Source organism: Podarcis filfolensis (genome assembly GCF_964270895.1).
Source record: "Podarcis filfolensis genome assembly, chromosome: 5".
NCBI lineage: Eukaryota > Metazoa > Chordata > Lepidosauria > Squamata > Lacertidae > Podarcis > Podarcis filfolensis.
The window spans coordinates 2134730-2263938 of NC_139608.1; the positions used below are offsets into that span (position 1 = coordinate 2134730).

The window sequence follows — 129209 nt, forward strand, 5'->3', positions numbered from 1 at the left end:
CAAAGCCACTTCTGAACTAGAGAGGAGGTGGGGTTGCGGGCTTCACACCCCTCCCCACGTGCGCGGGGGCTGGCTCACAGCCCCCGCGATACTAAGGGAATCCTCGGTCGCGTCATCTCCCTGGCCAACCAATTGCCTGGTCTGGGAGGCATGGCGCATCCTATTTAGGGCCAGCGCGGCCGAGGATTTCCCTCTTTCTGCGCTCCAGCTGCTCAGGTTTTCCCACCCACCCGTTAGGTTCGGCTCTCTGACATTGCTGTGGACTTTGGTTGGTCACCGTCAAGGGGCCTGGTAGGAATTTTTTCCACTTGGCAAACTGGCACCAGCCATTTGGTTTTTCGCCTACCTCGTAGCAAATTGTCACAACTTCCTTGGCATTGGTGGTTAGGTATTGGTAGGGATATTGTTATGCAGATGAAAAAGGGGGGGATGAAGCGCCATCACCTTCCCCCCAAATCTAAGGGTAGTCCGATAAAGGATTCCGGGGGACGTGGCCCTGTCCTAAGCCTATGGAGGTGTGGGCCCACTGCACACACCCGAGCAGTGACCCCGGGGGAGCTCCTAGTTGATGTGCATCAGTGGGACTCCCCCTACTGGCAGTTAACCCTTGCCGGTCTTCAAGCAAGCAGGCTGAAGCCAGTTAGTTGATAGGACCAATGCCTAAGCCAACACCGCTCAATTTCTGTAAAAACCCACTTCCCTATAGAGGATTGCCTTCAGATGGCTCGGGGGTCGGATAACTCCATACCCTCTAATATTTTTCCAGTGAAAATAGGGACATCTTACGGAAAAGTGGGACGATCACGGGGCATCCCTGATCTATCCTGATCAATTGATCACCCAAAAGGCTTCCCCAAAGAAGTTCAACAACTCTGATCAATCCAGGGGAAAAAAGGTCAACAACTTTGGTCAATCCAATGGGTAGATCACTGTCAATTTTTTTATAGTGGGAGTAGATCCCAGGATCTTGGGAGTTGGACATGCCTGTCTTAGACTATTATCATTCTCCAGAACTGAGCTCTGTATTGACCTTGAATAAGTGTCAGCTAAGGGATTGGCTCTTCTGGATAGAATCCAGAAGGGACCTGAAACTAATTAGAAACACCCACTTTCCCCCTTGGTATCTACTCTTGAGATCAGAGCCAGTTATCTGGCCAAAATCTCACCAGTTTCCTTAAGAAATGCCTTTACTGAGCTGCATTTCCAAGTGATGTCCACCACAGTTTTGGATGATCACTACAATAAGGTTCCTGTACGCAGACAGACTTTGCATTTGTGGTCAACCTCAGGTGGAAGACATCACTCAGCAGTTGGTCTGCCCCTTATAGAGAGACCCAAGAGATTGCTTTCTGAAACCCTTGTTCACACAAGCAAGGAGGCACAATCTAGTAGAAAAGGTTAGGGTTGTTTTGTTTTTGTTTTTCTTGAGTGACAATAATAGCTTTGTAGCACACAGAGGGGCCCTCTTATGCACTGTCTGCAGAAGAAATCAGGAAAAGGGAGTTAGGTATAATCGCTATAAGTTGCTGTGGTGATTCAGAGGTTTAATCTGAAATCAAGCAAGATTCAAGCTCGTTGGTGTCTTTGGTAACATCTCTCTCTTATGTCCTGGATCTTGACTTATATTATGGATGGATGTTCTGTATTATCTTATGAATACTACTGTTACGAGTTTGTCATGGCCTCTGGCTACAAGAAGAACCTTAAGAATTGTGTGGGATGTAACATAAGCAGTCAAATACAACAGTTCCTGTTTGCCTAGAGTGGACATGTAGGGGGATGTTGGTCCAGCCAGCTGAACTTCCTGTTACACCTGGTCTGGAGCTTCCTTCCTTTGCATGTGACCAGGTAGATGGGCATGACCCTGGCAGACCCCACAAAAGGTCCAGTCATGCAGCCGTGTTGGTCTGATGCGGTTGAAATAAATAAATAAATAAATAAATAAATAAATAAATAAATAAATAAATGTCCAGTAGCACCCTAGAGACCAGCTACCCAGAACAAACTTAGTTGGTCTCTAAGGTGCTACTGGACAATTTTAATTTTTTTTAAAATAAAATAAGCTTCTTAGGTCTTTATTCTTTTAGGAGGGACTCAAAGGGGTCTTAAAAGGAATAATGGAACTTAAGAGTTTCTAATGAATCTGCAACTAGCTTCCTGCTGTGTAAAAGGGGGAATGTACTCTGCTGTATGAATAAACTCACTAGCGTGAGTTAGGAAGGGTAATATTTAATCAATATATCCTCTCCTGCTACCCACAACATTCCCACAAATTGAACTGCTCCCATAGTGTGGACTGTCTCAGTAGATCCCAAAGCATCCTTACTCCTGGAGGTCAGTGTTTCCCGTCCATTGGCAGAAAACAAGTGGCGGTGAAACGATGTTGTACGAAACCCTTGTGCTATGTTCATGAGTTATGGATGTAGCTGGCATGGCAGCTTCCATCGTCCAGGTGCCCTTCAAACTCTCACAGGGCTCTACACCAAGTTCTGTGCTATCAACAAGACTCCCTCTGCTTCCCTCTCTCGGCATGTGCTTCATGGTGTCCGCAAATCTGGCCTGCAGGACTGGGGAAATATGTAGGGGGAGGGTGCAAGAGGAGGATATGGGCAGCCTGTTCCTCTTTGCAAGGAAAAATCATTGCACTGATAGGGCATTTGTCCTCACGATGCCTTGCAAATTCCTGGGTGGGAGTGCAATTAATCCAGAATGCGGCAGCTAGATTGGTGACTGGGAGTGGCCGCCGGGACCACATAACACCGGTTCTGAGAGATCTGCATTGGCTCCCAGTACGTTTCTGAGCACAATTCAAAGTGTTGGTGCTGATCTTGAAAGCCCTAAATGGCCTCGGCCCAGTATACCTGAAGGAGCGTCTCCACCCCCATCGTTCTGCCCGGACACTGAGATCCAGCTCTGACGGCCTTTTGGCGGTTCCCTCCCAGCGAGAAGCCAAGTTACAGGGAACCAGACAGAGGGCCTTCTTGGTAGTGGCGCCCGCCCTGTGGAACGCCCTCCCTTCAGATGTGAAGGAAATAAGTAGCTATCCTATCTTTAAAAGACATCTGAAGGCAGCCCTGTTCAGGGAAGTTTTTAACATTTAATGCTGTATTGTTTTTAATACTTGATTGGAAGCCGCCCAGAGTGGCTGGGGAAACTCAGCCAGATGGGCGGGGTATAAATAATTAATAATAATAATAATAATAAGAAGAAGAAGAAGAAGAAGAAGAAGCGCCCCCAGAGTCCTCAGCCATGCAGAGGAGCCAGTCTGTTTTCCAGGGCAGCCATGTCCTTCCTCTGAACTGACTTGGGCAATGCACATGGCTTTGGTGTTGTGACCCACAATGAAAGACTCCTGCAGCCATTTTGAATGCCAGAAACCGTCAACATTGCTTTTGTAATCTGTTTTTATTTACAATGATATTGACAACAGAGTGCTTTTCATCCAATTAATACTTATTGCAAGTCACGGAGAACTTGTGGATGTGTGCCACTCAAACTGAGCAAAGGAACTTATTTTGAAATCTAGGACTCTTGAAGTCAAACCTCGGTGTCTCAACCCCTCCCCACTCCCCCCCAGAGAGGGTTTTTTGCAATCACTCCCCCCTCTCTGTAATTGTGATTCATTAAGGTCAATATCACAAACACTTTGAAAGTCATTACACAGATATAAGCCTTTCCCATAAAATGGTGTGGTTTGTTTCTTTCTTTAAAAAATAAAAAAAATAAAAAATGCAAACAAAATGTGGTTCTGAAAAGCCCCAAACCCCAAAGAGAAATACATTTTTTATCAAAAAAACCCACCCCTCAATAAATGATTGACCAAGTACATGACAAAATTATACACAAAACAAAACTGTACTTACAATGTTTACATGACAAATGTACTTTGACTGCATTCTACGCATGAGAGGACCATATCTGCAAGAAGTCAGAGCTTACTTGGCAGTAGTGGGTTTGTCAGTAGAAATTTGTAGCCCGAGGATGTGTTGAGGAGAGGGAAAGTAATTCAGGGGAAGACTCTTGCATGGTAGAATGAGATGGCAGAATAGTAAACAGGTATGAAAACACCAGGAAGATCTGCCCCATTGAGCATTCATGGTCTCTAGCGTGCCTTGTCTAGTGCGGTCAGTTTACAGCAGATGGCCCAGGAACTAGTTTTCCTGAAAGGCAGGTGGGGAGAAAGGAAGGAAAGAAGGGAAAATATAGATCTGCTGGAATCCAACCACAGAAGCCACCCTGAGTGCATTTATGCGGCAAGGCGATTCATGAAACCCAGGTCAGGAGTTAAGAAAAATCCAAGATCTTGCTCAAATAACCCACTCATTGAAATGGTAAGTGAAATCTGACACAGAGGCAACTCTCCCCGTATTTACGTGCTTGCTTCAAGGGGAGATTTCACAAGCCCAGATATAATGGGGGGCGGGCAGGCATATTTGGTGATCTCAAAGGGAATCTGCTAAGGAATTGGCAGTCTGGGTTCCTGGTCAAGAGTTTCTCTGCATTTGCTGCTGAAGGAAGAATCGGCGGGGATGAAGGAACGAAGTGGACTACCCCCGCCGAAAAACCATTGCTAACCCCCAAAAGCAAAATTTAAACTGAAAGCTTGCCCAGGAGGAAACCTGCTATGCAAAGCATGCGATGGCCAGACTGGTCGTGAGGTCCAATGCACATCATACCCCGTACCTCAGTGTTGTTAAGCCGTCATAATTCTGACTTGGAAATCATCAAACTCCAACCACTAGGCAATGCTGTCACAGATGAGAGGCCTCCCCAAAGGCATCGAATCCTTAAAACCCTCAAAACAAGCACCCGAGAAAGGGATCCACACAGAGAGGGATCCATACAAAAGTTTGCACGGGAGATTTGATCTGGTCACACACGGGGACGCACTGTAGCTGGTCCAGTTTGGAGGAAAGGGTCAAGTGCCACAACTGGGGGAATCTGCATTTCTCCAGACACCCACCACGTCTTACAACATGCAGTCCTTGCTGAGCAGAAGCCGCAAAGGCCACCCCACCCCTCCCCAACAAACGAAAGCTATGGCTTGCGAGAAAATACAAAACAGCTGCGCTTCCGGCAAAGCGTGGAGGCTGCAAGCTCGGAAGCACAGGTGCAGCTAGCGCTGAAGAGCACATGACATTCCACCCTCCCCATCCTCTCCAAGCCCCCCGCACCATCTCAGAGTAACAGGGAGAGGCAGGAGCAGCCCAGAGGTCCATCGGTGTGGGGCGGGGGGCGGAGGGAGAGCCACAGGCCGGCTCCTCACTCCCCTTCCTCCTTGATGCGCTGCTGCTTGTTGCGGCGGGCATCCAGGTCGAAGTTGAAGTCGCTCCACTCGTCGCGGGGAGGGAAGGAGATGGTCTGGCGGAGGGTGAAGCGCACGGCGTCGATGACACGCTCCCCGCGGGTCTCGCTGGGGCCCACGCTGACCGCAGAGGCGGCCCCAGGGGTACGCAGGAGGTGGGGGGCAGAGGAGAAGTCGTGGATCTGCCGGTGGTCCATGATGCCTTTCCAAATGGCATGGCGGAACTGCTCCGGGATTTTGAGGCTCACCAGATCCTGGAAGGTGAGGAGAGGAGAGAGAGAATCAGCCACTCTTGCCAAAAGAAGCTACACAGGTTTCTACAGTTTTCAACGGGGGGTGAGTGGGGGTTTTGGTGACTATCTCAAGGGTTCTTCAGGTCTTGCTTGGCGGCGCTTAGCTTCAGAAGCGAAGATTCAGTAAGGAAATGGAGAGACCCTCAGCCCGATAGAATGGCGGCGTCCCCAACAGGCCAAGCCCCAAGCAAGCAACAACAAAATCCCAGCGAAGCAAGAAGGATTCAGGCGGGAGTGAGGAGGTACAGAAGGAACCCCAGGAGACTTCAGGACAACCATGTCTGTTTCAGACCTGTGGCTTGCAAACAGTCCAAGGCTCTTCCAGCTGGGCCTGCCCACCTCCCCTTCATGCAAAACCCCCCGTTTTTACCGCCACACCACTGTTCCGGACCCATTAATGTGGTCTGGAACAGCGAGAGGTCTAAAAGAAGATGGGGAGGGTGGTTGAAAGGGAGAAAGTTCAGCAGGAAAAGAGTCGGCAGGGGAAAGGGTTGGGCCCTCCGTTCTCTGACGCCCCTTAGCCAAATGCAGCTCCCCTCTCTCCCGAGGGCACTATTACAATGGCGAAGGGGCTGCCAAAGTTGGGTGTAACATGTAGCTCGCCCCTAAATCCAAAGCGTAGCTTTGCCCTCTCCCCTCCAGCGCAGAGTGCCGAGTTCAAGAGAAAGGCCCCTTTCCCCCACCATGCAGCGAAAGGGCGAGGCAGTTACTTACATCCATGGAGTAGTGTTCAATCTGATAGATGGTGGTCAGCCCTTGCGCCGTGAAATAATCCACGCAGGAGGAACAGCCCAGCCTTGCTAAGAAACTGCAGGAGGAGGAGGAGGAGGAGGAAAGAGGAAAGGAGGAAAGAGGAAGAGAGAGAGAAAGAGAGAGGTTGAGATAAGAAGGTCACCCACACCAGGCGCTCTGCTACGCAAAAGCCTTGATTTGTGGGAGCAGGAAGGAACCCCCGTCGCCACCCACCCCAAACTCGTCACCGGGAGGAAGAAGGTGATACCCCCTGAGTGGGACACAGAAGTCAGCTATCCCAAACCTCACGGAAGGAAGAGGCAACAGCTCCCTCTCCATGCAGCACGTAGTTAATCTGTGGAACTTGCTGCCGCAGGAGGCAGTGAAGGCTACCAACCTGGAGGGCTTTAAAAGATGATTGGACAAATTTGTAGAGAGGAGGAGAAGGCTATCGATGGCCATGCTCTGCCTCCACAGTTGGAAGCAACCATGTGAGAAGAGGACTCTGGGCAAGATGGGTCATTGGCCTGATCCAGCGGACTCTTCCTATGTTATGCTTCTGATGCTGGAAACCACAGGAGCAGAGAGGGGTCCTGGGCTCAAATCCTGCATGCTGGTTTTCCACAGCAAGTGTGGTTGGCAACTGTGAGACCTGGATGCTGAACTAGATGGACCCCTGGCCTGATCTTCTGACGTTCTTAGGCTATGCCATGGGGAGAGGGGCACCACATATTGTGGCACCTTGGCCTAAAGGGCACCTTGGAAGGGACCTGGAAGCGAAGAGGCAGCTAGCGCAGGTGCTGCTTGAGTGCTTAGTGTGGTCCTCCTGATGTTCACCAGGAGCTAAGCAGCAACATCCTGCAGTAGATGCAGCTTCTGATCCGTCTTCAAAGGCAGCCGTGCATTTAGAGAGCCACAGCAGCCAGCCCTGGAGATAAAAATAGTAGGGTTCAATGCTGCAATGTATCTTGGACCCTCCTTCGGGGGAGGTTGTAAAGCCATGGTTGGGTGGCCATCTGCCAGGGATTCCTACGTTGCCCTTGGGGTCCATTCCAACTCTACAATTCTATGATTCGGTGACCTCAGAAGGTGGTGGACTCCCCTTCCTTGGATGTTTTTAAGCAGAAGTAGGACGGTTATCTGTCAGGGATTCTTCAGCTGTGATTCCTGAGTTGCAGGAAGGTGGAGGAGATGCCCTTGGGCTCCCTTCTATAATTCTATGATTCTATGATCTCCCTTCATGGGAGGTTTTTAGGTAGAGGTTGGTCATCTTCCAAGGATTCTCCAGCCGTAATTTCTGCATTGACAGGTGGTTGGACCAGATGACCTTTGGGATCCCTTCTAACTCTACAACTCTATAATTCTTTTCTCTTGAAACCAGGGCAACAAATGCAGTTGATGTGAGTTACCCTTGGCTACTATTCCAGGGTTCTCCAGGGGCATGTCAAAGCAGGCCAGATGGAGAGATTGCCACCCTATCCGATTCCATCACATGCAACAGTGGGATTCTTCACAGGAATCCCCTCTGCCTCATTTCCTTCTTGTGTGCATGGTAGGAAAAGGTCTGGGGGCAACGGCAAGGGGAGGCAAAGGCAGCGCGGCAAGCCAGCTGAAGTAGCTCGGCAGGTCTAACATGACCTGCAAACTGCTTCTTGAACAGAGCAGCCCCAGACGAAGGACCCCACAGAACAGAGAAGCATGCTGCTGTCACCCGTGATCTGAGGGGTGGGGGGGGTGGAAAGCCTGCACAGCTACAGCTCACTCACCTGACAATGCTGCAGTCTGTTGGGTAGGGAGGTGGCGGGGTGCAGTGGGATGTCGATGGCATGGAGAGGGTGGGGGGCAACGTCTGGGTCGGGCTGAGCCCGTTCATGTCGCCGGCCATTGCCATGTGGGCCCCCATCATTGGAACTGGAACAAGGAAAGAGAGACCAGAGTTACAAAAATGGAGGCACCAATAGCTGGAACCTGTCCTCCACACCCCTGAGCTAGCCCATCTCCTTTCTTAATTAGCACAAACTCGCACCTTGCTCTCATTTAAATGACTAAGGTGGTTTCAACCATATGTGGTTGAGGTCTGGCTGGTTGAAAGTGTGCAAGTTAAATCTGAGGAAGGCAGAGAACTTAAAAGCTCCTGGTGTGAGCACCGGCATGAAAATAGCTTTAAAGCTCTCCATCTCGCTTGGTGGGAGGCCAAGGCCTGCTTGGCGTGCCAGCTCTGGGATGCTCTCGTGAGATTTTGTGGGGCCATCTGAGACCCCACACGAGCCTCCGGAGCCTATGTGCTGAGTGGGCCTTGCCCCCAAGTAAGGCAGAGGGGTTAAAAGCTTTTTAGGCACCAGCTCCGCTTTCGGAGAACTGGATTGCAAAATTCAAGTAAGCGCAGGTTTTGCAGGAGAACTGTTTCGGTTTTTCTATCACTTTGGATGCCACAAATTAGGTAGGTTCACCTTCAAATGAGAAGCGACTTGAATTCCCCCCTCCCCAGCTAGTCACTCCATCTCAGAATCTTCCCTGCATTTTGTAAAACAACCCTTCCCAAATTTCCGGTAGGGAGGCCTGGTCTGTCAACTCACAAGCTCCTCTTCCGGTGGTTCCAAAATTGATTAATTAAATTAAACAGTTCTAACTGGGTTTGGGGGGTTTTTTTTGGAAGATATTCCAGATAAGGATTTCTGCAGGGTAGGGTAGCAGGCACTGGAGATGGCTTGTTTGAACCAAGAGGGCAGTGGCTCAAAAGAGTTTGGGAGGTTCTGCTCTGGCCACTATTCTGCCACCCCACTCATTCTAAGCTCCAGCTCCAGGAGGGTCACGGGGGGGGGGGAGAAGCCTCTTACTGTTGGCTCCCATGCTGTCGGGCATCGAGGTGGGGGTCAGAGCGTTTCGCTGCTGTGGGTTGATGAGCTGGCTAACAGAGGGCAGCTTGTTCATGCTGTTCATCTTGCCGAGCGGAGGAGAGGTGGACCCATAGGAAGACTGGGACTGGATGGAGTTCCTGAGAGAGGGTTGGAAAACAAGGGCGGAGAAGTCAGGCCCACGTGGAGAGGGAAAGGGCCAACCTTACAACCTTAGCGCTTTTAATTAAATTTACTAGTTGCCATTTTTTTGGCCACGGCGACTCGAAGCGACAATATTCCAAGCAGAAAACAAGCACGTGCATCCATTAAAACATAAGAAGAACATTGGAACGGAAGAAGAGGAGGAGTGCAGGATCAGACCAGTGGTCCTTCTAGTCCAGCCTCCTGTTCTTACAGTAATTCCCAAACGGATTCCCATCATTTGAAACCCTTGCAGCACACGAGCCCGTTTCCCTCCTGGGATACCCAGCAGCTTGTGTTCAGAAGCATTTACTGTCAATTCACATTTCTTAGTGCAGAAAGTATTGATCTGATGCATAGAGATCTTTCCTGTTCTACTTAATTCAAGAGGGTTCTGGAAGCTTCTCTGCATAAAAGGAAGAAGCAGAAGGTTCATGATGTTTGGGTTATTCCTTCAAAGAAGCTGAGTACAGCTGGCTTAACCTGGTCCTGTTATCTCTTCTGTCAAGGTCATGCTGACTATAAGAGTGAGGCCAGAAGGAGTCTGGGTCTCTCTTTCTATCTCTCTCTTCTGATGTGGTGTTCTGCGCATAGTGTTAAAGTTTCGTCTTATTATAAGTTATTGTAAGTTTAAGTTAAGTCTGCTGCATCTGGATTTCTTATGGGCAGGGCGAATCCTGAATGTTTTGGATTTGTGACCATTATGTTCATTTGCCTTCAGTAGCAGTAAAGCTCTGCTGGATGAAACACAATGGCCTCTGGTCTATTTTTGGGGAAATCCTGCAACGTGTTTTTTACTCTGCTAACTATATGTTGGAATAATAATAATAATAATAATAATAATAATAATAATAATAAAATTTTATTTATATCCCACCCGCCCCAGCCAAAGCCGGGCTCAGAGCGGCTAACAACAGTAAAATAATACAGCATTCTAAAATCAATTCATTATAAAATCAGTTCAAATCAAATTGATGGCAACCATTGGGTTGGAGTTCTGTGAAGGATTACCAAAGAAGGGGGTCAGGCTGTGCCTTGGCCAAAGACCTGGTGGAACAGCTCTGTCTTGCAGGCCCTGCGAAAAGATATCAAGTCCCGCAGGGCTCTAGTCTCTTGGGACAGAGCGTTCCACCAGATCGGAGCCACAGCTGAAAAATCCCTGGCTCTGGTTGAGGCCAGCCTAACCTCCCTGTGGCCCGGGACCTCCAAGATGTTTTTGTTTGAAGACCGTAAGGTCCTCCGTGGGACATACAAGGAGAGGTAGTCCCGTAGGTACGAGGGTCCTAGGTCGTATAGGGCTTTAAAGGTTAAAACCAGCACCTTGAACCTGATCCTGTACTCCACCGGGAGCCAGAGCAGCTGATATAGCACCGGGTGAATGTGATCCTGCAGCAAGGACCCCATAAGGAGTCTCGCCGTGGCATTCTGCACCCGCTGGAGTTTCTGGGTCAGTCTCAAGGGCAGCCCCACGTAGAGCGAGTTACAATAATCCAGTCTGGAGGTGACCATCGCGTGGATCACAGTGACCAGGTCAGGGCGAGAGGTAAGGAGCCAACTGCTTAGCTTGGCGGAGATGAAAAAATGCCGCCTTTGTTATAGCTGCAATCTGCGCCTCCATTGAATGGGAGGTGTCAAAGATTACACCCAAACTTTTAACGGACGGTGCTGGCACTAATTGCACCCCCGCAAGAGATGGGAGTTGCCCCCCCCCAAATCCCATATCGTCCCAACCCAGCCAGAGGACCTCTGCTCTGGATCAACATTGAGTAGAATTTCAGTGACATTTACTGCCCCTGATTGTGGGGGCAGAGCATGGCCATTGCGGCTAGTAGCCATTGATAGCTCTCTCCTCCTCCATGAATTTTACTGATCCTCTTTTGTAGCCACCCAAGTTGGTGACCATCACTGCCTCCTGTGGGACCGACTTTGTGCTGCTTGAAGAAGGACTTTGTTTTATCTGTCCAGACTCTTCCAACATCCAGATCTATTTGATGTCCCCTGAATTACACAGCAGAGGACAGTCCTGCTGCTCAGCTCATTTTCCTACTTGGTGGGAGGGCAACTGTGTTCCCTTGTGACCCGTAGGCATTGCTGCTCTAGCCTCAGAGAGTGAATCACAGGTGATTTGTTTGCTTTCGGCTCAGAAGTGCATTGGCCCTTGTTGTGGGGATCCCTCCTTGCCCATTTCATAGAATCATAGAATCATAGAATCATAGAGTTGGAAGAGACCACAAGGGCCATCGAGTCCAACCCCCTGCCAAGCAGGAAACACCATCAGAGCACTCCTGACATATGGTTGTCAAGCCTCTGCTTAAAGACCTCCAAAGAAGGAGACTCCACCACACTCCTTGGCAGCAAATTCCACTGTCAAACAGCTCTTACTGTCAGGAAGTTCTTCCTAATGTTTAGGTGGAATCTTCTTTCTTGTAGTTTGGATCCATTGCTCCATGTCCGCTTCTCTGGAGCAGCAGAAAACAACCTTTCTCCCTCCTCTATGTGACATCCTTTTATATATTTGAACATGGCTATCATATCACCCCTTAACCTCCTCTTCTCCAGGCTAAACATGCCCAGCTCCCTTAGCCGTTCCTCATAAGGCATCGTTTCCAGGCCTTTGACCATTTTGGTTGCCCTCCTCTGGACACGTTCCAGTTTGTCAGTGTCCTTCTTGAACTGTGGTGCCCAGAACTGGACACAGTACTCCAGGTGAGGTCTGACCAGAGCAGAATACAGTGGCACTATTACTTCCCTTGATCTAGATGCTATACTCCTATTGATGCAGCCCAGAATTGCATTTCCTCCAATGCACCCTGCATTCTCCTGCCACCCATCCCCCATGTGTGCATGTGCACATACAGACACATCAGCTGCACAGACCATCTGGCTGTAGATGCACAGAGACCCACAGAAAGGCTGAAGGCAAGACAGAGTCCTAGCTATGAAACGACCACAGAGGACTGTTTGAATGAGCAAGAACTCTGCTAAAGGTAAAGGGACCCCTGACAATTAAGTTCAGTTGCGAACGACTCTGGGGTTGTGGCACTCATCTCGTTTTACAGGCTGAGGGAGCCGGCATTTGTCCGCCCAGACAGTTTTTCTGGGTCATGTGGCCAGCATGACTAAGCCGCTTCTGGTGAAACTAGAGCAGCGCACGGAAACGCTGTTTACCTTCCCGCCAGAGCGGTACCTATTTATCTACTTGCACTGGCATGCTTTCAAACTGATAGGTTGGCAGGAGCAGGGACAGAGCAATGGAAGCTCACCCCATCGTGGGGCCTCGAACCGCCAGCCTTTCGATCGGCAAGCCCAAGCAGCACAGTGGTTTAACCCACAGCACCAACTGCGTCCCTAAGAGCTCTGCTACCTGAGACCATTGGAGATGTCAGGAAGTGCCTATGGTAACTTCTGAAAGCAAAACATGTCTTTGAAGAAGCACAGAGCCACAAATCCTTCTCAGTTGTTCAACATGGCAACTGTGATTGGGGTCTTTAGGACAGGTGAAAGAAAGGACAGAAAGAAGAGTCAAACTGTGGAACTCACTCCTGCACGAGTGATGGCCACCAACCTAGATGACTTTGAAAGAGGATTAGGCAAATTCGTGGAGGCAATGGATTTCTACTAGCCATCCTGGCTCTGCTCTGCTTCCCCAGTCAGGGACAGCGACGCTTCTGAACTCCAGTTGCTGGAAACTGCAGGAAGGGAGAGGACTTGTGTTCGAATCCTGCTTGCGGGTTTCCCTTTGGGGCATCTGCTTGGCCATGGTGAGAACATGATGCTGGACTAGACGGGCCACTGGCCTCATCCAGCAGGCTCTTCTCATGCTCTTAATGCTGTATTCACAGAGACTATGGAGGCGCTTTCCTCTGTGTATTCACTTAAGAAGAACGGCAGAATCCAACATTCCAGTCTCAAAACATTCACAGAGGAGAGGAGCAGTCAGATTGCTCACAAATTACATTCCTTGCTCCATCCCCACCCTGGAATCTACAGAAGGGCTTCCCAGAATCCTCTCCTCTAAGATCATTCAGAAGGCTGGACGGCAGAACGGTCATCTGGTGTATTTTGCCCCATGCTCCTTTCTGCCATGGGGGTCCTCCATCTCCCCTAAGGGTGTGCGGAAGAAACTTGAAACCTGTGAGCTATATAATAATTATTATTTATTATTTATACCGCACCCATCTGGCTGGTTTCCCCAGCAACTCTGGGTGGCTTCCAACAAAATATTAAAATACAATAGTGTGTCAAACATTAAAAACTTCCCTAAACAGGGCTGCCTTCAGATGTCTTCAAAAAGTCTGGTAGGTGTTGTTCTCTTTGACATCTGGTGGGAGGGTGTTCCACAGGGCAGGTGCCACTACCGAGAAGGCCCTCTGCCTGGTTCCCTGTAACTTGGCTTCTCGCAGGGAGGGAACTGCCAGAAGGCCCTCGGTGCTGGATCTCAGTGTCCGGGCAGAACGACAGGGGTAGAGTCGCTCCATCAGGTATACTGGACCGAGGCCATTTAGGGCTTTCAAGGTCAGCACCAACACTTTGAATTGTGCTCGGAAATGTACTGGGGGCCAGTGTAGCTGACATGACTCCCCCTTTCCCAAGTTCCCAGATGTTTGCCCCAGGGTATGGGAAGGAGGCAGAGACAGTAGGCCCTCCCCAGCCTCTTACTGAAGAACATTTTCCCTAACAGGAACCAGGACTAGAGAAGGAACACAGAGTCATTAGTAGGAAACTAATGCTGCCTCTCTCCAAACCAGTGAGGCCTTTGATACCCTCCCTGGAAGACTCCTTGGAAATGACGGGTGCAGTAAACATTTCCCACCAGAGATTAAGGGTTTGGCAGTCCCTTTCCAAGAGAAGTTCCACTGGGGTCTAGGTTGCACCCATCACCACTTTCCACTATTTCTCGAGGTAAGTTTCTGCGTCCTTAAGTCAAGGTGCACACCGAACGCATGCAAAACCCTTGCTTGAGCCTGTTTGCAAAGGCTTGACCCCCTTCTGGGGTGAAGAGCGAAGCTGTGTGTGTGTTTGTGACTAGCGAGCAGGGCTGGGCAGATCTGTCCATCCCTGATATTCTCTCTTTTTGGCAATCTTAAATTCAGCTTCACATCACTTTGTGCATTATTGTTATTTTAAACGCTGTCATGAAAATTCGCCAGCCTTTTAACGCACTGCAAAATTCAGACAAATGCACGTTTCAAAGGATAACTGTGCTTTGGTTTGCATATAGTTTCAGAAAATGTAAGCTAGGTAAGATCACCTGTAAATGGAAATTGAATTGCACCTCCCCAATCCCTATTAGCATTTCCTCCCGACTAAGTCCTTCTCCATCTTCACGCTACCCATAATGAGAGGGAAAACGAACCGATATGGAATTGTTTGCACAAACCTGGTCTAAAACTTGGCAAGACACAAAAGGTGCTTTTGGGAGCTGGTAAAGTCTGACGAGGGCGTGTTTGAAGGAGAGGAGAGTGAGTGATGAGAGCAGGAAGGACAGCACATTCATTTGTTGTGAGAGGAGAAGGAAAAGAAAAAAAGAGAGACAAAGGGACAGGAGGCCACTCCAGTTAAAATCAAGATGCAAAAGTTTATTGAAAACCAGCACCACAAATTAAGAAGAGTAAGATGATAAGAGTGAAAGGAATATTGCTCAGGGTGAAACCTTTTTCAGGGCTGACCAGAGGATGTGTGTGGATTCCCAGTGAATGGGGTTCATCTCATAGAACTGTAGTTGGGAGGGACCCCCCGGGGTCATCCAGTCCAACCCCCCACAATGCAGGAATCATGGCTAAAGCATCCAGGACAGATGACCACCCAACCTCTGCTTTCAAACCTCCAAGGAAGGAGAGTCCACCACCTCCCGAGGAGCCTGTTCCGCCGTCAAACAGCTCTTACGGAAAGAAAGTTCTTCCCAGAGTTCCTTTCCCAAAACATAATTTGGAACGCAGAGCCCAAGCCACATCAAATGATGCTTAATGAATCCCAAGGAAGATTACGCCTTGGAATCGCTTTGAACCCCGAGCCAACTCATTGCACTTTCCCATTCCTAGGGCTTAATGAGGTCAATTAACCAACTGCAGGTGTCTTGCCTCTTGGAACCGCTGGCTGGAAGAAGCAGGAGGGTCTGTGGGGTGGGCTGGGGGTGCCTGGGAGGTGGCTCCAGGATGAGGCGGGCATGCCAGGGGCACGAGGAGCGGTGGGCAGGAAGAGCCCTCAGAAGGAGGCTCTCCTCATCTCCACAGAACAGGCCGACTTAGCACAGCACAGAGCCATTTCTTGTAAACAGAGGCAGAAGCCAAGTGACCTACTTCTACTTTCTGGGTTCTATGCCAGGCTGTGCCCACATGGCACTTTCCCACACTCTGTTGTCACAAGATTTAGCTGCAAACCAGAAGGGCAGGAAGCACGAAGCAGAAAAAGGAGGCCCCAAAATCTTCTGCAGCTTGCTCATCCAACCCCACCCAACCCTTCTCACTAGGATGTGCCACCTGGCCCCCTTCCGCTTCAGTTTTAAGAGTTTCCTGCTCTTCCCCACAAAGCAGACATGGCGCTCCTTTGGGTTTGCTAGTCAGGTCCTTAGCTGCTTAGCTTCATCTGTGCTACCTGCCTGCACTCCCAAGGCACCAACAGGGTCAGTATGGTGACCACCACAATCCCTGCAAGGCTTGTCGAGGTGGACCGCACTGAATCAGCATAACTGACAACACACACACACACACCTGGAAGAAACCACAACACACTGAGGTTTGGACTGATCGATTATGGAGAAAACATGAGGTGTCACTTGTGTTTCCACAACAATCTAATGTATGCATTAAGCACATAGGCAATTGTGCCCACCAGTATGGCTCATGTACTTCACTGGATATTTAAGCACATGGTCTGAATCGCAGGTGAACCTGTAGCTGGCCTTTGCCAACCTGGTGCCCACCAGATGTTTTGGACTATGCTGGCTGGGGCTGATGGAACATCTGGAACTCAAGTTCATGTTATGTATTTGTGTAACTGCAAAACTCAGAAATGACTCCCTTGATTATTATTATTATTATTATTGATTGCAGTAAGCCAAAATCACAAGTCAACATTCAATTTGCACCAGGAGATATTCATGGGGCATTTTTTTTGTTCTTTCCTCTGAAATCTAGTGGAGAAAATAACCACAATTTCTATTATAGGGGTCTGGTCCCTGAAGAGAATGGGTAGTATCTTAAGACTATTGGTTTCAGCAGGTCTACTCTGCGAATTAGTTGGATATCAACCAGTGAGTACTGATAGCCAGTCTCAATACTCAGTAACGTTTGCATCTCTGCCTGGATGCTGACAAACTTCTCGCCGTCCAGATTTCGGGATCCTAAAATACCTGAACTTGTTTGTTTCATGAGTGGCACCAATCTGCTAAGGGTTCGCTCCTCTGTTTTGCTTTGTTTTAACTCCAGACAGTTCAAATGGGCATTGATTAAATCACAGAGCAAAAAGAAAAAAGAAAAAGGGGAAAAACAGAATCTCAATGAGGCTGCATAGTCTTTTTTAAAAAAATATGGAAGAACCGCAGATCCCAAAGTGATGTCTCAATACCCAAATGCCCCTTCCCTCCACAAAAGGTTAACCAATGAAATGCATCTGCCCCTCTTGATTTCTGGGCTGGCGAACCACCACCAGCTTCATAAGCCTGCTGAAATTGCTGGACTGTGAATATTTGCTACAAACTTGAGGCAATTCCTTGCAGTGAAGACAAAATGGGAACAAAACAGGAACTTTGGAGCTGAGCGCCTGATTTACAGCAGCAAAAGCCAAGCAATTCCCCCACTCACTTAAGAGGTTCCTGTGTGATCTCTTTTGCAAACAAAGGTAGAAATGTTGTGAATGGCAGCGTACAAATGCAACACCAACTCTGTAGGAAATAAACAGTTTCATCTGATCCACAATGTGCTCGTGTCGTCCATCTGCCCAGCAGGGACAGGGCATCTCAAATCTATACACATTACTAGTCTCTGACCAGCATTAAAAGCACTTTACAGATTTACAATCAAAAGTTCTCAAGGCCATAAGTTGCGCTTCTGTCTTAGCAAGTAAACACGCATCTTTAAGATATGCTTGTAGACTGAGACCTGCTCAAAAGAAATCATTCGAAGGCTGAGGGGTGAAAACAGAAGCACCACATTTTACAATGCAGGAAGAAGACAAGGTGGTTCCAGACCTGGAAATGGCTAAGTCCACAGCTAGGGTAGCTGCTGTTCCTGCAAAAGCTTGATCCCTTTGCAGCGGTTTGCTGCCTGCCAAGTTTCAATCAAGCCATTTTGCTCAGTTAAAGCCTCCCCCCTTTTCCTCCCGTTCCCCGCCTTGCAACAAGGGAGCTGGACAAAACCTCTGCACACACACACAAACAGCCTCCCCGCTTTGGTCTATGAGTAGACGGAAGAAGGGTTTGTGGGGCTGGAATGTCTGAGAATGGTGTCGCTTCTTTTGGGGGGCTCCCTCCTCGTTTCCGAAAGCTCGCTCCTGAAGCACGCTGAGAGGAGGCTGCGGGGAAGGAACCAGAGAGAGGAGAGGAGATAAAGGAACCATCACCAAGTGTGAGCAGCCACAAAGAGAAATACCTTCATGATCAGAACCCGGAGGAATAGGAGGAGGGAAGAAAAGACTGTGGCAGAACACGGGGACAGAGAGAAAAAGCAGATCTTAGGAGCACAGCAATCTGTCTTATTCCAAATCAGATCACTGGTCCATCCAGGTCAGTACTGGTTACTCTGACCAGTGCCAGATTTACGTATAAGCTAAACAAGCTATAGCTTAGGGCCCCGCTCTCTTGGGCCCCCCCCAAAAAAAATTAAAGAAAAAAAAGCCACTGGATGTACATTTCCAAAATATAAGATAAAAAACTAATAAAATAAAACCTACATGCAGCAACCGTCTTTTGTGTTGTGTAGCCTCCTATTACGTAAGTCATGGGCCCCGCCTGCTAGCCTGCTCCCTCAAATATCCCTGGTTTGCTCCTTTCTATATATAGGGTGCCTCCATTCTGCATGGACTGGTTGCAGGGCAACATGTGCAAATTTCTTGAGATACCTATGAGGTCCATCAATTACCATATAGCATATATGCAACACAAGAAACAGCGACAATTTGTTGCTGACAAAGGACAGCTGGACATATAAAGGGCCCTATTACCTTCAGTAAGTTAGGGCCTCATCAAACCTAAATCTGGCCCTGACTCTGACTGGGAGTGGCTCTCTGGGATTTCAGATTGGGGAGGGGGGACAATTCCCAGGCCCACCCGGAGGGGCCATTAGAGATTGACCTGGGACATTCTGCATGCAGTGCAGAAGCTCTATCGCTCCAGTCTGAAATCACAGGGGGATGTTTCTGAAAGGATTCCTGCAGAGAAAAGGCCAGGTTGCTGTGAGAGCCAGAAACCCCTTTTGTTCTGTGGCTATCAGGGGATATACCTGATTAATTTATGCATAAATTCCTGTCCACATGCAACCCGCATGTGAAGCATGGATCAAGTATCGGATAAATCAAAACAGAACATTCTGAGACTTGAGGTGGGGAAATTCTAGAACAGACGCGTTATCCCAGCTGTGGGAGATGCTGGCAGAAATCTGGTTTGTAAGTCCACCTCAATACAGCAAATATATTTGTTTCAATTATGTCCAAAGTCACTACTGAGCAGGTCTGGCACAGCTTGGGAGTGTTTATTTGGCGATATTCCTCGTGCCCTGCAATATTTAACAAGGGGTGCACAGTTCCTCGTTGATGGTGTGATTTTCCAAGGGGTGGGGTGGCTTTAAGACTTAAAGACTCTCGTAAAGACAGTGTCTACCAAGACACTGGTCCAGCCCAGTTTTGCTGCTTGTCTGGGACTTGCAAAATGATGGGTGGGGTCATAGTGGGGTCAAAGCACTTGGCAGGCTGAAATGCCAAACTAAATGGTTTGGGGTGGCAGCAGGTTCTGAATGGCGAAGGCCCAGTGGGACATTCTGGCCTATTCTGGCAGTTCAGAAGGCTTTGAAAGCAGCTCAGTGGCACAAGCAGAGTGCAGACCTGGGACTCTTGCAGACATCTGGGTTTGCAATGTAAGCCTGCAAGGCCCGTGCAGTTGTTTCAAAGCTCTTTTTTTCCATTGCACCAGCTGAAACCATCCCAAATGGACTGAACGTGAACAAAGCAGGGAGGGGGGAGAATTGGCTGCATATTAAAGGAAGCCCAGTGTTGTTGGTGGGCTGTTTTAAAAGGAGGTATAAGTCTCCCCTCGCTGAGCACCTGCAGGGCAATGGCAGAATTCCAGAGAGAATCCTTTGCAACTTCAGCTGGCTTCAAATGGCAGCGTCTGAAAAAGCTTTCAAGGTTTGATGGGAAGCCACCGATCTTTAACTTAAGGCATCGGGATGGTAGTAGCACCCGGGTCTGTCCTCCTTGCCCTCCCCTGAACATTTGTGTTGCAGGAGCTGCAGTCCTGTGCATTCAGATGAGGAAAATAGTCCGGTTCAGTCACTGAGATCATGAAGGTATTTGACGCAAAGAGAAGTCAGAAAACCATGCACAGAAGGAAAAGCAGGCAAAAGAAAAAGCAGGCAAAATCCACTCTACCGGGCAAGACACAGGTGCAACACTCACTTCCCAAAATTTTGAAACCTGACAAGCAGCGTTCGAAACTCCCATTGTTCTAGGCGCATTTTGAGACAGGGAATTTAATTAGCGCGAGCAGTTTCTGAGCTTTGGGCACAGTACGGTGCCTAAGATTTGAGATTAAAACTGCAGAGTGGGAGGAAAGGAGGACCTTTTTCTGCCTCCTCACTTCCAGCTACTCTATGAAGACTGGAGAAGAGACCCTCTTAAGAATATTAGGGGGTGGGCAGGGGAAGGATTCGACCATGTGAAAAATGAACATAATATGTTAGCTGCAGTCTATTCCTTTTCAGCTTTGTATTCTAGTTATTGAAAAAGCATGCCTAGACATTCTGTTGTTGCACCCATAACCTAGGCTTAATGTACCATTAAGCTCCTAGCTTTCATATCTTGGTTTCTAATCCTGCTGACAAGCAGTGGCATTTGCACAGAGCGGGCAGCCACACTGACCTCCTGAGGCAACGTCCCCTGGGCAGGACTAAGGGCTCGGCCACATTCCCATTTGTCCCATGCCTAGGAAGCACGGGCCCAAGCGGTTTGCCCCAGAAAACCCGCTCTTTAGTGCTAAATTGGAACAGACATCCACAGAAAACCCAATTGCTGTTTGTTCCAATTCAGCACTGGAGATTAGGTTTCCCTGGAGGAAAGCAGTGGCGCAGCTGGAAGTGTGGATAAGCCATAACATTTCCTGTGCAATGTGAGTTGCAAAAATGAATACATATAATTGGAACTCCCTTAATGGGGATTGCAGGAAGGGAGAGCTGCTCTCGTGCTGATGTCCTGCTTGCAGGGTTCCCACAGGCAACAGGATGCTGGACTAGATGGGCCATTGGCCTGATCCAGTAGGCTCTTCTTATGTCCTGATAAGAGACCTTGGAAGAACCTTGAAGGCTTTTGCATCCAGAAAACACTAGTTGTTTGTTTGTTGTTGTTGTTGTTTTAAAAAAGGGGAATTAGGAGAAGTACTTGGAAAGAACTTCAGGAAAGTATAAATACTGAGTGCAGAGGCGTGTGTTTGTGTTCACACACAGCTCTCCGTTGCATTCATCCCAGCTTTCTACAAGAGTCTTGGTCTCTGCATTAGAGTTTCAAAGAGAGAGGATTCACAGCTTCACATTTCTGAAATCCCTGCAGAAGCCTGGCGGTGCCACCAGTGGAGCTCCAAATACAGTATATAGCAGGGACTTGCAAGCAAAGAAGCAACACACATTATCATCTGTAGAAGAGAACCCAGTGAGACCACGGAGTCCAGAGCCTAGAATTACCTAACTGCATGACTAGTTGAGTTTTGCTATGTGCCTATTGCAATTGGATGCCTGCAAGGAGATTTTGGGGGAAAGGGGGAGGTTTGTTAACTAAGTGGGTGGGTGGCTGGTGGTTGGTTTGTTTGTTTGCTTTTAAAGCAAACAGCCTTAAAAATGCTAGCGTTGCCTACCCGAAGAGCCAAAAAACAGTAATTATCACAAAGCAATTTTGTCAGCAGCAGCAAGTGGAAAAAGGTTCGTTTATTTCAACGCAGCTCTGCTTACGAGGAGACTTCTCCCTCCCCTATTGGAAAACCCCTGTGCTTCAAGGGGAGTCTTCCAAACTACCTGAAAAAAGACATACGGAGGCCCTGAACAAACTTGCAGAACTCTTGTTCAGAAGGTACCAAGAGAGGGCTGGCTTCTGGAAATTCTCTCCTGGGACTGAGAAAGATAAACTCCCCAAGTGGTTCGCAGTTTCCCAAATAAAAATATCCCCTTAACGAATTCCAGCAGAAACAAGTGTGAGTGCCTGGAGGTGGTTGGAGGATAGATGGCAGCTAACAGATTGAGGTTGAATCCTGACAAGACAGAAATACTATTCTTGAGGAACAGGGGGTGAGCGGGTGTGGAGGACTCCCTGGTCCTGAATGGGACAACTGTGCCCCGGAAGGACCAGGTGCGCAGCCTGGGAGTCATCTTGGACTCACAGCTGTCCATGGAGGCGCAGGTCAATTCTGCATCCAGGGCAGCTGTCTCCCAGCTCTATCTGGTACGCAGGATGAGACCCTACCTGCCCACAGACTGTTTCGCAATGCGCTCTATTTGGGGCTACCTTAGAAGGTGACCCGGAAACTGCAACTAATCCAGAATGTGGCAGCTAGACTGGTGACTGGGAGCGGCTGCTGAGACCACATAACACCGGTCCTGAAAGACCTACATTGGCTTCCAGTACGTTTCCGAGCACCATTCAAAGTGTTGGTGTTGACCTTGAAAGCCCTAAACATCCTCAGCCCAGTATACGTGAAGGATCGTCTCCACCCCCATTGTCCAACCTGGACAATGAGGTCCAGCTCCAAAGGCCTTCTGGCAGTTCCCTCATTGCGAGAAGTGAGGTTACAGGGAACCAGGCAGAGGGCCTTCTCGGTGGTGGCGCCCACCCTGTGGAACGTCCTCCCATCAGACGTCAAGGAAATAAACAACTATCTGACTTTTAGAAGACATCTGAAGGCAGCCCTGTTTAGGGAAGCTTTTAATGTCTGATGTTTTATAGCTTTATTAATAATAATAATAAATAATAATAATAATATTCTGTTTGGAGCCACCCAGAGTGTCTGGGGAAAGCCAGTCAGATGAGTGGGGTATAAATATATTATTATTATTATTATTATTATTATTATTATTATTATTATTATTAGACCACCTCTCTCTGCTAGCCACAGTCAGAGACAGCAATGCTTCTGAATGCCAGCTGCTGGGAATCACACAAAGATAGAGGCCTCTTGCGCCCAGGCATCTGGTTGGCCCCAGAATCCCGCCCACCCACCCAAAACACACTTCTGCACAAAACAACAAGCAAATCCGAGCATCCATGCTCATCGATCGACCATGTTAACAAAGCCAAAGAGACACTGTCCTGGGTCAGGGATGCGCTAGCGGCAGGCTGCATAGCAAGAGTGATGCTCTTCATGCACATGGAGAGCCCCCTGGCCACCTTCCCCCTCTCCATTGCTCTCAAGCCCCCCGGCCCAGGTGCTTTTGGGGCAATCTGCAAGTCGGCTTCTGAATACTCACTGTTTCTGCAACAGGTGCTGGTGTTGCTGCTGTTGCTGCTGCTGCTGCCGGTACGTCTCAATGGTGTGCTGGGGGAGGTACTGCATCAGCTCCAGAGACTCCTTGATCTTCAGTAACATCTCATAAGTCTCCCGGCCTCGCACCTGAGCACAGACGAGAGGGAGGAAGAAACTTAAGAGATGCTCAGGGCTGCTGGACCAGACCAAGCGCCCATCTCGTCCAACGCTTTACATATGCCTCTGTCCACCCTTCCGTCGTGAAGAGTTTGTTATCTCTGCTGGCTTGCGTGCTCAGCTTCTGAAAAGCTTCTGAAGCTCTGAGTCGCAGTTTTGATGCAGAACTGAGGACTGGAGTTCAACTGGCTGCTGGCCGGTGGGTTGGAGCATTTAGTCACCCTTCTCAGTGGTGACACCCGGGGTGACCCGCCCCCACCGCACCCCCCTTTCTCCACCCCTGCCCACCAGGAAATGGTTCGGCACAAATGAGGCAAAAGGTTTCTGCAAGGACAGGCATGCCAAACTTACTGGAAGGTATAGCAGCTCATCATCGGGGGTGCGCCGTTTTTTGACCGAAGTCATCTGAATGCCGTGCGTGCTCTGCCGGAAGGCTGCCAAAGGGAAGGGGGAGAGAATGGCAGTTGTCAGGCTAAGTCCAACAACCTATCAGGTGGCTCACAGCCACAAGGAACACGTTTCCTCTCCGCTCTGTTCTGCAGTGTGCATGCTGCGCAGTGAGCCCACCCCATGCTCCTATTTTTTGTGGGAAGGGTGGAGTGCGAAAAGTCACATCACAAAATAATAATAAAAAGACTGCCTCAAACTGTCTCAAGACCATTGGTCTATTTTGCCCAGCGCAGTGGTACCTTGGAAGTCGAATGAAACCTGTTCCAGAAGTCAAAAACGTTTGGAAACCAAGGCGCAGCTTCTGATTGGCTGAAGGAAGCTCCTGTAGCCAATCGGAAGCCTCGTCGGACGTTTGGGTTCCAAAGAATTTTCGCAAACTGGAAGAGTCACTTCCGGGTTTGGGGCGTTCAGGAGCCAAAACGTTTGACTCGCAAGGCGTTTGGGATCCAAGGTACGACTGTACTGGCTTCTCAGAATGGCTACTTAAGAGTTTCTCAAAGGGCCACTGATTCTCAAAGGGTGTGGTAGAAAACAATGGCAAATGTGGCAGAGACACTCAAGAGCAATCTAAGACACATTTAAACATTTCAGTGTAGTACAGTAGAGCATCAAAGTATTATTATTATTATTATTATTATTATTGCAAAATATGGACAGATATGTTTTCAAAATGAGAGCAAGAGCACTGAGCCGCCCTGAGATCTTGTGATCCAGGAGGTGGGGTATATAAACTTAATAAATGAATAAATATATATTTTTAAAAAGAACATCGAGTGATGCTGAAGACAATATATTCGTGAACAAGGATTTTCAATTCTGAGGTTTCTTTGTGCTGTTGAGGAGAGGAGACTTGGTTTGTCTCAAATGAGACCTCATCTAAATAAGATTATCCAACAAAAGCAAGCTCACGTCTCTCCTTGTCACTTAAGATACACACGTAAGAGTTTAGAATTATAATTTGGGAATGATTCCTGATCTTTTGTAGCTGCATTGTTTTGCACTTTCTGGATGCCCCATGATTTTTGCAGTTGTGTTCTATGTTATGAATCAAGTGCCACTGGAATTTGTTTCCTTTTGTCTCCCAGTGTATTTCTTATCAATAGAAAACTTGGTGTGGCACGAGCAAATTGTTATTCTGAAAATGTGGCCCAGAGAAAAAACTTTGAGAACCACTGGAGATTTCCCTGGAGGTTAAACCTGCATCCTTTAGCATGTGAACCACCTGCTCCATGGCCAAGATAAGCATAAGCCCCACTTTGAATGTGGGGTTCAGTGCTGACAGAGCAGATGTCAGGGAAGACCCAGTGCTTCCTTTAAAAGGTAAAGGACCCCGACCATTAGGTCCAGTCGTGGCCGACTCTGGGGTTGCAGCGCTCATCTCGCTTTACTGGCCGAGGGAGCCGGCGTACAGCTTCCGGGTCATGTGGCCAGCATGACTAAGCCGCTTCTGGTGAACCAGAGCAGCGCACGGAAACGCCGTTTACCTTCCCGCCGGAGCGGTACCTATTTATCTACTTGCACTTTGACGTGCTTTCGAACTGCTAGGTTGGCAGGAGCAGGGACTGAGCAACGGGAGCTCACCCCATCACGGGGATTCAAACCGCTGACCTTCTGATCGGCAAGTCCTTGGCCCTGTGGTTTAACCCACAGCGCCACCCGCGTCCCGCGTGCTTCCTTTACTTCCTTTACTTTTATGCAAACCAGGGGCATCTGGTGGGCCACTGAAAGAACAAGCTGATGGGCTGGATCAGGGGTCAGCAAACTTTTTCAGCTGGGGGCTGGTCCACTGTCCTTCAGACCTTGTGGGGAGTGGGACTATATTTTGAAAAAATAATGAATGAATTGCTATGCCCCACAAATAACCCAGAGATGCATTTTAAATAAAAGGGCACATTCTGCTTATGTAAAAACACGCTGATTCCTGGACCGTCCGTGGGCTGGATTTAGAAGGCGATTGGGCCAGATCCGGCCCACGGGCCTTAGTTTGCCTACTCATGGGTGGGGTGGTCCACTGGCCTGGCCCGCAGGCTCTTCTTATGTTCAACCCGTGCCAAAGGGTTCTGTGTGAACCGCAAAGCTTGCACATTTCTAAAGCACTGCCTCCACAAAGCCCCCTCCCCTCTGCTGGTTCTCTGAGCCCCGCAGCCGTGCCCCCCCCACCCAGCCACAGCCTCGAGCGCCCCCTTCTGGCCTACTTACGCCTCTTCGTACCATCACCGTTCTTTGTGCTGTCGGAGACCTGCTGCTTCCGAATGCTGTCCTCGTCGGCTTTGCGGTCCCTGCCCGGGCAAGCGCAGATCCGAGCCTCGAAGCACCGGCGCCCCAGGACTTGCCCGCTGGAGGATGGAGAAAACGGGGGGTCTGTTAGCTCACAGCCACGGGGAGGGCTGGCACTAAAATAAACACAGCGGGCAAGGATTTTATGCACGGAAACGGCAACCCGTGATGAACCCACATATCTGGGAGCCAAGCTCCGGGTTCGCAAACCACTGGACCCAACCGATGCCCTCCATGAGCCTTAAACCTTGCCTACAGCTGGAGTTTGCCCCAAACACCAGCACATGAATGCATCTGTGTGCATGACTCCTCTTTAAGATGCCAGCCTGTGTCCTTGGACCAATCCAAGGGCCTTGTCCACATCCTGGAGTCTTACTAACCGAAACTGATTTATATATATTATCACAGAATCGTGGAATTGTAGAGCTGGAAGGAATCACGGGGCCCATCCAGCCCAACCCCCCTGGAATGCAGGAACCTTTTGCCCAACACAGGACTCGAACCCACAACCTTAAGACTACCAACGGAGCAATCCCAGCCTTGGACCATCCCCCATAAGTTAGTAGCTTTGTATTCATGCAATCTTTTTATATGTAACTGTATTTTTGTAATATCTAGTTTAATATCTTTTTTGCAGACCACTTAGTGAAATGGCTAATATAGTAAGGGGTATAGAAATTAAATAATCAACCCTGCGCTGGTAAAACCTGCCATATTTGGCAGCAATTATGGGGCAGGACCTCCGGGCACGATTCTCCGCTATCCTATGATTGTATGACTACACGCCCCTGTTTGTGAATTGGGAATTGCTGTGTTTGTGCGCAATGAAAACAAAAGCCCCTTCTGCTTCTGATCAAGGTGTGCGGTTTTTTTGCTTGGGACTCATTTTTTGATCTCCCATCAAGTTGCAGTGACTTCCAAGCCAGAGTCAGGCCATCGCTTGCCACTCCGAGCTCCTGCTAATGCAACTTACTCTCTGGTTTCAAGTGTCACGATGATAAGAATCGGACGCCTGTTCATGCCCCCGACGCAACTGCTGTTGCACATGAAATTGTACAAGACGGTGGTGAATTCTGTGCCGACCTGGACAGAAGAAAAAAGGGGGAGTTATACTGAGTCAGCTCTGAGTCACGCAGGAAGTGATCGGTTTGCTGAAGGCTGATGCAAGACACACACACACCCTCCATAAAGGCTTCCTTCCCTTCCCCTCTCCAAAGTCTCTGAGAGAAACTCGTTTGCTTCAGATGTAACGTTAATTCTGACACAGGAACTTTTTTTGTACCAAGTTGGGCTGCAGGTCTCCTTAAGCCCAGTCCTGTCTTTTTCGACTGGCAGCAGATTTCCAGGTCTTTTAAGTGCGGCAGCGGCTACACTTTGGAACTCCCTGCCTATTGAGATCAGGCAGGTGCCTCCTCTTGTACCCTTTCAGCACTCAGATGCTTCAAAAGTTGCCACAAGTTTTAATCTGTTTTTAGTTTATTGATCACAGAATTGTACTGGTAAGGTAAAAGGTAGAGGACCCCTGGACGGTTAAGTCCAACCAAAGGCGACTATGGGGTTGCGGCGCTCATCTCACTTTCAGGCCAAGGGAGCCGGCGTTTGTCCACAGACAGCTTTCCGGGTCATGTGGCCAGCAGGACTAAACCACTTCCGGCACAATGGAGCACCGTGATGGAAGCCAGAGCTCATGGAAATGCCATTTACCTTTCTGCTGCAGTGGTACCTATTTATCTACTCACACTGGTGTGCTTTTGAACTGCTAGGTTGGCAGGAGCTGGGACAGAGCAACGGGAGCTCACCCCGTCCCAGGGATTCGAACCGCCGACCATCCGATCGACAAGCCCAAGAGGCGCAGTGGTTTAGACCACAGTGCCACCCGCATCCCTAGAATTGTATAGGGATCCCCAAGGCTCATCAGTCCACCCCCCCTGCAATGCAGGAATCTCAGCTAAAGCATTTTAACTTTCCAAGGGTCTTATATTATTATTTTTCTCATTGATTACTGCATTGTTTTCTCTTTTCTGTAGACTACTTTGAGGTTGGTTTACTTTGTTTCTTACAGTCAAGCAGTGAATAGATTTTATGAAACAGATAAATGCCACAGCACTTGGTAGCATGTGCAGAGGTTGGTTGCTTCCGCTTGCTGAAAGGAAAGAGCAAGGGGCAGCAGTGAAACATTAACAATGGTTTAGTGTGATGTGTGAACAGGCTTATTCTGTTGCATCTGAAGGGACGAAACGACATTCTTGCTTAGAAGACCCCAGCCTCCCAACTTGTGGGATGTGATGCATAAGTAGCAGTCAAGTACAACATTCCTTGTTTTCCTAGAGTGGACATGCAGGTGGATGTTTGCTCCAGCCACTCGGAACTTCCTGTTTCCTCCTGGACTGGGACATACCTCCTCTTGCATGTGACTAGAGGTGGGCGTGGCCTTACCTGTGCAGGTAACAAAAGAACAAGGCACACAGCCCTCCTCCCCTTCTTTTCCATGTTCCTTTCGTCATGTGAACTACAGTGACAGCCAGCCTACAATCACTGGGATTAACGCCCCATATGGGGTAGATCCGTATGTACATATTTGTAACTAAGTCTGCCTTCTGGGATCCAGCTGTGAACAGAATGTGACTAAACTACTTTTATATGCTCTAAACAAGATTGTGGCATGTTTATTCGTTTAAGAGGGATATAAGGGAACTTACCAGGAACCAAATAGTGAGAGGCTTCAACAAGCCTGCAACCAGCTACCTGCTGTGTGTTTTAAGGGGGAATGTAAAATTCTGCTAAGTTATAGAACTTGCTAGCGCGAGTTAGGAAGGATATCAATAAACAATATATCCTCTCCTGCCTCCCTGAAGATTCCCACACAACTCACCTGCGGTGGCTCATATGGGACCAGGACACTCTGCCTGCCAGTGATGGGGTCTTCCACATACTGAGCATGGCTGTTTCCTTCCACTCTGATCAGGTGGCTGGGAGGAGCTATTTGACCTGCAAAAGCATACGGGAAAGGAACAAGGTCAGCAAAAGAACCAGCGTTTTGGAGAGAGATACCCCGAGGAAAGCAAGCGAATTTCCACGGTCCAGGGCTCACATCTTGCTGTAAAATCCCTGCACCTATTGGCGTACCTCAACTCCCCCTTGAAGAGCTTCCCTAGTGACAGTGACTGAAATGGACCTGTGTTGTGCTCGCTGCTGTCAACTGGCCACTCTATAGCTATGCTTCATATTGTTACATAAGTGGGGTGCCTGCCCCTCTCTCTGCCAAGTGATGACGAGAGTCCACCAGGTCTGTGGTTCCTCTGGAAAATGGAGGCACGGTGGAGACTGTCGTAGCTTTAGGAAATATGGTTTATTAGCCTATTTACTATTTACAGTCTTCATGGAGGGAGTCCAGCATGGCCATTTCAAGAGGGGCTTGTCCCCTACAGCAGTGCAGTCAGGGAGTCCAAAGGCATTTCTCCTAGCCAGCCTTCAGCCAGCCTGCCCAAGATGGATCCCAGTCTTTCCTCTCCCCTTCTTCTTCTCCCCAGAACACCCTGCTAAAGACTCTTTTCTTGTCACTTCAAACCCACACCCCATCACCATGGCAACCTCTGTCTGCATAGACTCTCAGATGTGCCATCAATCCATTTTGTCTTATTCATGCCTCTATCCCAAGTGAGGCCCTGGCTTGGAAAGGAATCTTAGCCTGTGCTTTTCCACTGACCCCCAATCTTCTCTTCAATATTCCAAATCATTAAAATTTGTTCTTTGTTCTTTCTTTCTTTTTTGTTTCATTTTCTTTCTAGGTATATAAAATTTGTATATAATTTTTGTATACTTGTTGGAAATTATAGTATGTCCTGTAATGTAATATGACAACGTCTACCGATGTAATATAAGAATGTTAACAAATAAATAAAATGCATTTTTTAAAAAATTAATAATTAAATCCTACCATTTATTACTTTCTAGGGTTTGGGAGGGGGTCGCCCCCAAATCTATACAATATGATAAGGATATTGACAAGCTGGGAGGTGTGCAGAGGAGGGCGACTGCAAGACTTATGAGGCTCAGTGCATGGAATTTGGGATGATTAGCTTAGAGGAGAGGAGATACGAGAGCCGTCATCCAAGATCTGGAGGTGCCCAACTCACCTTCGTTGAATTCCCGGCTGAGCTCGTGGTTGGGGCAGCGCTTCACCACCTCGGTCACGTGCTCCGCTTTCTTGTAGACGGGCATTGCACGGATGACGGCGCCCTGGGGAGGGGGAGTCATCACCTTGATCTGAATGGGACACGTCTTGGCGATCTGGCAGTACAACTTCTTCAGTTCGGTGGAGTACTGAGGGGGGGGACAAATGGGAAGGGAGGCAAAGTCAGGAGAGCAGACGAGGAAGACCCGTTTTGTATTGGTAACAACTCGATCTTTTGGCAGCAACGAAACTCTGGAACTCTCTGCCTACTGACAAGAGGCAGGCGCCTTCCCTGCAGCCCTTTGGCAGCTGCTAAAAGTGTTGTGCTATGTGTGCGTTCTGTAGTTGACTTCCTTCATAATGTTTTATTTTAAAATCTTTAAGATATTATTTTAAGGGAAAGAGAAAGGGACCCCTGACCAGCATGACTAAGCCGCTTCTGGTGAACCGTTTACCTTCCCGCCGGAGCGGTACCTATTTATCTACTTGCACTTTGACGTGCTTTCGAACTGCTAGGTTGGCAGGAGCAGGGACCGAGCAATGGGAGCTCACCCCGTCGCAGGGATTCGAACTGCCAACCTTCTGATTGGCAAGTCCTAGGCTCTGTGGTTTAACCCACAGCGCCACCCGCTTCCCTTCAAGATATTATTTTAGATTCCTGTTAATTAAGTTGCTTTGAATAGATGCTTTATATTTGACTTTCTTCAGCAATGTTTTATTTAATGTCTTAACGGCTCTGAGAGCTTTTTCCTTAAAAAAATAGAGAGTGGTATAGTAATGAAAAACAACAACAAAACATAGGCAAGCATGCCTAGATGCTTGAAAAGTTAACGTGAGTTAACTCTTGTTGTTCTTTTAACTTTTCAAAAGTTTTAAATTATTGTAGTTATTTTCTCTGATTGATACTGTTATTTTTAAATCTTTTTCTGGCAAACCACTTTGAGGCTTGAGTTTGTTTGTTTGCTTGACAGTCAATAAATGTATACATTTTATGAAATTAAATAAAAGCGAAGTCACGAGCCACAGTCCCTTATCCTTCCCTCTGGGCTGCACCAATCCTGCTGAGGTATCTTTGCAATACATGGGCACCAGGGCAGTCAACACACACACTTAATATAAAATATGGAGAAGAGAAGACTGAGAGGGGATGTGAGAGCCTCAAGGTCTGTCCCATGGAAGAGGGAACAAGCTAGTTTTCTCCTGCTCCGGAGGGCAGGACCAGAACCAAAGGATTCAAGTCACAAGACAGGAGATTCCAGCTAAACATCAGGAAGAACTTTCTGCCAGTAAGAGCTGTTTGGCAGTGGAATGCTTTACCTTGGGAGGTGGTGGACTCTCCTTCCTTGGAGGTTCTTAAGTAGAGGTTGGATGGCTATCTGCCATGGACTCTCCAGCTGCAATTCCTGCATTGCAGGGGTTGGTCTGGATGACTCTTGGGGTCCCTTCCAGCGCCACGATTCTGTGACTCCACCCCAGTGTGCAAAAGATGTCAAGTCTTTTAGTCCCAAGTAGGACTAATTTGAAGGGATGCGGGTGGCACTGTGGGTTAAACCACAGAGCCTAGAACTTGCCGATCAGAAGGTCGGCAGTTCGAATCCCTGTGACGGGGTAAGCTCCTGTTGCTCAGTCCCAGCTCCTGCCAACCTAGCAGTTTGAAAGCACGTCGAAGCGCAAGTAGATAAATAGGTAAACGGCGTTTCCGTGCGCTGCTCTGGTTCGCCAGAAGCAGCTTAGTCCTGCTGGCCACATGACCTGGAAGCTGTACGCTGGCTCCCTCGGCCAATAAAGCGAGATGAGCACCACAACCCCAGAGTCAGCCACGACTGGACCTAATGTTCAGGGGTCCCTTTACCTTTACCTTTAGGACTAATTCAGCCAGCTAGCCCTGGTGATTATCTAATATTTATTAGATGGATTTCCCCTAAATTGATTTCTGAACTTTGAATTTCATTGTTATTCATGTTTTCATACTGTATTTCATGCTGCTTTTACAATTAAGTGTTTTAAATTCGTTGCTAGCCACCTTGAGCCCGGTTTTTGAACCGGGAAGGGCGGGGTATAAATACAAATTTATTATTATTTATTGTAAGTGCCTGGAAGGCTGCAAGAGCTTCCACACGGCATGGAAACCCCCTGGCTGCGGCAACCACAGAAAACTGCTGGCATTTCCTCCCTTCCCAGCTCTTGGTGCCTTTCCACGGGGCTGGAGGGAAGAGTGCGCAGCAAGCTGTTTGTTTTCAGAGCGTCCCGTGAAAGGCTGCGTGCTCCCAGGCACGGTCCCAACTGCGCAAACAAAAGGGCCCGACAGGAACGCACACGTTAAACTGCAGCAAAACTCGCCCTTTGCATCCTGTCCGGATAATAGGCTCCTGGCAAGGGTGGTTGGTTAGGCAGGTGGGTGGCAGTGTGGCAATGGAGGGGATTAGCGATGGATATTCAAGGAGGCGGGTGGGAAGGATTTTATTCTGCTACAGGTTGTTGCTCAGGTGAGAAAACATGAATCTGGGGGGAAATTCGAAGAACTGGCCAATTATTTTCAAGCATGAACTGCGGCTCTCCTCTCTGCTCCACCCCACCCCTTCTCACATCGCTGCCCAAAGGATTTAGGTCATCGCAGCGAAAGGCACTGCTGCGAATGCTTCGTGGTTTAAAGCCCTCTCTCGAACGCGACAATGTCGGATTGTGCAATCGCTTTCTTTCTCGTGCCCGCAGGCTAAGGATTACGCGCACAAAGGATTTACACAGCCTGCGGAAACGGGAGCGTGCCAAGCGAGGCAATATATTGTTTGAGAAAGAAGAAGAAGAAAAAGGAGAGGAAAGAAAACCAGATTATTGCAACACTCAAAGCAAATTGTTGGAGGCGCGGGGGGGGGGGGTTGTCTTTAAAATAAAATAAAAAGTATTCCCAGAAATCTCTCATTGGAAAGCTCTCTTAATTAAAATGAACTCTGTTAATAAGGCACAAGACTGAAGTTTTAAGGAACTGGGCAGAGCGAAAGGAGACGGATTTTTTTGTTTTGTTTCTCTGCTAAGCACATCATGCCAACCTGGTCTCGAGACAAGAGATTCAAGATTAGGATCTTTGGCGAGTTTAAGAAAGGAGAAATTGGAAGGGGAGGAGAGGGACTGCATTGGGACCACAGTACCAGGCCAAGGGGTTTAAAGCTTTTCCTCCTGGCCATTTTCAAAAATTCCCCCACTTTCAGTTGTCTGTGTGATCCCTTTCCGCTTCCCCCTACACGGACCTCAGAAGCTGGAGAGTGAGGAATTTAACATCAAGAAAAAAGTGGTGTTGAGATACAGGACTAACCCCCTTCCCACACTGCTCCCCTCAAAAATCCTATCTGTTTCCCTATCGACTTTTAAAAAAATATATCATGGGAGACAGTAAGCACAGATTCCCCCACATCGCTGCTAATTGCACCCATGAGAACGAAGCCAAAAAGGATGAGATCAAGGGGCTCCATCGCCCTGTCCATTGTTGTGGCCAGGTGGGTACTTTGAACTGGGCCAGAGCGTTTCTCCATTTACCCTTGTTCTGCTTACTCAGACTGGCAGCGGCTCTCCAGGGTCTGAGCTCCGAGGTACCTCCCAGCCAGACCCAGCTATCTCGAGATCCTTTTAAATGGAGATGTCGCAGGAGCACAGGAAGTCAACCAGAGACAGGCAAACCGATCAGGATAATGAAGAAGTTCATCCTTGTTCTGTGCAACAGGCCAAGATCTTATTTTATTTTATTGCAATTCATTCTCCCAAGGCACTGGGCTGGCTTGCAGAATCTTACCATAACCGGCAGGTGAAGACTTTCTTGTTCCAACAAGAATTGACCGCCTTTAGTTAAAGGGCTGGCGCTCTGCTGCTTTTATTTTAATCATCGGTATGTTTTAAACGGATTTTGCATATGTATATAGTTTTAACTCTATCAAGGTTTAATTGGTTTTTTAATGGTTGATTTCTGTATGTTTTTAGCAACAGAGAGCAGGAAGGAGCTAGTCCTCCCCCTGGAGACTGTTTCTCTCCCTTGAGATTACAGCTTGGCTCGCTTACTTGAGCGGTCTGCCATTTTACTCCACAAGCGACATTTTACGGGGCTTCTGTCCACCATCTGTGGCCTCCCACGGTGGTATGGATCGTCTTCAGGAAGGGCCAAAAAAAGCTTGGCATGCGAAGGATTTGGGGGTTTCTAACAACTTCAGGCTTCAGTGCCTTACAGGGACGAAGTCTCACCAAAATGGGCAGGGACGAGGCTGCAAAGAGATGTTGCCACAAGGAACAAACGGCACCAAGAAGACCCAGCATGGGCTAAACATCCTTGGATGCTTCAAAATGAAATAGAAATCTCAGCCCTTTTGCTGTTCTTTGTGCGCAATCGTGCTGCACAGAGGGGATTTCTGAGGATATCAACACACTGGCCCGTTTTTACCTAAGAATACGACTTGCAAGGAACACGGGGGGGGGGCGCATTCCAATGCCTGCCTCCCTGCCCTCGCCACCTGCCCATGGCAGCAGGCTGTGTTACATACTGCTGGCACCCCGGCGGGTAATCCAGTCTCTCTCTGCGCACGCCCCACGCGCACGCCCCACCATCCGCCAACACCTGCCTGGTTTCTCGGCACGACGCCCCCCCCCCGTTCCTTCCACCCACCCTTCTCCTGAAGGAGTGTTGACAAAGGTTTTCAAAGACCCACACGTACAGCCATTATTTGGGAGTGTCTATTTCACTCTTAACAAAGGAGAAGTCTGCCAGCGGAACACTTACTTTCCAGCGCTCAAAGCGCGGGGAGTGAAAAAGGGGCACCGGGAAGGAAAGGGGTCTTGGTTTTTGCAACGGGAATCACCCGAGCTCACCTCGCAGGGGGAGTTTTCGTCGGCCGTGCACAAATGTGGAGCACGGGAAGAACCACACACAGAGAGACACAAATACACAAACACGCCGCCTCCTTGAATCTTGCATATTCCTGTGCCAGCGAAGAAACTTAAAGACCATTTATTCTCCTTCCTTGAAGATGTTTAAGCAGAGCTTGGATGGCCCTCTGTCATGGATGCATTAGTTGAGATTCCTGAATTGCAGGGGGTTGGACTAGATGACCCTTGGGGTCCCTTCCAACTCTACCATTCTAGGATTTTAGGATTCATTTTGGATATTTCACAGCAGCGTCTTCAGTTCTCATTGGCCGGAATCATGGAGGGGTTTGTAGAGCTTCTAGTCCGACCCCACTTTCCCACTTCGGGCAATCCAGAGGCCTAGAGTGGGGGTTGGGGGGCCTGGAATTCCCCAGGGGGGCACTAAAAGGCAAGAGGGTGCAAGTGACTATCAGACTTTGAAAAGTGGGATCCCTAGATTAAGTTCCTCAGTGGTGCGCTCAAAAGTAGAACCATACATAATAAAGCAGGCTTAACTTAGAATTATTTAAACCAATTCATGAGCCAAGAACCTATACACTGACCACTAATAATGAATCATATTTTGTGGATTTTACTCCACATTTATTATGCTATTTTTGTGATATACAAACGACATGAGAAAACACGGTACACTTATTTGTAGAACATTATTCTTGTTTATAAAACCCAATAAAAAGTTATTTAAAAATAAATAAATAGTGGGAACATTGGTGAACGAGGTGAGAGAGCCCTTATCACAGAAAGGACCCCCGGTCTGGTGAACCCCGAGTAACTGAGCTGCAGTTAAAAGCCCCCTTGCTGTGAAAAGGCCATCGGGGCATTTCCAAGTCGAAGACTCTTCCAGGTCAGACCAAACATGGAGGGTTTCCCATGCAAAGACACAACAGATGCTTTTGGATTATGGAAGTGTGCTTAGGAAGCCCTCCCACAGCATAATGTAAGATCAGGCCAGGGGCCCATCTAGTCCAGAATCCTGTTCTCACAGGGGCAACCAGGGGCCCCAACAGGAAACCAGGAAGCAGGACCCAAGTTTGAGAGCCCTCTCCCCTCCTGCAGCTTCCAGCAACTGGACTGCAGAAGCATCGCTGCAGAGGCAGAGCAATAGCCACCCTGGCTAGTGGCCACCCAATACCCTTTTATAGCCACCTAGGTTGGTGGCACATCATTGCCTCCTTTGGGATTAAGTTCCACTGATCTGTGCAGGGACTACTCTGTGGTGGCTCCCTGTTTACAGAGACCCTTCACTGGTGAACTGCGCTTAAACCTCAAGTTAGCTTAGTTATTTTATTTATCTGTTCCATTGCTCAGCTATGTGCTGCTTGAGGAAGAACTTTCTTTTACCTGCCTGAAATCTCCTAGAATTCTGCTTCATTCATCCCTTCTAGTGTTAGGAGAAAGATGTGAAGGGAGGGGACTTTCCATTATCGAGTTTCACCCTGCCATGAATAATTTTATAAACCTCTATCAAATATAAAAGGGATAAATATAAAAATATAAAAATCTATAAAAGGGACGCGGGTGGCACTGTGGGTTAAACCTCAGCGCCTAGGACTTGCCGATCGCATGGTCGGTGGTTCGAATCCCCACGGCGGGGTGAGCTCCCGTTGCTCAGTCCCTGCTCCTGCCAACCTAGCAGTTCGAAAGCACGTCAAAGTGCAAGTAGATAAATAGGGACCGCTTACTAGCGGGAAGGTAAACGACATTTCCGTGTGCGGCTCTGGCTCGCCAGATGCAGCTTGTCACGCTGGCCACGTGACCCGGAAGTGTCTGCGGACAGCGCTGGCTCCCGGCCTATAGAGTGAGATGAGCGCACAACCCTAGAGTCTGTCAAGACTGGCCCGTACGGGCAGGGGTACCTTTACCTTTACCTATCATGCCACTTTGCCTTTTTTTTCTAAAGCAAAATTCCCAAATGTTTCAACCTTTCCTCACAGGAGATTCACTCCATCCCTTGGATCATGCTGGCTGCCCTTTTCTGAACATTTTCAAACTCTGCCATGTCCTTTTTGGGGCGGGGCGACCAATAGCTAGACCAGATGTCTAGAACCCATCGATAGCCTCACCCTCCACGATCCTAATCCCTGTTTATAGTTAAAGCTCTGGTTTTCCCAGTATGTATGGAAGTGAGAGCTGGACCATAAAGAAGGCTGATTGGCAAAGAACTGATGCTTTTGAATTCTGGTGCTGGAGGAGACTCTTGAGAGTCCCATGGACTGCAAGAAGATCCAACCTCTCCATTCTGAAGGAAATCAGCCCTGAGTGCTCACTGGAAGGACAGATCCTGAAGCTGAGGCTCCAATACTTTGGCCACCTCATGAGAAGAGAAGACTCCCTGGAAAAGACCCTGATGTTGGGAAAGATGGAGGGCACAAGGAGAAGGGGACGACAGAGGACGAGATGGTTGGACAGTGTTCTGGAAGCTACCAGCATGAGTTTGACCAAACTGCGGGAGGCAGTGGAAGACAGGAGGGCCTGGCGTGCTCTGGTCCAGGGGGTCACGAAGAGGCGGACACGACTAAACGACTAAACAACAAAGGATGCTGGCCATAGCTGCCTCCTGCAGAGGCGAGTCCCGCAGTTCCACAATGCACTGCGTAATCCGCAGCCCCCTTCTCCCTTTTCAGAGGGCTCCTCGTTCCAAGGAACCCCCGGAGACCACAAGCTCCGAGCACCCTTTCTTGCTGGCCGCGACGGAGCACCCCAGCCAAGGGCCGCCTGTTGCCACCTGTCAGTTGCGGGGATTAATTGCCGGAGCGAGAGCTGGGAGCGGCGCATTCCTCCCCCTGCCGCGCCCACAGGAGATGTTGACACCAGGCATGTCGCCACCCCCTCCCCGTGTACCTGAGCCGGTGTGAACCGCAGAAAGGGGAGGCGCAGAGGGGAGAGAAAGATCTCCGCGGTGGAAGTTTGGGAAGGGAGAGCGTTGACGCTGCAAAAACCACAAGGGGCAGAGGCAAGGAATTGTCACACTGGTTCCCTTTGTTCCCTCTGGGTAAGGGGGGGGGGGCTACGCACAATGCCGGGCTGGACTCAGGAGGCAGCTGGCTGTGCCCTTCCGGGAGGGGGGGACACTCCCCGAACATGAAAAGCTGGGCTGCTTTGGTAAACTGGCCAGGGAGGGGTGGCGAGGGAGGCAGCCAGGCAGGATGAAGAAAGGTAGCCTCCAGGCATGAATTTGGGAGAAGAGAGCAGGCTGGATTCTTCTGCACCACCTTCTCCAACTTCCACCCTCACCTGAGCATAGCTGGCAGCACATTCATAGGTTCTTCTTCTTCTTGGCGATCCCTCGTAGCCGAGTCAGATTGTCTTCCATGAACACAGTTTTAAAAGTGAGTCCATAAGTGACTGTGGAGGCCAATTCTGGATCCACAGTGGGGACACAGGTTTCCGGGCGGGAGTTGCTCATGGTGAGGGTTTGCCAACCCTGGTTTCCAGGATCCAAGTGTGACATTCAAACCACTTCTTCTTTGGCGATCTCTCGTAGCCAAGTAAGATTGTCTTCCATAAACACGGTTTTTAAAGTGAGTCCGTAAGTGACTGTGGAGGCCAATTCTGGACCCACACGTCCTTCCAGAAGTGGGGACATAGGTTTCTGGGCGGGGGTTGATCATGGTGTGGATTTGCCAAGTGTGCCTTCCTCTTAGCACGTTTCTCCCTTGCGTCCTGAGTTCGAGTGTCTTCAAAGCCCATGACACCTTTGCTAAAGGCTGTTCTCCAAGTGGAGCGCTTGCAGGCCAGTGTTTCCCAGTTGTCAGTGTTTATACTACATTAATTTTAAGATTGGCCTTGAGACAGTCTTTCAACCTCTTTTGATGACCACCAGTGTTACACTTTCCATTTTTAAGTTCGGAATAGAATACAGTGGTACCTCGGGTTACATACGCTTCAGGTTACATATGCTTCAGGTTACAGACTCCGCTAACCCAGAAATAGTGCTTCAGGTTAAGAACTTTGCTTCAGGATGAGAACAGAAATCGTGCTCCGGAGGCATGGCAGCAGCAGGAGGCCCCATTAGCTAAAGTTTTGCTTCAGGTTAAGAACGGACCTCCGGAACGAATTAAGTACTTAACCCGAGGTACCACTGTAGTTGCTTTGGAAGATGATAATCAACATGACCAGTCCAATGAAGTTGATACTGAAGAATCATTGCTTCAACACAGGTGATCTTTGCTTCTCCCATTCTTAGGTTACAGCTAGGGTTGCCATATTTCAAAAAAGTGAACATCCGGATGCAAAAGGTGTTGAGCTTTTTTTTTGGGGGGGGGAAGTTGTTGAGCTTCCCAGATGCATCTGGGAAATTCTGCCTAAATGGCAGCTCTATTACAGCTGCTGGAATATTTTTTATTTTATATATATATATACCAAAAAAGGATTATGCTAACCACCTATGATTGCAGCAGTCATCACTTGGAAAAGCAAAGGGCTGGGAGGAGCAGGGTGGAAGCATAAGAACGTAAGGAGAGCCTGCTGGATCGGGCCCATGACCCATCTAGTCCAGCATCCTGTTCTCTCATTGGCCAACCAGATGTCCCAATGGGAAACCTGCAAGTAGGATTCGAACACAAGCCAACTCTCCCCTCCCATAGTTTCCAGCACCTGAGATTCAGAAGCTTTGCTTCCTCCAACTCAGGAGGCAGAGCAGAGCCATTCAGCCCCATTTCTTTCTTTCTTTCTTTCTTTCTTTCTTTCTTCCTTCCTTCCTTCCTTCCTTCCTTCCTTCCTTCCTTCCTTCCTTCTCTCTCTCTCTCTCTCTCTCTCTCTCTGACAAAACACAAATTGGTGAGAATCAGACTTGGAGAGCTGGGATAAATTGGCCCTAACACGTCAGAAATTACACTCAGTAGTAGAGATTGGGAACGGCAAGGGGAGGAATTTTATGTAAACCTATCACATTTGCACATCCTGGAAAGAAAATGTGGTCTGAAGTGCAGCTATCCTTCGAAATCCACACCTCTCCAAATTCTGAGATGCCAAATAACATGACCAAAAATGTGTATATTAGAGGAGGGTGTACATAAAAATGCATTCATTGGTGGCAGCATTAAAAAATGGATTATGGTAGTGAAAACCCCTTTCAAAGGTGTGCAAATCAGGAGGGGTGGGCACTCAAAGTCTGGCGAATTTTCGCAGGTTGGTGTGGAAATGTTGCGTGGTGAAAATCAAAAACCCAACACACACACACACACACACACACACACGGATGTATAAAAATATGGGGTAGGAGAAGACACAAAGCAGTTTCTTTCTTGGGGTAGCCTCACAATTGTGAATACCATGGGAATCTGAACCCATTCTCCCCAGTTTTTAAGCAAGCTCTGAGAATAATAATAATAATAATAATAATAATAATAATAATAATAATAATTTCACAGGGCTTTGATGGATGATTCTTCTGTTTGTTTTTGTGTTTTTATGCTGATGTGCTTTTAACCTGCAATCTTATATTTTTGCTTTTTTAATTGCCCTGGAAACAAAAACAGAAACATTTTAAAATGAAAAACAAACAAGGTGGGTCTCGCTGTTTTTAAAACACTGCAGAACGATCAACTTCTTTAAGGAGAGAATTGACACTCGATGGGTGGTATCTGCTGATGAATCTGGTGGTAGATTGGAGGAGGGTGTGTGTGCAATTTTTGGCAAAAAGAAACCAGCCAACCCTGCAGGCCCCCTCCAATCCATCCCAACTCTTTGAAGATTTCAGGAAGGCTGAGAAAGCATTGGGGAAATAGATGAAAAATGCCCCCCTCCGCCATTTTCCTGGCAAATTCCTTCCATTAGCACATACTAAGAGCCCTGTTGTCTTGCCAGAGTGGTGCATGCTCTGGTTATCTCCCACTTGGACTACTGCAATGCGCTCTATGTGGGGCTACCTTTGAGGTGACCCAGAAACTACAATTAATCCAGAATGTGGCAGCTAGACTGGTGTCTGGGAGCGGCTGCCGAGACCACATAACACCAGTCCTGAAAGACCTACATTCAGTGGCGTAGCATGGGTTGTCAGCACCCGGGGCAAGGCAAGTAATTTGCGCCCCCTAACCCGTGGATTTGCGCCCCTAACCCTAATCCCCAGATGTTGCGCCCGGTGTGGCCGGCCCCCCCTGCACCCCCCACGCTACGCCACTGCCTACATTGCCTCCTAGTACATTTCTGAGCACAATTCAAAGTGTTGGTGCTGATCTTTAAAGCCCTAAACAGCCTCGGTCCAGTAGACCTGAAGGAGCATCTCCACCCCCATCGTTCAGCCTGGACACTGAGGTCCAGCTCCGAGGGCCTTCTGGCGGTTCCCTCCCTGTGAGAAGTGAAGTTACAGGGAACCAGGCAGAGGGCCTTCTCGGTGGTGGCACCTGCCCTGTGGAATGCCCTCTCAGCAGATGTCAAGGCAATAAACAACTATCTCAATTTTAGAAGACCTGAAGGCAGCCCTGTTTAGGGAAGTTTTTAATGTCTGATGTTTTAATGTATTTTAAATATTTTGTTGGAAGCCGCCCAGAGTGGCTGGGGAAACCCTGCCAGGTGGGAGGGGTATAAATATATTATTATTATTATTATTATTATTATTATTATTATTATTACTATTACTATGGGATCAGGCCACTGTTCAGTCTAGTCCAGCATCCTGTTCTCACAGTGGCCAACCAGATGCCTGTGGGAAACCAGCAAGCAGGATTCGAACACAAGAGCAACTCTGGCTTCCTGTGGTTTCCAGCAACTGGGATTCAGAAGCACTGTGACTGTGAAGGCAGAGCAGAGCCGCCCTAACTAGTAGTCATCAGTGCCATCTCTTCCATGCAGTTGTCTAATCCTCTTTTAAAGCCATCCAAGTTGGTCGCCATCATTGCTTCCTGTGGCAGGGAGTTCCCTTGGTTTATGCATCAGCAAGGACTTCTCTGTGGTGGCTCCCTGTTTGTGGAGACCCTTCGCTGGTGAACTGCACCCAACCCATAGGTAAAGGTAAAGGGACCCCTGACCATTAGGTCCAGTTGTGGCCGACTCTGGGGTTGTAGCGCTCATCTCGCTTTACTGGCTGAGGGAGCCGGCGTACAGCTTCCGGGTCATGTGGCCAGCATGACTAAGCCGCTTCTGGCGAACCAGGGCAGCGCACGGAAACGCCGTTTACCTTCCCGCTGGAGTGGTACCTATTTATCTACTTGCACTTTGACGTGATCTTGAACTTCTAGGTTGTCAGGAGCAGGGACCGAGCAACAGGAGCTCACCCCATCGCGGGGATTCGAACCGCCGACCTTCTGATCGGCAAGTCCTAGGCTCTGTGGTTTAACCCACAGCGCCACCCGTGTCCCTGCACCCAACCCATAAGTTGTCATAATTATTTTATTCATCTGCTTCACGAAACTGGCCTCCTGCTTCATTGCAGAAGAAAACCTCAAAGCGGTTTGCAAGAAAGATAAATAAAAAAAATTCACTGGATTTTTTCTTTTCTTTTACAGCTGTGATTTAAAACATACGAGAATTCAGACGCAATGTGAAGACGTCTGTGTTCACTCCGGCATTTAGTACTGGAAACGGCAGCCCTGAAAGGTGTTTTATCTGTTTTGAGGTTTTTAATTAAGATGTTTTATGGATGTTGATGATGTATGGCTGCCCTGGGCTCCCGTGGGAGGAAGGGTGGGATAAAACCTGAATGAATAATCTGCAGCAGCAGACAGATGCAACCCACCGGACGCACACACATTTATATAAACCAAACCGCGATCGTCAGAGCAAAAACTGCAGAGCAGGAATGGGTGAGTTTTGCCTTTCTGCACCAAGTGCAAGAGCAAAGCTGTTCTCCGCACACAGCAATAACAAGAGAGATTCCTCCTTCATGTCGCACAGGCTCCTTTAAGGCAGCAGAACAAAGTATAGTTATTATAATTTTCAAATCCTCTTTTTTGCAAAATTAAAAATCTTCTTCACCTGTAATAAACTAGCACATCACATTTAAGCAGAGGTCAGGTGGCCACCTGTCTGGGATTCTTTAGTTGTGTTCCCCGCATTCCAACTCTACGATTCTATGATACTATAACGGACGTGGTTTCATACAACCCTCTTTAATATCACATTTTCTAGCTACCAACCCAGTTGCAAAATGGTTGTTAGTTGCATGAAAACTGCAAGAGATAGAAATGGCTATCCTTTCATAATATGCTTGCCTCTTGACATTGTCTGACGGGTAGTTGGCGAGGGCAGGCAACATGTTGTTTTGCTGTCCTTGGGCTGAGGAACTCCCTGCCACAGGAGCAGCACACTGCAAAGTATCTAAAAACACTTTTGGGCTCCGTTCTACTGAACAGCAGGGAAAGGGGTACACCCGTCCTCCCCACTGCACCCCTTCAGACAAGTCTCACCTGAGAAAACACTCCACCCCCCAAAAAAGCTTCCTGGCGCACAGAAAGGCCAGGGGAAAGATTAAGTGTGAAGGACCTTTCTCCCTGACATGCTTGCTTTCCGAGTGCAGGGTTTTCATTTCATTTGGCATTGATGAAACTTCAGTATTGAGAGCCTGAAACATTGCAGGGCAGAGCAGGGGAGAAGGAAGGCGTTGTGACAGCCGGGGTGGGTGTTGCTACGTAGGGAGCATGTGTGGCATCGCTACATACAACGCATGCGCCATATGTAGCGACACCGCACATGCGCTGTACATAGCGGTTTGCCAGAGGCGCTGCTCCAGCTGGGATCCTCTGCTCGTGGCTGTAGCTCTGGAGCGCCAGTGGCGGCAAAACGCTATACAGCGCATGTGTGGCGTCGCTACTGCACATGCATGCGCCGCCGCACATGCACTGTACTTAGCGGTTTGCCGCCAGTGCCACAATCCTCTGCTTGCGGCTGCAGCGGTGAACGGAGGATCCTCCACATGTGGCTGCGCCGCCACAAGCCCCCGCAGGGTGACTTCTTGTCACACCCCCAGACATGGAACCCGGGTCAAACCGCCCCCCTGCACCCCCTGTTGTGACGTCACTGGGGCAGAGGAACTCGTAGGCCACATCTGTGTCTTGAGAACTAGGCCTTAAGGCAGATTCCCCCACATCTGGTTCTTTCCAGATGTTTTGGAATGCCAAGCTCCAAAGCGACTCTCCAAAGGTGATAGGATAGCTGTTTTCAAATATCAGAAGGGCTGTCAATCGTAAGATAGAGCAAGCTCACTTCCTGCTGCTCCAGAGGGCAAGACCCAAACCAACAGATCCAAATGACAAGAGTGGGGATTCTGAAGAACTTTAATGATGATACTACTACTACTGCCTCTGCTGCTACTAATTTTATTACTTCTATACCACTCATCTGACTGGGTTGCCTCAGCCACTCTGGGAAGCTCCCAACAAAATACTGAAAACACAATAAAACCTCAAACATTAAGAACTTTCCTGTACAGGGCTGCCTTCCAAAATAATAATAATAATAATAATAATAATAATAATAATAATAATAATACTTTCTGACAGTAAGAGCTGCTTGACAGTGGGACAGACTCCCTCGGAAGGCGTGGACTCTCCTTCCTTGGAGGTTTTGAAGCAGAGGCTGGATGCTTCTGTTGAGATTCCTGCATTGCAGGGGGCTGGACTAGATGGCCTTTGGGTTCCCTTCCAGCTCTAGAATTCTGTGATGCTACTATTCTCATCAGCCTTGGTGAGCAGGACAGTTTGGGCAAGGCTGCTTTGATGCACATCTCAAAGAAGCGCAATGTGTGCAAAAGCCACTTGGAGCAATAAGGTAACTCCGAAAGGAACTGGGAAAGCTGAGCTGTCCAGGAGTCCTTCAGCTCCTGCCTGCAGACCCCTCGGCCTGGAATGGATGTCTGCAAATTGCACCACTCAGCCAGTAAATTTCCTGTCGACTTCAAATGCGTTAACCCTTCCTTCCCCCTCTCCTTCTCTCTCACTCCCCCCTCTTTGCATCTCCGCTTTCCACCCCCAACTAAGACGCAGGGCAGGTCCTGTCAGGTTTGGGTTTGGAGCGAGCAAAAGCAGCAAGCCGTCCCCCCCCCCCACCATTTCCTCAGAAGCCCTGCAGGCTATGGTGCAGAGGCAAGTCCCAACCCAGCACACACCAGCTTTCAAGCACTCGGCGCCTCTGGTCTTGTCTCCGCGCATAGTTTGCAAGTAGCATCACGCCTCTCTTCCTCCGGCCCATTTCATGCGTTGTGCATGCACGCCAGACGCCTTGAAATTCTGCTTTGATTTCACAAAAATAAACCCAAGCTGGGGCGGAGGGGAAGGCAGAGGCCTGCAAAATGCAGAAGCAACAGTGCTGCTCCCCCCTTTGTTCTTGGTTCAGTGTCCGAAGCCTTCTTAATTCACATCTGGGATCGTGGACCATAGCCAGGGACCAGTGGCCAAGATTCTCAGCATGCTATAACCAGACTCAGAGACAGGCCACAGCAAGCCACCTCCTCGATAAGGCAGGCACTCTCTAGTTCGGTCATGCCCTGTTTCCCGAATTTGCTCTAAAAAATAATAATCCCCTCCCCTCACAGCTGCCCCAGATGTTCCTTTTCCACTTAGGCAGATGTTGGTGTGATGGCCTGGGACTCGGGCTTGGACTCAGAACCAGAGGAGACTCAGTCTGCACCGGATCCTTTGCCTCAGGCATCATCTGAACCAAGTCTGGGGCCTGATCCTGAAGAGCCCCAGTCTGCACAGGTTCCCCTGCAACAAGCACCAGCTGGGCCGAGTCAGGGGCCTGAGTCTGCCCTGGCTCCAGATGCGGGGATTCTCTCGTTGCCTCCAGCTGGGCCATCACTTACAGCTGCTCCACTACCGGTTGGGTCAGGGGAGGCTGATGTGGATTCTGGGTCTAGTCACCCACCGACGTCTCCAGAGTTGCAGAGACTGAGGTCTGAGAGAAGGAGAGACCTGAGTACTTGCAGGAGGAGTGCTCGCCTTCGGGCGAAACAGGGAGGTGAGTTGCCGGGGGATCAGGACTGGCCGTTACCCTGACAGAGATAAAAGGCTGTCGGACCCTGCCCCAGGTTGAGGGGGCAACATTGCTGTATGCTAGATCCTGCACCTGTCCTTGCCTGGTTTCCTGCCTTGGCCATGTCAGACTGACTCCTAGCGGAACCTTCATTTCTGGACTGGTCCTGGACTGTGTTTCACGGGTTACCCCCCAGGCCCAGCACAGGGGTAAAACAAGAGCTCCGGTGGAAGGGGGCAGGCAGGGACAGATGCAAGGGGTCTGGTCCTTTGCCCTGATGGAGAACACCTGCACTTTGGGTCTACGAACCAGTGGCATGCTGTGAAGTTTTTCATAGGAGAACAGTTAGGGCCAGAGGCGCACGCTTGCGAGGGCATTGGGGATGCTGTGTCGACTCGCACACGATAATCGTGCCTCCCCCCCTAAGCCGGGCAGAAGCTTCCCAGGGTTTGGGATGGAAGCACCGGGGGAACATTTAGGGGAGCAGGCTAGTCTTCTTAGTCCACTGACCAAACGTCACTGCCACGAACCCAATTGAGTTCAGCGCCGAGGCGGCTGGATCTAGGTTCAAATCCAAGCTTTGAGGTGGGCTCTGAGTGAGTTTGGATAAAAAGCCGCCTAGTGGTAGGAACCCAATTCCACACCTCAGTTACTTTACCTCTGCACTTTCCAGGTATGGTCCACACTTTAAAGCTCTGTGCCGTAGCATTTGTTGTTGCTGTTTGTCCTTGCGCATTCCCATGAAATTTCACTCTTTATTGCTGAATCGGAGCAAACAGCAATCCATGGAAGACCCCAATTGCCATTTGATGCATTTCAGCTGTGAAGAGTGGGCTTTTCTTTGGGGCGGGGGTAAGCTCCGGGGCAAATGAAAGGGTGCCCCTGTGTCTAGAAAAAGCAGTGCGGATAAACACTCAGGCACAGCTTCGCAATGCGTGTAGCACAATAGATAGGAAGTCTTCAGACTTCTTAACTATTGTGCTATAAGCTATAGGTCTGTGGATGAATTGTAGAATTATAGAGTTGGAAAGGACCTTGACGATCACCTAGTCCAGTACAAAGCTGCCCCACACAGAGATCGAAAGTCCAACCTTGGCATTATCTAACCATCTGAGCTAGCCAACTGAATAAAAGTTCTCAGAGTGCATAGGAAACTCTCCCACAGTTTGTGGGAAGCTCAGAAAAGAAAATTCTCAAGGTCAGATATTTATTTCCTTGCTTTTTAATTGAACTTTCTTCTGTTTCTATCCTGCCTTTCTTTCCTCGTGGAACCCAAAACGGCATGAGTGTGAGTCCCAGGCAGCTACCTCTTTGACCAGGTGCAGACCTGCTTAGGTTCAGCCAGGTGATGGTCTTATGTGCCTTCAAACCATCTAAGAACATAAGAAGAGTCTTCTGGACCAGACCAAAGGAGGCCCATCTAGTCCTCAGTCCTGTTCTCACAGGGGCCAACACAACAGGATCCAAGCCCAAGAGCCCTCTCACCTCCTGTGGATTCCAGCAACTGGGTTTCAGAAGCGTTGCTGTCTCCAACTTTGGAACACACAGCAGAGCCGTCCTGGCTAGGAGCCACTGAGGAGCCCCTCTCCTCCATGGATTTGTCTAATGCAGTTGTCTAAAGCTCAGCACTGTCCATCTACAGAGACTGGCAGTGGCTCTCCAAGGTTTCAGAAAGGACATATTTCCCCAACTCTACCTGGAGAGACCAGGGGTTGGACTTGGGACCAAATGTATGGAAGCAGGTGCTCTACCATGGAGCTACAGTTCTTCCCAGAAGTCTACAGCTCCAAGCTTGACTCATACATCCTCTGCAGCAATGCGGTCGCTGTTCCAACTCTGTTTTGCATGCTTGGGAGCTGGGACGTCACGTGGTCATGGGAACTTCTGAATCAGCTTCTCCATGAGGTTGGTCAGATCACATCAAAGAGTAGCCTGGCAGCTTCCAGGAGAACTGGCACTTGGCCTGATCCTTGCAATCCTTCTGAAGCTTTAGGGAAGCGGATTCAGGATGTTCCTGCATGTTCCATGTTGAGAATTACAATTTCCAGGACAGGCCAAGAAGAAACCAATGTTAAGTCTGCCATGGGCATATCCCATGGGTAGACAAACTAAGGTCCAAGGGCCGGATCCAGCCCAATCACTTTCTAAATCCAGCCCACAGACGGTCCAGGAATCAATGTGTTTTTACATGAGTAGAATGTGCCCTTTTATTTAAAATGCATCTCTGGGTTATTTGTGGGGAACGGGAATTCGTTCATTTCCCCCAAAAAATATAGCCCGGCCCCCCACAAGGTCTGAGGGACAGTGGACCAGCCCCCTGCTGAAAAAGTTTGCTGACCCTTGGCATCCCATGCCCTCAAAACGGCATCCATGCTCCAACATCTCAAGGATGTACAATGAAATGTCTGCATGGAAAGAGTTGGGAAAGTCTTGGGTCCCCAGACTGTTTTTGCTCTGTGATTTGCTGGTTCACACACCCATGACTGTGAAATAATTAAGTTTTCAGATGAGGACAAAGACAAAGGCCTGTAAATCTTTACAAACAAAGCAACATGGTCACACCTCTCTACGGGATTAGGAAACAAAACAAAAACAATCTCTCTCTCTCTCTCTAGCGAAGGAAAAAGATCAGGAAAAACAAGCACCTCTCTTGGCAGTCCCAATGCTAGCAGCACATCTGGTGCAAAGGGCTTGGTAGATTGCTTACCCAGTTTGCAACATCTTAAAGACTCTGGCTGTTTGATGCGAAGGAGGAAGGGCCTCCAGAGGACCGAGAAAAGTAGACTTTGGTGAATGGCTTGTTTTGCTATTTAGGCCATCAGTGTCACCACAGGTCAGCTGGGTATAGAGGTCAGTGTCACCACAGGTCAGCATGGAGGTGTAGAGTTGGAAAATAAGGCAAGGGTCATTTAGTCCACCTCCCCCCACCCTACAATGCAGGTAATTTTTTCCAGGTGAGTAACTGGGTGTACAGTGGTACCTTGGTTCTCAAACGCCTTGGTACTCAAACAACTTGGAACCCAAACACTGCAACCCCGGAAATAAGTGTTCCGGTTTGCGAACTTTTTTCAGAAGCCAAACATGCTCCGTTTTGAGTGTTACGCTTCCATGTAGAGTGTTACACTTCCAATTTGAGTGCCACACTTCCGTTTTGTATGTTACACTGAGGTCTGTCTGTTTTTGCTATTTATTTTGTGTTTTTGTTTTTGCTGCTCTTTTTTTTTGTGACTGGGTGGAACCCAGTTCAGCTACTGATCGATCGATTGATTGTGTGGCTGCAGTACATTGTTTATTGCTTTCATTTTATGGATCAATGGCCTCGTTAGATGGTAAAATTCATGTTACATTGCTGTTTTAGGGGTTGTTTTTAAAAGTCTGGAATGGATTAATCCATTTTGCATTACTTTCTATGGGAAAGCGTGCCTTGGTTTTGGAATTCTTTGGTTTTGGAATGGACTTCCGGAATGGATTAAGTTTGAGAACCAAGGTACCACTGTATATGAAATTCCTCATTGACGCCTTCCCCCTTAGCTTTGAGGTCTGCCCCCATCTCATTTCTTCCCTGAAAAATTGACACAACTGTAGACGTGGTATGCAATTCCTTTCTCACAACGATGTCTCTAGGTCCTCAACCCCCTTCTCTTCTCAGTCTTCGGTCCTCCCTTACCTCCTAGACTTCCATCCCCTCCAACATTTCCCCGATGAAAATAGGGACATCCTATCTATATTTCTTATTAAGTTTCCAAAGTTTAACATATGCATTTCAATGCACAGTAATTGTTTCTTTCCTTTTCTCGACTTCCCACGCCATTTCCCACAGTGTTTTTATTCCTCTCCCTTTGCTGTATGCTGTCTTCTATCTTTCATATCACAACAGCATTGCTATACTCTCTAATTTATTCTCTGGCTCGTAGTTCAAATCCTGCTCATCATGTTAGAACGCTTTTTTAAGTGATACAAAAAAAAAGGCTTCCCTTCTTCCAATCTTATCTTGAAGCCATCCAAGTTGGTGGCCACCTCTGCCTCCTGTGGAGCCTGCTTTGCTGGTAGCCAGGCAAGTCGCAGACTACAGGCACTTGAAGAAACTTTTCATGGCAGTGGGTTGGACAGAGCAGGGGTCAGCAAACTTACCGCGCCTCGGGCCGGTGTCTCCAGCGCCGATTGCGTGGTGGGCCGGAGGGCTGGGGAGCGCGTGCCCATACAAGTGCGCACATGCTATTTCTGGCACACTTCCGGGTCAGAGGAGCACTGGAAATAGCTTGTGCGCATGTGCACGGGCTTCCTCTGACCTGGATGTGCACTGGAAATAATGTTTGCGCATGCGCACAAGCTACCGTATTTTTTGCTCTATAAGACTCACTTTTTCCCTCCTAAAAAGTAAGAGCGAATGTGTGTATGTCTTATGGAGCGAACGCAGGCTGCGCAGCTATCCCAGAAGCCGGAACAGTGATCCCTCTTGCTGTTCTGGCTTCTGAGATTCAGAATATTTTTTTCTTGTTTTCCTCCTCCAAAAACTAGGTGCGTCTTGTGCTCTGGTGCGTCTTATAGAGTGAAAAATACGGTATTTCCGGTGCTCCTCTGACCTGGAAGTTGGAGCTCTGTGGGCTGGATAAATGAGTCCCTCAGGCCTTATCTGGCCCACAGGCCTTAGTTTGGGGACCCCTGGACTAGAGGGACCCCCTTTGGGTCCCTTCTGACTCTCCAATTCTATGACTGACGTCAGCTTTGCATCTTCTAACTGTTTGTCCTCCAGACTCTCTGCCACATTTCCCTGTGCAAAGTGGATACGCCCTCTGTGAACCAGGGACATTCTTCCCAAGGCTTGGTGGTTAGGAATACAAGACACAATCTGAAAATCAATGATGTTCCAAGTTTTTTCCCCTCCCCCAAACCCAAACCCTTCCACTGAACAACAACTGTGAGGGCAGGCCAGCCACTCCCTCAGGAATACACAATCTGATCTGATCTTCCAATTAGGCACCTCCCAAATTATGTGCCATCATTAGGGATGGTTATCGTAGCCCTCTGGCTCTTCAATCTCCGTTGATGTTGGTTCTTCCTCCCTCCCTCCCTCTCTCTCCCAACCCACAGGAGAGTTAACATCTTTTTGACTGGAAGGTACGGGGAATCTGACAAGGCGCACCTGCAGAAAGCAAGATGCAAAAACACTGCCATGTCGTAGGCAGCTCCTCTGCCCACGTTGCCTTGCGCACAACGCAGGGGACATCTTGCGCCCGGGGCGCTTGTGGGAAGACTTGGTGCCAACACAAACACTCTTGCAGAGCTTGAACCCAAGACCCTAAAGCCACCTCATACAGGGCCGGATTTAGGTTTGATGAGGCCCTCAGCTCCTGAAGGTAATGGGGCCCATTCTATGTCCAGCTGTCCTTTGTCAACGATGGTCACTGTTTTTTGTGCTGCATATATGCTCTATGGTTATTTATGGGCCTCATAGGTATCTAAAGCCATTCGCACATAACAAAATATCTATTTTATCAAAGTAATTGTTGAACTGAAATACAATTAAGAAGTATATTAATAAAGTAAAGTAAAGGGACCCCTGACCATTAGGTCCAATCACGGACGGCTCTGGAATTGCAGCGCTCATCTCACTTTACTGGCCAAGGGAGCCGGGGTACAGCTTCCGGGTCATGTGGCCAGCATGACTAAGCCGCTTCTGGTGAACCAGAGCAGTGCACAGAAACGCCGTTTACCTTCCTGCCGGAGCGGGACCTATTTATCTACTTGCACTTTGATTTGCTTTCGAACTGCTAGGTTGGCAGGAGTAGGGACCGAGCAACGGGTTCTCACCCCGTTGCAGGGATTCAAACCACCAACCTTCTGATCGGCAAGTCCTAGGCTCTGTGGTTTAAACCACAGCGCCACCCGCGTCCCAAAGTATATTAATAGCGAAATACAATTAAGAAGAAGTATATTAATAGTGATAGTGATATTTTAGGGAGCAGGCTAGCAGGCGGGGCCCATGACTTATATCATAGGAGCCTACACAACACAAAGCACTGTTGCTGCATGTAGGTTTTATTGTATTTGTTTTTTATCTCATATTTTGGAAATGTACATCCAGTGTTTGCTTTTTCCCTTAAATTTTTTTTTGGGGCCCCCAAGAGAGTGGGGCCCTAAGCTAGAGCTTGTTTAGCTTATACGTAAATCTGGCACTGACCTCATATAAATGGCAGGGAGTCAGGAAGGAGGACAGCATGATGTTCAAGGGAGAAGAACTAGGCATTTATTAGGTCTGCTATACGTCCAGATTTCCCCCTGAACGTTACTGGGCTTTCAAAGGCGGAATTGATCTTAGGCAAGTCAGTTGAAAAACTTTGGGGTTTTTGTGAAAAAAGCTCAACAACTTTTTGGGGGGTGTCCCTTGTTTTAATATGGCAACCCTACATTCATAGCAGGCCTGTGGCTGCCGCTGAAAATGGTGCCCCAATTTCTAGTCCTTCCTCCCCCCCAAAAAAAACTTCCTGCAATGTTTGGCACGAGGTTCCCACACTGTCCCAGTCTCTGCTCCATGCTTATGTATTTGCTTATTGCATTTCTACACCCCCAATGCATTTCTCTTAAAAAGCAGAGACATCACCTTGCCAACAAAGGACCGTATAGTTCAAGCCCTGGTTTTCCCAGTAGTGATACATGGAAGTGAGAGCTGGACCATAAAGAAGGCTGATCACCGAAGAATTGATGCTTTTGAATTATGGTGCTGGAGGAGACTCTTGAGAGTCCCATGGACTGCAAGAAGATCAAACCTCTCCATTCGGAAGGAAATCAGCCCTGAGTGCTCACTGGAAGGACAGATCCTGAAGCTGAGGCTCCAATACTTTGGCCACCTCAGGAGAAGAGAAGACTCCCTGGAAAAGACCCTGATGTTGGGAAAGATGGAGGGCGCAAGGAGAAGGGGACGACAGAGGACGAGATGGTGGGACAGTGTTCTCAAAGCTACCAGCATGAGTTTGACCAAACTGCGGGAGGCAGTGGAAGACAGGAGTGCCTGGTGTGCTCTGGTCCAGGGGGTCACAAAGAGGCAGACACGACTAAATGACTAAACAACAACACCCCCAATATGGTGGTTCTCTTCTCCTCATTTTATCCTCCCAACAGCCCTGTGAGGTAGGTTCGGCTGGGAGAGAGTGGAAATGCAGAAAATGATTGAGAAAATGAGAACCTGAGAGAAAACATTTTTTAATTGTTCCAAGCTGGCCTGGGAACCACTGGTGAAGGGATAATAATAATGATGATGATGATGTTTATTTAACAACATTTATATGCAATTTGATTGTAGCATAACCTCCAAGTGGTTTAGAGGGGAAATTAAAATTAACAGTAAGAAAGAAAGAAAGAAAGAAAGAAAGAAAGAAAGAAAGAAAGAAGGAAAGAAAACAACACATTAACATCTACGTGTCTAGATAAAGTTGCCTAAACAAAAATGTTTTAAACATGTGCCAAAAAGAGAATGCCTAAAGGCCGTTTGCCTGATTTCAATAAAATAGCCGATTAAACCCGTGCTACAGAAGCAGGTGGCTTGCCTGATCTCTGTACCTTGAGCTTCTTGGAGGGAGGGTGAAAAATGTAGAAAAAACCAAGTCTAGAACATTCCTAATTTCTGGTTATGTTCAGCACTGAGCATCTCTTTGCCCAAGTCCACGAATTTGCCGAGAATGGAACTGGGGTCGGGGGGTTTAATTCTAAGGTTCTTGTGGTTTTGAAAATATTCTTCTTAACATTATTTTTCGGTTTCCAAAAATACATGTAACAAGAAACCCCCAGATACCTCGGCTCCCTGCGAGAAACATTCCATGCGTATACAATGTAGATGACACAGTCAACATTAGGCTGCTCTCCATCCCAACAGGTTATCCCAGAGTGAGCCCTGGGTAGCTGGTTCTGAGGGTGAAACTCTGTCTTTCGCAGAGTAAGAATGAGCCCTGCCGTTTCAAAATTGCCTTTGGTCATTTGGCATTGCAGGGGTCTCTTGGGGTCCCTTCCACCTCTGCAGTTCTATGATTCTATTATTGCATTCCTGAGCATCCAAGATGTTTCATGAAGTTTTTCCACAAGGGCAATATTCCATTGGCTATCCCACTGTCTATCTAGGTAGTGGCGCCCGCCCTGTGGAACGCCCTCCCACCAGATGTCAAAGAGAAAAATAACTACCGGACTTTTAGAAGACATCTGAAGGCAGCCCTGTTTAGGGAAGCTTTTAATGTCTAGTAGACTGTTGTATTTTAATATTCTATTGGAAACCGCCCAGAGTGGCTGGGGATACCCAGCCAGATGGGCGGGGTATAAATTATTTTATTATTATTATTATTATTATTATTATTATTATTATTATTATTATTATTATTATCATGCCTTGAGTTAGCAGCTGTTTTCCAACACTGTGCTATTATATATTTGTAGTTGCAGATATGAAAAAGGCTAATGGGTTCTTAGACAATCCAGTCTGGATAGTTAGCCTTGGTGAAGACTTGACGTTTTTATCCCCAAAAAAGTTTTTTGATTGAGTTCCACTGAAATGAGGCTGCATTTTAATGTTTAGTGTTGTATTTTAATTTTGTTTTTTAAGCTGTATTCTAATCAATTGTTTTTATATTTGGTGTTAGCTGCCCTGAGCCTGGTCTTGGCTGGGGAGGGCGAGGTATAAATAAAATTTATTATTATTATTCTTACGGTCACCTAAAAGCAGATTTAATAAAGTGAGGTTCTTTTCTAAGACTCTTGTCTGTAAGGGAAGCCGGATCTCTTATGGAACAGGGAGGTTTGGTGAGCAAATTCCAAGAGGGTGGAGACATCAGGGATGGGCACTTGGAGAAGAAGAAGAAAGCATAAAGGGGATTTTTATTTTTATTTTTTAACAGAGAAAAAATAAACCCTATAATTTTAGCAAACTCAGCAGAGGCTTTCTTGCTCAAGACATCCATCACCACTTAAAAATGAAAAAAATAATAATAAAGAAAAAAGATTCTCCCAACAAGGAAGAGAAAGAAAACCCTGTAGATTTTTAGAACCCCAGCTGACGAAAGATTTCTTGTGAGATAGGAAGCGAGATTGCTCAAGGCAGCAGCATCAAAACACAGTCCTAGATGAGGTAGGGCCATATCTCCCACCCCCTTCCCCAAAAGAGGGGGTGGAGAAGAATTGTGTAACCATTTATTTATTTTTTAAGGCAAAGAAAACTCCTCATCGTTTAAGCAGAGGCTTGTGAAGCAGCAACTTGCTTTGGGACGGCATTTCCCACCTTAGTGCTCTCGAGCTGTTTTGGACTACAATTCCCATCAGCTCATCATAGAGTAGATGAGAGTGGCTGTCCAAAATAACCTCGAAGCTGCCAGGCTGGGGAAAACTGGTGGAGAAGCTGAGAATGTTAACCTGTCCCGCAAAGGCGGCTCCGCTAAACTTGCCCCAAGGTCCCCTGGGCTTGACTTAAATCTCCTGAGTCAAGGAGAGCAAAATCTGCAGGTATTGTGCAGGCTGCTCATGAAAATGTCTCTGTTCTCCGCAGTCCACAGCATCGTAAGAACCTAAGAATGGGAAACCCGCAAGCAGGATTTGAACACAAGACAACACTCTCCCCTCTTGTGGTTTCCAGGAAGCATTGCTGCCTCCCAGTTTTGGAGGCAGAGCTGAGCTAGTCGCCACTCATAACAGTAAAATGGTCCTGAGTTCTGAAAGGCAGGAGAACACAAGAGCAGCTCTGTAGGGTAAGAACCAAGTGAAGCACAACAATGGGGCCAGTCAAAAGTCTCTGGGAAGGATGCTGCATCTGGTCTTCAGAGATAGACTGCCCCTGAACATGGAAGTTCTACAGAGCCATCAACTGTTAAAGTAAAGGAAACACCCTCCTCCTCTCCCTTCCCTTCCTCTTCCATTTTCTGATTTCCTTTCAAAGGCACCATAGCCAATGGCCACCACCAGGTAAACTGTGCAGTAACTGGACACCCCTTGCTCTTTGGGGGGAACGTAATGGAAAGTTGACCCCGGACCTTGGTCTAAACCTATCCGGACATTGTCGGTTGTGTTCTGGGAGAATAGCTCCAGCCGCTAACACACATGCAGATCGAACCGGGAGGCAAAAGAGCCAAAATTTCCCAACGTTTCACGAGTTACACAACTTGCCAGATAAATAAAACAGGGAGCTCATAATGAGAAAGCAGGCAAAACGGTTGTTATCAGGACAAGACGGCTGAACTATTTAGAAAGGGAGCCTTTGGGCTTGGAGGGGCAGCCAACATGGGGTCCCAAACACCTGGGGGGGGCGCCCCTTCCCATCAGCCCCACTCGGCAAGGTCAATGCTCAGGGATGCTGAATGTTGCAATCCAAAGCATATAGTGGGCACCATTTTGGACACCCTTGCTGCATTATTCTTAATTCTGAGGGGTGGGGAAGGAGGGACATGAGAGCCACCCAAGGGCCAGCAGGTATGGTGCGCTGGCTCAAGGGATGTGGGAACAGTGTGATGCTGAAAACCACACAGGAGACAATCGAGAGGTTCAGAGCTGCACCGGGATAACTTCTGACCACTCCCCAGCTACACTGCCTGCGGCTATCTTGGGCAGGGCTTCTCCACATACAAGAGAACAGCGTGTGCCAAGGCTGAGCTACAGGATCCAAGGAACAACAACAACCCTTTCCATAAGATGAAGCCACTCTGGGCACAGTTTCTCACCATTGTTGAGAGAATATGGGTAGTGCTATGGGACATCAGGCGCACCCAAAAAAGGAGGTCCCTTCCTCTTGCCCACTCATCCGTTGACACAACCCCACTGTTCTCCCCTTTTACCTCCATTTATTTTTATGGCAAAACCACCTGTGTGGGTTTGTGCGCATGCACAAAACAACCAGCCATGCAAAACATTGGGGATCCTTTCGCTTCCGTGCCCCATATTCCAAGCTCTTTTGCAAAAGGAGTAAAAGCATAGGATGTCTTCCCCAGAATTTTGGAAGGTAAAAAGTCTCTGCTCTCCAGCCAACTCTCTTTCTCGTCTGTGCTTCTCCCCCCCCTCCTTCCACTGCCGCTGCCGCACCACACAACAAGTTTGAGCAAGCCGCAGGACACAAACACGTCCCATACAGAACGGATTGGTTGCAGATGTTCCCCAGCAAGCTCTGTCTTGTCTTCTGCAAGAACATTCATCTCCAAAACACACCGTTTCACCTACATTGCCCGCAGCCCAAACTCACAGGATTAGGAAAAAATAAAAATAAATCACTTCTTCTTCTTCTTTAACTCTTGATGAACCCACAAAGTGCGTGAGCAAGAGGGGGAAGAAAATGCACCTGCTTACTCAAGGCGCGGCGGCAAGAGCAATGTTAACTCGGGCAAGAGGGCAGAGAGTGTGCCAGGGAGCACAGTTCATGGCCTGGGGCAAGCCACGCTCTCCTTCAGCCTAGCCTGCCTCGCAGGGGTGTTGGGTAGCATGAGTTGGGTAGGGAGAAACTACATGCACCAATCTGAACTTCTTAAAGGAATCCGCTTTTAAAACTACCTACATTAATGGTTACAGCTACCTCCCATGGATAATGATCAAGTGTTTGGGTTTGTTTTTTCAAAGTTGTTCATCTCTTTTCCACTGCTGAATGAACAGAACGCCCTTAACAAGCAAACACGACAACCCACCGCTAGATGGGGAAGCCATCTTTCATAGTTTTGCCTCTTCTTTCCCTGTTATAAAAATGTGCTATAAGTCTCGTTAATGATCAAAGCCTACAGAAGCATTACGGCCAGAAGAACGTAAAAAGAACCAGCCTGATCAGGCCAGTGGGAAATCCGCCATCAGAATTTGAGTGCAAGAGCAACTCTCCCCTCTTGTGGTTTCCAGCAACTGGTAAAGACACACATGCCATGGAATCATAGAATTGTAGAGTTGGAAGGGACCCCAAGGGTCATCTAGTCCAAGCCCCTGCAAGGCAGGAATCTCAGCTAAAGCACCCATGACAGATGTCCATCCAACCTCTGCTTAAACGGAAGGAGAGTCCACAACCTCCTGAGGGAGACAGTTCCACTGTTGAACAGCTCTTACTATCAGAAAGTTCTTCCTGCTGTTTAGTTGGAATCTCTTTTCTTGCAATTTGAATTGGTTGGTTCAGGTCCTAGCCTCCAGAGCAGGAGAAAACAAGTGTGCTCCATCTTCCAGGTCCTCAATTTCCAAACTGTTATCAGCTCAAACCGGCCCCACCAATTAATCAGTATCTACAGATTTTCCTGCTCCCCTTCCTTTTGAACTTTGCTCTTAGAGATTTCTCTGACGCTCCTGGTGGTGCCTGCCACCCCACTCTCAAATCATGACCATTTTCCATCATAAGGAAACATAATCTGGGTCACGTCCTCAGCAACTGCCAGGTGGACCAGCTTCTCGAATAGTGGTGGCTCCAAGGGCCAGGGATGGAAGAGAAATTCTGCTTGGTCTCTCGCTGTAATGCAAACATGCCTTATCCACACTTCTCAAAACAACATACCAACCAAAGCACAGGTCTTCCATGAAATTTGCACTCCCCTGAATTTTGCGATTGAATTTTTCATCCCAAAAGATTAGTAAAGGTAAAGGACCCCTGACAGTTAAGTCCAGTCGCAAACGACTCAGGGGTTGCGGCGCACATCTCGCTTTACTGGCCAAGGGAGCTGACGTTGGTCTGCAGACAGTTTTTCCGGGTCATGTGGCCAGCATGACTAAGCCGCTTCTGGCAAAACCAGAGCAGCGCACGGAAACGCCGTTTACCTTCCCACCAGAGTGGTACCTATTTATCTACTTGCACTTTGACGTGCTTTTGAACTGCTAGGTTGGCAGGAGCTGGGACCGAGCAATGGGAGCTCACCCCTTCACGGGGATTCGAACCGCCGACCTTCAGATCAGCAAGCCCAAGAGGCTCAGTGGTTTAGACCACAGCGCCACCCGGGTCCCAAAGATAAGTACTAAGACACATATATTACCAGAAATGTATATGTTAGCAGAAGTGCCATTTGTTTGCATATAATGTCGCAAAGTGATGTGAGCAATCTGGAAAACTGGGGGGTAAAAGAGAAATACATTGGTACCTCGGGTTAAGAACTTAATTCGTTTTGGAGGTCTGTTCTTAACCTGAAACTGTTCTTAACCTGAGGTACCACTTTAGCTAATGGGGCCTCCCGCTGCCGCCACCACGTGATTTCTGTTCTCATCCTGAAGCAAAGTTCTTAACCCGAGGTACTATTTCTGGGTTAGCGGAGTCTGTAACCTGAAGTGTCTTTAACCTGAAGCGTCTGTAACCCGAGGTACCACTGTAGAGAGAACCTGAAATTGACCGATTTGATAATCCCTGTCAATAGCACACATTAGCGAGTGGAAGAAGATCTGCTCTGTGGTGTAGAATATGCAGGCATACATTCTGCATGGTTTAAGGGGAGAGCTTTCCCAATCGCCTTTTTTTTTTACTCATTCCAGGTAGGAAGCAGTAGACAGACATTAGCTCATAAAAGGGACAGGTGAGTCAGTAGCCAGGTGGAAGAGAGTCCTCTTTCACATCACTTCCAGGGAAAACAATACCAAGGTATCATAGCCATGTTCCCAAGCCTACGAGAAATGACACTGCTATGCTGTTGTCACCCATCTGTGAAGATTACTTCAGCACTTTTGCTATGAAGGTTTTTTAAAAAGCAAATGGAGGTGATAAACAGAACACAGATCCTATATGACACAACACTGAAATGTTTAAACGTTTATTTGATTGTCCTTGAATCTTCCTGCAACACTTGCCTTCCTCTTCTGCCACACCAGTGTGGAGCACCACACCCTTTGAGAACCGCTGTGATAGAAGCTTATAAAATTTTGCATAGCACGAAGAAATTGGAACGAGAAAAGATTTTCTCCCTCCAAACACTAGAACTCAGTGAAGCTGAATGCTGGGAGGTTCAGGACAGAGAAAAGTAAGGACTTGTTCACGTGATGCAGAGTTGAACTATGGAACTCCCTGCCACAGGGGCCAGTGATGAACACCAACCTAGATGGACAATTTTATGTAGGGGGATAGGGCGCCCTGCCAATCTTGGCACCTGAGAGTGTCTGTAGGGAAGGAGAAGGCCTTTCAGCTATTCGGGGCTCGAGCTGTTTAGGGCTTCAAACACCAATACCGTATTTGCACAAATATAAGCTGCACTTTCCCCCCCAAATTCTGATCGTGAAAAGTTAAAGTGTGGCTTATATTCATGAACTTATGCCGCCGTCAAAGTGGTGCAGCTTCCCCTGCCCAGAAGGAACCCAGGAGCATGGAGCAACAGTGCCCAGTCTGCCCGCCACTCCTCCACAATGGTGTCCAGCCTCCCCCAAGCCGCCAAATTTTAAAAGTGTGGCTTATTTGCGGGTGCGACTTATATTCGGTCCAATATGGTATGTTGATGCCTTTTGGACCAGCTGAAGTTATCGAGTCCCCTGTGGAGTGTGTTGCAATAACCTGGAAGGTACCACAGCAAAGGCACAGCTCTTCAAATACTCCTGAATCCCCCTTTCCCCATCCTCCCTCCTTCTCCTCCTCTTAAGCGGAAACAAGATGCAAAGCAGGTTGCTCCATCGCGTTGCAACCAGCTCTTTGCATCACCTCTGGAGGAAAGCTCCCACAGGATGGTCAACGGAGGAGAAGAGTCACAGCGCTGGAGCCTAGGGCAAGAAACCTTACGCTGCAGCAGCTAGGCTCAACAGAAGCACCAATGTTTTCCCTGGGTTGGTGACGGCAGACAAAGAGGCAATCGCTACCCCATCTCCCGGTCTTCTTTTGAGTACATTTCACCCTGCAATTAACAGCACCCAAACTGTGACTCACCGGAGGAGCAGCGTGTGAACATGGAACGGTTACAAAACGCCGCTACGGGACTCCTGAGGTCAGCCTCCTCCAACCTGGAGCCCTCAATATGTCCTGGACTGCAACCTGTGCATGCGCGTGCACACCCACCCACCCAGACCCAGGTAGCGCAGCCTAACACAGCCGTTTTATTGCACCGCAAGCCACCTAAGTTGCTAGTTCTCAAACATGCGGGGAGATATTGGCTGCAGCTAACCTTCATGACTGCTCCCCTGGAATAGAGACAGGGCCGTCTTACCCATAGGTGCCAGGGGTGTGGGGCACCTGGGCACCAGGCTCCCAGGGGCGCCAGGCCAAGAGTCCGGGGCCTGAGAGTTGAGTCCGGGGAAGAGCCTGCCAGTCGGTTGGCTCTTCTGCTGCGGTTGGCTCTGCACCGCGAGTTCGGGGGTGACTGAGCCAGTGAGACGCTGAGACGGCCAGCCAGCTCCACCCTCCTACGCACCTGGGACTGGGCAACCTGGAATAGGGGGCACCAGGTGGATCTTGCACCATGGTGCCGCATATGCTTAAGACAGCCCTGAATACAGATCAAAGCACCATCTGTTGTGTTGGGTTCTCTTGGGACTGCTGCTTTTGGGGCGACTCCGAGGTGTCAGGAAAATATTTCCGCAGGCTGCAATCGGCACTGAGAAGGCTGCTGCCACCACCAGCCCACCTCCAGAAAGACTTCATCTAATCGGGTTTAAAAACAACAACTGCTTTAATCGCTATGCTTTTCAAACTGGCTTGTTTTAATGTATAAACCTGGCAGAGTGAAATTCCCCCATGTTAAAAGTCTGCACATTTATATCCTTTATATACTGTTTACGTGTCAAAATGACTTCTAAGAGGTTTTCCAGGAATCAAGTGAATCACAAAGACCATGCAGATCACTTTATTGATTTATTCCATGAAATTTATACACTGATTGTAGAAAGTACCTCCAAGTGGTTTTACGCAATAAAAAACCACCATAAAACAATCGATTCAAAGCAACAAAATATCCAGAATTAAAATATCCATTAAAACAAACCACGGTGATGCTTATTGCGAACATGGGGTGATGGTTTTGTTTGTTTGTATTCCCTTTTCATATGTGCTCTTTCGCCTTTTTCTTCCCTTTCTCTGATAAAGTTGCAGGAAAGAATCAACTAAATGTACTGTAGAAAATCAAAATGTGTGTGTGTGTGTATGTGTGTGTAGGGGGACAGACCCATTGAAGTGGGCTCAGCACACCCACAACCCCATCATCAGTCTGGAGAAGGAAGAAACAGCCACACAATTTGGGTGGAAGATTTGGAAACTTCCCAGGAACTGCTCTCCACTGCGTCAAGGTGTCTTGGAATTTTACACTTCTGGACACACATAAAACCCTACTGAGGACCTTAGGAAATGCAGTTCCTTTACCCAGGCCACATCCGGCCATCTGAACAAAGCTGGAGAGCTCCAGGGCACCATTTTCTAGGAGCAAATGAGGGGTGAGGATGTCCGGAACGATGGCCCTCTACCATCAGAGGAAGGAGCCACAAAGCCAGTAGAATCTCCCTGCCTCTTGGGCAACTCATTACGCCGTAAATTTTATGGCTGGTATATTTGGGTGGCCAGTTGCAGACACCTCTAGCTCAAAAGGAAGTCTTCCCTTCCTTCCTCAGCAGGAGGACCCAACTCTGAAACAGCACCCGCCATCTCAAAAACGGGAGGGAGAAGAGAACGCAGCTTACGGGTGACTATCAGGCTGCCCGAAGTGTTGCGAGGATTAGCTGACAAATGTTTGTACAGGACTTCACAAAGTACAAACACACAGAGACACACACCCCTGCACTGCATCAGATCCTTTCTGCCAAGATAAGCCAAGCTTTTACTTAAGTGGAAATGGCAGGAGAGAAAAAGAAGGAGATGGAGCCAAACTTTCTTTTGCCTGTCTCAAATCTTCCAACATTCAACTTTATTGGATGCCCAAAAATTCATGTGCCTGTTTGGAGGCAGTCGGACAAGCTTGGGTATTTTTTGGCATTAACTCGTGACCCTGATTTGTGGTGTCAACTACTTAGTTTTTTTGGGGGGCAGCGCAAAATGCGGGGTTTGCAGTGCAAAACTAGCACTAAACTTTGGCATTAGTTTGGCGGGGGTGGGTGAAGGGAATCCAGAATTTCAGGGTCACGCATTAATGTTACAAGAGAGGGAGATAAACATTTATCTCCTGAATTGGAAAGGAAAAGAATGAACTGGGGGGCCACTAGGTGGCGCATCAGAAGATGGCTGACAATAACATCTCTCTGACCTACACGAGGTAATTTGGAGGCTATGATGGGGGTAATTAGCCTCCTTAACCCTCCCAGGATTGTGGGGGGGACGGCCCTTGCCTGCTGTGACCTATACCACCCCCGAATTTGTGGGGGTGGGGGCACTAGGCACAAAGCCCTCCTGTGGGATTCCGGCACTCCTGGACGCCGTCCCTGATTCGCGCCGCTAGTTGCAAGCATCTTCCAAAGAAACAATTTGGACGAGATAAATTGCATATGCTTCAAGGAAAAAGGGGAGTAAAGACTGCTGGCAGAAGAGATCTCTGATAACAAGACAAGAATAAAATATGAGAAGATACGTCAAGATACGGTATGATAAATGACTGAGGGGGGAGGGGGGGAAAAACCTGCCTTCCTTTTTCTTATGTGATTTAACAAGAATCCCCTCCCCTAATGAGTCAGAAACTAAGGACTTAAGCTGTGGATTTAAGGCTGTGTGGAGATAAACTTTCGAACCAAAGCAATGTTTCAAGATGAAGCTGGAAAGCTAAGAGTTTTGGAATGACGCAGTTAAAAATGCCGTCGCCATTTTGGGAGGCATTGTTGGAGCTCTTGGGTCTGGGAGGAGAAAGAGAGAAATAGAGTTGTTTACATATCGTGGATCAACTTCTCGGTGGGACTTAAGAGCGACAAATGCCAAATTTATGATGGAAAGAGCGATGCTATCTACGAAGGAGATATATGGAAACCATCTGGACTTAGTGGAGGAATGGGAAATCCACACAGGATTATTATTTTGCTTATCGGCTTAAGGAGACTAACAGAAGAGATCGTAAAGGAAAAATAGAAATTATATGAACAAGATATGATGTGGAAACACCAAGATAAGACTGGATAGAATTATGAATTTTGTCTGGACTGATTGGGACTGATTTGGACATTAACGCAGTAATAAGAAGATGATCTGAATCCCCCTTTGGATCTTGAAGTATGGGTTCCCCCAACAAAATTTAAAAATTTGGCTTTGTAATTTGGAATTTATGTGATGTGATTTAATTTGATGTGATTGGCCAGTTAATAAAAATTATTTTTTTAAAAAAGGAAAAGAATGAACTATGCAATTTGGTGGGGCATCCTGTTTTCACAGGGGACAACCAGTTGCCCCAAAAGGGAAACCCGGTATCAGGTGTCCACAAGTTGTCTTGTTAGGAGGGGGGGGGCATAACTTTTCCCTATGCACGTTGTCAATGCCATGCCTAATTTTACAAACTTCTATCCTCTCACCTCTTCCTCTTCTTTCCTTTAAACTAAAAAGTCCCAAACTCTGCACCCTTTCTCTCCACCCCCTTGATAATTTTGATGGCCCTTTGCTGAACCTTTTTCCAACTCCCTTTTGAGGTGAGGCGACCAGAACGGCATACAGTATATTCCAAAGGTGGCTGCACCACAGATTTCTATAATGGCATTATGATACTGGCAGTTGTACTTTCGATTCCTTTCCTAGCAGGGAAATTCCCCTTTTCACGGCCGCTCTACACGGGGTCAAATTGCCAGAGGAATAAACTAGGGGCCCCTCGGGGGGGAGGGGCGCACGGAGAATTCGTGCTGATTTTTGGTTTGACGGAAGGTTATGTGGCATCACGGGACATTGCTACCATCCCACCCTCTCCACTGCAAAATATGTTATTGGATGGGGTGGGGTTCAGATTCATGATGCAGAGCCACCAAGGGCTCATCCAAACTTTTGCTTCTCCAGTGCCTAGAAAACCCAGGTCCAAGCGGTTTTCCACTTGTCTGTTGCTTTCTAGACACAGATCCAAGTGGTTTTGCCTATGCCTTGCTGCTTTCCTCCAGAAAATCCACTCTCTATTGCTAAATCGGAGCAAACAACAACCCGCTGAAAACTCAATTGCCGTTTGTTCCAATTCAGCGCTAAAGATTGGGTTTCTTCAGGGGAAAGCGGCTGGTCAAACAGAGGTGCAGATAAGCCCTGCTTTAATCGCACAACCTAAATTTGGCTGGTATATCATTGAAGCATTCCTGCAAAATAGTGAGAGTCTTGGAGCAACCTAAGCGGTGGGCCAAACTGCCAGGGGATAAGAAAGCTTCCACAATGGGCTATATATCACCTGCCCCACTTTTGATGGATTATCAAGCAAATGGTAATTTTGCATCTTGAAGTGGCAAGAGAGGTGCCTCTGACCCCAATTACGTCAGCCCACTAATAATAATAATAATAATAATAATAATAATAATAATAATAATAATAATTTATTTAGACCCCGCCTATCTGGCTGGGTTTCCCCAGCCACTCCTGAGCACCAGAAAAGTTGAGAAACGGCGACAATCCCAGCAGGTCTTGCCAAAGGATTTGGGTTGCCATAATTGCGGTTGAGTTTGAGCGATTGCGGGTCTTTTTGTGTGTGTGTTAAAGGAGGAAAACATGAGTGTGTGTGCGCGCGCACTTGCACTATTGAACCCAATGCTTCACAAACTGCCACCCGTTCCCGAATTCGGATCCTTCCAGGAGGTTATGGTGCACTGAATGAGTCAGTTTTGACAGCCGGGTGCCAAGTTTTGCTTGATCTTCCCCTTCGACGAAAAGAGTCGCTTTGACCTTTTCCCATCAACACCCCCTTCCTCGCTCTTCCTTGTCAAAACTGGTTCGTCCTACGGATCGGCAGCCCCACCTGCCGCCTCTGGTTCCTGACTCTCTGGTTGAGTCTCTGCAGGCCGCGCTCCAACAGGTACAGACTCCGCCTCAAGCCCTGTGCAGCCCCCAGAGGAGGCCCACCCCACGTTCAGCAGGGGCGAGGAGGATGTTCTCCACTATTCCTGTGGTGTTGTGGGCTGGTTTGCACCCGGTAGGTACCTGTTTTCTTCCAAACTCCACAACAAGGCAGTTAGGCAACAGGTGAAGGTCTTCTGAGCCATGAAGCTAGCACAGAAGCCCTGCTTGGAGCCCCCCACACCTGCCTTCCCCCCCTTTCAGGATCACCTCCTTCCCAGACACTGTTCAATGACTTCCCCAATATGTGTGGCTGTGTCTACAGAGCAGCAGATGGAGATCGCTTTGTCCTAAGGCCCAGCCAGCCTCAGGAAAGGGCAGAATTGGCTCCATCGCCTGCTCCCTCAGATTCCCCGGGCTGTGAGGGTGAACACCTCCCAGGGGGCACAGGAGGGATGGTGCTGCTCCTTGGAAATCCAGAACGTAAGGACTCAGGGAGGATGAAAGAAAGTCCTTCTCCAGGCAGACATAAACTGTGGAACCCCCTAAGGCAGGAGGCAGAGGTGGTCACCAACTCTGATGGATTTAAAAGAGGGCAGGATCCAGCATGTGCACATCTGGTTGGCCCCTGTGAGAACAGGATGCTGGACTAGGTGGACCATTGGCCTGATCCTGCAGGCTCTTCTTCTTATGCTCTTAGGAGCCCAAACATGCTGATTGGCTCAGATGTTCCCGATTTGCCCTCTTCCCCAGGGGCTCCACCTGGATTCGCACCAGGGACTCCCTTGCCTGTAGAGCTTGAGCTGTTCCACCAGACCAGGGATCTTCCACAGGACCTCATGGATGTGGGTAGAGAAGACAAATTCACTCTCTTTCTCTCTCTCTTTATATTCTTACTCAGAAGTATGGCAATTTAACATAACCTAAAGAACCGAAACAAAATATAACTGGACCCCTCCTGAACTGGTTCTCACCGGACTGGCCTGACCTAAATTTAAGAGTTTCCTCAAAGAGGGAGAGAGGAAGAACTTCTTTTCATATGTTTTTTAAAAACCAACCAGACCACAAGTCAGATTTCTGGTCTTTCCAGGTAGTCATCATGTTTCAGAGCAACAGGGGATAAATCTTGTAAGACCTCAAAGCTGCCTGCAAAGCTCATGCATGTCTACATTTACCAAAAGTCTTGGGTGCAATTCTGGTGCAAAGAGGCTGTGAGTAGGGCGAGGCATTTTTACTGCACTGAACCCCCAGTTCCCACAGCTTAGAAGGTCCTCGCCTGTTGTCCAGATTCACCTCCATGACCTTCTGCCATGTCCTTCACCTACCTTGGTGTATTTTTTTGCATCCTCTTTAATCCACAATGTCCAAACTAGAACTCAGAGCCCTCTCCACTTTGCTATGCCTTCGACTACCAGCTGACCACACCACTTTTGCTTCTTAACCAACAACACCCAAAAGCCAACAGCAACACATTTGGGGTCCATGCGATGCATTAAAAATGTCATTTTCCTGTGGAAGAAGCTTCTCTAGATTGGCTTGATGGTGGCTCGCATGTGTTGCTTTTTATTCCGTTGCGTTGTGAGTGTTTGCTTCTGTCTTCTGTGCTGCTAATTACTTTATTGATCTATGTTGGTGGTTCCAAAACCTTCAGGGACAACTGCCCCCTCAGTTCCACAGGCTCATCCCCAGTGCCCCTTTCCCCATGAAAATAATTCTTCAGACTGGTGGTTTGCATAGCCCAGTCAGGAAGACCATAACCCAATAAAGATCCAAACAGTAACAACAAATAATACAATTACTCAAAATCCAAATGATGGTTCGACTGTCGAACTATGACTTGGCAGAGCAGAGCTCCAATTCCCAATCAGCTATGGGTGACCTTTGGGCCACTTGCCATGTCTTCATCTAGCCTACCTCACAGGACTGTTGTGAGGGTGAAATGGGGAGGAGGAGAGCCATGTACACCTTGAGATCCTTCAAAGGAAAGCTGGCGTGTATATGTAATACACACAAAAAAGTACCATATTTTTTGCTCTATAAGACTCACTTTTTCCCTCCTAAAAAGTAAGGGGAAAGGTGTGTGCGTCTTATGGAGCGAATGCAGGCTGCACAGCTATCCCAGAAACCAGAACAGCAAGAGGGATTGCTGCTTTCACTGCGCAGTGATCCCTCTTGCTGTTCTGGCTTCTGAGATTCAGAATATTTTTTTTCTTGTTTTCCTCCTCCAAAAACTAGGTGCGTCTTGTGGTCTGGTGCGTCTTATAGAGCAAAAAATACGGTAGTTCAATTAATGCAAGAAAATTGATGAACTTGATCCAGGGATGTCTGCTCTTTGGTAGTCATTTACACCTCTAACCCCCTTGTTTCTTAGTCCCCTCTCCCTATAGGTAAACCCATTTTGGGAACAATTGGTCTACCTGGTCGAAAGACCCATTGGAAGAAGCATAGGATGGAAGAACAGAAAAGCAGACCTCCTGGATCAGGTCAGGGGCCATCGGATTGTGGAGTTGCAAATGGCTTCGTAAGCTATTTAGTCTGACCGCACCCCTCTCCCTGCTTGAGCCTCCCTCCCCAAAAATATATAGCTGACCTATAGCCCCTCTTTGAAGACACACATTCTTCGGCTGTTAGCAAATATGAGCATAATGGTTAAGAGTGTTGGACTAGGGCCTGGGAGAACAGGGTTCAAATCCCCACACTGGGTGACCTTGAACTCCTCCACCTCGAGATTCTTGGAAGATAAATAAGAATGAAAAATAATAGCAAAGGCACGTAAACAGCGGAAATCATTCCAACACCGTGAAACAGGAGAGCCCACCAGTCCTCTAGGTTACTAAGTCCCGCTGCTCTTACCAGTAATCTCCTAATTTCCAGACAAAAATCTACCCTCTTGTAGTTTCATAGAATCGTAGAACAGCAGAGCTGGAAGGGACCCTGAGGGCACGTAGTCCAGGCCCCCGCCATGTCCATTTGATGTAAGGCTGACACTGGGGCGGGAAGGGGGGTTGCCTTTGTCCTCTTCAGTGCCCTTTAGGTATCCGAAGGGCATCTGAAGGCAACACCACCCATCTGGCATGCACAGGCAGGGTGGATAAAAATCAATTATATTTTTTTAAAAAATTAAAAAATCAGATTTTTAAATTTAAATCGTATTTTTTAAATTTAAATCAGTTTTTTTTAATTAAAATCAGATTTTTAAAATAAAATGCTTTTGGAGGGAAAATCTTTCTAAAGATAGTTTTTTATTTAAGTTACCTTATAGTTTTAAGTTTTTATGTGTGCTAAAATCTAAGCTTATATGTATGTATGTGTGTGTATGTGTGTGTGTGTGTGTGTGTGTGTGTGTATGTTTACCCACATCAGTTAACAAACATGGATACATATGCTATCATGTTATTGCTTTCGTTAAATAAATTGTTTAAATTGCTATTAAGGAAATGATTATTTTTCTCCTTCCAATAAAGTACAGCAGAAGAGTTGTCCAAATTGATAACTTCTTAAACCTCACAATAATTTCATAATTATCTGTCTATGTATTTCTAATAGCATAACCAAATCATTAATTTTTGATATAACTGTAGAAACTACTCTGAAAGTTTATTATCCCCAAAATGAAACTTTCATCTGGTTGTAAATATTAAGATTATACCAGCAAGATTGAGTCTTTCTGTTAAAAAAAAGAAAAGAAAAGAAAAGAAAAAATTAAACCAAGTCTTACTGACTAGTGACTTAAATTAAGTCTTACTGACTGGTGATTTAAATCGTGATTTAAATCGATTTGAGTCTTGGTAGCCACTGATAAGAGACCACCATCTGCTTTCACCCACACCCATATTTAATCGACTTTTGCTCAGCCTTTGCAGGTTGGATCTTCTCCTGCAAATAACATTCAAAGTGTCAGAAAAACCTTAATTCCTATTGTCTGACATTTTAATCACAGGCTGTTGTTGTTTTATAAAAGCAGTCCAACCAGATGCAAACACGCACCTCGCCTGGCAACGGGAACACAAAAGAAAACAGCGGCAGAGCGAAGAACGTGGGTTTAGTCATCTTCAGGTACGCTTCTTATCAGTCTGCGGGGATCAGGCTTAGAATATCACATTTTCACATGCTCACTCGAAGGATGGGTGGGGAAAATGGATAGGGCACCCCACAAAAGGGAAAGGATGGGGTTAATCCCAAAGGATCACTTCCTGCCTCTGAAGAAAGAAATTTTTGGATCTAAGGGACCAACCCATCTGAATTTGAATCCCGCAATGGGTTCTGCCAGCGAGAGGCAATTGACTTTCCCTTTTGGAATGGGTGGAGCTGATGGGAGAAGGAAAAAGTCTCTCCTCTTTGGGGAAAAACAACAACAGCCACCATAGGCGCAGGGCTTTCGAAATGCCTTGTTTTCTTCCACATGGGGGAGGGGGGGGGAAGCACCAGGAAGAAGCAGAAAGGAGGAGGAGGAGGAAGAAGGCACTCCTGATATATGGGAATCCAGCAAGTTCTCAGATCCCACAATAAAATGCCGACACACCATTTAAAGCTGATTACAGCTTTGCTTCCAATTGCAAGAGACCTCACGCAAATGCGTCGCAGTAAACACACCTTTATCTGCTCATGACTCAAAGAGCACAGCTGAATCTCTCTCACCTGGATTTTCAGACCATTTTCTTCTCATGTGAGAAGAGTGGTCTTGAATCGTCAGGTGCCCTCACCTCTGTCCTTTCCCATTTTGCTGCAATTTTCCCAACATTTCTTTTCCCTTCTTTGTGATGAGGCATGCAGCTTTGATTCACAGGCCAAACAAACCCGACTTGGGCATTTTACACGAATGCTTTACACGAGTCTGCTCAAGCACATCCTTCTCCCCACTCAAATGATCCATTTTGATCCGTTACACCCACTTGGGAAGAAAGTGCAGTTTGCCGTTATGTCTGAAACAGCAAAGCACCTTCACGTGAGCTTGCGAAAAACTAGACAAGCCTACCGAGATATTTAGAGAGCTGCCACTTGTTTTAACCTGTTTTTAGTTATTTTAATTTTTTGAAAGTCTCAAATCATTGTTGTTAATTCTTGATACTGATAATGTTATTGTTTTATACATATATTAAACCACTTTGAGGATTATTATTTTTCAATTCAGCAGTGTATAAATGTTGTGAATTAAAAAAATAATAAAGTTCTCCAGATCCAGGAAGGCCAGCTTGGATCAAGACCTGGTTTGAAGGAATATTTTTTGCTGATTCAGATGTAATGCCAAACTCTGCTTTCTATGAAAGCAGATGTAACAGAGAGAGAGAGAGAGAGAGAGAGAGAGAGAGAGAGAGAGAGAGAGAGGAGAAGAGAGGAGAGAGGAGGGAGGAAGGAGTGAAAGGGAGAACAGGAGGTTTGTTCACACATGTTCTAAGTTATGTTGTGATGTCCATTCGGCCCTCTCTTTTGTGATGATGGACCATAAATTGGTGAGAATCAGACCTGGGAAGAGTTGGGGTAAATTGGCTGCAACATGTCAGAAGTCACACTCAGTAGTAGAGACGTCAAGAGCATTCTGACAACCACTGAAACAGGCGCCAAAATCAATCCAGTTGAATACAATCAGTATCTGCCATTGCTTTCAGTCTGCAAATTGTGCATAACTGATCACCTTTCCCTCCCACTTGCATTGTGTTTCCTTTGCATTGTCATGAACAGGGTGGAATAACGTAACAGCAATGCAAATTACAAAATCAATGATGTAAGTTATGTCATTTTATCATTTTGCCACAGTTGAACAGGAAAACGAATAGCACAGCTTTGGGTGGAAGCGAACGGCAGCAGAACAAAAAGAGCACTGCGGGGGCCCAATACAGGATGGAATGAAAAAGATGGCAGCTTGAGAGCCAGTGTGGTGTGAGACCCAGTGTGGTGCAGTGGTTCAGAGCAGTGGATTCGTAATCTGGGGAACCCGGTTCGCTTCCCCGCTCCTCCACCTGCAGCTGCTGGGTGACCTTGGGCCAGTCACACTTCTCTGGAGTCTCTCAGCCCCACTCACCTCACAGAGTGTTTGTTGTGGGGGAGGAAGGGAAAGGAGATTGTGAGCCGCTTTGAGACTCCTTCGGGTAGTGATAAAGCGGGATATCAAATCCAAACTCTCTTCTATGATCTTATAAGCTATTAGGGTGGTGTACAACTTAATGTACACAATATCATAGAATCATAGAATTGCAGAGTTGGAAGAGTCATCTAGTCCAATTCCCTGCAGTGCAGGAATCACAGCTAAAGTATCTCTAACAGGTGGCCACCCAAGCTCTGCTTAAAAGCCTCCATGGAAGGAGATTCCACCACCTTCCAAGGGAGTCTGTTGCACGGTCAAAGAGTTCTCACTGACAGAAAGTTTTTCCTATTGCTGCTTAATGATGAAACTTAAAATAGTGGAATTGCTACTAGTATTGTTTAGTTCTGAGTACAGAATCTGCTTTGCATTTTCATATTGTTATTTTATGTTGTTGTTATACAGTGGTACCTTGGTTCTCAAACGCCTCGATTCCAGAAGTAAGCATTCAGGTTTTCGAACATTTTTCAGAAGCCGAACATCCGATGTGGCTGTTGGCTGTTGTTTCCGGGGTGCCTGCACCAATCAGAAGCTGCGCCTTGGTTTTCAAACATTTTGGAAGTAAATGGACTTTTGGAATGGATTAAGTTTGGCACTTTTGTTTTTGCTATTTATTTTGCTGTTTTGTGGCTCTCATTTTTTGTTTTTGTGACTGTGTGGAACCCATTTCAGCTACTGATCGATTGATTGTGTTACTGCAAAAATTGATAAAAGCCCCCCATCCAAATAATGACTATCATCAGTGCAGGTAAGAATTTATTATTATTATTTTTAATTTTTATCATCTACAATACTGTCTTATTTTATAGTACAGTACATTAATTATTGCTTTCATTTTATGGATCAGTGGCCTCATTAGATAGTAAAATTCACGTTAAATTGCTATTTTAGGGGTTGTTTTTAAAAGTCTGGAAGGGATTAATCCATTTTACATTACTTTCTATGGGAAAGCACGCCTTGGTTTTGGAACATTTTGGTTTCGGAACGGACTTCCGTAACGGATTAAGTTTGAGAACCAAGGTACCAACGTACGGCATTTTATATCGCTGCTGTTGCAATATGTAAACTGCTGAGATATTTTGTTCAAACACGAAGCGGTGTAAAAAGTTAACTAAACAAAGTCACTTGGTAGTAAATCTGCAGCCACACCCTTTTAAATTTTGGGACTATGCACCAGAACAGCAAAATCTAAATGCAGTTGAAGTTTGCAACCTCTCTTGGTCTCTCTCTCTCTTGGAAAGAGCCAGCAATTCTTGGCCCTCCCATTATAGCCTTGGGAACTAAACGCATCTTGACTGAGCGGCTTCCCCAGATGTCTCTCCTATGGCTGTACGGTGCTTTCCGAGAACAAGATGATCTACCAGTCAAGGGCCTCTCCAGTTCTCAGCAAGGCCGAACAGTCCAAAAGGGAATAGTTACCAGGAGGTAAAAGGCGGAGATCCTGCAAGGTGAACGCCTTATTCCCCATGCCAACGCCCTTTGGTAACAGCCAGTGAAAGCTGAAAGAACACTTTCAAATTGTGTTACTCTTTGCAAGGGTGGGGCATGATGCAAATCACAATTTTAATAGGTCACTGTAACCGAAGAAATCCTTCCAGTTGGGTTGGTTCCTAAACTGTCATCAGGGAGACAGGAAGGTGACAGGTATTCATCAGAGAGCCCTGGAGTCACATCAAGAGGCGAAGGCAAAAGAAAGAGCAGTCTCCTGATGAGATCTTAATTCCTTCTGATTGGGGTGCTGGAGGAGACTCTTGAGAGTCCCATGGACTGCAAGAACATCCAACCTCTCCATTCTGAAGGGAATCAGCCCAGAGTGCTCACTAGAAGGACAGATCCTGAAGCTGAGGCTCCAAGACTTTGGCCACCTCATGAGAAGAGAAGACTCCCTGGAAAAGACCCTGATGTTGGGAAAGATGGAGGGCCCAAGGAGAAGGGGACGACAGAGGACAAGATGGTAGCACAGTGTTATCGAAGCTACCAGCATGAGTTTGAGCAAACTGCGGGAGGCAGTGGAAGACAGGAGTGCCTGGCATGCTCTGGTCCATGGGGTCACGAAGAGTCGGACACCACTAAACGACTAAACAACAACAACAAGGCAACCTCAAGAAGATCCGGGGGGGGGGCTAAGATGGCCCCCAGCAATACAGGAGCCCCTGATAGAGCCGAAGATACTAAGAGGAGGTAGACGCTCCATCTCTGGTTCTCAGCAGGTCAAAGGATGCAGACCCAACGAGAACTTGGCCAGCATTGGCTCACACTCGGGAATCGTTTGTTTTATTTATTTATTTCATTGAAAGATTTTCATGAATAGCAAAGGTACATATAAACGCTTCTGTTTTCAATTCACAGAGTCCTTTCGACACATCAGCTACATTCGGTGTGAGACATTGTTGTCGCAGGCATTGTGAGGATGTGGGGGGGAGAGAGGAGAGGGGAGACAATGATCTTGCTTTCTTTTGCATATGTAGGTGCAGAGTTGGTACCCACAAGATACAAGAGAGTACTCCCAGACCCTACAAACCTCATCACAAGCAAAGACCAATGGGAGCATGACACAGGTTGCAAAATGAACCCTATCCAATGATCTCAATTGTGTCTAAACCACCCTTGGGAATGTTTACAAGCGACCTGGTGACAAGAATCGGGACTTAGGAAAATATGACGCTTTAACCCTTGAACTGTGCCTAACGGAACTGCATTTTGCACGGGGCATTTAAATTAACTCCGGCTACCAGTGGACTTTGGAAAACTACTATGCCTCTTGAGCAACTGTGAATTACTGCAATCTAATGACTCACCACCCTCATTCTACCGCTCACATTCCCAACTTCCTCCAACGGAGGAGTTGTTCCATCCAGTCGATGGGAAAACATGACCAGGAATGACCCATGCGCTACCTTTGGAACGCAGTTCCTTCCTAACAGGGAAAACATTGGGCTGCAACTTCCCAATTGCCACCATATTTCACGCACCAGCCTTCCAGTGCCGCCCCCCCTCAAGCCAGACCTGACTCTTACCGTCCATGTGGCCGACTTGGCAGTGCTGGATTGTTGAAATGAGACGTCAAAGCTGTGAGGTCCTGGGTAGTCTGTGTTGGAGGGGATGGCGGGCGAGGGCGAGAGGGCATCAAAGGTTGAGCTGGGCTGGGCATAAGGGGAGGGCGCCGTCACGCTGTTCTGAGCGTGGTCCGTGTTGTACGGGCTTGTGGATGAGGAGCCATTTTGTATCTGCTGGTCCATGCTGTTGAGGAGCCCCAGGTTTGTATACTGTGGCTGAAAAGGAGAGAGAGAGAGAATACATAGATATGTTACAGTAAGGGAAAGAACCCAGCCTCTGTTCCTCTGGAAATAATTCCAGCTCAGCTATCAGTGTTTGGCTATCTATCTATCATCTATCTATCTATCTATCTATCATCTATCTATCTATCTATCATCTATCTATCTATCTATCTATCTATCATCTATCTATCATCTACACACACACACATTTAGCATCTTTAACCACCTTTAAGTTTGACACAATCTTGAGAATCACAGAATCATATAATTGTAGAGTTGGCAGGTGTCCCCAAGGGTAATCCACTAGGAATCACACCTAAAGGATTCCTAACAGATGTCCATCCAACCTTTGATTAAAGACCTCCATGGAAGGAGAGTCCATCACCTTCTGAGGCTGTCTGCTCCAAGAAGGTTATTTCCTGGATTTCCTCTGCTCCATGGAAATAGCCAGGGAGTTATGGTGCCACCTTCAGCCATACATTTCGTTCAAGCTCAAAGATCCTTCCGATTGCTCTTCTTCTCCTGCTCCCTCCTCACCAGTGACATCTTAATCCTTCACCTCACACTATTTTACAACAGGGAGGGATAAGTCATACTTTTTATTTTCCTTGGCTGAAATATTTAATTGTATTCCGCTCATAAAGCACATCCATCAGATTATATTTTTTTGAAGACTACCAGATGTAAGAAGAATCTCAGCCCTGACCCAGTTTGGACAATCACATCTCGGATTGATAAACCAAGACATGTGAGTATTTTGAACATGCATACAGAACTTTCACAACCAAACCAGGAAGACTGTAACTGACCGCAGCTTCTTATTGCATGTGAACCGGAGAAACTCTGGTTAGCAGCATGAGAATGAGGCAAGATCCTAAGCTCACTTCAAACCATGTTTTAGGATCCTGGCTCGTTCAAATGCTAGGGACCAAGGTTTCCTGGTTTGGAGAAACAGGAAGCTATGAGACTTCAAGATCTGCTCGCCAAGTTACACAATGAAGATGAAAAGATCTTGGCCATAGGTGTCCATTTAGCATTGCTTTTAAGCTGCTCTTGGGTTATTTCTGTAGCTGTTTTGATTCTAGTTCACCCATCGCCCGGGGACATCTGTGGAAGGCGATTAATAAATAGCAACAAGCGAGCAGAGCTTTAGTGGGTGAGCAGGTGCAAGCAGCTTGCTCACATTTTGGTTTATTAAGCTGAGATGCGATTGCCTGAACTTGGCCACCGAAACGTATTTACGTTGGTAAAGAGAAAGGACGGTAGAGGAACCAATTCACTCAGAGAAGAAACCAGCAAGTTTGGCAATGTCGCTCAGCACGCACCCCTGGCACCGATGCCAAGAGAAGCAGCCAGCCCTTTTGCCTGCCAGCTAGAGGCACCTTAATCCCTAAGCAAAGCCACCCCCGCCTTGAGGGGCACCCTTGCTCAAGCAACACAGCCCTTTCCCCAGCAGGCAGGCAGCTCAGCCCCTGAGAAAAGCAGGCCGTTCTCTTGGCCACCTAGATTTGCTCCATTGCCACAGCACCCTTCCAAGCCTGTCTTGCTTGCTCCTGCAAGGGATGGGCCACCCAGTCAATTTCAGGTTCTCATTTTCCCAGCCTCGATTTAGCCACATTTCCACATCGGTTTGTGATTCATTTTTGTCTAAAAGTCCTCCTGAAAGCTGGCTAGCGTCCTGGTGTTCGTTTCTCCTGGTATTTGTGTTTTCGCAAGCCATTTCCCCACATGCAATGCATTTTCGTTGCTTGTTCCAACGAACATATGCATTCCAAAGCACACCTTCCCCTTCAAGAACCCCAGACTTGTATTTTAATTTTTTTTTAAATCGTGCCAAGAAGTCCCACCAACATCCCACTTACTGCAAAATCCCAAATGCAATCTCTTGGGAGTTCCTTCAGGCAAAATCTGAGGAAGCACCAAAATTTGCAAACCTGGCAAACTCTCTCAAGGGGGTTTGGCACGTCCTTGATTTGGTTGTCAGGAATGTGGCAGACGAGTCTGTTTTAGCCGTGTTTATTTTTTTTAAGTGTTTAATAGGTATCTTGCCTCTTAAAATGGCTGTTGCACAAGCAGTCGCCCTCCAGCAGGCATCGGGCAGCAGATCAGATTAGAAATCTTAATCGTAATAAAGAGGAAAGCAAATTGTAAATACGGCAGCCTTGTCATTCCAAGCAAGCCAGGAGCCATCTGTCTGAATGGCGAAGAGGGGAAGAGCCATTCCTCTGCCTTGATCCGGCCACATTCCACAGCCCAGCACCCCCTCCCAGCTTGCTATTTAAATAGCGATTAATCCTCGCCTTGACATGAGCAGCTGGGAGGCTGCTTTGCTCTCCCTGTTCCTCCTGTGATCCTCTAACCCTTTGGCCCACTCCACCCCTGCCCCAGACAGGTGCATCAAAATGTCCAGGTGAGAGGAGGAAAGTTAAGACACCCAGGGCCAACGCTGGGTCTGGGCAGCCGAGCCCCAGGCCATAGAGGCTCGGAGGAGCAGTTTGCACCCAGAGGTCAGCGTCTGAGTCGCTCGCGAGCCCTGGGGCAGCCATCAGATAACTCTCTCGGAGGCGTACGCCTCCTGACAAGGGAACAATTAGAAGGGGGCAGCCGAGCCAGGGGGACAAAGGCGCCACGGAATTTGACTCGGAATTTGGCTTCCGATGAAAACACCCCTTGCCCGCGCTCTCGCTCTCCTTCCTTCCAAAGGCCGCAGAGTCACTTCTGAGAACAAAAAAAAAAAGGCTTCAGGTTCTTGCTTGACTGGCCACCACACCATCAAAAGATTTGGAGGAGAAAACAGGGAAAGTTGTTTGCTTGTTTGCAAATTTCAGGTGGTCTGTGTTGGTGATGCAACAGAGGCTTGTGCTGCTCCGCGCCTCCCCCAAATCCTACCCTAGGCGCTCCACTGGGGCACCCAAGATGGGGCAAATTCACACGTGTGTGTGTGTGTGTGTGTGTGTGTAACTGGGACAAATGGCACCTGCTCAGTTCCCCCTCCGAATAAGGCCATCCGAACACAGTGCTCTATTCACAGCCGCCGTGTTTCAGCCAGACTTTTGCAAAACTCCACCTCTCTGCTTCCGCACGAAACGACAGGAGACCGTTTTTTCCTCTTCGCACTTAACTGAGGTGTCTTTATAAAACTGTACTTGATGAAAAGTTCAGATAAAAGAAAGGACTTCTTAATGCAGTGTATAATTAAACTACGGAACTCACTCTACCAGGAGAAAGTGATGGCCTTTGAAAGAGGGTTGGGCAAGTTCATGCCAAAGGGGTGACATTCTGGATATCGCCAGCTTACTATTCATGAACACAAACCACATGTGCAGAAGACCTGTTAACAGGGAATTGGGAGGAAGGAATTATGGGATGGTGGCAATCATGCCACCTAAGTCAAGATTAGCATCAGGAGATGCCTGGGTAAAGAAGAGATCATGCAAAACAGTGCACCAGGGCTTGTGAACCAACAGCAGGTTTGGGAAGCTGGCTTCTTGGCCGTTCCAAGACTGCCAACGGACTCTCTTCTCTGATTACAGTCAAATAACACCAAATATTCCATGAAACAAAGATTTTCAGTTAGGAGTACCAAGAATTCTAAGCAGATCTATGGCAGGGGCATAGCATGGGGGCTGCTGGGACGATGGCCCCCAGAACATTTTTCTGGGGGCGCTGTGCACACTGCCGTGCCACCCCGACCTGCTTTGCAAGCCTTGCAAAGCAGCTCAGGGCTGGCATCAGTCTGGTGATGTTGATGGCACATGCTGGGCTGGCGTGGCAAGTTCCGTTCAACCTCTGCGTCCGGCCACCCCCGCGGCCGCCCACCCAGGCACCAGCAAACCACGCTATGCCACTGATCTACGGCCTCATACAGGCTTCTGCTTCTCCTGCTACTTTCCCCTGGGAAAACCCACTGAATCTTTAGCACTGAATTGGAGCAATTGTCAGTGGGGTTTTCCGTGGATTGAGGTTTGCTCCGATTCAGTGCTAAAGAGCAGCTTTTCAAGGGGAAAGTGGTGGGGCAAGCAGAAAAGCACTCGAACCGTTCTCTCTAGGCACAAGACAAGCGGAAGTATGAACAAGCCCATAAATATGTGAGGGTTTTGTTCTTGTTCTTATTGTGTCTTTTTTGCTTTTATATTGTATTTCACATTGTGAACCGCCCTGAGATCTACGGATAACAGGCAGAATACAAATTCAATAAATAATAACAATGACAGCTGCTGATCCAGAGATTTGGAGTTTCTTTTAGCTATGTTTCACAAAGCTGCAGCAAGCTAGATTCCTTCACCCACCCCTGCCTGACTGCAGATATCTTCAGAAAGGTACACCGCCCATCGCAGAAGGGTTAAAGGCAAAAACATATTGCAGGGGTATTTGTGTGTGGTTTTAGCATAGCTCTCTCCATTCATCTGTTACCTGTAGATTTATCGCATGATGACAATTGCACACAGTTTGATAAATGGAGAGGGATATTTTTTGCTTGCACTCCAGAGCTAAGTACAGCAATATCCACCCTATTAGGAAGCAATCTGGTAACCTTAGAAGATTTCTCTCACTGAAGCAGCAAGAAGAGATATCCATCTGTCTCTTGTACAAATACAGGCAGCGGCGGCAGAAGGAATGAACTTTGCCTTTCCAAGGTATTCAGTAATGTTGAGGGACCTGAGAGCTCCATTTGGCTAAAATGCTGGATGTAGCAAAATGCCCAGGGAAGGGCCAATCAGAATATTCACGTGATACATACCGTATTCTTTGCTCTATAAGACTCACTTTTTCCCTCCTAAAAAGTAAGGGGAAAGGTGTGTGCATCTTATGGAGCGAATGCAGGCTGCGCAGCTATCCCAGAAGCCAGAACAGCAAGAGGGATTGCTGCTTTCACTGCGCAGCGATCCCTCTTGCTGTTCTGGCTTCTGAGATTCAGAATATTTTTTTCCTTGTTTTTCTCCTCCAAAAACTAGGTGCGTCTTATAGAGTGAAAAATATGGTACTTTTCTGGGACTGTTTCACTTCAGACTGGGGGTCGGGGTTGCACGTCTGAATGTGTGCCTACATTTTAAAAGCATGGCATCCCAGCATGCAGAAAGCTAGCACAGCAGAGGGAGAAATGTTTTATCTTAGTGCTTTCAACTAGTCTTCTACATTTAAAAAGTTGTAGGTGAACATTAGCAAAAATACAACCGCCTCCACCTGCAGTTTGGGATAGTAAAACCTCAACCAAGGTACTTCAGGTTGTATCAACAACTGAAGCTTTGTAACTGGCCCATCCAGGTCAGTATTGAAGGAGCGTCTCCACCTCCATCGTTCTGCCTGGACACTGAGGTCCAGCTCTGAGGGCCTTCTGGTGGTTCCCTCACTGTGAGAAGCCAAGTTACAGGGAACCAGGCAGAGGGCCTTCTCGGTAGTGGCACCTGCCCTGTGGAACGCCCTCCCACCAGATGTCAAAGAGAAAAATAACTACTAAACTTTTAGAAGACATCTAAAGGCAGCCCTGTTTAGGGAAGCTTTTAATGTTTAATAAGTAATTGTATTTTAGTGTTTTGTTGGAAGCCACCCAGAGTGGCTGGGGGGACCCAGCCAGATGGGCAGGGTATAAATAATATATTATTATTATTATTATTATTATTATTATTATTATTATTATTGACTGCTCTGACTGGCAGCAGCTCTCTGGAGTTTCAGCCTCAGGGGTTTCTCCCAGTTGAACCTGGCATTGCCAGAGACTGAAACTGGGCCTTTCTTCTCTGGCACACACACCTCCAGAAACTGAAAGCTCAGCACAGCCCTTTGCCAAGTAAATCCTGGATTTGCACAGATACCTGTCTCAATACCATTGATGCACGGAGCTGCAAAGAAAGGGGGGGTCAAGGATGAGCAGGCGATTTCCCGTTCCATTTTGTGATTGTTCAATGGGTTGGGCTGCTCTCCTTCACTTTCTGTCCCGTCAGACTTTGAAGAATCTCTGAAATTTATTGTGAAACGGACACATCTGCAATTTGCCAGCTTCCATGCCTTGTTTTGCCATGCAGTTTGCGATGCACACAAGCAGGTGAGCACACGGGATTGCAATACCAGACAGCAATAATCCCTCGGAGCACCCTGGGGGATGTGTACACAGATTAAATCACAGATCAGAAATGGATTCCAGTGCATTTGTATTGCTGCATCACGATTCCTCTGCTATAAGTAAGATCTCACCTCAGACAAAGGCTACATCGAATCCCAGATTTAACTGTTATATACAGTGCTTTTTTCCTTTTTAAAAATGTTTAGGGGTACTCTCATTTTGACTCAAGAAAATCACTATTTTATAGTTCAAATCAGGAAAAATAAATACAGTAAATGGACAAAAGTACAAAGATTCACAAAATGTTTAGGGGTATGCACCCCCCTGTGTCCCCCCAGAAAAATAGCACTGGTTATATATCTCTATTCCAACGAGAAATGCAAAAGACCACTCAGATTCCCTTCAATAAGAGTTAATTACTTTGTACCTGTACACATGCAAAACTGTATCACAGCTTTGGCTAGTCCAATTTATTTCCTCGATGCTTCATTTAATCCGCTGTTGTAAATTGCATCCCACATAGCTGTGATGTTTAATTAAAAATGGTGCTGCAATCAATGTGCTTTGGCAGCTTGGCAAAGGGGAGGAGGCATATCGGTCTGATAAATAATAAATAAATAAAATGTGCAAGCGAAACGAAAACCCCAGCAAACCGTACATGTACAGAGGTCCAAACAAACAGCTAAGCGGAAAAACGACGGCTTCGCAAAATTGCTGCTACAAGATTTGGTGGTGGGAATGGGAAGCAGAACTGTCAGAGCACCACAGAAACTCGAGGTTTTAAACCTGTGTAAAATGGATAAGCCAGCCCTTGCCAATCTGGTGCCCTCCAGATATTTTGAAACAGCCGCAGCCAGCACAGCCCCATGGTGTTTTGGGTGATTGGAGCTGTGATCCAACAGTTTCAGAGGGCACCGGCTTGGCAAAGGGTGGAATAAGCTGTCTAACAGAATGGATACCCATGTTTCAATGGCTGAAATTCACTGGTAAAGGTCTGAAAGACTTTACTACTTTAGGGAAAGCGGCGTGGCAAAGAGCAGGGAGAGGAAAGGGGCACAGAGAGCACACAGACAAGTGCATATTCCAGATCCACCACAGCTGAGCACTAACAAATTCTCACACTGCAATTCAAAACTGGGCACATGGTTGTTTTAAAAAAAACGGGACTAGCGTATAAGTTTGTTAGGGAAAGGCAGAATGTGTGCAGCGTGGCAAAGAGAAGTTTAACCAAGAAGCATGGGTAGGTAAGTTTTCAAACATTTAAGAAGTGGAGCAGAGGAGAGAGAGAAAGAGGAACTCCTAATCGTAACTACATAAGCCAGGAGAAGCAGCTGCTATTTAAGACTGTGCACAATGTACATTATATGAGCTGCCTGCGCCTTCCTTGCCAGGATCAAGCTTAGACAAACTAGTTCTGCCTGTATGCAGCAGAATCTGTCTGTGCACAGCACTGATTGGCTGGCACCCGAGTTGTCACGAACTCCTTCCCACTTCTCCCTCCCTCTAGAGTGCTTTTGCAAGTTCCCTAAGTTGGCAATCAAGCAAAACGCAGAGATTTAAAGTAGTCATTCCGCCTGAAATGTGGAAGGGAGAGCAAGGCTGATGGCTGAATTACGCTTTGAATTGCGGAGAAGTCTGTCCAATGCATTGGGAACCGGTTGGGGGGGGGGGAGAGAGAGAAAGATGCAGCAAACCACCTTTTTCATGCACCAAATCAATGCCCAGCCTTGCCTGAACGAGAAGAAGGAAGTCAACTTGAGATGGCTCCCATCATCACAGACCAACAGAGTCCAACAGGATGCGAAGGGCCACACACACACACCCCAGCCATGGCTTAGGGGGCCAATTCAGAGAACCATCTGAATGCCTGGCTGCCATAGGATGGATGCCAAGCTGACTTCCTCCTGGCTCAGCCAACACTGATTTAGTGTGCGTAAAATGTCATTTCCCAGATGCTATCCGCTTGCTGCTTTGTCAAATGTCTGCTATCTAAAGCATGAAAATCATGCAGACAGTTAACAGTCATTTGCAAAACAAAAAATCCTATGTCACAAATGATCTCTCACACACATCCTTCTGATGCAACTAACATTTCTGACCTTTCAAGCATGCAGTTGGTACTCAGTACACCAATACACATCAGTGGTTGGCCTAGGAGAAGGCTGCAGGCTTCAAGTTGAGGGCTTGGGTATTTGGTCAAAAGAGTTTTGGTCCGTTGACCCATCAAATATTGGTTAATACTGGTCAATGCTGATGGTGGAATTTTGAAATCACCCTTTTCATTAGAACAGTGTGTGGGAGGAGCTGAATCATCAACAGGTACGATGCTTTTGCTAATTACAAAAACAAGTCAGTTACGTCAAATGGTGAAAGTTATTTTCTTTTTAACAGTAAATAACTCTCAAAATATGTAACTGATTCTAACTTTAGGTTTGGTTTCTGTTGCATGGTTCACAGAAGAGTTCTCTGACTTCTACCCTGGAATAACAAGGTCAGTTTACCTTTCTGTGTGTGCTTTAAAAAAAAATAAACAAATAAAACAAATAAAAAGCAAAATGTGGCCACAACTATTAACAAGCACAGAGGCAGTTTTTAAAAGGAGGACAAAGCAGGCCAATTCTTCAGATGTTATGAAATACCTGGCTCAACTAAGCTGTGTGCCAAATTCATCACATGCAAGCTTACTTGGAAGTAAGCCCCATTGAACTGAGTGGGATTGACTACAAAGTAAACTTGCTTAGGAATGCAATGTTACTCAGATGCAAGGTTAATACAAGAAGGTAGAGGCTCAGGTTGCATATGGAGACAGAATTTAGCTGCAATTTTCTGCACCCCATTGAGCTCAATACACTTTCTTCTGGGATGTTAAGACTTCGTAGACACCTTACAGTATTTCCTCCCCTCCTTAAAACCTCAAGGCAACTGCTATTTTAACCACCTCCTTCCCAATATCCCCCACAATATTCTGACATTCCTTTATTACTTTCTGTTTTTAAGGCTGGCTGCCCATTCCTGAAATTGGGGAGGTGGGAAGTTAGAAGTCCAAATCTCTCTGCTTTCACCCTTTGGCAACAGGAATATATGGAATATTTCTGGTCAAGTCGTTCGTGTCCAATCTGAGTATGGGGGATAAGGTGAAGGATAAAATATTTATGTTTTTTAAAAAGTAGGGCACAGAAGGCAGCAACGGCATTGCCGGGGTCTTTAAAATTAAGAAGCCTTCTCTGAAAAACTCCAGACAGGTTTTCCAAAATGATCTAAGCCTCTGCCCGACACTGTCTGAGACATGAATTACCTACTCTTAACCCAACCCAGGTTCTGCAACATAAGATCAATTGAACTTTTTCCCCCTTCCTCGCAGGAGACCCTGTCAGGAGCATCAGAGCACCATCCAAATCAACAGCGCCCCAGGGCAAAATACTTGCCATTTTTTTGGTCTCCTACCACCTGCCTCTGGTTCACAATAATAAAAAGGTACAATTTGTTTCAGGCCAGGATGATCAGAGAACAGAACACACACACACTCCCCAGTGGGGAATCATCAAGAACAAACGACTTTAGCCGAAAATCTGTGGGGTTTTCCCTCTCGCACTTTACTCCTTTTTCAGTTGCAACAGGAAACATTTATTTATTTTTAAAGCAAAACAGCCAGCCCATGACAGCAGGTCAGTGGAAAACAAGACGAGCTCTTGCCCCACACGGCAAAATGTTTTGTTTTGTTTTGTTTTAATATGAGGACTCTGCATCAGTGTATGGCAAGGAAATATTTAGGGAAGATATCAAACTTCGCTTTTGAAACCCAGGAGCTCAACACTCCCTGAGTTTTTGGAACTGCAGGCATAGTATGGATTCCCCCCCCTTTGCCCTGCAATGAACCCACTCTTTTAAGATATATTTTATGATATATTTCCCTGTTTAGGGAAGCTTTTGATGTTTGATGTATTACAGTATTTTAATATTTTTTTGGAAGCCGCCCAGAGTGGCTGGAGAAGCCCAGCCAGATGGGCGGGGTATAAATAATAAATAATAAATTATTATTATTATTATTATTATTATTATTATTATTATTATTATTATTAACACACTTATTTGGCTCTCTTTCCCTACAGATAAAAAGACATACACCAGTCTTGACTGACTGTGCTGTGTGCGTAGACTCGTTTTCCCTGTTACACAAGTCCTTTTCACCCCAATCTGCAAGTCAGCTCTCCCCACATAGCAGTGATCTCTGCGATCTTAAAAATAACTGTTTATAAAACTGTTTCTAGGATGTGTGTATGTTATCCCTACCAAAGTTTGTTGCAAGCATTCATTTCCATTGCACAGAGCAGGACTCAAAACACAAATAATTTCATTTCAATGCGGACCCGTTCACAAGCAACTGGTATGTCAGGATTCGAAAATTCCAAGATCCCTTTATGTTTGGAGCTTACAAACAACCAAACACACACAAAGACACAAATTAGAAAAGAAAGTGCAACCCCTTTAAAAAAATAATCTGTCCAGTTTATCAATATGATTGTTTATCAGCCGTAATTAAATATATATTATGCAGAGCCTCGCTTCATTGTGAAGTACGGCATATTTATCCTTTTCCAGATCAGAAAGTGTGTCCAAAACCTTACAAGGAATTCACGACAGAGATGTGCAGTCCTAGCTTCAGAAACACACAGTCCTCAAATTACCTGCCATTTCCAGGTATAAATAAACATGGGGGGGGGGCAGGATCCTGCCTACGACTTATAGGCTCCGTGGAGATTACAGCAATGCTAGCAGATGGGATTCTGCTTCCCCACCCTCTCATTTTTACTTTTATTTAAATTTCTGCCCAGATGAGTAACCGGGCAGAGTTTAAGAAATCCTTCTTATCACCATCAATTATCAGTGCAAAAGGATAATGAGGTATAAATGATGGGAGGGCTGGAGAAGAGTTTTCTGAACCTAAAGCAATGCCTGGCACACAAATATGTATGTTTGGATGCAGAAAAGCAACTGTCTGCCCAAATCAGCCCTGGCAAAGCTGCCGCAATCTCAGCGAAGCTTGGGTGGCAATCTCCGAGACAAGAGCAAAATTGCCTTCGGATGACTGAAGGCAACTCTTTTTTTTATAAAGAGAAGGGAGAGCTGTATCGGGAGATCAGAGCTGAAGGAAAGTTGGAAAGGGTTCGCGGAAAGGGCGAACAAAGAAAGCACCGGTGCCAGGGGTTTATTCGCCATTCTCCTTTCATTCCATCTTTTGTCAACTGGAACGATTATCAGCAGAAATCTCCCGTTTTATTGCAATGGGCAAAAGCACATCATCACTCAGGGCTGACAGGAGGACGGCCTGCATCAACCACAGAGGAAAGGGGAGCAGATGATTTGACCTCAGGTGAAGCCTGGCCGGAGGGCGACGGGATGGGAAGACTCGAGCCCAGGACAAGCGTAGGGGCACACATCTCAGGAACAACACATCTCTCCAGATATTTATAGCTGCCAGGAGACAGTGTGTTTGTGCATGTCATCTCACCAAGCCCAGAGGAAGAGCAGATGCATTAGCAGGCCTCACTTCCAACCATCGCCATCTGCAACTAAAGGAAGCCAAGAAGCTGCCCTATCCTATCTCACACCATTGGTGCATCTAGCTCAATATGGCCTACACTGGCTGCCAGCAATGGCTCACCATGATTTCAGGCAGGAGCCTCTCCCAGTCCAACCCAGATATTCCAGTGGGGATTGTCAGTGGCGTAGCGTCGCTTGTCAGCACCCGGGGCAAGGCAAGTAATTTGCGCCCCCTAACCCGTGGATTTGTGCCCCCTATCCCGTGGATTTGCGCCCCCTAACCCGTGGATTTGCCCTAACCCCAGATGTTGCGCCCGGTGCGGCCGGCCCCCCCTGCACCCCCCATGCTACGCCACTGGGGATTGTGCCTGGGAGCTTCAGATTTTCTTCCTGTGGCCCATCCCCAAAGGAAACTAAAGATTTCTGCCAGAGTATGCAAAAAGCAGGATAGCAGTTGATGCTCAGAGCAGGTGGACCAGAACCTCCACTGCCCTGTATCAAGTACCGTATTTTTCACCCCATAAGACACACTTTTTTCTTCCTAAAAAGTAAGGGGAAATGTCTGTGCATCTTATGGAGCGAATGTGTGGTCCCTGGAGCTGAATTGCCCTTGGGCAAAAAGCAGATCATGCTCTTTTTTTGAAAGAGGGAAGTGGGTGTTGAAACAAAGCCTCTGATCGTTTGCCGATCGGGGAGAGAGATAAGGGACACTAGAGATAAAGGAGGCTGCCTGGGAGGGGGGAGGTAAAGACAGCAAACTTGCAAAGGGGGGAAACAGGAAAACTAAAACAATAAGGAGAGAAATTAGAAGAAAAGGAGGAGCAAAAAACTGTTCCAGCTAAGGAAAAGACACTAAGGCAAACGAGAGGGAAGGGAGTGTTGAAAGGAAACAGCTGATCAGCAAGCGATCAGGAGGGAGATAAGGGACGCTAGTGATAAAGGAGGCTGCCTGGGAGGGGGGGAGGGAAAAGCCCATGGATCCTCAGGATTTTTACATTGGGTCACCCCAAATTCACCATCAGATCACATGTCTGTGGCCACAGCATGAATCACAAAAATCATACACCCACTGTTTCGTTCAGAATATTTTTTTTCTTGTTTTCCTCCTCTAAAAACTAGGTGCGTCTTATGGTCAGGTGCATCTTATGGAGCTAAAAATACAGTATTTAGGACTACACCAACTCATTGCCATTGTCTCCTTCAAAATGGCATGGAGCACATGGCCAAATGGGTCACTTCTTAGCTCAGGACATCTACCTCGCTAGCCCCAGATGCGTCGCCGCGGGAGAGCCCTCAAAACAAATCATCGCAGCTACTTGTTTTGTCTGCCCAGCTCCCCGAGATGGTTTCCTGAGTTCTAAAATTCTCTCGCCTCAGTCGGCAGCTTTAACGTCAATGCGTTGTCATTTAACTGCCAGGGAGCCCTCCAGAAGCAGATAGAGTTTCATGCAGAGATGCTACAGATCTGCTGACAGGGTGAGATGTCAACTTGCAAAGGACAGGCACACATTCCTCACGGAAAAGTCCATCTCTTTCAAAGAAGAAGTTGCCAAGGGAGGCAAAACCTCCTTAATTCCCATCAACTCCACTTGTGCATTCACACAACCATTTCAAAAACGCCTGGACCCTCGGGTCAGAATCCTCACCCTCTTGCCTTTTCCATTGCAAAGATTCTCAGAACTTTTTTCACTCTTTTTTTAGGTATGCATGAAAAACTCTGAAGGGTCTGCAATGCACCAGAACGCACGGCACAATTTAAACTGCTAGTACCTTGCATTTCCTAAATGCATAACTCCAAAACATGAGTCTCTTTCATCATTCCTGGCCATAGTGGTACAGAGGGAGTCATCTCCTGACCTCTTAAGAACTGCTACATTATTATTATACAATAATACAAATTGAGAACACAAAATAAATGATAAAACAAGAACAAAAAACAAACCACCCAACCCAAACACAGACTTTTTAGCTCCTGTGAAGGCTCTGGGAGCTACCTGTGGGGTTTTCACACACACACATACACACACACACCGTGCCCATGCCCCACATTCTTCCTACACAAATTCCTTACTCCCATCTCTTTTCAACACCAACTATGGTGTAGCACTGCACATTGCCAGTTAGTGAACGAGTCTGAAATCAGGGTTCGAAGCTGGTTGGCAAGCCCTGGTTAAAAATTCCCCACATTTAGCATTATCCCGGTGCAGACTGTTATATATTCAGTGGTCTGTGTTTGCCTGAGCTTGAGTCTGGACCATAGCTGACAACTTTCCCCTTTTCTTGCGAGGAATCCTATTTGGAATAAGGGAATTTCCCTTAAAAAAAGGGAAATGTTGACAGCTATGGTCTGGACTAAGGATTCTGAGCTCCTGTGTTCTGATTTGATACATGATGTCCAATCTCAGAACATTTCAGGATTTGGGCCTCTGCCATTGGCTCTTCAACTCTGAGTTGTGATTCGCAGCTTGGAAGTTTAGACAGCCAATCACGTTGGGAGTGGGAGTGGCCCAGGCTTTCAGGAGTGTATATAAGCAGTTGCTTTGCCCCTGTTTCCCAGTTATGTAGTTCAATGAAGGTTTTGCGGTTATCGCTGTGTCTTGCCTCATGGGAATCCACCTACACTTCACAGACACGACAGTATACCGTGGCTAAGTGGAGGAAGGAGAGGGAGGGAACCCACACCAGATAGTTAAGGGATCAGGAAATGACAGGTGCACACTAGACCAAGAGACCAGCTCCCTCCTGGATGCTTCACTTGAGATTCCTGCATTGCACAGGCGGTTGGACTAGATGACCCTCTGAGTCCCTTCCAGTTCTACAATTCTATGATTCTGTGACCCGAGAGCATTCAAGCAGATGGGGGAGAGAAGCATGAATGGAGGATATATCCTTATTGGAAGTCAGGGATGCAGCAGACGAAGCTAGGATGGCAAAGCACAACTCTGAGAGCTGCACCTCAACGACACTGCAAGGGGATCTGCTGCAAATCCTTGTGGATTGTCTGCTACTGGAGAATGTTCTGGGGTCAGTCCTGAGAGAGAGTGTGAAAAGGTATTTAGGGTGTGCAAAAAAAAAGAGAGAGAATTTTTTTTATTATCAGTCAGAACAGAAGAGCCTGTTGGAACAGGCTAATGGCCCAGTTGGTCCAGTCTCCTGTTCCCACAGGGGCCAACCAGATGCCCCACTGGGAAACCCACAAGCAATACTGAAGCTCTCTCCCCTTGTACGATTTCTAGCAGCTGGGATTCAGAGGGCATTTCTGCATCCAGTTGCAAAGGCAGAGCAAAGCCATGATGACCAGCAGACATCAATAGCCTTCTCTACCTCCATGAATCTGTCCAATCCTCTTTTAAAGCCATCCAAGATGGTGGTCATCACTGCTACCGGTGGGAGGGAGTTCCACGGTTTAACTAGACACTGCATAAAGAAATCTGTCCCGAATCTTCCAATATTCAGCTTCTTTGGATCTCCACGAGTTCTCGTGTTTTGAGAGAGGGAGAAAAACTTTCCTCTACCTAGTTCCTCCTTTATAAGCTTCTATCTTTTTGCCTCTTACTCTCATTTTCTCTAAATTAAAAAGTCCCAAACGCTGCGACCTTTCTTCCTAAGTTGCTCCATGCCCACGATCATTTTGGTGGTCCTTTTGTGAACCTTTTCCAACTCTGCAGTCTTCTTTTTGAAGTGAGGCCACCAGAACTGTACACGGCATTCAAAATGTGGTCGCACCATAGACTTGTAGAACGGGGTTCTGATGTCTGCAGCAGCTTGATTCCTTTCCTAATGATCCCTAGCACAGAATTTGGCCTTTCCCACAGTGCCTCACCCTGGATCTCTAAGGGCTTTAGAGGCCTCGCTGGAAGTTCTCCAGATGTTCTGCAGCTCAACACCCACCAACAGTGGCTGGTGAGAGTTAGCCTCCCAAACATCTGGAGGGGGCAGGTTGGGGGGAAGCTGCTCTGATGATTCATCCCAAAAACTATTGCTACACCTTTGCCTTGCAACCTGCCATACACTATCCTGATTTGCAATTTGAACTGAGAGCCAAGGCGAATGGGGCAGCTGTTCTGGCCTTGCCGAACCTGCATTCGTGACTCAGTAGATAAAAAAACCACCACCCTCCACCCGGAAGTGCCCCAAACCTATTGTTTTGTGAGGTTCCCATGAAGCGCTCGTCCCTTTTCTGAAGCCAGCCCCATAATCCCTGCCGTCGATCACTTGCTTAGTGTTCAAAGGCGCATTAATGTCGATGTACACAAGCCCAGGGCGTCACAACAAGGTGTGAACATTTCTCAGAAATCCCTTCGTGGCAAGGAAGACACAACTAGGGGAGATCTAATGCAATAGCAGGAAGGGGTTGGGGGGGTGGAAGTGTGTAAAAAGAGGGAGAGGAACATATATTTTTTTCATCAGTGAGGCAAAACCCACCCATGTAACTAATTGAAGCAAAAGCTGCAGGTTGCCTTCAAAAGAGGGTGGGGTTGGAGATCCTTGGGGATTCTGAAGACAGGTAATTTTAAAGACACAAGATCTAGAGCCCATTTCCAACATAAGTAACAACAGTCTAGTTTGGTGAAGATTCCTCTAAAGCAGAGGCAGGCAATCTAAGGCCCAGGGGCCGGATGCGGCCCAATCGCCTTCTCAATCCAGCCCACAGACAGTCCGGGAATTAGTGTGTTTTTACATGAGCAGAATGTGTGCTTTTATTTAAAATGCATCTCTGGGTTATTTGTGGGGCATAGGAATTTGTTCATTTCCCCCCCAAAAAATATAGTCTGGCCCACCACATGGTCTGAGGGACGGTGGACAGGCCCACGGCTGAAAAAGGTTGCTGACCCCTGCTCTACAGTGATGTTTCAAAGGTGAATCTGGTGAGAGATTTGCTGACGAAATTACATTTCGAGCGAAGCAGAAGGATAGCTTTGATGAGACAGAGAAATGTCGGCGTTGAGGGAGGTTTCCGTATATCCCAAGGTTTTGAGTTTAGATGTGGGGATAAATTCAATTCCACTTGCGCTTAAACGCAACTCTGCCTCATCTGCAGTTTCCAAAGTGATGCGTGAACCAAAATACAACCATCCCTCGAAATTCACACTTATCCAAATTTTGCAATGCAATTCTCCGTTCAAGTAATTCATGCACAAGCATAAGGGTAAGAGGTGTGCGTGTGTGTGTGAATGCATATATTTGTGGGAAGAAAGTCTAGAACAATCCATCATATTAGGGGAAACAACTTTGGAAAAATGAGCCCATTAGGCAAAATTGCATGCGAACATCTGTATATATTTGGGAAAAATTGGCACTAAAAGGCTGATCTTTTTTTTTTTGGTGAGGACTTTTTTTAAAAAAAGTAACGGATGTGGAACTGTGGAGAACTGGAGACGAAGTTTGGGAAAATGAGAAGCAAAGAGCGGCTGCAATGGTCAGATTCTCCCATCCCAATGCTTGTTTTTGAACTGCACTGACGCAGTTGAGCAACTGATGCCATCTGCAGAACATGGTGCAGTTCTACCTTTGGCATATGACGGTGTGCAGAATGCAAAGTACAAAATGCAACACAACGCCCAGATCCACAACAGGTCCTGCGGTGTGCACTTGACCAGTAAAGACTGCTTCAGCCAAATTTTGACTGCCTGGCGAGAATCAGCCTTCATCTGTACAGCTTAACCAACAAGGCAAGCCTCTTTCAAAAGGAGCTGGGACTATTGCAATTGCGACTAGGAAGGATTCTGAGTGCAATGCTTCTCCGAAGGCAGCACAAAGGCACAAAGTCCAGATGAGCCAAAGACAAGCGGAACAGAGTTCAAAATAATAATAATAAAAATAAATTTTATTTATATCCCGCCCTCCCCAGCTGAAGCCGGGCTCAGGGCGGCTAACAACAATAAAACAGTACAAAAGTACAACACAAACAACACTCTAAAATCATTCATTATAAAATTAATTCAAATCAAGCCACTGGCAACCATTGGGCCAGAGCTCCACGAAGATTGCCGAGGGAGGGAGTCAGGCTGTGCTTCAGTGGCAACTGTCTTCCTTTCCCCCCACCCCCCAAAAATTCAGCTAAGCAACTAAAAAATGCTATGGAATGGGTGAGAGATTCCAGAGCAAAAATTAAACCACAGGGCAGATTTTGAACACTCAACTTCCTTTGTCCATTTCGAACAGCCGGGCGGAGGGGGGGAGGGGATGAGAGGAGAGAACGAGGAGGGAAGGAGCATCAGTGTTTGTTTAGCCGCAATAATTTCCTTGTCAGCACCTTCATGGTGGTGGAACTCATTCCACTGAATGATTGGTTAAGTCTCTTCCTTTGAAGACAGAACTGCCTTCCCCCTTGGAAAGGGGCCAGGGAACATGGGCTGTGGGGGGTGGAGGGGGGAGAAGGGGAGGGGAGGGAGGGGTGGAGAGAGCTGTCTGCAACCTGGCTACAGGTAGATTTCCTCGCCATACTTCTTTCTCTCTCTCCCAAATATAGCCGTTTGAAAGCAGCCCTTGAGTTTAAAGCTAAAATACTTTTAAGTATTGCAATTGCATTGTATTATTGCATTTTAACCCCCACTTTTTCCCTCCAGGGAGCTCAACGTGACACACATGGTACCCCCCCCCATTTCATCCACACAACAACCTTGTGAGGTAGGTGCAGATGAGAGGCAGTGACAGTGGTCAGGAATGATGAGAGTTGCAGTCCAACAACATCTGGCGACCTGAGTTTGAGAAAGGCCCTGTTCTAACCACTACACAACACTGCCTCTCAAGATGGTTGTCTGAGAATGAACACCATTAAGCCCAGAGTCACAGGAAAGAGTCTGGCTAGGCGATGGATCTTTGAGGGGGAAAGTTAGCTGCACTAGAAAACAAACTGCTTCCGGTTTGCAGGTTAAGGCCAGGTTTGGTCCATGCAGGAACATCGCCCGACACTCAGCCAAATGTGTGTTTTGTCTGTTGTGGAAGGAGACCAAGAGGATCCATCTATAGTCGGGACATCGTCTTCCCATGCTGGGCAACCAGAGGCCCTCACTCCAGAAAGTCTTCACTGCCCCTGACCATGGAGGTTCTCCTTTAGCTCCTTGCGCATGGATTATTATTATTATTATTATTATTAAGGTTTATGAGAGAGGATTCTGATAGGTGCCTTGCCTTTCGAGTCTAGCACAAGCAACTCTTTTGATACGGGGATTTAAGGAGCAGCATTCGCAGGACCGCAGTGGTGCACTCCATGCTTGGCTGTCAACGTTTCCCCTTTCTTAAGGGAAATTCCCTTATTCCAAATAGGATTCCTCACAAGAAAAGGGAAAAGTTGACAGCTATGGCTCCATGTTGCGAGCTACCCAAGGCACTGGGGCGTACAAACGTTCTTGGAAACTGCTGTACACAACAGCCCTGGGAAAATGGCGCTGCAGAGGATTGCGTGTCAGGTGTCCTGGGTTCAACAACCTCCTGAAGACACAGGCGGAGGAGGGCGGAGCCTTCCCTTCACACCGTGTGCAGCCTGTAGATCTCCTCTCTCACTCTCCCCCCTTCCAGCATTAAAAAAAAAAACCTAAGTGGCAGATGTCTTGCTTGTTGCCTAACCACGCCAAATGCTCAGCAGGGTGAGGGAGTTCAATGCCTCACACCCAGTGGCTTTCAAGCGCATTTCCCCCTCTTTCCACTTGGCCAACAGCTGCAACCGAGGTCACCGGCACCCTGCTCTGGGTGAGTCAGGGCCGAGGAGGAGTCGGGTGTCTGTCTGGCACAGGCGAGACCCGCCTGCATCTTGTCTCACTTCTCCCTCTATGACATCAGCAGCCCCTGAGCTCTGGCACATGAATGGAGGCACACTTTTGAGCGTGGACTCCATGAACTTCGCAGAAGAACACGAGGAGCCCACTGGATCAGGCCAATGGCCCATCTAGTCCAGAATCCTGTTTCCACAGGGGCCAAATGCCCCAAGCAACATTGGAATCTCGATAGACTGCCCCTGGGGCTGGAGGTTCCATCTGAGCATCAGAATATAGCCCTGACACAGACCAATGGCCCATCTGGTTCTCACAAAGGCCAACCAGATGGGAAACTTGCAAGCAATGGTTTCCTCAATGGGAAACCTAAAAGCAGGGTTTTCCCAACAATTGGCATTGAGAAGAGGCAGAGCACAGCCATTGTGGCTTGTAGCCATTCATAGCTTTCTCCTCCATGAGGGGGCTGCTGCGGTCTGAGCTCTTTGGGTGCCACACAGCAGGGGCGGCGTGTTCTATGGGCACCCCCAGCCCAGCTGATCGCTCAGGATTTGGACTTCAGCGGCAAAGGGAGCGTGGCCAAGGAGCAGAAGGGAGTGCAAAGGCCTCTCCTCTGCAGAGGTACCTGGGAGGGCTCTGTTCTCCACAGGCCCTTCATTAGGACTTGCACAACAGTTCTGCCTCTCGGGTGGAACTCACTCACAGGAAACCCCTGGCCAGAGAGGAATGAGTCACAAGGAAGAAGAGGCAGTGGGAGCCAGAAGGGTAGGAGTTGCAAAAACTGAATCATGGAAACTGGAGCTGGAAAGGATCCCCTAAGGGTCATCTAGACAAACCCCCAGCAATAACTAAGAAGCCGACACCCATTCTCCCACCTTTCTGTAGGCCTTTCTTCTTATGACTTGGAAAAGAGCCACAGTCTGTGATCCTCAGTAGGCCAGATGGCCAAGCTTTCCTTCAAACCTATTCCTTGACCTCTTATAGTCCCATAAGAGCATAAAAATAGTGTAAGAAGGGGCTCCAGTCACAGTGGCCAACCACATGCCTGCGGGAAGCCTGCAAGCAGGATCCGGGCCCCAGAGCCCTCTCGCCTCCTGTGGTCCCCAGCAACTGGGTTTCAGAAGTGATTGCTGCCTTCAGCTGTGCAGGCAGAGCTCAACCAGCCTAGCTAGCTGCCATTGAGAGCTTTGTTCATCTGGGCAGAGCTTCTATCCACTGTCTCCCACCTCCAAAAGTTCTCCAGCTCCCCTCACTCCAGCCCTTCTGCTCCACCCTTCCTGACCCATCTCCTCTTCTTGCTCCTCCAGATCTAAAAGATGGCAAAATCACTCTCGGGCCAGTTGTAGGTTGCTTCCAAAAGGTGGTCCAGCAATTGGTGACACTCAACATGCAGAAGCAGAAGACATCTTTGAAAGGAAGTCCTCAGGCCCAAACAAGAGATGGGTTGTGCAACCTGGCCCCCCGAGTCTGGATATTTTCACAGCCGGGCGGCGGTGGTAATGGGTGGTTGAGGCAGCATTCCTAAAACTTTGTTAAAAATCAGCATTTTCGCTTCGGTTTCTGTCACCCGCTTCGAGGACTCCGGAACAATGTCAACCATTTGGAATTACACGATTTTCACGTCCCACCGGAATTGCAAAGAAAATGGTGCCGGAGCCAAACTGTTGCAAAAAATAGCGCAAAGTGCTGTGATTTCCCCCGCCGTGTAATTTTCTCAGACTGCAAAGCGGCTTCCCTCCCCCCCTAGTCTTAATTATGGATATGGTGGTTCAGAAGCAGAAATGAACACCGTTTGCTTCCATCCAGCCCCCTCCGCCTGACTCTCCTCTTTCCACACCAGTAGAGCAGCATCAAAAGACCAAAAGTATTTTGCGAGGCCTGCGTGGTATCAACGCTTAAAAGAAAGAAAGAAAGCAGCCCTGTCCAATTTGATACAGAGCGGAAGCTTACCCTTTTCAACAAAGGGACGCCGCTAACTCTGCAATGCATAAAACATTTGAGCCCGGTGAATGAAGGGCCATTGGGAACCGTCAGGAGGACAAGGGGAAAGAAGCCTGGAAGAATCACATGTGATGGAGTCCCCTTCTCTTCTGAAAAGAGGTAACGGACGTGGATCAGACCTGGCCAGTGTGGGAGAGACACAAGAACAATGGAGAGCAAGAAACAGCGACAGATAGATTCACTCCACACAGGCAGCGAAGATGCAGAATTATTCCAAAAACACAACACAAGAGGCCATCAACACAGAGCGTCCATGCTGTGCTTGGTTCTTGGGTAAATTTTGCCAAGACCAGTCCAGGATGGAGTTAGATGTACCTCCAGCCCTAGCCCCAGAGAATCAGGGTCAGAAGACGTGTTCTCACTTGGCTACATTGGGTGGTCTTTCCATTTTACAGATGGGCAACTGAGGCGTGGAGCAACGTAACCAGAAAAAAATCACAGCTGAACAAAGAGGCATCTTTGCCTGGCCAGATCTGGAGAGAAAGCAAGGCACTAGTTGGATGGGGAAGGGGGTAAGCCAGCAGGAGCCCCCTTGTGATAGTCTTCCTATATAAGCCTCTTCCAAGCTTCTCCAGTCTAGCCGTGCCCGGCGAATGCTCGCCCAACTGTTTGGAGACGTTTGCACAAAAAGAAATTTGCCAAGACAGAACTACTTTCTTGAACGATTTCTCCTTTCCATTGACACACTCTAGGACAACTGCTATTCCGGTTACTGGAGGAAGGGCAGGGTATAAATTTAAGAAATAAATTAAATTCAGTTCTCAGATGGGCCCACTGATTATTATTATTTTTTAAACTATCTGGGCAAGCTGCAGGGAGATTTTCCTCCTTCGGGAGGCTTTCTCAAATCACAGGGTTCCGCTGCCTCCTCTTTTCAGATGGCGTGTCAACACAGCTGCCCTCTCCTCTGGAATGTAAGCTAATATTGTTGTCAACCTGGAACATAAGGGCTAACTTCCTCCGTGTGTAGCTTCCCCCATAAACACACACACACACACACACACAAGCGAACAAGCGTACCGAGTCTCAGATCAGCCCAACATTTCGAGTGCACGCTCTGCGCACACAGACTCCCTCTTGCACCCAGACAGAAACAATGGCTCTGCAAACAAGGAGTGCAGGTGATGCTCAGCACACACATTACAGCCGCATTATATGCATGGCTTGTTGACAGAGATTCAAAAAGGGCTTTTCTCCGCCTGGACGGGATAATTAGCCACCTTACGGAAAACTAGCTCCATTAACTCGCTATCTGCAAGCAATCTGGTCTCCAAAAGAACCTCTCTTTGCATTGCTTTTCAAACCTAGTCAAGTCCTCCGCAATGTGCTTCTTCGCACCCAGTCATCTATTGTGGCAACAGAAAGACAGTTACAATGGTTTACAGTCAACAACAGAGACCAATTTCTACAAACTTGGGTATTTATTTATTATCATTATTGCAATTCTCAAAATGCTGCAGCACTGTCCAAAACCCAAATATTAATCACCCCTGCCCCCCCAGTTAATGAAATGGGAGGGAGGGGAGGCGAAAAGAAAGCTTTCTAAAGCATCCCAGACTTTCTCCCTGGAAGGAAGGGAGAGAGAGAAATGTTAGCAAAGACCTGCAATGTCTCCTTACCTCACTATACTGGGACTGGGCATTATTCTCAAGGTACAACATGTTAGCAGTGAGGTTAAGCAGCGCTGCTGTCCTCTCCTCGGGCTCCAGGGTGCTGTTCCTTTCCACCAGTTACCCCCCACCCCCAATAAGACCCTCTGGGGTAACGTGGGCGATCCCGCTTGCAAGCTGTCAGGACAAGAGTGTGTGCTCCTCTACATAATTTAAGGTTGCCTTATATACCTCTCCGGGCAAGGAGGGGGGTGTGGGTGTGGGGCGGGCCCGCTTGGCTGTACCTGTCAAAATGTTGCGCACCTGGGCTGCTCCACTCCAATGGAGGGAGGCCTCTCCCAGCTCATTAAGTGGTGAAGGAATCCTTATCACCAATCTCTAAAAAGGAAAGGAGGAGAAGAAGAGGGGACAGAGGGAGAGGGAGGGAGGGAGGGAGACAGAGAAAGAAAGAGGGAGCACGCCAGACAGAGGGCGGGACGTAAAAAGAGCTTGGAAGGGACGGAGAGGCTTTTCCTGGTCACTTCTTGCAATGTCTGGAGGGGAAAAAAGCAAGCAGAGACGCAACAGCATCCCGACAACTTTGTTAAACTTCATACGAAACAAATTGCTCCTCATGTTCAGTATTTATTTTTGCAAAATGCCACAACCAAGCTGCACAACTCATTTAAGGCAAGATTGGGTCACAGCATCTAGCATCTGCTGTTCCCCTTTTCCTGGTAAGACCATAAGAACATAAAAAGAGCCTGCAGGATCAGGCCAATGGCCTGTCTAGTCCAGCATCCTGTTCTCATATAGGGACCAACCAGATGCCCATTATGGTAAAGCAGCAAAGCAGAATTCAAGCACAAGAGCAACATTCTCCCCTCCTGGGGTCTCCAGCAATGAAGACTTCTGCTTGCCCCATGCTTAGTAAAAGTGGGTTGCAGTGGTTTTGCCCTCGCCCTGCTTTCCCCCAGAAAACTGCTCTTTAGTGGTAAATTGGAACAAATGGCAATCTTCAGTACATCCCGAATGCTGCTTGCTCCGATTCAGCGCTTTCCCAGGGGAAATGGAGACGGGGATAAGAACCAAGAGTCAGAGAAAAAGCCTTGTTCAAAAGTTATTCACCCATAGTTATTTGTCGTGGAAGCTAAAAGAACCTCCAGTGTCAGGAGCAGTACACCTTTGGCACCAGTTCCTGGGAGGTGGGGTGCACAAGTACGGAGGGGCAGGTGTTGCTTTCTCTGTGGTCTCTGGCCGCTGCGGCCTTCAGTTGGGGGTCCAGTCAAGTCCAGAGTCCTGTTGGAAACAGCGGAGGCCAAGCAAGGATCTCTATATTATGCCAGACAGCAGAGGAGAGGCTGATTTCAACTCTCATTTCTCTGACCGAAGTATAACTCATAATGGGTCCTCAGGGTTTGGAAGGTGGGAGACAAGCGAGGGAGGGTTTATTTACTCCTGGGAAGGGGAACTGGGTGCTGCACAGCACAGTTCAGTTTGGAACAGAGAAATCCAGAAGGACTAGGAAGGTCTGGGGTGGGCACCAAACACAAGCTTTCGGATGACACACGGTTCCTCACCAAGCGAAACAGAATAGCTGGCTCTTTGGGATAGTGCTCTACAACCCTTACAGCTCATAAGAATAAGAATAACGGCCATTTAAATATATATTGGAATTTCCCCACACTTCCTTTCCTCCCGGTGAAGAGATCTGTGTTAATACGAAACTGACTCCCATTATTACAAGTCTGCAAGGAGACCAACGTCCCTGACAAGAGACATCTCTCGTATCCCTAGATTATAATACTGACGCATCAGACGTAATAATAATATGCGCAGATACACATTTCATTAAATGCATTTCATCAACTATGAGCATTAGTAAGAGTTGGTGCAGCCAGCTCATTAAGACGATGAGCAACAGGTCAGGAATTCCCCCAGATCTCACCTCTGATGTGAACTCTGCACTTGGCCCGAGGAAAGTCATCTCTCAGCCTTAGCTGCAACATGGAGGAAAATACTGGCAGACTTTATTGGGCTGTTGTATAGATTACAGCAAAAAATAAATAGAATTCTGTCTGGAGTATCACTCAGAGACTGCTGTAACAAACATGCCTTGAGAGCCAGTGTGGTGCAATGGTTAGAGTGTTGGACGAGGGCCTGGGAGACTAGGATTCGAATCCTCGTTCGGCCAAGAAGCTCGCTGGGTAACCCTGGGCCTGTCAGGTCCTCCCAGCCTAGCCTACCCCACAGGGTTGTTGTGAGGGTTAAATGATGAGGGCAGGGCCAGATTTAGGTTTGATGAGGCCCTCAGCTCCTGAAGGTAATGGGCCCTTTATATGTCCTTTGTCAACAACAAACTGTCGCTTTTTTTGTGTTGAATACTAAGGTAAAGGTAAAGGTACCCCTGACCATCAGGTCCAGTCGTGACCGACTCTGGGGTTGCGTGCTCATCTCGCTCAAGAGGCCAGGAGCCGGCGCTTGTCCGCAGACAGCTTCTGGGTCATGTGGCCAGTGTGACTAAGCCGCTTCTGGCGAACCAGCGCAGCACACGGAAACGCCGTTTACCTTTCCGCCGGAGAGCGGTCCCTATTTATCTACTTGCACTTTGATGTGCTTTCGAACTGCTAGGTGGGCAGGAGCAGGGACCGAGCAACGGGAGCTCACCCCGTTGCGGGGATTCGAACCGCCGACCTTCCGATCAGCAAGTCCTAGGCTCTGTGGTTTAACCCACAGCGCCACCCGCGTCCCCTGAATACATGCTAGATGGTCATTTATGGACCTAACAGGTATCTAAAGCCATTTGCACATAACAAAATATGTATTTTATCAAAGTAATTGTTGAACTGAAATACAATTAAGAAGAAGTCTATTAATAGTGAAATACAATTAAGAAGAAGTATATTAATAGTGAAATAATTATTAAGCTCTAACTTAAAATGATTTTATATTCATAACAAACTTAATAAGGCAAACACATGGGCATTTGGCAATAGCAAAAGTTTAGAAACACAATTTACAGAGACTCAGAATTTGGGGGTGGGCAAGAGAGTGGGGCCCTAAAATATAGCTTGTTTAGCTTGTACATTAATCCGGCACTGGATGAGGGGCAGACTCAAGGACACCTGGGGCTGGATCAGGAATCAAAGAAATCTGCTATACATCTTCCACCTGGAGATCCCACTGAGAATTGAACCTCCACCTTCCGCAGGCAAAGCAACCTCTCTGGCACTGAGCTTTGGTCCTTTTCTGCTATGGCGAAGCCATCTCATCTCCCTGAGCACCCCTAGGGTTGGAAGCCAGGAGCCCCTGCGCCATAACTCAAACTCAGAGCCACCAGGTAAACCCTCCTTCGTTGGAGTTTACGTAGCTGAGGTTGAGATGGCCACCTGTCAGAGATTTTGGACTAGATGACCCTGGGGGGGGTCCTTTTCCAATGCTACCATCTTTGATTCTAAGCCAGAGACCTTGGGTCTGCTCAGAGGCGGAGCTAGCTGCTCTGGAACCCGGAACAGTGCCCATGATGTGCACCCAGGGGCGGGGCCAGCCTTCCAGGGGGCAGGGGCAATATCACCGCCCCTCAGGGATGACCCAGGGCAGGCGGCACCCACCACATCCTCCACATCTTCCTCTGCTAGTGGATTTGCTTCTTCTTCAGGGCAGATCAATTTAAGTGGTCATTATGTGCACCTTCCTCTCTGCAGGGAGCCCTTGGCAGTGACGGGTGCCGAGGGGGGTGGGGGGTGTGCAGTTGAATAACCCATCTTTCTCTCTGTCAGAAGTTGGGGAGTCCAGAAACAGAGAGGAGGAGGGAGACATCCTTTTCTACATAAACTTTAGATTTGCAAGTCATGTACAGTCATACCTTGGGTTACAGACGCTTCAAGTTGCGGGGTTTTTTGGGTTACAGACCGCCGAAACCCGGAAGTACCAGAACAGGTTACTTTCGGGTTTCGGCGGTCGCACATGCGCAGAAGCATTAAACTGTGCTTTACGCATGAGCAGAATCGCATAATCGCAACCCGCACGTGCGCAGACGCGCCACTGCAGGTTGCGAACGCTGCGGGTTGTGAACGTGCCTTCCGCATGGATCACGTTCGCAACTGTAGTGTCCACTGTATAGCCTTTCTTTTTAAGAAAGAGAAGAGAAGAGAAGAGAAAAGAGAAGAAAAGAGAAGAAAAGAGAAGAAAAGAGAAGAGAAGAGAAAAAAAGAAAAGAAAAGACTTTTCTCTCACACGGCCCATGCACACCAAATGTCTGCAAACCATCAAGGTATTTCTATATTCAAAACAAGAACTTCCACCCATAATAATTCTCAGCACCCCTGATTTCAGGATCACAAGCAATGCTGAATTTCACCCCAGGGCTAAAGCATACCCAGAGGAATACATTTCCAAGACAAAAAAAAAAAGCAGCAGCAAACTCTCTCTCTCTCTAAAATAGACGGGCAATGCTGGCTTCCCAGTGCAGGAAAGGCACTCTGCACGTGCTCTAAGATCCCTGCTGCTGGGGCCGCCCAGTATAGCTTCCTGTTCTCGCGGTGGCCAGCCAGAGGGCAACAGATCAGCAGCACCTGGTGGTCCTTGTCTGAGCAGCCGAAGGTTTAGCCCCAGAACTGAATAGCAAGCTTTGGCTGCAAGGACTAATAACCCCCCCAGGGCAAGAAGATCTGTCTTCCTTTCATGTCTGCAGAGAAGCCACTCATCCTGAGCCCTTGGGGTAGGTCAGGATACCATAAAGCCAAACCACACAGTGTAGGAAGGTTACAGGAAGGAGCTTCTGCTAGGGATTGATTTTTCAAAACAACAAAGAATATATTTTTTTCCCATCAGGAAGAGCAGCTTTGGGCAGCATCCATTCTCCTTGTGGCCGCACAACTGGATAACGCCTCTTTCTCTCTTTCAGAAGTTGGGGGAACCAGGGAGGGAACATAACCCACTGGAACATAAAGCAATGGGGGCCTTTCATTTTCAATTTTTTTCATTTTTTTTCATTTTTATACAGTGATTTCATGTTGTCTGCGTCTGGGACTGCACGCTCCGAAATATAATTACAGCATTAATAATTGCAGCATTAGCAATTTAGGGATCGGCAGGTTTCCTGGCCTCTCTGAGCACACGCTGAACCCAGGAGTCCAGAGCAGGAACAGAAAGGCAAGTCTAAAACCTGCGCCTTCCTCTAGCAGGAGACTGCAAAATGTTTACAAGAGGGAGGCAAGGAAAAATACCGCTTGGCATTGCATACACCTGAAAATGATGCAATTCGTTGGTACAGGACGTGGCTCTGTCGGCTTTCAAGGGGGACTGGACAAAAATTAGCACTGAATGGGTTTACCAGTGGCTATTTAGGTGGACATGGGGACTCCATATCCACAAGCAGTCTACCTGTGAATACTGGAGAGTCACAGCGGAAAAGCACCGCTGCCTTCACATCCTACTTGAAGCTTCCCCAGGCATCTGCCTGACCACTATCAGGGTGTGCAGTTAAAGGGATTAAATCTCTTTCTGATGTAGGATCCCAAGGGGCACCCGTCTGCCAGATGACTCCCTCCATTTTAAACTGAAGGCAGTTTTGCGGAACTTTCGACGGTGCCTTTTTGGCTCTGCAATATTTTCTGGTAATGTAATTGCTCTTACACTCGCTTCTAATTTTGCAAGCCACCTTCTGAGAATTTGACCCTAAAAAAGGGGGCAGTGAATAATAAAAACCTACGAGGACAGCCACCGGGCCCATCACCTCCTGGCAAATAGAAGGGGAAGAAATGGAGGCAGCGAGAGATTTTGCTTTCTTGGGCTCCATGATCACTGCAGATGGTGACAGCAGTCACGGAATTAAAAGACGCCTGCTTCTTGGGAGAAAAGCGATGACAAACCTAGACAGCATCTTAAAAAGCAGAGACATCACCTTGCCGACAAAGGTCCATATAGTTAAAGCTATGGTTTTCCCAGTAGTGATGTATGGAAGTGAGAGCTGGACCATAAAGAAGGCTGATCGCTGAAGAACAGATTCTTTTGAATTATGGTGCTGGAGGAGACTCTGGAGAGTCCCATGGACTGCAAGAAGATCAAACGCATCCATTCTTAAGGAAATTAGCCCTGAGTGCTCACTGGAAGGACAGATCCTGAAGCTGAGGCTCCAAGATTTTGGCCACTTCATGAGAAGAGAAGACTCCCTGGAAAAGACCCTGATGTTGGGAAAGATGGAGGGCACAAGGAGAAGGGGACGACAGAGGATGAGATGGTTGGACAGTGTTCTTGAAGCTACCAGCATGAGTTTGACCAAACTGCGGGAGGCAGTGGAAGACAGGAGGGCCTGGCGTGTTCTGGTCCAGGGGGTCACAAAGAGGCGGACACGACTAAATGACTAAACAACAACAATGAGGACAGCAGGGGTCAAGTGAGGGGGGGGAGAGGAAGCTGAAAATGGCAACGCCATCAGTACAGAGCCTGCCTCCCCCCCACAAAATAGACAATACCCAATCAAAGAAACACTGAACCATAGAATTGTGAAGTTGGAAGGGAACCTAGGGGGTCATCTAGTCCAGCCCCCCGCAGTGCAGGACTCACAGCTAAAGATTCACTAGGAAGATGGCCATCAAACAACTGCTTAAACACTGCCAAGGAAGGAGAGTCCACCACCTTCTAAGGAGGTCCCTTCCACTGCTGAACAGCTCTTAAACTCAGGAAGTTCTTCCTGATGAGATTTAGTTGGAATCTCATTTCCCTGTCATTGAAATCCATTGTTTCAGGTCCTGCCCTTCGGAGCAGGAGAAAGCAAGCTTGCTCCAGCCGCCATGTGACAGGACTTCACATATGGCTGTCTTATCGCCTGTCAGTCTCTTCTTATCCAGGCTCAACACGCCCAACTCCATGGCCATCTGTCATGGGTGATTTCGCTGAGATTCCTGCATTGCAGGGGGTTGGGCTAGATGACCTTTGAGTCCCTTCCGGCTCTTAGATTCTGTGGCTCTGTGATTCTATGACCTTTTCCTCACAAGGGTTGGTTCCCAAAGCCTATTTTAATATTTCAATAATTTAATATTTCAATAAAAAGTTTGTGAATGTTTATTCAAAGCCAGCCAAGGAGTCCAGTTCGCTTTGTTGCATCTTCAAATACTTTGTAAAGGGTTCCCATTCATCCTTAAAGTCACAGTTATCCTTGTCCCATAGCTTATATGTCAGTTTTGCCAGTTCTGCATGGTCCATCAATTTTTCTTGCCATGATTCTTTAGTTGGGGTTTCTTCAGTTTTCCATCCTTGTGCTATTAGAACTCTTGCGGCCGTTGTCGCACACATGAAGATGTTTTTCAGCTTTTTCGGCAGATCTTTCCCTAAACCCTATTTAGATGACTTTTTTTAACCCCCCTTTTTAAATTAATCTTTAAGAACACTAGGAAAGCAACAGATGACAGTCCAAAATGGAACTTACATAACCAAGCAAAACCTGCCTTTTTTTTCCCCTTGCCAAATTTCCCTTATCTTGCATGCATTACAGAATACAGACAGGAAGTGCACGGCTGATAGATCAGAGGAGTTATTAGCAACTTTCACTTTAACTTGGCCCGATATCCGCAGACCCTCCACCTCTCATCTCTTCCCAGCCAACATCTTCTGCTCTTTGATTCCTTTATGCTTGTATCGCGCGTCTCATGCTAAGAGCTGCAACGTCCAAGAAAACCATTTTGAAAAAGCAACAGCATTTAGCCCAGGCTCCTAGGAGGGGTGTGGATTTGTAGGTGATATACCCCACGAGCGCCCCCCAAGTTTGTGCTGCTTTCTAGAGGTAGAGGAGAACTTTAATCCAGTTCCTATTTGAAGACAGGCCTTACCTAATTATCACTTTCTGAAACAATAATACAAAGCAAAGCACAGCTACCCTTCGAAGTCTTCACTCCTCAGAATCTTGCAATACAGTTCTCCAGTCAAGCAACGTGTTCAAAAATGTACAGTGGTACCTCGGGTTACATACGCTTCAGGTTACATACGCTTCAGATTACAGACTCCGCTAACCCAGAAATAGTGCTTCAGGTTAAGAACTTTGCTTCAGGATAAGAACAGAAATCGGGCTCCGGTGGCACAGCGGCAGCAGGAGGCCCCATTAGCTAAAGTGATGCTTCAGGTTACGAACAGTTTCAGGTTAAGAACGGACCTCTGGAACGAATTAAGTACTTAACCCAAGGTACCACTGTATATTAAAAGTATATATTCTTGAAAATAACACAAGCAAAAATATGAGGGAAATCACTTTGTGACAATGTGCATGTTAGGTAGGATTACATAAGGAAATGTGCATATTAGGAGAAATTCGCCTTAAAAGGCTGAATTTTCATGAGGCCTTCAAAAACAAAGTTTGGGGAAAGGTGGGGAGCTGAACTTCAGACTGGGAAAATGGGAAATGCAAAGAAACAAAAATGTACAGGCCTGCCAGTTACTCTTTGAATGCAGTACTAGCCATAAAAAAAAAAAGAAATGTGTATTTCTCTTTCTCGGGTTAATGCAGAGTTGGTCTGCCACTGGGCCTGGTCTCCATAGAGCACATCCCTGGGCTTCTTGCCACCTTCCTGCCCCAGCTTCAACAAAACATGTCTCTCCCCTCTTGGTCTCTACGGCCACAGCAGGCGCTGTAACTCTCCAATGGTTTGGCTTCACCCCCGAAGGAGCCCTCTTCTGTTGCCTCCTATGACAGATGGGTACCAACCAATGAACAAATAAAAACACATGCACTCTTGCAGTGTCTACCCCAGGGAGAGCCAACTTGTGGCCTTCAGAGGTTGCTGGGCATCATCTTCCATCATCCCTGACCACTGGTCATGGGGCCTGGGGTTGTGGGTATCTAGCACCATCTGAAGGGCCTCAGCTTTCCCATCCCTAGTCTTCAATTTACAGCGTTGGGACTCATGACTGGGTCACAGCTGAATCTTAACCGGGCCCCAAAAGCAACACCGCAAATCATAAAAACGAGTGGTAAAATGTGACAGAGTGGGCTCCCAAATTGATTTTTATTTTACTTAGATTCATGTTTTTCAAACATTCATCTTTTCATCTTTTTCAAGCAAAAAAAGATACAGCGGAACCTTGGTTCCCAAACTGGGAGTCTGTTCAATTCCTAAAACAGTTTGGGAACCAGGGCGAGACTTCTGATTGGCTGCAGTAGCTTCCTGCAGCCAATCAGAAGCTGCGGAAGCCATGTCGGGCGTTCAGCTTCCAAAGAACGTTCGAAAACCGGAACAATTACTTCCGGTTTTTGTTCATTCGGGAGCCGAGGTTCCACTGTATTTGATAATAATATTTGTATAAAATCTAATAAAATTTATGGGGGGGGATAGAAAGGAGAGTCCATCACCTTTCAAAGGATTCTGTTCCACAGTTGAACAGCTCTTATGGCCACAAAGTTCTCCCCAGTGTTTAAATAAAGACATTCAGTTTCTACATCCCGTCCCTCATCCTTCTTGGTCAATATATAATGAGAAAAAGAGGAAGCTGCCTATTGGATGTCAGACTATAGACTCATCTAGCTCCATATGAGGCAGCTAGACTGGTGACTGGGAGCGGCCGCCGAGACCACAGAACACCGGTCTTGAAAGACCTACACTGGCTCCCAGTACGTTTCCAAGCACAATTCAAAGTGTTGGTGTTGATCTTTAAAGCCTTAAACGGCCTCAGTCCAGTATACCTGAAGGAGCGTCTCCACCCCCATCGTTCAGCCCGGACACCTGGGTCCATCTCCAAGGGTCTTTTGGCGGTTCCCTCACTGCAAGAAGCAAAGCTACAGGGAGCCAGGCAGAGGGCCTTCTCAGTGGTGGCACCTGCCCTGTGGAACGCCCTCCCATCAGATGTCAAGGAAATAAACAACTATCTGACATTCAGAAGACATCTGAAGGCAGCCCTGTTCAGGGAAGTTTTTAATGTATGACATATTAGTGTATTTTTGGTATTTGTGGAAGCCGCCCAGAGTGGCTGGGGAAACCCAGCCAGATGGGCGGGGTACAAATAAATTATTATTATTATTATTATTATTATTATTATTATTATTATTATTATTATCATCATATTGCTTCCACTGACTGGCAGCAGATCTCCAAGGTCTTAGGCAGGGAGTGATTGGCAGCTTACTCAGGTGCACATGGCCAGAAAGGGTAGAGTTGGCCATGGGAGCGGGCATGGAGAGAGAGACCCAGCCAGCCTTTCACCCTTGGCAGCTGTGTGGTGTAGTGGTTAGAGTGCTGGTCTAGGACCTGGCCAGCCCAGGGTTCACATCCACACTCGGCCAAGAAGTTCCCTGAGTGTGACCTTGGGGGCCAGTCACTGCCTTCTCCCAGCCTTTACCTACCTCGCAGGGTTGTTGTAGTGGGGAGTCACTGAGGAGGGGGACCGCCTTGAGTTCAGAAATGCAATAAATAAATAAATAAACACTTTTGGCAGACGGATGACTTCCCTGTGGAGGGGGCGAGGGAACTGGTGCTTCCCACCCTCCCCCCAAAATCCCCCAAGAAATCTGAAGTTACTACCGTAAGCAAACAGTTTTAATTAAGAGCTCATCTCGCCGATTTTCCCCTGCTTTTCTGAAAACAGAAAAGCGAATTAAGCTTCCCACCCCTAATTAGGTTAATTTAACAAATTCTGGTCCCCCACCCACGGCTGGGATACTTTAATCTCCTCTGGCTTGGGAGCTGAATTTTCTACCACTTCAGCATCACGCACATCAAAGGTCTGGCCGTGGGAGCCCCCCGTTTTGTGCTCTCCCCGAACCCGGGGCTTTCCCAGCGGGAGCAAATAGAGGCAAACCCCGTTAGCGGAAAAGGCAGTGCTTATCGGGGTGAGCCCAGGGAGCTCTAAGATGGAGCCTGGTGCTTTTACCAACCAAGTGCAAGACTTCGTGTGGGCTGTGCCAGGGGGCTGTGCCCTGGCTGTGCCAGGGGAACGTAGGCTGTGCCAGGGGCGGAACCAATGGAGCTGACGGTGGGCTGGTCAGGAGCTCATCCTACACTCGAGTAGGACCCTGGCAGAGACACATGCCCGACTGGCTTGTTCTCTCTTGTTCGGAAGCTTCAGAAGCTGTCTTCAGAACATCACAGCGATTGATGCCAACCGACACCAGCACACTTAGTAGTAATAATAATAATAATAATAATAATAATAATAATAATAATAATAATAATTTATACCCTGCCCATCTGGTTGGGTTTCCCCAGCCACTCTGGGTGGCTTCCAACAAAACACTAAAATACAATAACCTATTAAACATTAAAAACTTCCCTAAAGAGGGCTGCCTTTAGACGTCTTCTAATACTCTGGTAGTTATTTTTCTCTTTGACATCTGGTGGGAGGGCGTTCCACAGGACGGGTGCCACTACCGAGAAGGCCCGCAGGGAGAAGGCCTGAGAAGGGATCCGCAGAGCCTTTGCAGCTTGCGTAACAGACCTCAGCAACTCAGCATTTTGGCTAATCTACTTTGTTTACATATAAACACACACGGAGCACTGCACCATGGCTCCCTCTCTCTCTAGCATCAGACAGCAAAGAGGAAAAAGAACAAAGGACAATCGTCCCACTTCACGGGACACAGTAATACAAACATCCTGTCTCTGTCACTTCCCACTCTGGGGAGTCAAAACATACACCATCATGGGATAGACAGCAATCCCATGACTGCAATCATGGAGCAGGAATTCTAACAGGGCTTCCATCAGATCTGCCCCTTGCCCATTTAAGCAGCCCACACCTGGGGCACAGACTGTTGGTTCCTGTACCCCCCCAGGTATCACGGAATAACCCCACCACTTGGCCTTCCATCATACATGTCATCTCTTTCATCAGTACCACACCGACGTGCATTTATTCGTGCAAGGTTCAATGTCTTTCCATCGAACCTGCTGAACCACAGATTTTCCAAGGGTTTGGTGTCTCCGCTATGCGTGTGTGACGGGGAAACTGTTGAATCTCTTTCACATATAATGTTCAACTGTCCCCTACATAGCATAGCCAGGGCTAAATTCCTGGGTCCTGCTTTACTGCGCTTGGTTGGCAGGCCTGTTGAGTCACACGCCGCACTGCTTTTGCAGGATACAGATCCTTCTGTAACTCTGCAGGTGGCGAGATTTCTGAATGCGGTTATCTCACACTCAAAAACCACCAAAAAACAACAACATCATCAAAACTAATTGGACTGTTATGATGAGAGTGCATGTCGGAGTTCGTCTTCAGTTTTCCTTTTCTGTGATCCGTCCCTTGGAGCTCTCCTGGCCCCAAGCTGTCACTTGGCTCTGCTCAATGACCCACCCTTCAATGTTGGATATATCTGTTTTTATGTCCCTGTGTTTTTATGTTTGTACATATTTTATGGGCTAATAGCCGTAAATAAATAAATAAATTGTAATTGTTCCTGTACCGGGTTTCCCCCCATCCCACCCACTCACAGTTTATGCTGATAGTCAATGACTTTGCTGTGGCTATGGTGGTCAACGTTCTTTACTGGGCCAGGTAGGAATTTGCCCACTGGGCTAATTGGCACTGAGCCGGTGGTTATGCCTGCCTCATAGCAATTCATCACAACTGGTTAGGCGTTGGGGCAATCCCTTGTTTTGGACAGAGGGGAGGTTGTAGCCCCCCTGCCTGCCTCTCCAAATGCTAGGGTATCCCGTTAAAGGGATCTGGGAATAGTGGGCATGTCCACGTGCCTGGGGGGGGGCAGGTCCAAAGGCACTCCCCCAGACGGTGGTCCCTGTGGGGGTCACCCTATTGCATGTAAGTCTTAGGAACCCCCGCCTGGATTGACCACACATCACTTCCGGCGGGCAGGCCAGATGTATTTAGATTGCCCCATGCCCAAGCCAAACCTCTTTCATCTGTAGTCAATAAAGTTGTGGCCTGTTTTTACCCCCAAACCCAGTCTTATTGGACTCTTATTTATACAGTGGTACCTTGGTTCTCAAACGCCTTGGTACTCAAACAACTTGGAACCCAAACACTGCAAACCTGGAAGGCAGTGTTCCAGTTTGCGATCCTTTTTCAGAAGCTGAATATGCTCCGTTTTGAGTGTTACACTTCCAATTTGAGTGTTACGTTGAGGTCTGTCTGTTTTAGTTATTTATTTTGCATTTTTGTTTTTGCGGTTTTTTTGTTTCATTTTTGTGACTGTGTGGAACCCGGTTCAGCTACTGATTGATTGATTGATTGATTGATTGTGTGACTGCAGTATATTGTTTATTGCTTTCATTTTATGGATCAATGGTCAATAGTAAAACTCATGTTAAATTGCTGTTTTAGGGGTTGTTTTCAAAAGTCTGGAACGGATTAATCCATTTTGCATTACTTTCTATGGGAAAGCACGCCTTGGTTTTGGAACGCTTTGGTTTTGGAACAGACTTCCGGGAACGGATTAAGTTTGAGAACCAAGGTACCACTGTAAGGGTTGGGGTATTGGAAGTCCGATACCTTGTCCTGCAAGAGATGAATTTCATCCCAGGCCACAGCTATGCTGGAATAAGTGTTGCACAATGCTCTTAAGTGCAGTGGGACATCACTGGGTGTCAATAGAAAGCAAGTTTGCAAGCAATTAACATGAGCTTCCTCAAGTCTATGGCCTCTCCTTGGCACCGTTAAGCATGGGGCACTCCTGCTAGCAGATTTTGTAGGTGCCAAAACAAAAACACAGCTTGATGCATCACTAAACCAGGCCCTGGAAATAACAGGCACCCAATGCATGCCAACCAACCACAAACAAGACAGGCCTCCGCTCAAGGGTAGGGCATCTGCTGGGCATCCAGAATGTCCCAATAGACTGCGACTGGCATAGGGTCACACCTGGTGAGCTTCATACCTGAGTGGAGATTCAAACCCAGGTTCCCCAGGCCGTAGTACGACACTGGAACCACTATGGCACACTGCCAATCAGTTCAGACCACAGGTCTGGATAGGATTTCCAGGCCAAATTGTTGGTGTGTTCCCAATAATTCCTTCACAGTGAGACTTGGATTCAGGGCTGTTTCGATTTGGTGTTGAAAGCAAGCGTCTCTGCTGCAATCAGGCTTGCAAAGTGACCCCTTCTGCCTCGGCCTGCAAACATCTGCTCCTCAAATAATTTGGGGAGATATTAAATTTTGCCCTTCCTTTTCTCAACAGCTCCCGGTCGCTTGCTTTTTAGAAGTCTTGCTTTCCTGCAAATTGCCAGGCTGCTGGTGGTTTATGTCAGCTTTTTTCTTTTCTTTTCCATTTCTCAAAATCCCTCAGCACTTTCCTTTTTGCTCCCCCTACCGCCAAACTCCCAAGACCACCCACGTCAAAATATTTTGTTCACTTCCAGAAAATACTTGAATTCCACACCTGTATGACATGCAAGAATCACCACATAATATCGCCGTGTTTGCTATGGAAGAGCCGACTGACGGAGAGGTGAGCAAATTCTCATTCCTGCAAGATCTTACGGGGCATTGATTGAACGAGGCTGAAATAGAGAAATTGCAAGGAAGGACTGCAACCTTCCACAGCAAAGAACTGCAATGTAAATGAACCAGAGATGGCAACTTGTTGGCTATAACACAGAGAAACATCAACACACTAGCAGCCTCAAACCTGAGGTCTTACTTGAGAATCCTAATTCCATCCTGCCCCCCAAAAAATATCAATATAGCACTGAAATTAGTGGAGAAATTAGCATGGTATCCGAACAGAGACAAAAAAACCTGTGGCTTGATCTGAGGAACCATTATGCACAATTTGGTTATGGTTCCCCCCTTTTTTCTTTATGAAAGCTTAAAAGAACAAAGACAACATACAGAAATAAACATCAAATATCAAGCATGTTTTTAGCATAAAAATTAAAGAAGAGAAGAAAACAGAAAAGGAGAAAAACTTCTGATTCTCCGTCTATCCATGTGTAAAATTCTTACTTCATAATAATATTCAACTTCAAACCCACATGCCACAATTTCATTTTCCTTACTGTGCAGAAAGTCCAAAAGCGGTTTCCAATCATTAACAAATGCCAACAGTGATTTTTCTCTAATTAAGCACGTCAACTTTGCCATCTCAGCCAAATATCAATAGCCATTCTTCCATAGTAGGCAATAATAACTCATCACAATCTGCTTATGATTTCTTAAGATGTGTCAAAACGTAAGCAAACAAACTTCCTTCCAGCTTGTATAGTAGATTTGTGGTGGGTGCCCAGCGCTGCCCTGGAATTTTTAGAAACTAAAAAGTATTTTCATTTTTAAAATGGGTAGAGTAATTCTTGAGTTTGGACCCAACACCCCAAAATTGGGCTAAGCAACGCTAAAGTGCTCCACCAACAATCTGTGACCTCAGCCTGGATGGGCTTTCCTCTCCCATTGTATTCTTCTTCTTACAGTTAAACACCACCATAGCTCGGTTGGTAGAGCATGAGACTCTTAATCTCAGGGTCCTGGGTTAGAGTCCCGTGTTGGGCGAAAGATTCCTGCACTGCAGAGGGTTGGACTAGATGTCCCTCGTGGTCCCGTCCAGCTCTATTTGTTCTATGATTTCTTCCAACATAAAACCCAGGGCATAAAACCACAAATATGTATGTGGTTGCCAGACAGTCTCTCATCCAGAAATTGACCCGACCCGAACCTGCTTAGCTCCAGGAAGGCAGAGGTCTTCTGTACCTTCAGACCATACCCTGGAAACCTAGCTGTGGTCTTCTCGCGCTTATATGGAAAATTGGACTGCTCATGTTGTGTGGATGCCTGATGGTCATCTTCCAAAGCAAGTACAGCGGTACCTCAGGTTACAGACGCTTCAGGTTACAGACTCCGCTAACCCAGAAATATTACCTCGGGTTAAGAACTTTGCTTCCGGATGAGAACAGAAATCGTGCTCCAGTGGTGCAGCAGCAGCAGGAGGCCCCATTAGCTAAAGTGGTACCTCAGGTTCAGAACAGTTTCAGGTTAAGAACGGACCTCCAGAACAAATTAAGTTCTTAACCCGAGGTACCACTGTACTCTATTCCCAACTTAAAAATGGAAAGCATAATGCTGGTGGTCAACAAAAGAGGTTTAAATACTCTCTCAAGGCAAATCTAAGAAAATGTAGTATAAACACCGACAACTGGGAAACACTGGCCTGTGAGCCCTCCAATTGGAGAACAGCCTTGACCAAAGGTGTCATGGGCTTTGAAGACGCTCAAACTCAGGATGCAAGGGAGAAATGTGCTAAGAGGAAGGCACGTTTGGCAAACCCTCACCGAGATCAACTCCCACCCGGAAACCAATGTCCCCACTGTGGAAGGACGTGTGGATCCAGAATTGGCCTCCACAGTCACTTACGGACTCATTGTTAAAACTGTGTTTATGGAAAACAATCTTACTCGGCTACGAGGAATTGTCAAATAAGAAGAAGATATGGCAAATTGCATTGAACGCAGCAGGATCAACCCTGCAAACTGAGTTCAGCGGATGTGATGGATCTGGCATGCTGACAGCTCTCTCCGGTTTTGCCCCCGGGGCCACCTAACACACATAGAATCATAGAATCATAGAGTTGGGAGAGACCACAAGGGCCATCGAGTCCAAACCCCTGCCAAGCAGGAAACACCATCAGAGCACTCCTGACATATGGTTGTCAAGCCTCTGCTTAAAGACCTCCAAAGAAGGAGACTCCACCACACTCCTTGGCAGCAAATTCCACTGTCGAACAGCTCTTACTGTCAGGAAGTTCTTCCTAATGTTTAGGTGGAATCTTCTTTCTTGTAGTTTGGATCCCTTGCTCCGTGTCCGCTTCTCTGGAGCAGAAAGACATGCTGTCTTTGTGTAGCATTGATTGGTGGGCTCCCCTTCACTGGAGATTTCTAAGCAGAGTTTGGGTGGCCATCTGTCAGGGATACTTCAGCATTGCAGGGGGTTGAGCTAGATGGCCCTTGGGGGTCCCCATCCAGTTCTACAACTCCACAGTTCCATGACTGCAGCATTTGAGAGGCAGTCGTTCCTTCTGGGCTCCTACGCCTAGGAGCTCTCCAGAAGCAGCCACACAGAGCTGGAGGCGTTTCCTCGCCAAGGCTCAGCCTCAGAGAGCTCTCAGAGGAAATTAAGCAGGGGAAGAGCACTCGGGACTCTGCGGGGGTGCAGCTGAGGCTTCCTGCGCGGCCGTTGCGCACCTCCGACTTTGCTCTCCTTCCAACCACCGGAGGCCAAAAGTGCCCGGAGCGCGTTGCTTGAAGATCAAGATCATTTTTAATTAAATGTTTATGCAGCACTTTGAAGATGTGGAGCCAAGAGCTAAGTAGCATCGCGGGGAAGGTTGCTTCATATCCCAAGCTGTGAGCTGCGGGATCGGACGGAGAAAGGGGGAGAAGGCAGCTCTATTTACACGCCCCTGTTTCATTCTGCAGGGGTGGGTTTCTGCGCTGGGGGAAAGCTGGTCGGAAAGAGACAAGGACTCAGTGGTAGAGTGCTAGAGGAGGTCTCTAGGAAGGGCTGGGAGAGAGCTTACTCGAAACCCTGGAGAGCCTCTGCCAGTCAGGGTGGACAATATTGAGCTGTTGTTGTTGTTGTTTAGTCGCTTAGTCGTGTCCGCCTTTTCCTGACCCCCTGGACCAGAGCATGCCAGGCACTCCTGTCTTCCACTGCCTCCCGCAGTTTGGTCAAACACATGCTGGTAGCTTCGAGAACACTGTCCCACCATCTCGTCCTCTGTTGTCCCCTTCTCCTTGTTCCCTCCATCTTTCCCAGCATCAGGGTCTTTTCCAGGGAGTCTTCTCTTCTCATGAGGTGGCCAAAGTCTTGGAGCCTCAGCTTCACGATCTGTCCTTCCAGTGAGCACTCAGGGCTGATTTCCTTCAGAATGGATAGGTTTGATCTTCTTGCAGTCCATGGGACTCTCAAGAGTCTCCTCCAGCACCAGAATTCAAAAGCATAAATTCTTCGGCAATCAGCCTTCTTTATGGTCCAGCTGGGAAAAACATAGCTTTAACTATACGGACCTTTGTTGGCAAGGTGATGTTCTGCTTTTTAAGATGCTGTCTAGGTTTGTCATTGCTTTTCTCCCAAGAAGCAGGCATCTTTTAATTTCGTAACTGCTGTCACCAACTGCAGTGATCATGGAGCCCAAGAAAGTAAAATCTCTCACTGCCTCCATTTCTTCCCCTTCTATTTGCCAGGAGGTGATGGGACCAGTGGCCATGATCTTCGTTTTTTTGATGTTGAGCTTCAGACCATATTTTGCGCTCTCCTCTTTCACCCTCATTAAAAGGTTCGTTAATTTCTCCTCACTTTCTGCCATCAATGTTGTGTCATCTGAGCTACATCATATTGAGCTACATGGTCCAATTCTGCAGAAGGCAGCTCCCTTGCTGGCAAGAGTGATAACACCGGACACAGTTACAACTCAGAACCGGTGTGCGAAAGGAGTGGCTATTGGGTTGGGAGGCCTTCCTCCTCAACAGGGAAAAACGTCTAACCTCTGAATATCAGAATACCCAGCTGGATCAGGCCAATGGCCCATCTAGTCCAGCTCCTGTTCCCACAGGGGCCAAACAGATGTCCCAATGGGAAAAACCCGCAAGCAGGATCCAAGCACAAGATCCCTCTCCCCTCCTGTGGTTTCCAGCAACTGGGATTCAGGAGCATTGCTGCCTTCAGTTGCGGGTGCAGAGTAGAGCCATCGTGGCTAAGAGCTGTCCCTAGCCATCTCCTCCATGAAAACCCTGATGTTCTATGATGGTCACAGTTCCTTTTCACGGAAGGTGTCAGACATGGAACTGCACTGCATGGGTTTGAAGATCAGAGCAAGGAGGCCGACTCTCCTCGACTGGAGGTTATTAAGCTGAGGTTGGATGGCTATCTGTCAAGGTTGCCTTGCTGTGAATCCAGCACTGCAGGTGGTTGAACTAAATGGCCCTTGGGATCTCTTCCAGATCTACAATTCTATGATTTTATATTGCAGACTGCCTTCTGATCTTCAGAAGAAGGGCAGTACAGTCATACCTAGGGTTAAAATCACTTCGGGTTAAATCTTTTCAGGTTGTGTCCCGCAGCGACCCAGAAGTAATGGAACAGGTTACCTCCGGGTTTCGCCGCTGGTGCATGCGCAAACGCAGCGAATCGTGACCTGTGCATGCACAGAAACGGGTTGCATTCTGCTCATGATGCAAATGGGGCTCCAGAACGGATCCTGTTCGCATCCAGAGGTGCCACTGTATAGAAATTAATTAATTAAGTAATTAACTAAAATGATATGATTTTTATATAATTAAAGATTATATTATATAAAGATTACATCATATAGACTCTGGAAGGGACAATCTTGTCCAACAACTTACAATGTGGGAATCTCAACTTAAAGCCTCCCTGACAGATGGCCATCCAACCTCTGCTTGAAAGCCTCCAAGGAAGGAGAGACCACAAAGCATCTTCTCTACCACCCACCAACAGACCCTCTTTTAGAGACATGGATCAGCTGTACAGAGATCATTTTGTTGTTGTTGTTGAGTCGTTTAGTGGTGTCCGACTCTTCGTGACCCCCTGGACCAGAGCATGCCAGGCACTCCTGCCTTCCACTGCCTCCCACAGTTTGGTCAAACTCATGCTGGTAGCTTTGAGAACACTGTCCCACCATCTCGTCCTCTGTCGTCCCCTTCTCCTTGTGCCCTCCATCTTTCCCAACATCAGGGTCTTTTCCAGGGAGTCTTCTCTTCTCCTGAGGTGGCCAAAGTTTTGGAGCCTCAGCTTCAGGATCTGTCCTTCCAGTGAGCACTCCGGGCTGATTTCCTCCAGAATGGAGAGGTTTGATCTTCTTGCAGTCCATGGGACTCTCAAGAGTCTCCTCTAACACCAGAATTCAAAAGCATCCATTCTTCGGCGGTCAGCTTCTCCTTTACCCAATGACTTCCCATCCAGTTGCCCTGGAGGGAAGAAGTCTGCCTCGAAGCCAGCATTTGCTACCAGACATTTTCTCCCATATGTTCTGGGCACCCCAGTTTAAGAAAGAGATTGGAATGTGTGCAGAGGAGGGTGACCGTGACGATTAAGGATCATGGAAACCCAGAAGCCTTATGGGGAACAGTTGAGGGAATTGGGTATATTTCACCTGGTAAAGAGGAGGGTGAGGAGAGATGGGATGCCCACCTTCATCTTCCATGAGACAGTCATTCCTATACGATATGATACGATATCTTTATTGTCATTGTCCCATGCAGAACAATGAAATTGAAAAACTACATAAAACTACATAAAACTACATAAAACTACATAAAGCATTCAAAAACCCCATTTTAAAATACACTCTACTATAGAGACCCCTTTTGCTGCATTTAGAACCAGAATTGCATTTGTGTAGAAACTGTTTGTCAGGCAGCTAGTCCTGGCCTTTATAACCCTGTACCTTCTTCCAGAAGGCAGAAGCTGAAAGAGATCACTTCCGGGGTGCGCACTATCCTGCGCTATCTCTGCCGCTTTCTTATGGCACCTGGCAGCATAGATTTGATCCAAGGTGGGAAGAGTGCACCCAATTATTCTCTCTGCACTCTTTACAACCCTGGATAGCATTGTTTTTTCCCTGGCCGTGCCTCTCCCAAACCACACACACAGAGACCATAAGTTAATACGCTCTCCACAGTGCAATGGTAGAATGCCATCAACAGGTCCTTTGAGAGATTATTTTTCTGGAGGATTCTCAGAAAATATAAGCTCTCTGTGCTCTCTTCAACAGGTCTTTACTGTTTTCTTCCCAGGTTAGGTCATCTCTCAACTCCATTCCCAGAAATCGAAACACTGAGACCTGTTCTACACACTTCCCCTCAATAATGAGTGGCTGAATATTCAATTTACATTTCCTAAAGTCCACAATGATCTCTTTTGTTTTCTTTAAGTTAAGGAGCAAGTTGTTTTTCCTGCACCACTCCCCCAACTGCTCAATTTCCTTCCTATAGGCCGCCTCCCCCTCTCCAGCTGTGATTAAACCAAGGACCGTTGTATCATCTGCGAATATAACTGGAGCAAGATAGTTTTCCGCTGCTCCAGAGGGTGAGATCCAAACCAATGGATTCAAATGGCAAGGAAGGACATCTCAGCTAAACACCAGGAAAAGCTTTCTGACAGTAAGAGCTGTTCCTCTGTGGAAAGGTGGTGAACCTCCTTCCTTGGAATTTCTCAAGCAGAGGCTGGGTGGCCATCTGCCAGGGATGCTTTAGGTGGGAATTGCAGCTGGACTGGACCAGATGACCCTCAAGGTCCCTTCCAACTCTTTGTTTCTATGGTTCTGTGACATCTGGGGACCCCAGGTTGAAGAATGCTCAGCTGGGTGGACCAAATTCCAGCCTTGCTATAACCCCACCTCCTACGCTTCTTGTTGAAGGCTTGTGCACATGTGTCATGGGAAACTGCCTGTTGACTTGCAGCTTAATGGCTTGCACGTGTGAATGAGTCACTGCAGGTTAACTGCCAGGGAGAGGTGGGACTCTGTACCTCCTGACATGAGTTCCAAGGGAGTTTTTTCTTTTTCTTTTTTTTTACCGTGGGAATAGTGAACAAAGTCAACTGGAAAGTGATCAAGCCGAGAGTGATCCAGCAGTGCACGTGAATCATTTCCCATGTTTTTCTGTTTCGGAACCCAAGAGCCCGCCATACCGGGCGACCCAGTCAGATGGGTGGGGTACAAATTCAAAATATATTATTGATGATTGTTAATGGCCCATCTAGTCCAGCCTCCCGTTCTCACAGTGGCAAACCAGTTGCCCCAACAGGAAACCAGGAAGCAGGATCCAAGCCCAAGAGCAAGAGGGGTATAAATATTATTATTATTATTATTATTATTATTATTATTATTATTATTATCATCAACTCCTTTAGAAGCCATCCAGGTGTCTTTACAGAAGCCATCCATAGTGTTACTGTTTGAAGAAGGACATCTTGCATGCAAAACATGCAACTCAAATGTCATTTGAGTCTGCGTTTCCTTTCCTTCAGACCTGTTTCACCCACCCAATCATGCATTTGTGCATAGATATGTATCTCCGCGGAGGTTGCGCCATAGCTACAAGTCTTCTTTCCTGCTTCTATAATACTACTATACTACTACTACTACTACTAATAATAATAATAATAATAAATAATTATACCCGCCCACCTGGCTGGGTTTCTCCAGCCACTCTGGGCAGCTTCCAGCAAAATATCAAAATACAATAATTCATCAAATATTAGAAGCTTCCCTATACAGGGCTGCCTTCAGATGACTTCCAAAAGCCAGATAGTTGTTTATTTTTTGACATCTGATGGGAGGGCGTTCCACAGGGCGGGCGCCACCACCGAGAAGGCCCTCTGCCTGGTTCCCTGTAACCTCACTTCTCTCAGTGAGGGAACCGCCAGAAGGCCCTCGGAGCTGGACCTCAGTGTCTGGGCAGAACGATGGGGGTGGAGATGCTCCTTCAGGTCTACTGGGCTGAGGCCATTTAGGGCTTTCAAGGTCAGCACCAACACTTTGAATTGTGCTTGGAAACGTACTACCAAGCACCAGGCTCCCAGATGTGGAAAACTGCACGAGGAATTTCAGCCCCCCCCCCCCCGAGGACTTCAGTACCATAGCTGAAACTACAGCAGCACCTCGGACTCGGATTCTATTGCAAATATTAATGCTGAACTGTGGCATGTTCAACGCCCTTCAGACACTGGTCTGCACGCAATTGTGAGGAGGAGGAGGAAAGTCAAAGGATGATGAGTGACTGGATTAGATGACACGGGTTCCCTTCCAACTCTTCAATTCCACAACTCTCTCTGAAAATGAAGCTGTTTATCACAGACCCCAGAAACAAGCTTAATGTACTGAGCGGCTTTACACCATCTTTTGCTCAGGTTGGTGGACCCATTGAAGTGAATGGTGCCCTATCCATTCACTTCAATGGATCCCTCCTCCTCTTTCTCCTTATAAATTCCACCCTAGGAGTCTTTGCAGAGGAGTGAGGGTGGGGTGGGGGGAATGGAGTTAAGCAAGAGTGAGAATAATACTAATCATAATATCATAATCATAATTTTTATTTATACCCAGCCCTCCCCGGCCAGAGCCAGGCTCAGGGCAGCTAACATCAATAAAATTTCAGTAAAAGCATAATAAGAAAAAAAAAAAAAATTAAATACAAGTTAAAATGCAATTTAAAATGGCAGAAAGCCCCCCTTCGCTCAGGATCCAGCCTTCCTCCCCATGACAGGACAAAGAGCTTTTAACAAATGAGGGGAAAGAAGTAGGAAAAAAAACCATCTCCTTTTAAGGAGAAAAGCTTTCAAAATGCATATACTTGATTAAAACAGCAAAGCTACATCAGAAGGGATCTGGAGGAGGAGGAGGAGGCAGATTTTCGTTTTTTGTTTTTTTTTTCCACCACAAGAAGGCATTTTGTCAAACTGGTTTGGCCAGGCTAGACGCCCCAGGGCAGCACGGAAGATGAGCAGGTAGGGAGAGGAAGGCCTCCCCCAACCTCCCCCCAAAAAATCCCTAGTGAAAGGATGGCTGGGGGAGAGACAGAATTGAGTTTCATTCCCTCTTGCTCCCAACTCAGAGACCTCACAATGAAGCGCTTCCCGGGAGTTCAGGGTTCAAGGGTAGCTTAGCAAGGGCTGCTCAAAGGCAGGCAGCCACGAACCCCTCACTTTGGGGCGTGCAGATGTCTTTTTCTTCCTCTCTCCTAACGTGAAAACTCCGGGGAATATGAATGTAGGAAGATCCAGGGGAGGTGAAAGGAAGGGCTTTTTCATATGCTGCAGAGTTAAAGGGCAAAGCAGAGCTTCCACTCCCTAAAAAAGCAGAATCATAAGAGTTGGGAGGGACCCCCAAAGGTCATCCAGTCCAACCCCCTGCAATGCAGGAATCTCAGCAAAAGCATCCATGAGAGATGGCCATCCTACCTCTGCTTGGAAGCCTCTAACACAGCCTTTCTCAACCTGTGGGTCCCCAGATGTTGTTGGACTATGAAATATACTCGGAGTCGATTGTGGATTTCATGCTCATTATTCAGCTCATAGTGGTGAGGAGGAATGGAAGTTCCCCCAGAATGTCTGCTTTATATACATTATTTACACAATGGGCCCCACGTGATTGGCTAATTCCGGGATTCTCCTGTAGGCCAATCAGGTTGCAGATTCACTTCCACCTGGAGCTGGATTGGGTGGCTCCTATGGACCAATCAGACTGCTGCATTCTGGATCCTATTGTTCTAGGACCAACCAGACTGCTTCATTCTGGATCCTATTGTTCTAGGACCAATCAGACTGCTGCATTCTGGATCCTATTGATCTAGGACCAATCAGACTGCTGCATTTTGGATCCTACTGTTCTAGGACCAATCAGACTGCATTCTGGATCCTATTGATCTAGGACCAATCAGAATGCTGCATTTTGGATCCTATTGATCTAGGACCAATAGGACTGCTGCATTCTGGATCCTATTGTTCTAGGACCAATCAGACTGCTGCATTCTGAATCCTGTTGTTCTAGGACCAATCAGACTGCTGCATTCTGGATCCTATGGTTCTAGGGCCAATCAGGCTGCTGCATTTTGGATCCTATTCAACTCAGTACATAACAGACTACAACTCCCATCACCCCTAGCTAGCAAGGCCAGAGCTCAGGGATGATGGGAGTTGTAGTCCAACAACATCTGGGGACCCACAGGTTGAGAACCGCTGCTCTAATGGAAGAGAGTCCACCATCTCCTGAGGGGACCCATTCCACTATCAAAACAGCTCTTCCCATCAGAAAGGTTTTCCTAACGTTCCATTGGACTCTCCTTTCTTGACCTTTGAATCCATTAGTTCAGGTCCTTCCCTTCGGAGCAGCCGGAAGCCAGCTTGCTCCATCTTCCACGGGACAGGCCTTCAGATCTTAGAAGATGGCCTTCATTTCACTTCTCAGTGTAATCCAAAACTTCAGAGGGCACCGGGTTGGGGGAGACTGCCTTGAAGGAATAAACTATTTTGCCAGACTTTGTAGCTGCAGTGCACATTTAAGCTTAGGACGCAATTTGTCAAGTCAAAAGACAGCTCCTCTGCTGCAACACACTAAAGTGTTTATTTTTATTATTCCGTGTCATTGTCCATATTTGTTTATGTCTCATAATATTTAAATACCGCTTGATTGAACAACAACAGAAAAGCACTTTATCCTTGCATTTCAGAGGGGAGTGAGGCTGGGCGTGCATGGCTTCCCTCAAGCCACTTTGTGGAGGAAGCGAGATTCGAATGCAGAACCCCGCAGTTTATAGCTGGAGGAGGGCAAGGGAAAAGCCACCAGCCAGCAGCAACAGAGCATCTGCTTGGAATTCAAAAGGCTCAATTCCCCAACAACTTCAAGCAGGGCTGGGAAGGACCGAGAGGGAGCGGCTGCCAGTCAGTGCAGACACCACTGCATCAGATGCACCAACTGGTCTGTATTGGTATGAAGCGTCTGGCAATGTTCCTTTTTACCTGGAAGGTAAAAACTCTGCATACACTCAGAGGCGCTCTGTTCGAAGCCACAGCCTTGAGATTAGGAGTCAGATACTCTTAGCCCTTGTTGCAAAGCTGGCATCAGGCAGGGTGATGGAGCTTCCTGTGTCCTAGGGAGAGCAGAAGCTCAGCCTCCAGGGAAATGATCTCAGGTCACAGGACTGGGAGAGGCTTCAGACACCCACTGCTGTCAGGCAACACCAGGGAAAACGGAAGCAAGGGGAAAACACCTGCTTTGCATGCAGAGAGCTCCAGGTTCAATTCCCGGAACCTACAGGTAGGGCTGGGAAGGTATCCTACCAGGAACACCCTGGGCAGCATAGAATCATAGAATCATAGAGTTGGAAGAGACCACAAGGGCCATCGAGTCCAACCCCCTGCCAAGCAGGAAACACCATCAGAGCACTCCTGACATATGGTTGTCAAGCCTCTGCTTAAAGAACTCCAAAGAAGGAGACTCCACCACACTTCTTGGCAGCAAATTCCACTGTCAAACAGCTCTTACTGTCAGGAAGTTCTTCCTAATGTTTAGGTGGAATCTTCTTTCTTGTAGTTTGGATCCATTGCTCCATGTCCGCTTCTCTGGAGCAGCAGAAAACAACCTTTCTCCCTCCTCTATGTGACATCTTTTATATATTTGAACATGGCTATCATATCACCCCTTAACCTCCTCTTCTCCAGGCTAAACATGCCCAGCTCCCTTAGCCGTTCCTCATAAGGCATCGTTTCCAGGCCTTTGACCATTTTGGTTGCCCTCCTCTGGACACGTTCCAGTTTGTCAGTGTCCTTCTTGGACTGTGGTGCCCAGAACTGGACCCAGTACTCCAGGTGAGGTCTGACCAGAGCAGAATACAGTGGCACTATTACTTCCCTTGATCTAGATGCTATACTCCTATTGATGCAGCCCAGAATTGCATTGGCTTTTTTAGCTGCCGCGTCACACTGTTGGCTCATGTCAAGCAATATGCAGGCAATATGGAACTGGGCAAACCAATGGTCTCGGGCAGCAGAAGGCAGCTTCTGACGTCTCAGTCACCACCAACAACATGGTGGGTCACCAGAGAGAAGAGACAGTGAATGACTGAATGAACTTTATTACGGTCACAGACCAGGATTAAAAAACAACAACAACAACATATAAATAAAATAGCAGTTAGGATTTTTTTTAACTGATAAATGTTGGAGCAAATAAGGACAAAGAAACAAGCATAGGATAAAACATCTGAATAAAATACAAGATTAAACACGGATAATGGATGGATAAAAACTGATAATTAAAACAGATAAGAACTAAAAACAAATAAAAACATGCAGTTAAAACAACTGTAAGAGCTTAAGAACTAAAAGACTATAAGAGGCTGCAGAATAGAAGCCTCTGAAATAGAGGACACTCACAGCATTAGAAACTGATGTGCAAATATGGTTAAAACAGACAATTAAAACAATGTACAACAATAAATTTAGAAACAGTGGAAGAAAACTGGAAGAAGTTTAAGGAATATCTGAAAAAATATGTTAATATTTAAACCTTCGAATAAGCTTTGGAAGTGGATATAGGCTGTAGGGTTAGAAGTAGAAGATAGGGGATTTTAAAAAAAGTATTATTTGTAAGTGATAAAATGTGAAGTTATTTTAAGTGTGATTTTTTTTAAAAAAAAGATGGTTAGAAATTATGATATATGAAATCTGCTAAAGATGAAGTAAAATGAAACTCAGATAGGTGGGACTTGGGGAAGCCCACTTAACAATGTTTAGAAAAATAAGGCTATAACAAGAATTTGTTTGATTGTTTGTCTTTTCTGTTTGTGTTTTTTATTTGTGTTATAAAATGAATAATTTTTTTTTTTTGGGAAAACAAACAACATGGTGGGCCGCCTGGGACATCCAAGAACATCAGGAGAGCCTACTGGATCCGGCCAACGTCCAAGTTGCCCAACCAGATGCCCCCGTGGGAAGGCTGCAAGCACAAGCCTGCAAGCAACTGGTGGTCAAAAGCGTTGCCGCCTGGATGCCTTTCAAAGAGGATTGGACAAATTTATGGAGGAGGAGAGGGCTATTAGTGGCTGTCTCCTGGCCAGGATGGCATAGCTGTCAACTTACAGATTTGAAAATAAGGGACCAGCAGCCTCGAAAATAAGGGATCCGCAGCCAAAATAAGGGATTTTCCAAACACAGGTATGTTCAACTTCTGAGCCCCTCTGAGCCAAGGCAGAAAGCTCAGCCAGCAGCCAAACGAAGCCTCAAGCGGTGGTTCCCACAGTGCAGCAACCCGGCAAAGGGGATGCAGCAAGGAAAACCACCGCTGGGAAGCGCTGAGCAAAGGCGAGTCCCCAGGCAACGCGGCCGATTTGATCGGCACAAGGCATGCAAGCTCCACCCCCCAGTCGTTCTTAGACTCCTTATTGGGTGAGCAACGCAGCCAAGCAACACAGTTGGAGCCTCCCTCCTCCCTGGCCGGCAGGGAGGGAGGGAGAGGAGCTGCTTCCTTTGAAACCCGGGAAATTTAAGGGACATCATCAGTAAGGGACAGCAGCGGGACATGGCGCTGGGATAAGGGACTTTCCCGCCAAATAAGGGACGGTTGACAGCTATGCAGGATGGTCCTGCTCCATGGTTGGAGGCAGCGATGCTTCTGAATGCCAGCTGCTGGAAAACCCAGGAGGGGAGAGTTGCTCTTGTGTTCGAATCCTGCTTGCAGGTTTCCCACTGGCAACTGTTTGGCCATTGGCTGGACTAGATGGGTCATTGGCCTAAGCCAGCAGATTCTTCTTATGTTGTCCAGCATGGGAGCAAAGCCATCGTGGCTGGTTGCCTTCGACAGGCCTCTCTTCCATGGAATCATAGCATAGTATACCTGAAAGAGCGTCTCCATCCCCATTGTTCAGCCCGGACACTGAGGTCCAGCGCCGAGGGCCTTCTGGCAGTTCCCTCCTTGTGAGAAGTGAGGTTACAGAGAACCAGGCAGGGGGCCTTCTCGGTGGTGGCGTCCACCCTGTGGAACGCCCTCCCATCAGATGTCAAGGAGATAAAGAACTACAGTGGTACCTCGGGTTAAGTACTTAATTGGTTCCGGAGGTCCGTACTTAACCTGAAACTGTTCTTAACCTGAAGCACCACTTTAGCTAATGGGGCCTCCTGCTGCCGCCGCGCCACCGGAGCACGATTTCTGTTCTCATCCTGAAGCAAAGTTCTTAACCTGAAGCACTATTTCTGGGTTAGCGGAGTCTGTAACCTGAAGCGTATGTAACCTGAAGCGTATGTAACCTGAGGTACCACTGTATCTGACTTTTAGAAGACATCTGAAGGCAGACCTGTTTAGGGAAGTTTATAATGTCTGATGTTTTATTGTTTCATCATCATTATTATCATCAATTCTGTTGGGAACCACGCAGAGTGGCTGTGGAAACCTGGCCAGATGGGCACAGTTTAAACAATAAATCATCATCATCATCATCATCATAGAAATGTAGAGTTGGAAGGGACCCCAAGGGTCATCTAGGCCAACCCCCTGCAATGCAGGAATCTTTTTGCCCAATGTGGGGCTCGAACTCTTGACGCCGTGATTAAGAGTCTCGATCTCCTACCGACTGAGCTATCCCATTGCTTTCTTACCGCCAGCTCTGTCCCTGAAGGTTTTGCACCTCCACATTCCTTTATATCTTTACCTGCCCCCATTTCCCAACCCTCCCTTGCCCTGGCAGAGAGTTTTAGGCAGAGAGAGAGAGAGAGAGAGAGAGAGGGAGGGAGGGAGAGAGAGAGGGAGGCCGCTGCCTCTTCTGAAGTGGCACCGCAGGGTGAGACCGGTGGCAGGTGCTGGGCGTCCGCCTAGCCTGGGGCGACGCAGAAGGAAAAGCAGGAGGGGGAGAAAGGGCCGAGGCGAGGGCTGAATTTCTGATTAAACGCAGCAAAACACCTCGCCTGGGGCGACAGGTTCCTCTCGCTGCCTTCCTGGGGAATTGCAAAGCAAACAGCCGACTCCTCCGCCAGGCTGGGCTGCCACCTGTCAAGTGATGTTTGACAATTTATTAAATAAATAAAAAAGAGGGGAGTGGGAGCGGGGGCAGAGAGACAAACTTTCCCCTGTTTCCAGAACAAACTGTTTGCACAGAGTCCCGGGAGGAGGAACGAGAGAGACTGTGGTGGCCGCCAAAAGCCTTTTGTGAATGAATGAGCGACTGAATGAATTGGACGGATGGGTGCAGGGGGCGTGAGCCGGAGGGCTGGGAGAGCAGCATATTTCTGCAGGGAAGACGGGGGCAGAGAGCACTTAGCGGCGGGCCTTGAGTCAACAGCAGATTAGAGCCACACGCCAGAGTTACTCTGAATCGCACAAGCGGCGTGCCTCGGAGGCAGCGGCCTGGAAGGAGCAGGCCCCACGCTCCGAGGAGGACGGCGGCAGCAGCAGGCAGCCCGCCTGGGGCACAGAGCTGGGGAAGAGCACGTCTCCCAGCAGCTGAGCAAAGGCTCACGAAAAATAAATAATAATAATAATAATGATAAAATTTTATTTATATCCCGCCCTCCCCAGCCGAAGCCAGCCTCAGAGCAGCTAACAACACTAAAATAATACAGCATTCTAAAATCAATTCATTATAAAATCAGTTCAAATCAAATTAATGGCAACCATTGGGCTAGAGTTCTACGTGGATCACCAAAGGAGGGGGTCAGACTGTGCCTTGGCCAAAGGTCTGGTGGAACAGCTCTGTCTTGCAAGCCCTGTGGAAAGATGTCAAGTCCTGCAGGGCCCTAGTCTCTTGTGACAGAGTGTTCCACCAAATCGGGGCCACAGCCGAAAAAGCCCTGGCTCTGGTTGAGGCCAGCCTAACCTCCCTGTGGCCTGGGACCTCCAAGGTGTTTTTGTTTGTGGACCATAAGGTCCTCCGTGGGACATACCAGTAGAGGTGGTCCTGTAGCTGTGAGGGTCCTAGGCCATATAGGGCTTTAAAGGTTAAAACCAGCACCTTGAACCTGATCCTGTACTCCACCGGGAGCCAGTGCAGCTGGTATAGCACCGGGTGAATGTGATATTGCAGCGAAGACCCTGCAAGGAGTCTCGCCGCGGCATTCTGCACCCGCTGGAGTTTCTGGGTCAGTTTCAAGGGCAGCCCCACGTAGAGCGAGTTACAATAATCCAGTCTCGACGTGACCATCGCGTGGATCACAGTGGTAGGTCAGGGCAAGAGAGGTAAGGAGCCAACTGCTTAGCTTGGCGGAGATGAAAAAATGCCGCCTTTGTTATAGCTGCAATCTGCGCCTCCATGGAAAGGGAGGTGTCGAAGATTACACCCAAACTCTTAATGGACGGTGCTGGCACTAATTGCGCCCCCGCAAGAGATGGGAGTTGCCCCCCCAATCCCATATCGTCCTGACCCAGCCAAAGGACCTCTGTCTTCGAAGGATTTAACTTCAACCAAAAAGGAGAGGAAAGGAGTCGGAAGGCACCCGAGGGTCATCTAGTCCAACCCGCGGCAATGCGGGGGGGGAGGGGAAAGGGGGAGGGGAAAGGTCGTTCTCTCCCGCAAGCCTGAGCAGGACTTTGGGTTTGGGGCAACAAGACAGCTCTCCTGAGATTGGGATAAATAAAAAAGCGGTGGGGTCCTCTTGATTAGAACCCAAGTTTGAAAGGACGCGTGCAAGCTTCTGCGATGCACAGAACTCCGCCACGGGGTTGTTCTCGCTTTATTAAGTTTAAGAATCACTTTTTCAGCAAGGGAACTCGTTGTGACTTACAACGAAGAAACATACATGTTAAAACCAGCATGAAAGAAAACGAAGGAAGATCTGAAGAGCGATCCTATTTTTGAGAG

At 47.5% G+C, this 129209-nt stretch overlaps 1 protein-coding gene and 1 long non-coding RNA gene across 8 annotated transcripts; both read right to left on the bottom strand.

Moving 5' to 3' along the window:
- Positions 1-3386: 3386 nt before the first annotated feature.
- On the bottom strand, positions 3387-98198 carry TP63 (tumor protein p63; the record flags this gene model as incomplete). 7 transcript variants are annotated; one of them, XM_083612841.1, is made up of 12 exons in its annotated part: positions 98006-98198; positions 74811-75065; positions 30063-30249; positions 28799-28914; positions 26900-27009; positions 25861-25985; positions 23551-23633; positions 23027-23169; positions 9168-9325; positions 8097-8241; positions 6313-6406; positions 3387-5559 (listed from the first exon to the last, which is right to left on the bottom strand). In XM_083612841.1, exons 1-12 carry the CDS (start codon positions 98045-98047, stop codon positions 5263-5265), a joined length of 1755 nt encoding a protein of 584 aa, XP_083468967.1. In that variant the 5' UTR covers positions 98048-98198. The 7 variants fall into 7 exon arrangements, with proteins under 7 accessions (XP_083468967.1, XP_083468966.1, XP_083468965.1 ...); XM_083612840.1 differs by having other exon boundaries at positions 25849-25985; XM_083612839.1 differs by having other exon boundaries at positions 25861-26042.
- Positions 59541-67725, bottom strand: LOC310762287. Its single transcript, XR_014547927.1, has 2 exons — positions 64101-67725; positions 59541-62968 (listed from the first exon to the last, which is right to left on the bottom strand). It is a non-coding gene; the product is annotated as an uncharacterized lncRNA (long non-coding RNA).
- Positions 98199-129209: the final 31011 nt, after the last annotated feature.